Raw genomic sequence first — 144,179 nt, forward strand, 5'->3', positions numbered from 1 at the left:
CGCATGGCTTATCGGCTCCGTTCACTCATCACTTTTCGTCTTCACAATCGACATCGTTTTTCTTTCTATTTTCTGCATGACAGCAACTTAGTTTGTGGATTTGTCTGGGTGTTTGTCTGGGGGTAGTCTGGTTTTTATTTATAGTTTGTGTATTCATTTTGTAAATCTAGTTTCATGTACTAAGTACAAGATCAATGATATAAGATGTTAAATTGTTTTACTGTATGTTTGGGGGGAATGCACCCTACAAGGTTTGCTTCTTCAGCATTCCTCCCCATCTCCTGCATTTTCAGATCTTCAGAATGTTCTTTGTATATCATTTGTATATCCATAAATTCCATTTATCATATTTTGTAATATTGACATATTATATGTACTTATATTTCATGTGGAAAGAAAAACGTATTTACGAGTTCTGTTGGAGATGGAAAAAAATGAATGAATAAATGAATAATGTATAATGATAGCTATATACATTCCGAAATGTAGTATGTGAAGTTTGGCGAAAATGGGACAATCCGTTAATATGACAATAGTTACAATGTTTCAAAAATCTGGGTTAAACTATGTCCATCATCGCTGGATAAGGCTACAACAATTCGAGATGTAACTGTATTGGAACGAAATAAAGACGAAAAAAAATTGTAGTGCGTTTATTGATACCAAATACATCGAGAGGATAAATGCCACTTCAACACAAAAGAAAGTGCAGTGATGTATAACTTAATTTTTTGTTTTATATGCATAATATAGCCAAGTAGAGTTGTACAACTAGAAATCATATTGCTGCGTTTGGCGTATACCTATGTACTGTAAAGCTAATCGTATATATAGGATATCTATGTATGTATATATATATATATATATATATATATATATATATATAGTGGAAGAAATCAAATTAAAGGCTGACGTTGCTCTATTTTCCCTTTTAATCAAGCTTTCGGCCTGTCATGGCCCTCATCAGGATCTACCCACAGAGTATACACATTACAATAATTGGCTAGATGGCATAATGTGCCATGATATAGTGCAATATCATATGGCGCAATATCGTATGATACGATAATAATGATATCCATCTTCTGAAATATTACCTTTACACAAATCAATCATTGACTTCAACATAAAAATGCGATCTAAGATGTACATCATCTCACCAACAGAAACGTATTGTGTATCATACAAAAAAAAATGTATTCAATCCTGTATCAAACTTTCGAAATATAATAATCATACTTTATATAAAATATATATAGAATATGATTATTATAGATAATACAATCATTCATGTGATTATTACTATTATTAGGCCCTATACATGTGACCGTGCATCTCAAAACCAACATAAAGTCACACACACACTAATTTTGTGAAAATAGGATAAATTGGGTCAATCTAGCCAATATTGAGTTTTTCATATTTTCTGTACGAGCTAGTTTCCTTCTACATTATGCTAAGCTTTGAGATCATAAAATCCACAGGAAAATGTGTTATAGCAGTTTTTCTCCAACACTTTCTGTAGAGTAGTGTGATTTGGTGTGTCTTAAAGTCCCCTTCTCATTTCTTAAAAGGCCTGTATACAATCTTCACGTTCAACTTGTTACGGGAGGTTAATTTGGCCTAACGAACCATCATAACCACCGAAAATACCCAGACTCTCAAACAAGGTGTTTGGTCGATCTCGGTCATCTTGTCGAACTCTTTTATTTACATATTCCTCCGCGGAACAATCAAGTGCCCAGAAATGATAGTACAATGCACATGTATCCATAACACTTCCCCCCTAAAAGAGTGCATTTAACGTTTTAACACAAATGGACTCTATGTACGTTGGCACAATATTTTGGAACAGCATTGTACATTCCTCTTCCAATTCACTCTTATAACTCCATGAGTTTACCATGGTTGCATCATTATAAGAACACATAAGCAAAGTATGCTATGGCTATATCATCATAACAACCTGTGATAAAACATGTACGACTTTAGTACCATTCAACATGTTCCAATCTTACACTCTCGTGAGTTACTGCTGCTTGTGAGTTACAGCATACTGGCATTGCATGTAGTTGTGCAACACTGAATACTGCAATGTTAACTTTCTCAACACCTTAACCTTTATGCAATCATGTTATGCATACAGCACAAACAATACATTTGTACCAAAATCATGTGGTTTCCTCGTTAGAACACACATGCAACATAAATCAATTTTTTACACTGTCATTATCAAATGATTAACCTGTGTACAACGATTATAAAACACGTCATCTCTTCCACAAGCAACTGCATATAATCCAACTGTTGTAATCATACAACCTAAAACCAAAACATCATATTCCATGATATGTGACTTGCATATACCTGTAGACGTTGTATCAGCATCTATTGAAATGTCAAGATATCAACAAATGTCATATACCCTAATTATGTTTCTGAAAACTTGCCTGTCAACATACAAAACACCAAGAGTATGACCTACCTAACAAAGCATCAAATGAACCTGAATGAGATATCCCCGATGATAACCTGTGTGTATACCTGTATACATCCCTGTATAACACAGTTCGCTTAAATACAATTGTACATGCCTGTTGGTATATTGGATCAACTGTGAAATACTGGACACCTTCGCCAAGGCAATGATTGAACTATAACAATGAGCAAAAGCTATGTACATGTATAACTATATCATTTCTGTACCTAATACAGTATACATGCTAATTAAATCCAAAAGGCAACATCCAATAAACTTAGGGTGTATGCCACAACAAATTTGACCAATACCTGTACATGTACAAGTATAAAACTTCAAATACCTGAACGGTACCTACATTACTCGATACATAAAATTCTCTATACAAACAGCAACATTACCTGTTTGAAGTCATTTTACCAACAACTCACATTCTTGACAACTGTTGATGGCTAGTGTAACTTAAAACAGCCTTCATAATGTCTTCTTTTGGAGAGTGACTCAAAGCACAATTATAGCTTGCTGTGTTTCCTTATTAACACAAACATGTCTGAAGATACTTCCTTGTTGTTATTTACACATTCAAAGTGCCATTCATGCTGTTGGCATCACAATTATAGTGTATGCAAAATACATACATAAACATGATGTACACACACTTTCCTGTGTACTTGCAAAACAGAATTACACCTGTTTAAATGTCACAAACATAAAATACATTTGCACAATTGTTGCATCTGGCAACAATACAAAATATCGAGATGTCTCAATTAAGCACGGGAAAGTGTGTCCGCGACAATGTTTTCCTTTCCGCGAATGTGCCTAATGTCAAGGTTATACTCCTGTAGGATTAAACTCCATCGCATCAGTCTCTGGTTTTTGTTTCTCATTCTGTTGACGAATGTCAGTGGGTTGTGATCAGTCCACACAACAACGGGTTGAGTTGTGCTGCCCACGTAGACATCAAAATGGCCGAGCGAAAGAATTAACGCTAGGGTCTCCTTCTCAACGGTAGAATACCTCCGCTGGTGCGCATTGAATTTCTTTGAGAAGTAGCAGACTGGTCTGTCCACTCCATCGTCATCAGCTTGCATCAGCACGGCGCCTGCTCCGACATCGCTGGCATCGACAGTTAGGCTGAAGCCTTTTGTGAAGTCCGGCGCTGCCAACACAGGACCACTCGACAGGATTGCCTTCACTTGGTCAAACGTAGACTGGCATGCGGCTGACCACTGGAACTTCACGTTCTTCCGCAGGAGATCAGTCAAGGGTGCCACAACATCCGAGAAGTTATGGCAGAAGCGACGGTAGTATCCGGCCATGCCGATGAATCTCATCAGCTCCTTCCTCGTCTTGGGAACGGGGACATCTTGGACTGCTTGGACTTTAGCCGCTGCGGGACGAACTCGACCATGACCAACGACGTGACCAAGAAACTGCGCTTCACGATGTCCAAACTCACTTTTCACCAAGTTAACTGTGAGACTGGCTGCTGACAACCGCTTGAACAACTCCCTCACCGTTCTCACATGGTCATCCCAAGAATCGCTGTAAACCACCACATCATCGATGTATACCTCACAGCCATCCAATCCACAAATCAACTCATTCATCATGCGTTGGAATGTAGCCGGGGCGTTTTTCATGCCAAACGGCATCACGGTATACTGAAAAAGGCCCTGTGGAGTTACAAACGCAGAAATCTCCTTTGCTCTCTGTGTCAAAGGTACCTGCCAGTAACCTTTCAGTAGGTCAAACTTGCTAATATAGCTCGCTGTTCCAATACGATCGATGCAGTCATCGACTCTTGGAACAGGGAAGCAGTCCGATTTGGTACATGAATTCACCTTCCTATAATCAGTGCAAAAGCGATATGAGCCATCCGGCTTGGGAACTAATACACATGGTGAACTCCATGCACTAGTGCTTGGCTCTACAATGTTATGTTCTAACATGTACTCCACCTCACTCTGCAAATGTTGCATCTTCTCTGGGTTAGCACGATAAGGGTGCTGCTTGATGGGATCTGACTCCCCCACATCCACATCATGTTGCACCACACTTGTGCGACCAGGAACATCTGAAAACAACTCAGGAAAATCTGCAATGATCTGTTTCACATCATCTCTCTCACCATGGGACAAATGAACCATTTTCCTGTCAAGATCACAAAGTGCATCCGAGTTCTTAAGCTTCACACTTGAACACTTCCTTTCTAGTTCAGCACATTGGTCATCTCTTGTGTGATTCAACTCTTCTCCTACTACACACATGACTGGCTTCACACTCTCACCTGCACTTCTCTCAACATACTGTGGATCATTCTTCTGTGCATCAATCAAAGAGCTCTTGTTCAACCCAATCTCAGTTTCATCTACAGGCCGAGACTCATCCACTATCTGATGTGATTTTGATGCTGCGGTTCTACTTGCTTCTACATCATCTAACCGACAGAAGAAACTCCCTTCTAGACTCATATCCTCTGGACTAGCCTTCAATTCAGACTCCTCTGATTTTCTAGACATGGAACGTGTGACTACACAAGCTGGGAAAACTTCAGGGAATTCCTGAACCAATGCAGCTGTCTCATTTCCTTCTTTATCCAAAGGGACTGCACTGACCACTGGAATAGTCACTTTGTCTCCAGCAAGATCATTGCCTAATATCAATGCTACACCATCCATTGGAAGTGACTTCCTAACACCAAGGCTCACCCTTCCTGAAACTAGGCCTGACTGCAAATCGACTGTGTGAAGAGGGGCTTAAACGTAACCTCCTTCTACTCCTTGTAACAGTACACTTGTGCCAGTGGACGACGTTTGCCCAAAAGGAAGGACACTGTCGAGAATCAATGACTGGGATGCACCAGTATCTCGCAGGATGGTAACCTTTCTGGCTTCATCACACCCTACCAATGACACATAGCCTACAGAAGTGAATGGTTCATACTGAGACTTAATCTTGTCTTGATCAGCTGACTTAATCACACTCTGAACTTGTTCACACCAATCACCTGCCGATTCCACTGAACGACTCACCAATCCATTGGGATGAGACTTCATTTCTTTGTCTTTTTCCTGTTTTTTCTTGTTCAGAATGGGACAATTAGACTTCACATGCCCTGGTTGCCTACAATGGAAACACACAATAGGCTTCTCAGTGTTCCTACCTTTCTTGTCAGTCTCATTTCCCACCACTAGACCAGCTTTCACCTCTGTCTTACTGCTAGAATTTGTCTTGCCAACACGTAGACGATTAGGAGCTGCATATTTGCTTCCTACATACCTGTTTCCATGACTACGGGACAAAGTATACTCATCAGCCACTGTACTAGCTACCAACAAAGTTTTCACTTTCCGTTCCTCAATATGCGAACGCACCTCTTGAGGTAGCGAATTCTTAAACTCCTCTAGTAGCACAAGTTCCCGCAAATCTTCAACAGTATCCACGCCGACTGATTGCAGCCAACGAGTGAAGGCAATTTCCTTCACTTTTGCAAATTCTCTGAATGACTGTGACTCCAGTTTTCTACTATTCCTGAATTTTTGTCTGTACGCTTCAGGAACCAAGGCGTACGCGTTCAGAATTGCCTTTTTTACTGTTGCATAATCCTGAGCTTCTTCGCGCGACAGTGAAGCATAAGCATCACATGCCTTTCCCTTTAACTTAGTCTGCAAAAGATGAGGCCATTTTTCTTTCGGCCACTCCATGCTATCCGCCACCTGTTCGAAATGCAGGAAATACCTATCCACATCTCCTTCATCGAACTCAGGGACCATTCTGACATTTTTGGCGATATCAAAATGCCCACCACTGACGCTTACACCATACTCTCTCTCTCACCGACTTGACGAGCCCTTTCAAGAGAAACCCCCCCCCTCTCTCTCTAACTCAATTCTCGCTTTCTCAAGTTCAAGCTCTTTCAGACGTACTTCTACACTCCCTTGCACATCACCAGGGGGACTACCTGATATGCTATGCAATGCCTGGAGGGGAAATACTTCTTCATCTACAAGAAATTTAATTGTCTGCTGTGTAATCTCTGACTTTTTCATTGTGCTCTTCACAGCAGGAACCTTGTAGTTTTCTGCAACACGCAACAGATCAACCTTTTTCAAGGTTAGCAACTCCTCAACTGTGGGTGAATCCACAAACTTCTCAATGGAAAAATCTTGATCTTTCTCCATTCTGCACCAATAATGTACAGTTAATAGTGCAACAAGAAAACCTGACTTCTCACCAGCCAGCCAGCTGAAAAAACCCTTTTCAATTGAAGAAAACCAGTCGCACTATAAACAATAACCCGTATGCTATACCACACAAGACCCGACTGGGAATAACCCGTATGCTACACCACATACGAACCGACTTGGAATAACCCGTGTGCTAAACCACACACGAACAACAATGGCATAACCCGTGTGCTAAACCACACACAAACCACCGTGGAATAACCCGTGTGCTATACCACACACGAACAACCATGAAATCACCTGTATGCTAAACCACATACAAACCACCGTGGAATAACCCGTGTGCTAAACCACACACGAACCACCGTGAAATCACCTGTATGCTAAACCACATACAAACCGCCGTAGAATAACCCGTATGCTGAACCACACACGAACCACCACGTACGGGACCAACGACCAACGTTTGACCAACGTTTCCACGCAGACACTACACACACGCAGCGTATACCCAGATTAAACCATCCTAAACACTACGCACGTGCCAAATTAACCCTTTCGATCCCGAAAGAAATACGAACGTGAATTTCCATCACGCAGACACAGAAAGACGACCGATTTACATCAAAATGTAGAACATATCACTCCGCGTCCATATCCGTACACACACACACTACGCCGTAAACGCACCATGCTTTCTCAAATCGTAACACCTTCACATACAGTACACTGTAACAATCACGATGCAAACGACATACGTAGTTGCGCGACGTAAACTGTATCGCGATCGCCCATGTCCACGACATAGCATAGAGTGCTACACACGCTACTCACCGAAATTCATCGGCCCAGCGAGAAAGAAAAAAAAAACACTCCTGGGATCATATTAAACCCGACCAAATCACCTAAGTCCGCAGAAACCCTGCCGAACTCTCGTGACGTGCCCCCAATTTGTTACGGGAGGTTAATTTGGCCTAACGAACCATCATAACCACCGAAAATACCCAGACTCTCAAACAAGGTGTTTGGTCGATCTCGGTCATCTTGTCGAACTCTTTTATTTACATATTCCTCCGCGGAACAATCAAGTGCCCAGAAATGATAGTACAATGCACATGTATCCATAACAAACTTTAATAACCTTAGAAAGGATAATGCTATAGGATTGAAAATTTCAGCTATCATCCCTTCACTGTTGTTACTCCTGTTTTCTACGCATTCGTTACACAGATAGATTAGACGGTTGAATAGATCCTGTACTGCAGAGCCTCTTATTTCAGTTCAAACTTTTCCAGAGTGTATGCTTTCTTTCTACTATTATTTAAATAGGTTGGGAGAGTTCATATATATATATATATATATATATGTGACCGTGCACCTCAAAACGAACATAAAGTCGCACACACTGATTTTGCGTGAGGACTGAAAATAAGTGAAATGGGTCAACCTAGCCGAACTTGACTTTTTCATATTTTCTGAAAGAGCGGGTCTTCTTTTACATTATGCTAAAATTTGGTATCATAAAACGGGCAGGAAAGTGTGTTTTTTTAGCAGTTTATCTCGAACATTTTTGGTAGAATAGTGTGATTAGGTGTGTCTTTAGAATCCCTTTTTCATTTCTGAAAAACCTTGTCCACACTCTTCACTTTCAACTAAAATAACTTATGAAAGGATAGTGCTACTGCTTTGAAAGTTGGCATTAATTATGGACAGAATGTGTTAATGAGGCATGTTTGATTTCAGTTTAATCTAATAATCCCTTCATTGTTGTTACTCTGGTGGCTTACTTCCTGTTTTTGTCCCATTCATTGCACAGCCAGCACGGTTTGGTAAAGATTAAGCGCTTGAATAGACACTGTACTTCAGAGCCTCTTTTCTCAGTTCACACTTTTCCCGAGTTTGTGCTTTCTTTCCAACAGTTAGATAGGTTAGGAGAGTCCATTTGATTTGAGTTATACATCATTTTAAAGCTTAAAGTCTGCTCTTTCAGAATATGGTCTTAACTAAAAATTCATGTCTGGCGACTTTTTGTTTGTTTTGAGGTGCAGGGACACACACACACACACACACATATATATATATATATATATATATATATATATATATATATATATATATATATAGAGAGAGAGAGAGAGAGAGAGAGAGAGAGAGAAGGGGTCCCGACCGTGTACAGCACCAGTGTAGCCTCTTCATTATTTATTCAGTGCGAGAAGAAGAGCATTCGTGGACGTAGCTAGTGATCAATGGATTTATATAACTACGGATTTTTTGATGACAGAGTCAGTGTAGACTCATGTTCGTTAGATTTATATTGTCACGAGTGCAGCCATACGAGTGAGTCATGTTTGTATCATTTCACAGCCCTGATGAAGGTCTGAACAAGACCGAGAGCTTGGCAATAAACACATAATTTGATCACCAGCTACGTCCACGAATGCTCTTCTTCTCGCACTATATATATAGCGAAAACTTGTTTCCTTGTTTCAAAAAAAAAAACAACATATGTATACATATATATATGATATGTCAATATACATTGGACACATATGGATATGCATATTATATACATACATACAATAATACGGCACATTATGCCATCTACACAGTTATTGTAACGTGTGTTCTGTTTGTGGATCCTGATGAAGGCCACGACAGACCGAAAGCTCGACTAAAAGGGAAAAGAAGAGATCAACACATCCGCCTTTTTATTTGATTTCTTCCCCTTATTATGCTCCACAATGAGACACCCCGTACGTTTATGTCAGGAACAATCTCTCTCATTCTCTCTCTCTCTCCCTCTCTCTCTCTCTCTCTCTCTCTCTCTCTCATTACATATGTAAGACTTTAGTTTGGAGGCTTTTTTAGGCATATCTGATTTACCTCATAGCCTTTTACGCAGTTTGCGATACTCATTTTCGTAGTGATCACGTCGTCTTATAGTCACGTACTGCGGATATGATATTCTCTACTTTTTTCGTGAAAGAATTAGCAACAACTGTACCGCCTATGATAAGCAACAGAGTCATTTGATAAATTAAAATAATGAAACTAAGATATCACCTTCAATCCACACTCAAGGATTGCGCACATCCTTCGTCTGTGGTCTAGCGAAGCATAGACTTTAACCTTGACAGTTAAAATCTCATTGGTTGTAGCAGCACCGTCTGATATATGAGTGTGTCAAGGCACAAGTTGTCAATCGTAATCATGGTGATTTTACAATTATTCCAAACAAAACATTCCACGCTTCACCTGCAGCATCATCTTTGAAGAGAATCATGAGATTTATGGAATGAAAGAATTTCTGATATTCCAACAAATCATCCTTCATCAAATTCACCTCAAGCATGGCATGACTTACTTTAGATACATAAGTTGCATGTGTGTACATAATTGTGTGGGGAGACTGGGTCTAGTTGTTACAATCTATTTTATTCTTTTTTTCATGTTGAGGTCTTGACCTGGTACTTATACAATGACTTCAAACATGTATGTTTAATAGGCCAACACACATTCACACACTCATAGATCAGACGGTGCTGCTAAAACCAAATGACATCTAAAATATACTTCTCTAACCAACTTACTATCATTAACCGGAAATGTTAATCTTCTTTTAAGTGACCATGAAACAACTTGACCCAGTCTTCCTGATAGAAATCTCCTTTTATGGCATGAAATGGTCGCTGAGTTGGGCTCTCACATGTTTTCTAGTAATCTAATAAACGATAAACTGAGGTTTACTCCCCTTAAAAGTGACCATACCCATGCAAATGTTCCTTCTATGAGTGGAATTTGTCTGCATTCTCCTGCGAATTAAAAGTAACAAAGCCCAGGATTAGTAGTTTATGGAAACGTGAGGATTTTAATCCTGGTGATGGAAATCGGAAATTAGTTAATTGCCATGTGAAATCGCAAAGTTATGTGTACACTGGCAGTCCGACCCATTGCCTTTGATATGTTTGATGTCTCTTTGACAGAACTTCCACGACTACACCATAATTATCTCAATCAACAGTTTGCGTGGTCTAACAAAATGATTGATACACCTGTCTTAATGACTATGCACATTATGACAGTTTGAGGCAGGACTCGTGCGGTTAATATGGGCAAAATGTTTTCTTTCGTCAGATGAATAAATGATGAAGACATGACGAGATCTTGGATCTTGACAACACCACTGTCTACAGGATTTAGGCATGATTCCAGCAAAGACATAACGTTTTCAGAACGTTTCCTAAACGTTTTTTTTTTTTTTTTTTTTTTTTTAGGTTCCGTACGTCTTCGTATATTGACGTTTTTAAAACGTACATACAACGTCAAATTTGGGACTTAGTATTTTTTCCCAAAACTTTTTAGCCCTCCATGGACTATTATATTGTCTCCATATCAGCATAATACAAAACTCAAAGCATTCAACCATGGTCTCCTTTTTTTCTTAACATTTCTCTTATAAACATTTACACAAAAAAAAAAATGTTGGAGTGACTGCCATTTTAAACCGAACTTGTTGAGAGTACCCGATACAGAATAAATATATCTCTTATCGGCATAATAGTCAATAATTTTTTTCTTTATAGAGTAAAACCTAGGGACTTTGTTTTTTAACTTTTGTACGAACAGTTGTTGCTTAATCAAAATCACAACAGAATTTAGAGCATCGTTTCTCTTCTCTTTAAAACCAAAAATGATATTTTCCAGACTATATTTTATCTGTGCTCTAGAACCTTCATTTATCCATTTTTCAGTTTCGTTCCAGATTGACTTACTAGTTTCACATTCATAAAAGAAATGTACAATATCTTCCAAATCTTCTTTACAAAACGAACATTTGGCACTACCAACTTTTTTTTTTCATCATATACAGTTGCTTATTTAAAAACAAAATCCTATTTACTATTTTATACTGAAAATATCTCAACCCAATGTCCACAGCAAAACGAATTATCATAATTTTAATTTCTATTTGATGTCTACATCCGTTCAAATTCATCATAAGATGGCGAGATTTTGGAATCTGTCATGTCCACATCATGTGGGAGAGATGATCCCATGAAAAGATCGCATATCCTGCCTGTCTATACATTCTGCCGAAGAGATGTTGAGATGACTATATTTCGGATCTCAGGAAGGGGATTTCTCCTCTTCTTACTCGAGCTCCAGCGATGAAGAGAGGTCGCCGTTATCGCCTGAAACACCCACGCCAGTCAAAAACAAACATGGAAAGGCTGCTGCAAAAAGGAAAAACAAAGGAAACAACACAAGCAAAAAAAGATGAATGTAAAAGAAAGCGTGTATAAGTAATTATGGCTTATAAACTCGAACACAACACAATGGCGAAACATATAGATAACGACAAACGAAATGTAATTTATGGAAAAGGAAAAACAGAATAGTGAATGACAAGGAATATTTATTTCATTTTGTTTCCCTTAATGTAAGGGGAATGCGTGACCAGATGAAGTGAAAGAAAATATTTACATGGATTCATGCACAGAAAACTGATATTGCATGTCTCCAGGAGACATATTGGACTAAAAACATGGAAAAACAAGTGGTTAAAGAGTGGAGTGGACGAACATTTTTCTGTAATGGTTCAAATCATGCCAGAGGTGTTTCGATTGTATTACGTAAGAACTTACCTGTAGAGGTTATAAATACTTATTATAAAGGTGATGGAAGATTTATTGCTCTCCGGTTAGGTTATCATAAATGTTTCTGTTTACTCGTAAATATATATGCTCCTACAAAACCACGAGATAAACAAATATTTTATAGAAATGTATTGATATGGGTAAAAAAAGATTAAGAAAGTTAATGATTTGATCATTTGTGGAGGAGATTGGAATACACCGCAAAACCCTCAATTGGCTATTAGGGGCGTTTCTCAAAAGCGCAAGCTTCTACAACCCTTTCAAAACTTTATTAAAACAAACAAATTGACAGATGTGTGGAGAAAAATGTATCCCCACAAAAAACAATTTACCTGGCGTCAAGTTTCTTTTTAATAGGCATTTATTCTCGCCTTGATTATTGGCTGGTGACTTCTTCCATATATGATTTTGTACATAGTACTGATATTCGTCCAGCACTGAAATGTGATCACAACGCAGTATCGCTCAAGTTGAGAGTTTTAAGCACCTCTCGGGGTAAAGGTTATTGGAAAATGAATAATGCTTTGTTATTAGATGAAAAGTTTGAATATTATATTAAAAATTTGATTAAAAAAGTGAATATGGAGTATCATAATGAAAATGCACAGTTGAGATGGGAAATATTTAAAATCAAGGTTAGAGAAATGACAATTAAATATTCAAGAGGTAAACAAAAATTGCAGAATGAGAGAATAACACATTTGCAAAAGAAATTTTCAGATTTAAGTGAAATAGTAGATAAAAATGGTAAAAGTGAAGATATTCAAGAAATGAAAAATGTTCAGAAAGAACTGGATGAGATATATACGCACAAATGTAAAGGTGCATATGTAAGAACAAGAGAAAAGTGGATGGAGTTTGGAGAGAAGTCAACCAAATATTTTTTTAAAGCGAGAAAAAATGAATGGAGTTAAAAAAGAAATTGATTGTGTTATTGAAGATGGTAAAAAGTTATTTTGTCAAAGCGAAATTTAAAAAGCATGGTGAAGTATTATGACAAAATTATATTCTGACACAAATATTGTTGATGATAATGAATTAGATATTTATTTGAAAGGAACAAGGTTATGTGAGTTAGATGAATTGGATGCAAATAGTTGTGAAGGAATGATTACAGAAAAGGAATGTTATAAAGCTGTTATGTCTATGTCAAATAATAAGGCACCTGGATGTGATGGGTTAGGGATTGAATTTTATAAATGTGTTTGGATGGATATAAAAAGATTTATTGGTTGAAAGTTTAAATGAAGCTTATGTTAAAGGTGAGTTATCTGAAAGTCGAAAGCAAGGGGTTCTCAACGAATGTTAGATAATTGGAGACCGATATCATTGCTAAACACAGATTATAAGATAATTGCTCGAGTTATGTCTCAGCGATTGCAAAGAGTTATTCATAAAATAGTTTTCATGTGATCAGACTGGTTGTATAAAAGGGCGTTCAGCTGTAGATAATTTGAGATTGATTCAAGATATTATTGATTATTATCATGTACTTAAAAAGGAAGGTATACTTATTTTTTTGGATTTTCAAAAAGCGTCTGATTGTGTGAGTCATAAGTTTCTTTTGCAGGTTTTAAAAAGATTGAATTTTTAAAGAATCATTTATTAAATGGATAGATGTTTTATATACAGATGTAATGACAAAGGTTATCAATAATGGATGGGTTACAAATGTATTCAAGATTAAAAGGGGTATTAGACAGGGTTGCCCCCTATCAGCGTTATTATTTGTTTTAGTAGTTGAAGTAATGGCAACACGTATACGCTCTAACATTAATATACACGGTATTAATATACCGGTTTATAACGATCCGTCCCGTGGTGTTAATGATATACGTATTTCACAGTTAGCTGATGATGCTACATTAATTGTTGACTCGGTAGAGTCGGGTAACATTGCAATGCAAGAGGTATTAGTTTTTGGTGAATATGCTGGGTTACAGTTAAATTTTCAAAAACAAAAATATTACCATTGAATATTAATATTAATGAAGTAAATTGTTTAGAAAATTTAGAATGGACAGAAGAGCCGGTTACATATCTTGGTGTTGTTTTGTGTCAGACTGAAAATGAATTTAATCGTTTGACTTGGTTAGTGAAAATTGAGAAAATTAAGCGAATAATAAGAATGTGGAGGATGAGAAATTTAACGTACTATGGAAAAGTTGTTATCATTAAATATTTACTTGTATCTCAGTTGATTTATCTTTCAACTTGTTATAAAATTCCTCAGAAATATGTAAAAGATTTGAATAAGATGTTATTTTCTTTTTTGTGGAATTCAAAAAGAGATAAAGTTAAAAGATCGGTTGTAATGAATTGTGTTTTACAAGGTGGTTTAGGAATGATTGATTTAGATGTAAAAATGAAGTCACTTCGGCTTTCTTGGTTGCCGAAATTATTAGATGCTAGTAATAAATCTTGGAAATATATATGTAAATTTGGTTATATAAAATTGGAGGGGTTTATTTATGTCTGCATTATAATTGTTCAGCTGCAGATATGATGTTACTGTGTAAAAGATACAAATTACCGGTATTTTATTGTGATCTTCTTTCTACATGGGCAAAAATGCATTATACAAATATATTTCAGGTAAATGATATACCAAATGAAATTATTTGGAATAATACGAATATTAAGTATTTGAAATGAAGTTTTATTTAATAAAGATTGGGTTGAAAAGGATATTATTCATGTTAAACAATTGATTGAATATGAATCATGGAAAAATCATGAACAAATATATGAAAAAATAAATTTGAATTCTTTGTTAATATCGTTTCAATATGAAAGAATTAAAAGAGCATTGCCACAGGTGCGGCTTGATTATTTGTGTAAAAGACAATGTACCCAAGATGTTTCGTCTGATAAAGAATTGTTTCAGATAAATACTGGGGATATAATTGAATTGATAGCTTCAAAAACAAAAGTTTTATTTGTTGTTGCTGGATGAAAAGAAATCTGAGTTAAGTGTGATATATTTTTGGAAAAAAAAAAAACATTGCATATACCTCCAAAATTTGATTGGAAAGTGTTGTTTGATTTCAAGTTTGGAAAGTTATTCAATAATAAGGTACACTTGTAAAGCAATACAGTTTTAAGTTATTACATAGAATATTACAATTTAAAGAAAATTTAGTAAAATGGAAAATTACGTCTGATATGATTTGTAAGAAATGCAGCAAAGCTGAATCTATTTGGCATGTTATGTTATATTGCCCAGATACAAAATTGTATTGGGAAAAAAATATCAAATTTTATAGGCGCTTATTTTCATATTGATATCACTGTTAATGAGCGAATGATATTAACAGGATTTAATGTAAGAGATAAATCTTTGATGTTGTTGAATTTGATATTAGTTCTTGCCCAATATACGATTTTTCGCTTGTATATACTTAGCAATTATACAGCAAAAGCAACGAATGTTTACGCACTATTGACAGATTTTAGAAAGGAGCTCATTATGAATTTGAAATTTTTGGTTTAAAAAAAGCTACTTAATTTCACAGAGAGGCAACTTTGTGAATTACAGCAAAAGTTGGATCATAAGAATTATGTTTGATTACCTGTGGATGCACAAACTAATATGCTGAGTTGATGTTACATTCAGGGAATAATTTGGATAAAATCTATTTGAAGTATCAATTTATGTGATGATATGATTTTGACAATTAATTGTTCGCACCCTTATTTTCTATGTTCGTACATCTTGCTTTTTATATGTCTTTGTGAACTTTTTTAGATATTTGAAATGAAATAAAGTCCCTCGAAGGAGGATAAGGAGAGAAAAAATATTTCGGATCTCATATCCCAGCTAACATTTGGACGTTTTCTGAACGTTCTTGAAAAGTTCAAAGTTCGTTATTTGGACGTTTTGTCAAAACGTTTTCAGAATGTCTTTTTGTGGAAGGTTTTATGAATTAAAAGTCATCTGATCAGCTGTTTACAGGAAGTTGGCATGACTGGAAATATAATGTCCAATATTTCGTCATCTAATCATTCCGTTCTGCAGGAAGTTGACATCACCAAATCTAAGATCTTGTCATCCGATCATCTTTCCTATCGTATGTCGACATGCCGAGTTGATTATCTGGGTATCTGGGTGTGGCACTATCATGCTACCATAACATTAAATGATGTAATATGCGTATCCTTAAAACGCACGAACAGACGAAAGTTGCTCAATGACTGAATGAAAAGATTGTTTTCTGCAATCGCATTCAATCGCATTCAATCTTTCTTGGTTTCTCATCACATATAGACATGTCAGTTAGCATGTGTTTTAAAGTAGGGGGCAGATACACTTCTTTAAAGGGGCATTCGAGACGATTTTCATAATTTCACATCAAGTAGTGCATAAATCGGCAACTCCATGTATAAATTTGTGGGATTTATTGTGGTGCTTGAGCAGAGAAACCAAGACTCTAATAATAAATTACACTGAACAGTCACTGTGTTGATGACATAGGAGCGTCACATATCTCAGAAATGTAGCAGTGTAATTCCATTACAATACCGCTTGCTGAATAAGTTCACCTGTGTGTAATTATGCATGCCTTTTTCTTTTGTTCTGCTTCCTTGAGCTCCATTCATGCATTCTCAAGGTGAGGCTACCATGTCATCATCTTTGTTCATTGCAATTTGTTCTAAATTTTGAAAACATTCTTATTCCTCATCCCAATCACTATAAATTCTGAAACTCTGTACTCGGTATAACTAGTTTGAAGTTGTTCAAATGTAAAAGTCTGAATATTATCGTGAGGTCCCCTTTAAGTTATCCCTTTTCCCTTTGATCATATTGACATGCTTCTGTACATACTTCCATTGCTCTTCTTCAAAAGAGTATCTACTCGACGGCGTTTAATATTGAATTACTTGACTAATGAGACCAATTGCTGAGATATCAAAGAATGTCAAAGAACATTCTCATCTTTCTCATTGTTTTCACCCTTTCATCTTTCTTTTATTAACTATTGCTTTCTTATTCTTGGGTAAGCTTCTAGCACAGTCTGAGAAGATGAGGGGGCGCTGTTTGCGTCTTCGCGTTCCGATGTGGCGTCTAGGTTTTTTCATCACCACGGCATTCTCTGCAATCATCGTTATAACGCTTGCGGTGATGTCCACAGTCTCTGATTATGCGAGTGATTCAACAAGTCATTTCTTGACTTTGGGAGAAATCGTGCCAAATTTGTCCTTAACCAGGTGATAACTTGTTGAATGGGCAATTTATATTTCGTATCTAAACATTGAACATGTTGAATGCTTTTATTACAGCCTTTTTCGAAAATCTATTTCTTGACTTAACATTTGATTATCTCATTTCTTCTTTCCCCTTAAGATGAAAAGCGTTATGATTAGCGTGATAAGTACACTTATTATTTCAAGGTAATGCTTACTCCTATCGTGATGTCAAAGGTTTTGTGGAACATTATGAAAAGTACTATTTTTGTCAGATTTGATAACATCATCAGGGCCACGTTGCTCGAAGCTCCGCCTTTAATCACATTTTGAAAAATGTAACGTCCCTTAAAGTCCTTAAAATTGCATGCAACTTTGCATTTAAACTCAAGTGTATTGGCGAACAAGAGGATAAAAAAGTGGATTGGCATCTACTTACAGCACAAAATAAATGTAGCAACGGCTTTTCATTTTTGACACTGTTTTACGGCAAAGCCAAATGCATGCAATATAGATCTGATACTATCATTATGGCTTCTCAGTCACGGTTAAGAATGATTATCAAATTACATACACCATTCAACTGTTGTGCCTCATGCAGCAACTTGGTCTATGGGTAACTGAATTTTCAAAAGAAATCATCCATGAAACTCGTGTTGTTTTCCCCCTTACAAACAAAACTGTTGGTGTGTATAGCCCTGTATGTTTGAATTGAATTAAGACTTTAAAGGGACTGTACAGTACTGGTTGAGGTGGGGATTCATGTTTTGAACATTCTTAAGTGGGATAATGAGAAACTTCTTATGAAATATGAAAGAGCATAAAATTTTAAGAAGGATTCAACGTTTATTTGATGAAAATTGGTTTTCAAATGGCTGAGATATCCCAAAAGTGATAATAATAAAAGGCGACATGCCACAACTTTATTAGGACCTCTTTGTTTCACCTTGTTTTTGGATATTTCAGCCATTTTAAAACCGATTTTCATCAAATAAACTTTTGATTCCCTTAGAATTGCATGCTCTTTTGACATCTCATAGAGTGGTTTCTGAATATCTCGCAAAATGTTAAATAGTTAAAAGCTAAATCCTCACATCGACCAGAACTGTACACACCCTTTAATGGCAAATCGAGTTTCAGTAGTTTCAGTAAGTTTTATTCTATTTCATTCTTGTAAATATGAGATTTTCTTGACGATTAAAGCAAATAGTAACATAGGTATTTCTTAAATTCAGGACATTTTTGATAATCACTTCAAGAATATTCAATGTAATGTAACAAGTGAGGTAATACTGCAAAAGGTTTTATTTTATGACTTATGAAAAAGGACAATGCTTTGTTCTGATCAATAAATCCAGAAATAAAAAAAAAAAGCCAAAACAAACAAACACGAAATCTAATGATGGACTTACTTAAGACTGCTGCTGCCGTTTCAAACCAAAGCTTGGAATTGAGTTGATTCGATTTCATTGTTTTTTTCATCATCATCATCATCATGCATAAACCAAAGTACACGTTTTCATGTGATTATGTGTAGCCGAACATACAATAACAGCAAGGATGCAGCTTTACTGACCAAGGCTTGATTTAACCTTTTGATAAGTTTACATCTTCATGAATATCAACATTGCTTGTTCTCATAAACTCATGAGCAAGATTTCTAAGTGTAACGATCAGATACCGTATGCTTCGCATATTGCTCTTAATGGTGGATAACTGCTTTATCTTATCAACAGAGCATGCTTGATGGGATATGCAGATGATGAAATTCATGACTCTTTACCTCAAGTAGTTACTGGCAACAATGTCAAGATCAACACTTCGGCGAGAACTGGCCACCTATGGTGAGTTATTTCGTCGGGTCAATCAATATTCCGTAGGATAATTGTCAAGGGGTATATGCTTGTGTGTGTTACAAGATACATCGACATATGGAGGATAGATATCGAGTGTATTCTTTATGATAGTCATTTTTTCAGCACTCTCACCCTTGCTTGAAGAGGGAACCAAGCATCGATTGTATTGTAATGTATTGTATTGTATTGTATTGTATTGTATTACCCGTCGTAGGTCTATTTCTTCTGACAATGAATGGAAAATCTGAATTAAAAGCGCAGAAGGAGGAGAAAAAGAGCAAGGTGACAGGGAACTCAAAATGAGAGATTAACCAAAGGAGTTTCGATTTTAAGTCATTATGTTTCCACATTTTTGTTCCACATAGTTTGTAGCATCCATGACGGAACATTTTTCAAGGTTATGTGTGTGTGTGTGTGTGTGCGGGGGGGGGGGGGTCAAGTAATAGTAGGCCTACCCCCTACCCCTTATATACCCCCATTCCCACCCCGCCGTTCAGATGGGAAGAATCTAAGGAAGGAACCCTCGGATAGTCGTGATGTTGTGATTTCTCTTGTTTTTGTGTATATGTGCGTGTGTGTGTGTGTGTGTGTGTGTGTGTGTACATATGTGTGTGGCTCCAGCCCCGAGCCTGCCCCCCCCCCCCCCCCGCTGTTCCGCGAAACCTCATTTTTAAAAGCCATTACAGTACTAGCTTAGATGAGTATGTAATCGATTTCTTAAAACTAGTTATTATAATCCGGAGTTTAGAGGTTTTATGGCCTTTCTAAACAATACATATACGAGCTTTACACAGTAACGAGTACATTTGTAGCAACGCTATACAGATTGATGATTGTAATATAAGAGATAAGGAGACCGGATGTCTTTTTAGTTATAGAATATCACTTTTTTATTCTATAACTTTCTGTTTTGCCCTCGAGCTAGTCAGAATTTAAAAAAGGACTTTTGTCATTTTTTTTTTACAAACAGTATATTGAATGTTTTGCAAATTTTAAGGATTTATTGTGATGAATCATTGCAGAGCATCAATGAAGTTATAAAACCATGCAATTGTTTAGCATGATTGATGCATGAAGTTTGCCGAAGGAAAAAAAGATCTGTTCATTTAAGGACATGGATAGGCGAATCATTGCTTTGTGTGTGTGTGTGTGTGTGTGTATGTTGTTGTTTTTTTTTTGGGGGACATTTACCCTGAATAACCAATTCAATTAGTTAAAACCAAGGACAAGAATTTCAGGGAACAAACAAGAAATTTCTTGAGTGGCACAATCGAAGGATTCTGTAAGATAAACCGGCAATTATTCCTTTGCCCTGTATGATGTTATACAAATCAATTAAGCAGTGTTAAATTAAATCTTTGAAGGCTTCCGTGGGGGTAGAACGTTGCGTGGTAGAAGGCTTAGCGGTGCCCCACATTTCATGTTTGTTAAATTGTCTTCTCTTGTATTCTTTGTGATTACGACGATATGTCCAGTCTTATGTTCAATCGATTGTATCACGCTATACCCGCAATGAGGCCTTTATTGACTGTCCGCTCATCTTTCTCTGTGACACGACATTTGCTCCTGCAACAATGTTTGTTTCTAGATTTTATTGATCAGAACAAAACATTGTCCATTTTCATAAGTCATATTGCATATTAATTTTTGACATCACAAAAAGAACAATCATTTTTAACACCATTCAATAACAGTTCTCTAAAACTATTTTCGACTATACTCTCTAACATAATGTTAACATCAATACACTAAAGATCATATCCACAGAAAACGAGGGAAAGAAAGAAAGAAAGAAAAAACCCTTAAGTGCAAACACTCAATATTACCCCCGAAACAAGACAAAATAAACCAAAAGCACAACACACACTACAATCTAACAAACGGCACTTTATAATGAGAGGTTGTACAGAATCAAGTTGCTTTCTTTTTTAAGGATAAATGGTCGTGTAAATTTGATTTGAAGAGTATTTGCCCATACAACATTACAATAATTCAATGAGATAAAACTAAACTGTCATATAACAGAATCAAAACCCTCATGGGTAAATTACCTTTTAGCCTCTTAATTGCTCCAATATTTCTGGAAATTCTTTTATTTATCATGGCTATTTCTTTTTTTCAAGTTCAAATTGCAGTCAATATTAACCCCTAGAAATTATGTACATTCTACTCGAAATAATTTTACAACATTCATTTTTACATCACAAAGTTCAAAATCTGAAATCTTTTCGTACCTCTGAAAAAGTATATATAAATAATTTGATTTTTCAGCATTTACAATCCATCTGTTATCACGAAACCATTATGACAACTTAGATAACTCAGTATTCAAATTATTTATCAACACATTAAGATCAAAATAAGAAATTAATAAAGCCGCAAAATCATCGGAATATAAAATAAATTTAACCACACGTGGAATATTACACATAATATTCATAGATATCAAAAAGAACAATGGCCCTAATATCATGCATATTGAACCCTTTGGGGACTCCACTTTAAACACCACATGTATCCGATATCTTTGAATAATGTTACCATGGTTACTTGTGTCCGATTATTCAAATAACTTCTAAACCGCTTTGATATAGGACCTAGAATACCGTAACAGTCAAGCTTTTGAATCAATATTTCATGGTTTATTAAATCAAAAGCTTTAGACAAATCAAGAAGAACACCAATATCATGCAAATTATCATTTAATGCAGTAAGAATACTATCTACAAGAGCAATTTCATTTGGAAAAATTAGTGCGAAATCCAATTTTTCACGGATTTTTGGAAAACATGTTAATATTGATGATGGTCAACTTTCAATTGTATTGGAATTCTTCCTGTTATTAATGACATATTGAATATCTATCTATTATGTGTATATGTATATATGTTTCTCACTCAGGATGAATGGCTCGCTAACCAGTACGTTGTGGCGGTTCAATGATAGCTTGGAGGAAATAATCTATATGTACGAACAAGCTCTTCATAAGGCCTGGCACCAGAATAGGACTAATATCCTGAAATTTAAGTATGCATCACGATATTCTTCATCGATAAGGTCTTCTGCAGCCTTCATTTCCTATTTTTCTTAGTATAGATACTAAGGACATGTGCTTTGTAGTTTTCAAATCCTGGCTCATTCAGCTCCACCATTTCCTAGTAGGCCTGAATAAAAACACAAACAAAAACAATATGTACAAGGGAATTAACGCTAGAGAAATTCCCAAAAGAAAACATGCACAGCTTTTCATGTGGGCACACTATTTGTTTGAAACTTATTATTAGTTTGATTGTGATATCATTCAGTAGTTAGTGGGCATAATTTGCAACTTCATAATAAGTGGATGTTTATTTTCCCATGTTTTAAATGCACAAGCGTTTGTTACAAGTAAGGATTATATGATCAAGACTTTTTTCTTTTATCCATTTTAGGGGATGTTCTTTTAAATCAAGTTTAATTTCCCTTCTCAGGCCAGTCTTCAAGTTCACCATGCTTTTAAAGCAGGATTTTACATGCGTTTAGTGTTAGTTTCTACCTGGCAATTAAGCAGTATTTCATGATTTTGTTATTGAGGTTATGATGTATGATTTTGTTTGTACTCATCATAGTACTCTTTGAACACTGAATAATGCTGAAGACTTGTACCTTCAGAGAAGATACAATGTACTATTTGTTGATGTTGAGGAGAAGAATTTCCCGACCATTCCCATTTTTTCAACACTAACTCTCTTGTCCCTCATTTTGCAGTCACACTATGACAGTTGCTCCGATGCCAATTTGCTATTATAGGACCTAAAGGAAAATTAATTGTGTTAATCTAATCTTTTGAAAATGTGTCGAATAGATTGAACTCAAAGAAAAGACATGATTCTTATGCGCACTTAGCATTTTTATTCTCAATTTTATTAATAATTTGGATAGTATCATATTTTTTTGTTAACTGTGTGTTGCAGAACTGAGCTCAACAAGTACCACCCGGCACTCCACGAGAATTCCAGAGTAATCCTGCATCAAGCAAATGTTCATGCCAAGACTAAAATTCGGGATGCCAGAGGAAAGGGTTTTATTTCTATATCGCCAGGTGTTTATGGTCTGCTTCCAAAGGTGATTTGATCGGATTTTACAAAGTTGTTACTGTGTCTTCTACTTTCTCTTGCATACAAAACATTATAGTTAAAGTTCTCTATCTGTGTGAACTCAAATATGTCCATGTTTATAAAGTAATTATGGCAAGTAAAAACATGAAAAGATCCTAGCAGAGCAGGACAAGTGCCAAGTGTTGGCTGAAATGTTCTTCTATTTGAAATATATATATATATATATACATGTGTATATTATATTTATATATATGTACATATGTAATATATATTATACATATATATATATATATATATATATATATATATGAATATGTCTATCATTGTAAAGTTTAAAAGTCTATATCGCAAGGCAATGTGAATCCACGGACTAAGCACACGAAGGTTTAATGAAATACAAACGCCAACATTTCCTAAACTTTTCTTAATCCGCACTGAAATGGAATTCATGAGGGAAGAAGTGTTTATGATGTCACATTTTACAGTGTGAACTAATAAAGTGAAAGCGAACAGTCTCGACATCTTTACGATTACTATACACTATATATTGTGTTGTCTGAACGACCTATTATTAAAGTTGTCAGTGTAAAGGAGGATGCAATGTCATTTAAAACAGTCAATAATTCAAGTTTAACACATAATTGTCAGAATGTTCCACACATAGAGATTAAGAAAAAACAGTAAAGTATTTTCTTTTGTTCCAGAAGTGAAACTTTTGATATCTGTCCAAAAACCTTATCTCACATCCTGTCCGACTTTTAATGTTCATTAATGTTTTTAATTTCGGTATTTGCTTTTCTGTAATTTTTCAAATGTCCATTAATGATCATCCATTTTTCTTTACTCTGTGTCCACATCGGCTTAGAAAAATCCCCTGCCAGAAAGTAAAACTTTAAGATCATGTGCTGTGATAGGAAACAGTGGTTCACTCCTTAAAAGTGAATGTGGAAAGGAGATTGACTCAAACGACTTTGTAATCAGGTAAGTGTGCTAAAGTGAAGAGGTTTTTTTTTTTTTAAATTTAATTTGCCTTCATTTTATTTCTTAAAGTTTTCGTCCATCTGTAGCCAAAGTAAGAAAAAAAGAACAACTAAAGGCAACAAGCTGATTGTAGTCCTAGCCATAGGAGTAAAATGTTTTGACTGACATGGTATTCGGTAGATGACATTTAGTCCATAAATATGTACCATAGGGAAATACACGCAGGCGCACATGAGTGAAATAATTATGGTGTGATCACAAAGTATTTTCCAACCTCTTCAACTGTCTTCTCATATATTTATATATGGCAGATGCAATCTAGGCCAGACTGGATCTTTCAAGCAAGACGCAGGTACTCGGAGCAATCTGACGACGATGAATCCTAGTATACTTCACAGAGAGTGAGTGATCTTACCAATTACCTATATATATATATATATATATAATATATATTATATATACATATATATATATATATATATAATATATATGTGTGTGTGTGTGTGTGTGTACATACATATTAATATATGAAGTTCATTTTCTTAACGTGGTAAATACACTTTTAAAAGGAAGGGAAAAACCTGGATTTTTTTTTTTTACCAGCTGCTTAGTGTTTTTTTAATGCAATGATTTTATGTTCCATTGGAGTATCCCATAATAGGAAAAAGTGTGCTTCGGAAAAACAATTATCTACATGTCTACAACCGTTTCAAAGAATTAATATGTGTTTGGACTTGTGAGTTTCAATATGATATTTGGACCAAAACTTGAATCTCGGTCATGTAAACATTTTTTTTTTTTTTGCGACTTGGTTCTGTGACTTTGTGTATCTTTCCTGGATGAAATAAGTATACAGAAATAGGTGTATACAAATGTATCATTAAAATATCATATGCACTGGCCTTGAGGGGGATACGGCATTTATTGCCTGAACTAGAATTGTATTGAAAAGCAATACAATTCTTGTGAAGGCAATTATTGTCGTATCCCCCGAAAGTAGACAGTCCATAATTATCATTATCATTACCCATTTCAGGCATCTTGAGCAGCAAAATAAATCATTACAATGTAATATCTTTTTTACAACTTCCCAATTCACGGTAACAATTTTCTACTTGGCGTCAGCTCGAGCTCTACACCACAATGTGCGCTGCATCCCTTTACACAGCTCGGGTACGCGGCGCGCGGTTAACAGCCAACTCACACAGGCGCAGGGATCGTCCCCTATTTTTTACGTGTTAACCTATGGGAAACTCGGGTATGCGGCGCGCGTAGAAACAGCAAGGCTCACACAGTAACAGCGATCGTCCTTTAATTTTACGTGTTAACCTATGGAAATTTGCCCTCGTCGCGAAACCACTCCGCGAGAAACTGTCATCAACAGCAAAATTTTCCTCACTGGGAGGTCAAGTGCCCGGATGCTATATTCCCCTCGTTTTTAACACGCAAATCCCATAGGTGTTTGCCACAGAGGGGAATATGAGAAATTCACCCCTCTTCTCCCTGGTGGCGCGCAATCCCGCGCGTAAGACGAGGGGAATACAATTTCGTAAAACCACAGCTCGGATGCCCGATACGGGTAATAATACAATCTAAATCTGATTTACTTAAGGATTCGCACACATTTTGTGATTGCTACTACGATTGTATAATCAAATTTCAAAAAGTACTTTGTAAAGAACAAAAATAAAAAAGTGCACATATCAAAATTTACAGTCTACCAGAAGAGAGAAATTGCTTGGAACGGTACTGAGAAAAAAGTGTCACAATCTTTGGGTAAGCTTTGAGCCTAAACCATGAATATGATGTTAAAAGTGTTCGAAGAGGTGCCAATAACCCTTTCTTTGCCACGGACTTTGCACAGTATGTAAAACTTTGTGGGGTTTCCAGCGCCTGCACACTAACCCTATGAAGCCTAGGGAGGGGGGGGGGAACACATTGTGCCCCCTACCGCAGTTTTCATTTGCCACTCCTTCACCCTTAATCCAATTTCAACCAATTTTGGTGTTTTTTCCTTAAAATCTTACTGCAAACATTTTGATACATAATTTAGCTATATCTGATATTGCTGATGCCATGGCAACCGTAAACTGACAACCATGTCAGTCAGATTTTGCATTTTTTTCTGTTCCAATTTCAATTGACAATACACAAGTGAATGATTGGCGTTTCTTGGGTGAACTTTGCTGAAGAAGCAAAATGTAAAGTAATTATGGCCCTGAAATGTTTTTCTTATTATTTCCTTTGTTTTTTATGTGACAAAGGCATCAAACAATAGATATTATACAGATTTAAAAAAAGTATTTTCCAAAGATTGCCCCTTTATTTTGCGTCATTTTGATTCTTTCACAGAACTTCGGCCTGTAATATCATTTGTTTATCATATCATCAATCTGCAAACTCAAAACTCTAATATTATGGAGACATGAAATGTGATACATTAACTATACATGTACCTACTTATACGAATAATATATGAGTTGTGAGTGCATCAGGGCACGAATATCGCACGAGGCGCGAGATAAGCCACTTGTCTATTCAACAAGGCGCGTAGCGCCGCGTTGAATAGACCAGTGGCGAATCTCGCACCGAGTGCGATATTACGTGCCCCAATGCACGAACAAAATCATAAATTATTCGTTTTATACAACACCTTTTCCACAATCACAGTACTAAATTAGTGACCGCCAACTCAGGAAGGCCCAAAAATAAATGTAACAATTAGGCCGAGAATTGTAAACAACCCAGTGTACTGCTTTCAAACACTCGTCATGATTCGACCACACAGTCACAGGAATCACAAACTCCGCAGGGTCTATACCCATTCTACACTAACGTTAGATCGAGTTAGGCCTGACTGTTAGGCCGATCTGCGATGTCGGTAGATCTAGTAGTAGGTCTAGACTTTGTCTATTTCCGAAAATGATTTAGTATAAAAACACAGAAAAATAATCAAATTACGGCTTCTCAACTTGAAATGAAGTCTTGATTTTGGGATCACTGTGGTCCACGTAGCAGATCAGAGTCAAAAGTAAAAACACTGCAGTAGGTATAAAGGCCGCAATACATGCAACTAGCTAGGTAAAGTAGCTGCGCGTACACGTTAACGTTGCAGTACTCCGCCGCGCCTGGTCTGTGAGACTTACCGGCAGCGCAGCGCAGCCGGCCAGCACGTAGTTTGCTGGCGCTTTGATAGTGTGAGCCACATAACTCTACAGTGAGCGGCCGTGCAATAGTAGCCCCCCGCGAAGCCGTGCTATAGTACCTTCGAGCCGTGCAATAGGCCCATGCCAGGGGCCTATTGCATGGCTGTCACTCTCAATGAGTTTGATAGGTATTTTCTATTGAATGTAATGTGACATGTTCTTGGCCAATCACAATTCGACATCATTCTGAGGTGTTGTATAACAAACAATATATCACAGGTCTCATAATGTATTTCTTTATGTTGTTATGAATAGCGTCCCCATGTGGTGACCGTGAAAAGTTTCAACCATAACAAATAATGAGATTCGACTTGCTTACCATTTGTTGCAAAATAAAAGGATTGGTATAATATGATAATACATACTTGGCATATAGTAAATTTTATACAGAAAAAAAAAATCATGTTTTTAGCCTATATCTTCCTTAATATTTTGGTAAATAGCGCCCTGAGTGGGTGACCTTGAGAAAGTTCAAGTGTAAGGTCATGTAGAGTTTGAATTGCTTTACCCATGTGCCCAATATGACGATGATACATCAAATAATAGCAAAGTTATAAAGGGGGCACAAAGGTCTGGGAAAGCAAGGGTCAAAATAGCTAGCCGAGCTTTACAGGGTTAAAGCACACAAAGACATGTTACCTGGAGGAAAGGGTATCTTCTTCAAGCAGTTATCTTTTTATTTTTTTATTGGGGGATGAGGGTTACCAAGCTATATTCTGACGTAGAAGACACCATCACAACTACGCCAATATTCCAAAATGCAGTCAATTTTGGTTGAGCAATTGACTGGAAACGCTTTGCCGTGAAATGGCACAATGAATGCCCTATAGTTCAACAAAACGTGTTCCACGTGGTTGATGAAGTTCCTTGTGGGAGAAATCGATATGGAGTTCTGAGTGGAGGGGGTAATACAAAATCTTACCTTGTCAGCTACTAAAATTAAATGCATTTGCGGTATTCTGTAGGTTCTGTAATTGTATCATGACTAACATTACCTTCAACTTTCACTTGATTATAATTATGATAGTTCGCAAAACTAGACAACCTCATGATGGGCAAAAATACATATAGGATTATTTGTTAACTCAATCACAATCTACTAGTATTCATTCAGAGTCTTGTCTTTGTTTCGTTCTGCTTATCTTTTAGCTACAGTATCCATCCTGAAATCACTATTGTAATGTTTTGCATGCCATGTTTTACCGATTCACAGATATATGCACCTGAAGCGAAAAAGGGAGAGAAAAGAAAATTGAAGGAAGCTCTGTCACACTATCAAGGAGTCATATTTGTACCCAGCATGAGCAAAAGTAACTTCAACCGATTCTTGATTGTCCGAAAAGTCATGAATGGTACAAGCGCCCCCGAAATCGTATGTGGGCATCCTTATCATTTACGCCTTGTGACCCACTTCTGGAATGACCGGGCAGTGATACCACGGTTGTCAACGGGTATGACGATTTTTATACCTTTTCTTATTGATTATTCATCACTGGTGCCATTTCAGCCAGTGTTAATATAAATCCATAAACAGTGCAGAAGTTCTGTTTTTGCAAGAGAGCTAACACGTTTTTAATAATGCTTTTTCGGATGGACGAAACAAAACATATTCACCAGTACTCACTTTACATGTCACATATGCGTTAGTATTCTAACTTTTAATAAAGGATTTATACCGAAATAATTATCACATAAATTATAACTAATCAGAAAATATGCTTAAGCCATATTTTGATCACATAGATTGTCAGATATAAGGGACATTTCGTACAATAATGTTTGAATATGTAATTCCATTAAACCCAGACAAATAACCGTTTTTCCTATAATACTGCAAATAAACAGTCTAGCTATAACTTGGTCTATGTTCCCCCTGTGTGTACACAGGTGCTCGACATTGCACAGTATAGTGTAGCACTGCTTATCGCTGTTATTTTTTTATGCAGTATTTTAATTTTCTCTTTGTGTGAATGGCGTGTTGGAAGTCTACAAAGCACGCACCCATGACACACACACACACACACACACACACACAATTAATAGCTAATGATATCAAGCGCATGTCAATAATACAGTATGATGCATCATAATTATATTACATCTATTGTATCACACGTATTTCAACGGGACCCTTATGAGACGTGACTGCACCACTTGCTTTGCAAGAGAAAACCAATTCACACAACTCTTTATCATTCATCAAGCCGCGTGTAAAATCATTCATACTCATCATGAGTATCAATTTTGCAAGATTATAGGTAGGACAAGAGAAGTGAGAGCACACTACAGCTCGTATATGTATAGGGCCTGCATTTACGGAGCAGGGTTATTTATTTCTTATTGTCTTGCAGTTTCATTATATCATAAACATCATTAATTAACTGAGATTTCACATTTCTTTATTAGAAGGAAAAAATTGTCCACTCCTTCATTATGGAATTTGATATCTGAATTCGAGAACCTTGGGCGTCACCAGGGGGGGGGGGGGGTGCGTTGGGTGCGAACGCACCCCCCTTCAGATCTATTAAAAAAAAAAAAAAAAAAAAATCAGTCTGCGAGCGACCTCAACGCCGGACGCTAAATAATTACTCTTTTCTAATTTGTTTTTATATTTTGCACCAGGGACACACACACACACACACACACACACACACACAAATAATAATAATAATTCGCACCCCTGGTCACCTGGCAGCACTGATTTTTGTACATATCTATTAGTATTCTACAGTGTTTACTATTTATCGACCGTACTGTACATCCGTACGATACGGAGCACTTGTACACGTTTGCCCCATCCCACATAATCATAATTCCTCAATGAAAAGATTTTCTTGCTTTTTTGTTAGAATTCAAGAAATCTGTCCAATTAGTTCACCCAAAAGCAGTGGCGTAACTACGGAGGGGGGGGGGTGCGCCCCCCTCCCAATCCGCTGGCAAAAAAAAAAAGACTTACCGAAATAGTGATTCAAGTGTTAGTAAACTGCTTTTGAATGAAAGGGTGATCAAGAAATAAGATATTTTTCTATGATTCCTTTTAACCATAATTAGATAGGTTTATAGTGTGAAACATTGTTCAAAAAGTCCGGACCCGACAAAAGATTGTGATTCAGCGTGATTCCTGGTTGGCATTCTGCATAATTATAAGCAGGATGTGCGCAGTGTACTCAGTACATCCGAACGAAGAGTCGCTACAATGTTGCGCAATGTGATGTAGAGTGTATACTTTTGTACCTTACTCTTCGTTATATCAAAGCTAGATCATTGATTTTGCAGTGTTGCTTTATACATACTAGTCTATGTAAAAATGTCTTGCATTGCCAATAAAAAGACTTGCCCTGGGCTAATTCCTAACTTTTCCTTGTACATATAAGACACACACACAAACAAACACGCACAATTAGCAGTGATTAGTTTACGGGATGCTCTAAAAAAGTGCAGATTTTGGACATCCTTTCCCCGCTTGGTTACTTCGACGCCACCTCGCTGGTCATACCTCCCCCAGTCATGAACATAAACCCACACCCTTGACTACCAGTGGCGGATCCAGGGAGAGGGGCGCACCGGGCTCACCGGGCGTCCCCCCCCCCCCCTTTAATTTCCAAAGCGAAAAAAAAAAAATATATAGCTTCAAACGGCAGTTTTTGGACAGTAAAATGTCAAAATTTTCAAGCTCGCTCGTTCCTCTCGCTCGCATTAGTCGTAATACCATTCTCCTGAAGTTGCTGCCAGTAATTGCCGGCAGTTGCGCCTGGTGCGCCCCCCCCCTTAATTTCCAAAGCAAAAAAATATAGCTACAAACGGCAATTTGGGGACTGTAAAATGTCAAAATTTTCAAGATCGCTCGCTCCGTTCGCTCGCATTTAATCTTTATGCCATTCTTCTGATGTTGCTGCCAGTAATTGCCTGCAGGTGCGCCCGGTGCGCCCCCCCCCCCCCCCTTAACTTCCAAAATGAAAAAATATGGCTAAGAACGGCAGTTTGGGGACTGTAAAATGTAAAATTTTCAAGCTCGCTCTCTTCGCACGCTCGCATTTTATTGTTATGCAATTCACCTGATGTTGCTGCCAGTAATTGCCAGCAGTTTCGCCCGGTGCGACCCCCACCCCCCTTAATTTCCAAAGCAAAAAAAGTATGGCTACAAACGGCAGTTTTTGGACTGTAAAATGTCAAAATTTTCAAGCTCGCTCGCTCGCTCGCTCGCTCGCATTTAATTGTTGCAGAGATGTCAAGTTCAAAAAACTTTTATGAGTGAGATTTTTATGACTCGGCTTCTCGACGCTCGTGCGCATGCGCACGCGAACGAGGAGGGTGTCCCCCTCCCATGGTAGGGAGCTTTTTCAAATTGTTAGCTCTTAATGATGCGATCTGGTGCATACTTAAGTGAATATTTTTTACTAATTTTGAAAGGCAAAAGGGAAATATACCTTCAATTGCAACTATCACCAGATGCGTGAGAAAAATGGGTGCCATGCGTGAGATCGTGAGACAGACCCTAAATGCTTGAGTCTCACGCAGAATGCGTGAGACTTGGTAGCTCTGCACCTGGATGTTGCTGCCAGTAATTGCCAGCAGTAAGATGCGCCCGGTGCGCCCCCCCCCCCTTAATTTCCAAAGCAAAAAAAAAAAGATACGGCTACAAAATGCAGTTTTGGGACTGTAAAATGTCAAAATTTTCAAGCTCGCTCGCTCACTCGCTCGCATTTAATTGTTATGCAATTCTCCCGATGTTGCTGCCACTAATTACCGGCAGTTGCGCACGTTGCGCCCCCACCTCCTTTATCTCCAAAGCGAAAAAATATGGCTCCAAATGGCAGTTTTTGGACTGTAAAATGTCAAAATTTCCAAGCTCGCTCTCTTCGCTCGCTCGCATTTAATTGTTATGCCATTCCCCTGATGTTGCTGCCAGTAATTGCCAGCAGTTTCGCCCGGTGCGACCCCCACCCCCCTTAATTTCCAAAGCAAAAAAAGTATGGCTACAAACGGCAGTTTTTGGACTGTAAAATGTCAAAATTTTCAAGCTCGCTCGCTCGCTCGCTCGCTCGCATTTAATTGTTATGCAATTCTCCTGATGTTGCTGCCAGTAATTAACGGCAGTTGCGCCCGTTGCGCCCCCACCCCTCCTTTATTTCCAAAGCGAAAAAAGATGGCTCCAAATGGCAGTTTTGGGACTGTAAAATGTCAAAATTTCCAAGCTCGCTCTCTTTGCTCGCTCGCATCTAATCATTATGCCATTCACCTGATGTTGCTGCCAGTAATTGCCAGCAGTTGCGCCCGTTGCGCCCCCCACCCCTTAATTTACAATGCAAAAAAAAAAAATATGGCTACAAACGGCAGTTTTTGGACTGTAAAATGTCAAAATTTTCAAGCTCGCTCGCTCACTCGCTCGCTCGCATTTAATTGTTATGCAATTCTCCTGATGTTGCTGCCGATAATTAACGGCAGTTGCGCCCGTTGCGCCCCCACCCCTCCTTTATTTCCAAAGCGAAAAAAGATGGCTCCAAATGGCAGTTTTGGGACTGTAAAATGTCAAAATTTCCAAGCTCGCTCTCTTTGCTCGCTCGCATTTAATTATTATGCCATTCACCTGATGTTGCTGCCAGTAATTGCCAGCAGTTGCGCCCGGTGCGCCCCCCTTAATTTACAAAGCAAAAAATATGGCTACAAACGGCAGTTTTGGAACTGTAAAATGTCAAATTTTTCAAGCTCGCTCGCTCCGCTCGCTCGCATGTAGTCGTGATGCCATTCTCCTGATATCGCTGCCAGTAATTTGTCGTTTCACACCGTCATTCCATAATCCATTTATAAGGGGTACAACCCTCTCCGGCACTTCCACACCCTCCCCCCACCCTTGCTCGCTCCCTCGCATACTACCCCCCCCCCCTATAAGATGAAATCCTAGCTACCGGCGCGCCGGTGCCCTTTCCCCGCTTGGTTTCCCTCAAAAAACAGTAAAAGTCTAGGGATTGAGAGCTTCCTATTTTCCAAATGTCTGTCAAAAAAATCTCGTAAACATTTAGTGTCAAAACGCACCCCCCCTTGAAAAAAAGCTGGTGACGCCCCTGAGAACTTATGTAAACATTTGAATTATCATTGCATAACCAAACTCAAATTAAAGATCAGGGAAAGATCTTCCTGCTCTTTTTTTCACCCTCTTCCTTACTTCAGTCTAGGATAAAAAGCTAGGGTGAAAAATAAAGTCCTGTGCTGTTCTAAATGCTTTTTAATTCTCTGAAGATGTAATATTAGACAAAATAAACAAATCACAATAATTCTATTTTAAAAACGATTATGAAGTTCATGCAAACAAGTAGAAAATAAAATGTTTCTTCTTTAATATCCCTGGATGTGTACACATTATACATAATATAAAATGTAATTTATGTGTACTTAGTATATGAACGTGTTCATTGACTACCAATCTTTTGGTTCTATTGATACAAGGAGCACTTCTTTTAATCTCACTTCTGCGATTTTCACTTGATGTAAGTCCTACCTACAAATAACTACTGCAACCATTGGTAAAATCTAGACAACGATTGATCTTTTTCTGACGGTGTTCGCGGGGACGCATTTATTGTCATTCACATCGGGTATAACAAAGTGTAGAATCGGACTCGATAGTTAGTTCCATTGTAAATTTTTCATGAGACAAGAGCGATTCTTATCTTGATTCATCAGTCGTTTCACAAGTGCTTAAAATGTGTTGTTGAGTTCTTCTTCTCATTGTTCTTTCTTTCCAAGGATTTTATATGGCGACGCTGGCGGTCCAAATGTGTCAGGAGGTTACCCTGTTCGGGTTCTGGCCATTTCCGTATCGTTTTCTAGATAACCAGAAGGTGCCGGTGCGGTACCATTACTTTGACAATATGAGCAATGCAGTTGCCATGAAACATCATGCGATGGACGACGAATTTAGCATCCTTTTGCAACTGCACAATCTGGGCATCCTTCGAATACGTCATGATCGCTGTGAATAGAGAGAAAAGTAGATATCATGATCCTCTTCTTTGCGATTGTTCCTTGTCCCTAACATTGCTGGAGATATCTAAAAAGAGTTAAAAACACCATAGCTGAAAAACTACCGGAGACAATGAAATCATTCATATGCGGGAACTGAATGTCGACAGTGTAGTTTGTGGTATTTCGTGACCGGCACTGTACACGTATTACAGATATTACAGCCCATGTAGATTTGGGGGAATCGTGTATTTTTGTGTTTGTAGAAAATTTGGAGAAAAAAAGCACATCCGTTGAAGGGATTGATGCCTGTTTCATTTCAACGAATGCATCTATTATTGAAATAAGATAAGGCTGAAAACTGTGATAAAATGTGTGAAAAGTGGTTAATTCCGATGGGCTAAAATGATTGACAAATAAATTGTATTTAGTTCTATGCATGACATATACATACGTCTATATTATACGACAATTACGAAATAATATGTCAAAGTAACTGCCCCAGGAATGTTGTGCCTCAGAGGATAACGTTACACATCAATTCTTGCACGTCTGACATTATTGTACGCCAGACGCTTGTTCTTGTGACATCTGTACCTCTGAAATGTATACCTTTGACACGTGACGTGTATTTCTGACGTTGATACTACTGATAAGTCTTATATCTATCACCGGCGCCATTTCAACCAGTGTTTATATAAAACCATAAACCGTACAGGATTTCTGCTTTTATAAGAGAGCTAACACGTTTCCATTAAATACTATTTCGGATCAACGAAACGAAACAGATACACCAATCCTCGCTTTACATGTCACATGCGTTCGTATTCTTAATTTTGATATACAGGAACCTTAAGATTTATACCGAAATACATATCACGTATTAAAAATCATAACTATTCCCCCCCCCCCCAAAAAAAAAAAAAACAAAAAACAAAAAACCAACCAAAAAAACAAACGAACAGCTTAAGCCATTATTTTTATCAGATCGGTTCTTGCACGGGAAATGTGTGATACAGTTTGTACAGGAATGGTTGCAATATGTGATGCAATGAGAAACCAGACAAATAACCGCTTTTCCTATTATATTACTGCGAATTAATAGGCTGTTTCTTTTTTGGCCTTTGCGCTGTAACTTGGTCTATGCCCCCCCCCCCCCCGTGTTCACACAGGCGTTTGGCATTGCAAGGTATAGTATAGCACTGCTTATTGCTGCCAAAAGTCTTCTTTTCAATGCTGTACTTTCTTTTTTTCCCTTTGTGTGAATGCCGTGTTGGAAACTCACAATAACATTTTAAAAATGATATCAAAGTTTATGCAAACAAGTAGAAAATGAAATGTTTAGCGTTTAAAATTCATTGATGTGTAAATAGTGTATGTGCGTATTATATGCAACTTCTGTGAGTTAAGTTAATATGAACGTACTCTTGGACTACCAATCTATTGGTTCTGTTGATATAACGAGCAGATTTTTTTCCTCTCTATCCTACGATTTTCACATAGTTCTACCTGCAAATAACTACTGCAGCCATCGGTAAAATCTAGACAACGATTGATCCTTTTCTGACGGTGGTTGCTAGGACACATTTAATGTCATTTACATCGTGGAGAAATCTGATTCGACTTCTTCAAATGTAAAATTCTTATGAGTTAAGAGTGATTGCTATATCCTTTATCATCAGTCGCTTTCACAAGTGTCAGTGTGAGTGTTTTGAGTTTTCATCGATCTTTCTTTCCCAATCAGATTTTATGTGGCGACGCTTGCTGTACAAACGTGCCAGAAGGTTAACCTGTTTATCGTTTTCATGATAAGTTCCCGGTGGGGTATACTTTGACAACATGAGCAGTGCAGTTGCCATGATGCACCGTGCGATTAATGACGAATTAAGCATCCTTTTGCAACTGTACAATCTGGGCGTACTTCGAATATATACATCATGATCGCTGTGAAAAGAGAGAAAAGTAGATAATATATGATCCTCTTCTTTGATATGCACTCCTTATCCCTAATATTGCCTGAGATATCTAGAAAGAGTTAAAAACACCATAGCTGAAAAATTACCGGAGATAATGAAATCGTTCATATGCGGGAATTGAATGTCGACAGTGTGGTTCGTATCAATAACAATGTAGTTCGTAACCGGCACTGTACACGTATACAAGTCCCACAGCCCATTTTGATTTGGAGGAATCTTGTGCTTGTGTGTTTGGTAAAATTTGCAGGAAAAAAAGTACATCCCTTGAAGGGATTGATGCCTGTTTCATTTCAAACGAATGTATTTACAATGTATAATTAAAATGAGATAAGGCTGAGAACTGTGATAAAATGTGTTAAAAATGATTAATTCTGATGGGCTAGAATGATTGACGAATAAATTGTATTCAGTTTAATTCATGATATGTATACGTATATATTAAAATGGCAATGTCGATATAAATATGTCGAAGAAACTGCCCCAAGAATGTTGTGGCTCAGAGGATTACGTTACACATCAATTCTTGCACGTCTGACTTTCGTACACGTGATATTTGAACCTTTGACATCTATACCTCTGAAACGTTGTACCCTGGACACATGTATTTCTGACGTAGGTGCGCCTGATAGTCATGTGCTTTGGACGTTTTACCGCTGACATTTTGTAATGCGTGCACGTATTTTATCTTTGAAATTTGTATCTCTGAAATATTTACCAATTACGTTTTTAAATCTGACGTTTTACCTCCGCCCGTAACATATTGGTGTACAGTAATTATGATACATGTAAGGTGCTTAGAAACTTTGTTTTAAGCGCGGCAAAAATGTTAATATTTATCTGTGCGTTTGGCACCACTTTTAATTTGTACCTCAGTCATAAAGCCCTCAGATATTCTTTCTTCACCCACTGCATTATTTTGTGTGACTGTTGTCTTACATCTGACTTTCCTTTTATTTTTCGCTCCCTGAATGTTTCACACCTCACAAACCTGACTTTGACACATTTACCTATGATTTATTATGACAAAAGGAATGACGTTCATCTGTTTAAACATCGGATAAACTAATCCTTGGTTAGTTATCCTACAACGTAACTTCATACGTGTACTTGTATGTTCGAACTTTATTAATATCATACTTTCATTTATCTTATATCTTCAAAGCAATGGAAATATCTGTCAGCCAGAGTTTTAGCTTAAGTCTTACCTTAAGTATTAGATTGGTGCAATAACGGTCTAAAACAGCAGCAACAACAACCACAGCAACAACGTAAAAACTTTTTGAGATTCCTTTTAAAAATTGACACTGAGAATGATGAGAGGAACTCTATTAGTCCACAGGCCTTTGATTTTTTTTATGACATCTCAAGTACCGTCCTTGGTGTACATAATCTTTGAACGGTAAAGAGAACCTGAAATTGGTAATAAGTATTCAGTACCAGAGTTATGTAAGCACTAGAAAACAGATAAACAAATTTTAAAAGTAATCTTTATCATTAAAGGGATGGTACAGTATTAGTGGAGATGAGAATTGGGCTTTTAAATTTTTGCGAGATACCACGAAAACACTCATGATATAGTACAAAGCATACCATTTTAAGAGGAATTCAAAGTTTATTTGATGAAAATCGGGTTTGGATTGACTGAAAAATAAAAAAAAAACAAAGTAAAACAAAGCGATCGTAAGAACGTGCGAATCACTCTTTTTTTGGATATCTCAGCCATTTCAAAACCAATTTTCATCAAATAAACGCTGAATTGCTCATAGAATCATGCTCTTTCATATTTCATGAAGATTACTCATTATCTCACCAAAAAAAGCTAGAAAACTGAAATTATTTCTCAACCAAAACTGCACGATTCCTTTAATTCTTCAGGCAAACCACAGTAAAAGCAGTAGAAATGCACAACCCGGGCCCGTCTGCATGCTCAGTTTGAAACACGAGGATTTGTAGCGATGTCGCCCTCGTTCACGCAAATCAAAGCAGAGTTGCTGTAATGTCTATACTTAAAAAGCATTTAACACGTATCTTCTTTGCATACGTCCAAGGTCACACATTTTGTATCTCTTGATATGCTTGTTTATGTGAATTTGTGTGAATGTGTGTGTGTGTGTGTGTGTGTGTGTGACCGTGCACCTCAAAACGAACAAAAAGTCGCACACACTGATTTTGCGTGAGGACTGAAATTAAGTGAAATGGGTCAACCTAGCCGAACTTGACTTTTTCATATTTTCTGAAAGAGCGGGTCTTCTTTTACACTATACTAAAATTTGGTATCATAAAACAGGCAGGAAAATGTGTTTTTTAGCAGTTTATCTTGAACATTTTTGGTAGAATAGTGTGATTAGGTGCGTCTTTAGAATCCCCTTTTCATTTCTGAAAAACCTTGTCCACACTCTTCACTTTCAACTCTAATAATTTTTGAAAGGATAGTGCTACTGCTTTGAAAGTTGGCATTTATTATGGACAGAATGTGTTAATGAGGCATGCTTAATTTCAGTTTAATCTGATAATCCCTTCATCGTTGTTACTCTGGTGGTTTACTTCCTGTTTTTTGTCCCATTCATCGCACAGCCAGCACGGTTTGATAAAGATTAAGCGCTTGAATAGACACTGTACTCCACAGCCTCTTTTCTCAGTTCACACTTTTCCTGAGTTTGTGCATTCTTTACAATATTTAGATAGGTTAGGAGAGTCTATTTGATTTGAGTTATACATCATTTTAAAGCTTAAAATCTGCTCTTTCAGAATGTGGTCTTAACTAAAAATTCATGTCTGGCGACTTTTTGTTTGTTTTGAGGTGCAGGGTCACAATATATATATCATAGAGTATTATAGAGCAAAAAAAATCAAAGTGACTGTACGGTACTGGTTGAGGTGAGGATTAAACATTAATAAGTGAGATAGTGAGAAACCTCTTATGAAATATTAAAAAAACATGCAATTTTAAGAAGGATGCAACGTTTATTTGAATTTTATTTAAATTGCTGAGATATCCAAAAAAGTGATCATAATGAAAGGCGACAGGCCACGCCTTTTATTAGGATCTCTTTGTTTCACCTTGTTTTTGGATATCTCAGCCATTTTCAAAAACCGATTGTCATCAAATAAACTTTTGATTCCCCTTAGAATTGCATGCTCTTTGACATCTCATGGAGTGGTTTCTGAATATCTCACAAAAAGTTAAAAGCTAAATCCTCACCTCGACCCAAACTGTACAGTCCCTTTCATGATATTTGTCTTGTTGTTTTTCCTTCACATTTTTGCTGAAGAGTTGTCTGTGTGTGTGTGTGTGTGTGTGTGTGTGTGTGTGTGTGTGTGCGTGCGTTTGCGTGTGCGTGTGTGCGTGTACATGTATAGTTATGTGTGTAGGCTTTTAATAAGAGAAGCTGTTAAGGTGCTTAGGCGGTACAAAATTCAAGATTTTCCTTCGGATCATGTGTGGTATAAAGTGCTGCTTATTATTGATATCGATGACCTACTTCAGCGTCATTATTAAGCAAATGAATCATAATCATAACGAGAATTTTTCACCCAGAATAATGTAGTTTTCATGAAATTTTGCAAAGTATTTTTAAATGCGTGGAGTCTGCTTGTTCAGAATCCACCTTTAAGAAAAAAATTCATATCTGGCGACTTTTTGAGGGTTTTATGATGAAGGGTCTTATGCGTATGTAATTATATATGTATGTATAATCTGCATATGTATGCACTCAGCAAAGAGAGAAAGTAAACACTTTATCGAGTTCATGTTTATCCTAGAAGATTTTGATGAAAATCATCGTATTTTATACCATTAAAGTTGATTTGATTGGTTATCAACCCAGGAGGTCAATATAAAGGGAAATTTTATGCTTGAGTGAACACATTCGTCTCTAAATGAAAGAAAGATATTATTCAGAGGGGTGAAGGTTCAGTTTTTTTTTTTGTTTCTTCAGTTTGTCTCCCTCTACAAATGAAAAATTTGTTGAGATCGCAATTGCTGATCTGTAAATTAACAAACATGTCGGGAAAAGGAACCAGTGGGACCCGAACCTGTCATCTACTGCAGTAGATGACAGGTTCAGATATGGGTTTTTAAAGCTCAGATTAGATTATAAAAAGACTGAATTCAAATGGACTCTCCTAGCCTATCCTAATATTGAAAGAAACCACACAGTCAGGAAAAGTTTGAACAGAGAAAAGAGGCTCCAAAGTACACGATATATTCAAGAACTGAATCTTTACCAAACCGTGCTATAGCTGAACACCCCCCCCCCCAAAAAAAAAAAAGAACCAAGAGAGTATGTATAGGGTTTCTAAGAAATGAAAAATGGACTCTCACCTTATCGCACTATTCTACAAAGAATGTGTTCGAGAAAACTGCCAAAAACACAATTTTTGTTCGTGTTATGTTTCGTTTTTACTTGCTCTTTCAGAAAATATTAAAAACTAAGATTGGCTTGGTTCACCCATTTCACCTATTTTCAGTCCTCACACGAAATCATTCCCTACGACTTTTTGGTTGATTTTGTGATGCACGGACACAAATATTATTTACAATTTCAAATTCAATTCAAATTCCTATTATTCTTGTTTATATTGCTTCTATCATTTCATTTGAATTTGGATTTCACAGAAAATTCTTCATTTTCCTCCATTATTACAGCCTTTATTAATCTTTTGAGCTTCAAATATACTACGGAAATCACAGCTTTATTGTTGCAACTCAAATTAGGTTTTTCATTGTGTTAAATTTGTCTTTTGTTCTTATTGTTACATGGAAGGGCCCTTTTAATACGCATGAATGACATCTTGTTCAATTTTTGCAATTTTTACTTTTGTGCATTTGAAGAGAAAAACAATTGTGTTCACTCATGCGTAAAGTTTCTCTTTTTTATTGACCTACCAGATTGATAGCCAATTACCTTTCATATGGTATGTAATACATTAACCTCTAGCCAAACAGTATATGATAAATATAAACTTGAAAGACTGTTTACTCTCTTTTTTGTTGTTGAGTGTATATGTATGATTTTATATACATGATATATATATATATATATATATATATATATATATATATATATGGGCCTATCATGATATGTACATAATGTTTTCATATAATCGTGTTCATCGATTTCCTCATGATACCAGCTCATATTTAGCCGAGCTGCCCTCAGAATACCATGACCATCATCTAAATTGCCTATTACGCATTCATTTTTCACGACTTTAATGTAAAGTCTTCTTGATATGCAAGCATGCATCGATATCAAGTGTACAGTCGAAGAGACTGAGCGTGTTTGTACAGCGTTCATTTACACGTGTACGTTGCAAGTAAGGCAAACCATCGGCGTTTTTTTTTTCTTCTTGCCGCCTGTAACTGAATCTCTCGATAACACAGCCATATCCATCTCCTTTTTTGTTTTCTTCCGACTACATAATGTAAATACATCTTTTTTGCGGACTTTGCCACTGCAATATAACACATTGTCTGTATCAAGGTTCGATCGCAATCAGCAAGCCTGATAAAGGCTCTCGGAAGAAGCAGATTTCGCCATTTTTAACTGACATTAAGTGTTTATTATTCACTATACAATTTTTATAGTCATAGTCAACAGTGTGCGCTGTTATCGCTGAGGTCAGTTTGACTTTGCGCATGCACGTTATATATGTATAAGTATGTTACAATCATCATGTACGTATACCCCCTGAATCTATATGATGCGCGAGAAGTGTATATCGATGCATGCGAATGAATCAATCGTGTGATTATCTTACATGCACTTCAGCTGTCTAATTAGCCAGTATCCCACTTGTACTTTCATCCATGACACTAACCCTAACAAAAGACACATCCATGGAGTCTTAATAATTTATGAGTGTCCTGTGAGTATAAAACCGTGCGTCGTTATGAAGCGTCGGTCCAACTGGGTATATCGTCTTCTGTTAAGAACAGAACATGCCTATTGCGTCTCTGGTATATTAACGTTCGTTTTTCACCTATCTTCTTCGACTTGGATATTCGACTGGGAGTGAAATGATTGACATCTATATGAATATCATTCCTATGGACAGAAAGCTGCAATCTACTATTTCATGTGAGTAGCTATATACTCTACAACAGCTATTTTGAAGTAGCCCACGCGTTTAAATAAGTCCGTCGGAACGATTATAATATTACACAGCGTAGTCCCTAACACATAGGGCTGATATGACCCGAACTGTTCGTTCAGACAAATACACGGAAACACCGAGTTCACCTATATTTCGCTTCCAGCTTCCCAAAAGAAAAACTCATGGCAGTGGTGTAGTTTGTGTCTTATTTTGAAAGCCACAGTGATTCGTGGTAGCTTATCTGAATCAGGCTTCTATGACTAGTGGAGAAACTGCACAAATCTACAAAACAAAAATCTAACAAGGCGTTCAATATTTTAGATGTTTGTTTTTAAAGGTCTAAATAACGTATCTTCAGGGTTTTTTTATAGTGATGTTTTCAGGTATATCTCTGAGAGGCATGATATTCAAACAAAGATCTTGCAGTGATGAAGTGTAGTACGGAATAATGCTCTGTGTATAGTTTCACGTAAGCTCTGGAATCAATTACCATTGTTTTGATATTAAGGAAATATACTGTTAAGACCTTAAGTTTAAATCAAGGAAGTATTTTATGTACCTGCACTTCATGTTGTCTAAGTAGGAAATGATAATATTTTGTTATTTTTAGGTACCATTTTCATAATTATAATATTGTTAGCCGAGTTTGTTCATGGCATTTTTAAACAGTTCGTGATATAGAAAGTGTATAAAGTGAATTCTGTAAGTCATGTGTTTTTAGTCTCTGTATTGTCACTTACATTGCGATTCTTGATGTTTCTTATGCCGATGTGAATATTGTAATTTATTGTTACCATGTAATTGTTATTTTGACCCAGGACCCCACTGGAAAACAACCTCTCTTTAGTTGGATTATTCTGGCAAACCATTAAATAAAATTAATGAAACACCAAGAACCAAGCTTTCGTGGTCAGAATAAGGACTACTGTTACGTGAGTAATAATATCCCTACCGTCAATCAATTTTGCTATTTGCAAGTCCACACAATATCTTTGATATCTTATTTTAGATTCAAAGTTTTTATTTCAGTTGAAATGTATGTTTTCATTGCTTGCATATATATATCCGGAGGAATATACAAGCTCATAGGAAAGATATCGAGCCAATTAGAGCAGAGTTATCAACAACGTAATAATTGCAGGGCTTTGTCTCCTACTCCACATGCATTTACCAAATATGTTAAATCTAAAGATGAAATAAAATGTGACCGCAATAGGAGAAAACAAAGGGAAGGAAGAGAGAGAGAGAGAGAGAGAGAGAGAAATAGAGAGAGTGGAAGATACAGTTGTCAGGTAACGATTAGGACATTGTGGGCATTGTGGTCTGTGAGCATATTGTGCAAATGGATTGAACGTAGGTAGAAAGGGATTCTCGTTTGGTCAGTTGGTTTGCTGTTCTCTAATTACGAGATTGTGTTTGTACAATTGTGTTTGTGCAATTATGTTGGAGTCATCGTATACTGAAGGGATGCAGCCTCTATGACTTCGCTGTGGGTGCTGTCTCTTGTCTTGGCATAGATCTTAATGAAGGTCACTGGGCTCAAACGATGATATGATTGTTTCTCTCTCTCTTTCTCTCCCTCTCTCTCTCTCTCTCTCTGTCTCTCATGAAATTGTCCAGTCATTTCCCATTAGCTAAATTTAAGCATGGAGCTACAGTAGCTCCATGATTTAAGTTACCGTAGTAACATAATATATACGATATGTATAACGTTGCATACGACGACAATTTCAATTACTTGTACTGTCTGACTACGTAATGAGTACATCAAAGAATGTATAACGCGACGATATTCAAAGAAATGATTGGACAGCACACTTAGATTCCCTCTCGAAAATGACACGCAATAAATTAACAATGAGACTGCATGTGGAAAAGCCTTATCGTTGATAAGCTACACGGTTCAACTATGGGTCAAAATCACGTGATATTATTATATTTTACAAAAAAATAATGATGAGGAAGTTAAAATAGTAATAGATTAAAATGATATTGTTTCCGTGCGTTCAGTTAGTCATCATGAACTCTATTACAGTGTATGCAAATGCAGTTTGAAAAACAAACTTTGATTCGCTATCGAAAGCGACAAGCAATAAATGTGCTCCTTTCGATTTTTTTTTTCTCACAAAAGGGGATTTGCTGTTGACATAGTTGATGCGAAACTAAGATGTTTGTGGAGATTTTAGGCAACAACGTTTACATCCGAAAGGTTGTGTATTTGTGGTTGGAAATTGTCAAATGAAATAATTCATACTAATTTTGAAATATCTGAGTATTTTTAGTGGCTGCTATGCTGCCTTAAAGGGATGGTACAGTATAAAGTGGTGGGGATGAGGATTAGGCTTTTAGCTTTTAACTTTTTGCGAGATACAACAAGAAACTACCTATGAAATAGTACGAAGTATAACATTCTAAGAGGAATGTGAAGTGTATTTGCTGAAAATCGGTTTTGGAATTGCTGAGACATCCAACAACAAGTAAAACAAAGCGATCATAACAAAAGCCTTGGTGCCCCCTTTTTTTTAGGATCACTCTGATGTGGATATCTTGCAAAATCAAATTTCATCAAATAAACGCTGAATTCCACTTTCACCGGTTTCTCATTATCTCACCAAAAATATAAGAAACCTAAAGTTTCGTCTCAACCAAAACTATACGATCCCTTTAATTCCGCGATACTCTTTCAGGAATTTATATTAACTTGCCCGTGTTATATCTCCAACTTCCTCCAGTCTCTGACAGACACCATTAAGATGAATGAGATCGGTTTCAAGCTAGTTATGTTCCTTGGAACGGTTGCGACAACCACCACCACTATTTACATTTCACTTACCGGCGACAGCAGGTACCACCAGCTGACTGATATATCGTACAGTGAAGTGAGCTTGAGAGAACTCTTGCCGAATACGTCACTGTTCAGAAGGTAAGAAAATAAAAGCCAAAAAATTAAAATCGCTCATTTTCTCCTCCCCTCTCTTTCTTTGTCTCACTGTACACACACATACATATACTCACTCACACAGATTATCATGAAATTACTTGTAACAGCCATACGCCAGTTGATGTGCTATCGGTATTTTATGCTCCTGGAACTATGTATGTGTGCCATATTAGAATCGAAACATCTAGCAATTAAGTGCTCTCTTGTGAATTCAAGAGGAATATATTTCTGTCCCATACAAAGAATATGAGATAAATAAAGCAAGTTTGGAAATGAGGAAACGGGTGTGATCGTCCTTTACGTACATGACGTGAATACGAACATAATTATAGACATACATAAGATATATATATATATATATATATATATATATATAACACATAGTAACTTCACTCTTCTATGAAGTGTTTGAAAATTGTTCTTTTGATTCAAATTGTCATTGTCATCAATAATTTTAAGGAAAGAAGAATACCCTGGAGTTGTAAGACCATATTCTGCCCTAATCTCAAATGTATCCGGCTAAAATTGAGTCAGCCATATTTAAGTGGTCGATGTGGAGAAGTGAAAGAAATGCTTTCATTCATGCAGCCACCCGTGTCTCTATTCTACTTTATTTTTATTCATTATCTATGATTCTACTCAAAGATCATAATATACGAAATAAATGCCACCGGCACCAAAGGGCGCCACAGTTTTTTTTTTTTTCATGTTTTGTGTATAAAGTGCATTATTCTTGTGTTGTAAATTCGGGACCCCGTGGAAGAACAGTCATATATTGCAGATAAGACTGAACGGGCAATCCCCCGTTTCTTCATACTGTACGTATAGTATGCAACTCGTGTGTACTCTTTTTTTTTTATCTGAAGACGGAAATAAAAACAAACAAGCTAACAGACAAGCGTAGGTAGCAGATGATGACGTGCCATGTTGAAGTTAACATAACATCTTACACATTGGGAACAATGAGCACATCATTAAATTTATCATGAATGGTTTGCCATCTGTTCATGTTCGAGATAATGTTATCAGCGCTCCTACATATACATCAAGTTTCAAGATTCAAGTTCGGAAATAACCGGAGGGCCAAACCCCAAAAAGTCGCTTACTTAACGAGTGAGTCGCACTCTCTCTACAAACTAAGTAGACCATGCTTATTTTCAAGTTTTTATTGTAACAAACAACATTCCACTGGTCTACCTCAAAAAATTTGTTGCGAAAGCCTCCAAATCCAAGATGGCGTCCAAGATGGCCGCCATATTTACTGAATTTGTTATTTGAAAGATAGAATTTGATTGAAAGATCAGATTTCAACAAATGTGATGTCATATGAAAGAGAATAAAATTTTCTACAAGTTGATACCATTTTTGTGGGTTATTGTGATAAGTGGATTGAGATTTTAAGGAAAAAACACTCATTTTTTGATATTTTTCTGAAAAAAGGAAAATCATGAAAATGCTTGATTCAGCATAAATCAGAGAAAGACTGAAGGATTATCTTGAAACGTTTCAAGAATGTTGTTTGACATATAATTAATATTTGGAGAAAATTAGGGGTCAGTACCGTTTTTGGTTCAGGAGTTATAATGTCTCAAACTTGAAAACTCACTATGTAAAAATGGCCACTTTAGTTGTAACAATACCTTGTTGGTCGTAAAAAGAGCCTGCGCGCGCCAAGACTACTACACGCACCACTGACACTGGCGCTTGTAGCAGTGCCAGTGGTGCGTGTAGTAGTCTTGGCAAACGCAGACATTTTCTTTGACAAACAAGGGTTTGTGCCTGCAAACTAACTTTTCAGGTGACGCTAATTGCTATTATTTCAAAGTAGATTGTTCTGAAGCAGATGAGATGAAGCAAAAATATCTTTCAAATAGAGGTAGAAGCTTGAAACAACCTTGCTATAGAAAGTTTAAAACAAAATCTGGATCAATCACTCAAAAAATTCAAGATTGCAGGCCATCAAAGCTGGCATAGTGTATTGCGCCAAAGTAAATGTATCATTTCGATTTTGATACAATTTTGTCTGTTTTGCTGTCTATTTATATGGTTTATATATACTCGAGTATTCTGAACATTTTACTGCTATTTCAAACCATCTTAGGTTTTTACGGAGACATTTTTTTCAGAATGCACCATGAATATTTCTCTAAAAAGTTAAAAAAAATAAATTAAAAATGTTTATGAAAACCCTGCAGAAATTAACATCTTTCCCATATAATCAATATTTGGAGAAAATTAGAGGTCAGTATTGTATTTGGTTCAGGAGTAATAATGTCTCAAACTTGAAATCCCATTTTACATAATATGCATTTACACGCATCTGTTCCCAAAGACGTCACAGAGGCTCAAATCTAAGATCGTGCTTACTTTTCGAGTTCCACTCTCTCTATAAACAAGACCATACATAATATTAAGCATACTAAGCAATGTTCCATAAGTACACCTCAATAGATTTGTTGCAAAAACCTCCAAAGTACAGATGCGGTCCAATAGGGCCGCCATTTTTGTTGAAATTAACATTTCAAACATAAAATTTGATAGAGACATTGGATTGCAACACATTTGATGTCATATGAAGGAGAGTAAAACTTCCTAAAAGTTGATGCCACTTTAGCTGTGTATTGTGATAAATTTGGGGGGATCCATATTTTTATATTGTTTTGAAAAAAGGAAGAAATGTGAAAATGCATGATTTAGTATTTATCAAAGAAGAACTGAAGAATTATTTTGAAACCTGCGATTGAGATTGAGATTTACTGAGATTGAGACATAATTCATATTTCTGGAATTACAGGCAATATCATACACTATTGACAAGTTAACGTCTAAAACTTGAAAAAATTACATTTATATGCATTATAAATTTTGCATACAATGTGTTTACATGGTCACATGTAATACTGTAACGGTCTAGTGACTTGCAAGTACATGCAAACTAACTTTTCATGCCAAGTGGTAGGTGACGATTATCGCTATTACTGTAGCATTTCATTATAGTAGATTGTTCTGAGGCAGATAAAATTGAACAGAAAGTATTTTCCAAAAAGAGATAGGAGCTTGGAATTTGGCACAAATTTTGCCAATGTGTAATATTTAGCGATAAAAATAGTATCCACACAAAATTAAAGATGGCGGCAATTAATCGAGGTTGTCGTTCACGGCATTATTTACCATTAGTGCACGTAAAACAAAAACCCAGCTTTACTTAATTCCTCAAACTAGTTCTAAACTGTGAGTTAGGGATAGAACAACTAATGTACGAACTGAAATCAGTATAATTAATGCTAAATATTGTTAGATATACTAAATAGATCTGATAAGAATGTTTTTTTTATATACTAAATTGTCAACAGTTATGGCTATGGTTTATTGAAAAGCAATGGTAATATCTCCGTATGTTTTAGGCTTTAATGGTAGAATGTTTTGTAATACAACTAACCTGCACATATAAATCGAATGTGATATCTCTCCCAATGGTAGAATACCTTTAGTGTGTTGCGTCAACGTTAAATCTCAACTTATAACTTATAATTTGATATATTTTTTTAATCTTCTTATATTGCTGTCTATTACATGTTCCTATACATCCGAACGATATTGTGCTAGTGTAAACCATATTGAGGGTCTTTTTTTTGGGGGGGGGGGTGGAGCTCATTCCAGTGTTAGGGTAAGGCCCGATCTTTGATAAAAAAGAAATGCTTCTGTATCAAAGATATGCTTTTTTACTTGTATGTTACTCTACTGTTGTAGAAACGCCTGAATGATGATGGTATATGTGTAATAATGTCTGATCCGTAGATGTCCTTGAAAGCCCTTCTGATCCGAACCCCCCCCCCAAAAAAAAAAAAAAAAAAATGATAAAATAAAAATCCGACATGGCGGCAATTTCTCAACTTTGTTGTGCGAAATGTGTTGTGCGAAATTACTTTTCAGTATATTGTTCGAATAATATTGTCCAAATTGATTATTCGTGCTGTATATTCACATTTACAAATAAGCATGCTGAAACTGTATTTTCTGTTACCAGATTTTTCTTACATTGTTTTTAGGCTGATTTCATGTGGGTTATAGTGTCACAATTGATCTGAGCTTATGCCATTGGTAGATGCTTTCCCATATTAGATATCAGGATCACTCGAGAGTGAAAATGTTCATTTTCATTCATTTTAGAGTGACCTCGGGGATCACTCGAAGAGTGACAAGTGATCCCTAAGGCAGGGCTCGACACTAACGGTGGTCCGGTGGCCCGGGGCCACCAAAAACGCACGTCGGGCCACCAAAATGTCAGAAATGAAGAACATAGGTGGCCTGATCGGGCCACCAAAAAAGATCGGATATTTGCCTTTGGGCCACCAAAAGTAAAAGTTAGTGTGGAGCCCTGCCTATTAAGGTCACTCTTAAATGAGTGAAAATGAACATTTTCACTCAAAAGTCACTCCAATTTCACTCTAAATTCACCGTTTTCTTGTTATTCACTCCTCACATCAAAAGCAAAAACTTCCACTCGATTTGGTTTGGTTTTTTTTTTCTTTTTCGGGGAGTAGAATATCACTGGTTCTAAAAATGTGTCCATAAAAACCTAAGACGGTTTAAGATAGCACAACAGACAAAATTGTATCAAAAACAAAATAATACATTTACTTTGGCGCAATTTTATACACCATGTCAGCTTTGATGGCCTGCAATCTTGAATTTTTTGAGTGATTGATCCAGATTTTGTTTTAAACTTTCTATAGCAAGGTTGTTTCAAGCTTCTACCTCTATTTGAAAGATATTTTTGCTTCATCTCATCTGCTTCAGAACAATCTACTTTGAAATAATAGCAATCAGCGTCACCTGAAAAGTTAGTTTGCAGGCACAAACCCTTGTTTGTCAAAGAAAATGTCTGCGTTTGCCAAGACTACTACACGCACCACTGGCACTGCTACAAGCGCCAGTGTCAGTGGTGCGTGTAGTAGTCTTGGCGCGCGCAGGCTCTTTTTACGACCAACAAGGTATTGTTACAACTAAAGTGGCCATTTTTACATAGTGAGTTTTCAAGTTTGAGACATTATAACTCCTGAACCAAAAACGGTACTGACCCCTAATTTTCTCCAAATATTAATTATATGTCAAACAACATTCTTGAAACGTTTCAAGATAATCCTTCAGTCTTTCTCTGATTTATGCTGAATCAAGCATTTTCATGATTTTCCTTTTTTCAGAAAAATATCAAAAAATTAGTGTTTTTTCCTTAAAATCTCAATCCACTTATCACAATAACCCACAAAAATGGTATCAACTTGTAGAAAATTTTATGCTCTTTCATATGACATCACATTTGTTGAAATCTGATCTTTCAATCAAATTCTATCTTTCAAATAACAAATTCAGTAAATATGGCGGCCATCTTGGACGCCATCTTGGATTTGGAGGCTTTCGCAACAAATTTTTTGAGGTAGACCAGTGGAATGTTGTTTGTTACAATAAAAACTTGAAAATAAGCATGGTCTACTTAGTTTGTAGAGAGAGTGCAACTCGACCTCTGTTTTTAGCTTTTGGCCCCCCGGTTAAAATGATTCATTGCCATTCCAAACTACACCAAGAAGGTGTGTGTTTGTTAGGGGAGATATTTTAACCAGGTCAAGCTGCATGAATGTTAGTAATTATACAATAATAGATAAAAGCAATATGTAAACTAAACAATTGACATTCAATATGTAACACAAAAAAGTAATAACAATTTTAGATATTGCACCAGAAAATGCAGATGCAAAGTAGCCAAAAAGTTGATAGGGCAAAGGGAGTGATGAAATAATGCACCATTCAGCTTGTTATACAGCTTTTTATATAATGCTCAGTCCTATCCAGCCATCCACGCGCCAGAGCACCTTCCAATTACCGAAATCCCATGCACATGCACAACACACATACCACACCTACATCCAATAATCCGTAGAGGCAGTCTTGAAAAGTGCTCTAGCATTTACATGCCTGTATGGAATATTGACACAATAAAATGAAATGACATTGACACTTAGTAGAAATTATGTCTTTGCATGTTGCGAATTCCTATTTTATCGAAAGCTATAAGAACCTTAGGGCACTGTGGTATGATGGATTTGACCCGTGACTTCTAACCACTGCTAACGGCTGGTGTGTCTTATGTGCTCGTCGCTTTTAAAGGGATCGTATAGTTTTGGTTGAGGCCTAATTTTAGGTTTCTAACATATTTTTATTTTTTATTTTTTGGTGAGATAATGAGAAACCTCTTATGAAATATGAACGAGCATGTAATTCCATGAGGAATTCAACGTCTATTTGACGAAAATTGGTTTTGAAATGGCTGAGGATATCCAAAATAGAGCGATTCTAAGAAAGTGTGGGACCCACCTTTTATTACAATCGCTTTGTTTTACTTTGTTTTTGGATGTTTCAGTCATTCCAACCCGATTCTCATCAAATAAACTTTGAATTCCTCATAAAATGGTATGCTCTGTACTATTTCATAAGTATTTTCTTGGTATCTTGCAAAAATTTAAAAGCCCAGTTCTCATCTCCACCAATACTGTATCATCCCTTTAACCTATGAATGTGTGAAAATAGGTGTCTGGTAATGCTGGGATAACAAAAATAATGGCAGGGCTATCTAGATGAGCAGTACACACACTGAAGAGGCTATACAACGTGATTATTGAATAAGACCATGTTGTTAGCATCATTAACATCGTCATTGTTATCATTTTTATCATTACTCTTATAATGATATCATTATTGTTATTAGTGCTATCATCATTACATATTATTATCACCATTATATTTTGGCAGTTTTACTTGGTAACACTTTTTAGCTGCTATCGTAATCCATGTCTTTTCCTTAAAATAACAATAACATTCACATTGATAGTATGAAAATTATTTTTACAGTTAAGTGCACTAGTAGATGAAATAGTAAACAGTTTTTTTAACTCTAGATGGTGAAAAACCTTCGAAAAAGTACAATTATTACGTCGCAAAACGATATTCATCCACTGCATGTGTCATCCAATATTCCATCACTACATCCTCTTTGCATAACATTTTGTAGGAACTCATTTGAAATTCATGTATGCATGGCGCACTGCTCCTCTTTTTCTGCTATCAAGTGGTATAAATATGAATGGTACTACTCGAATACATCCCGTGATGTTTCCTGAAGCCGTGTGGCTTTGCGCTTTTTAAGCCATTCAGTTCATTTTCGGAACAAAAATTATTGTGCATTCATTTTCTATCCTAAGGGTGTAATGGGATTCTGGAAGGAGTAAACAGAATAATTCAAATAAATGTGAAGGTTTGTAATCAGTCCCGTCTCCAGTCAGCAAGATGAGTGTTTTTAGTGACCATAAGCCTAATTTGAGTCCATGCCTTTGGAACACGTTGGGCTAGCAGATCAATGAATCCTTTTTCTTTTCTCTCCATACTCCGTTACATTGCATTAAGTTTGGTAGAGTAAATATGTGCCGTTTTGTGTTGTGGATATACGACGTTCTTCTCTTTGAGAGATACGCACATTTAGAAGCCTTGAATTATGTCATGTGCCATATGGAGCATATTGTATGAGGCGTATAGTTTGTATGATTAGCATAATTGCACACTTTAGTTAATTGATCGTCCAATTCTGGATCACAGTGGATATAGGGCATAAACAGATCCAGTAAACTGCAAATAATTTGGTTTAATGGCGTATTCGCTTCGCACCACGGAAAAGCACGCGGGATGTGCTTGCAAAGTGTACCGTATGGACAATCCATTGACTTTGAGTGATCTATAAATCATTTCTATTTTATCAATTTCCTTTTGTGGCCGTCAGAAGGGAGACCGAGGACTGTTGACTAATTAATCATTTGCATTTACCGTCATCTAATAATAACGGTAATGATATTGGTCATAATAACTATACTGATTCTATGCCTTTGCCACATCGAAATGCTTGTGCTTATGGTGCTTCTCACTTGAATGTTTTGAAAGACAGACGAAACTATTTAGCATAAGATGATCCTACCTGAATTTCCAGCAAATGATATAGCTTAAAGCCTAGGCCGAGGCAGTAAATTATTAATCGCAAGCTAGCGAAAGCAAAACAACTTCAGTCGTTTGTTTTTTTTTTTGCCACATTATTGGGATGATACTGGAAATTTATTACTGAAATCTATATGCAATTTTCTTAAACGTTTAAGTCGATTTGTAAGTTGGAATTTTGAGATGAAAAAAAAAAGTCTCACTGTATCCAAAAGACTGAAAATCTGAAAGAGACAAGAAGATGAGCAAAGTCCTACGTTATATCGCCTGATGCAGATCACGCCAAAAATCCGTCAACAAAAATGTGGAATTGTTTTGGTTCATTTCAGGAATTTTTCGACAAATATTTTGTACTTATGAACCTTACATCAGCCAATGGGACGCCTAAAGACTTATCTATGCTATCAAATAAACCTCATGTATGTACATAGTCAAGTCTACATAACGGTAATGATCAGATCAGATAGTAAAGAAATATAACTTCCTGAGAATTATCGTACACTTACATTGTAAAACCATCCTTTCGTCATTCATTCACTCACTCACTCTCTCATTCTCCAACAGAAACGTACAGATATGATTTTTACAGAAAACATGTGTGTATAATGTTATCTACATTTGAATGTACAATAAACAAAATCTATAAGGACGCAGTTATCAAGGAAGGTAAAACAAAACCAAACATTTTGAGTACGTGAAAATGATGGAAATGGGGAGGAATGCTAAAGAAGCGACGTTGCATTCTCCAAAACATGATAACACAAGTTACATTATTGATATGCCATTACATGATAACACGAATTGCACAACTCAATTAGGAAATAAGAATTATAGAGATCTAACAAGCAATAAACAGACACCCGGACAATCCCAACACTAGCATGGCAATTCAAAGTTGCTGCATTGCACAGAATAGAAGTAAGAGAGAGAAAAGGAGGCAGAAAACAATGGACGGTATGAGACTGTACAGTCCCAACGAGTTTTACATGCCCTTGATTACATCTTTAAAATGGAATAAAGCGATATGCACGCTTGGAGACGAGTCGTGAATATATTGATGACCCTAAACTCTCCTTTTCCATTTGCCATCACGGCTTGATGAGGAAACTGTGCACCCATATTCTGAAAGTTATCAAGTAATAAATTTATATGTCAGCCAATGAATTGATTAAAAAAAAGCATAATGTCCTCGGGGACGTGTTTCCATCATTGATATTAAATACGTCGTATACGTAGACGTTCCCATAGATACATACAACACACACACACACACACACACACACACACACACACACACACACACACGTGAGCGTACACAGGAGGTACGGACAACGCAACCGGCGTTGCGTTGCTAGGAGTAGCTATGGGACCAGAGAGCGAACATCCGGCGTAGCAGTTCAATCCTATGCGATTTGAAAACTGCATGTATGGTGCGACGGTCTATGCGTCATGCACAAAGGATTTCTTTGCACACAGATAGATAAGAGAAATAATATGTGACCGTGCACCTCAAAACAAACATAAAGTCGCACACACTGATTTTGCGTGAGGTCTGAAAATAAGTGAAATGGGTCAACCTAGCCGATCTTGACTTTTTCATATTTTCTGAAAGAGGTCTTCTTTTAAATTATTTTAAAATTTAGTATCATAAAACGGGCAGGAAATTGTGTTTTTTAGCAGTTTATCTCGAACATTTTTGGTAGGAATAGTCTGATTAGGTGTGTCTTTAGAATCCCTTTTTCATTTATGAAAAACCTGGTCCACACTCTTCATTTTCAACTCTAATAAATTTTGAAAGGATAGTGCTACTGCTTTGGAAGTTGGCATTAATCATGGACAGAATATGTTAATGGGGCATGCTTAATTTCAATTTAATCTGATAATCCCTTCATTGTTGTTACTCTGGTGGTTTAGTTCCTGTTTTTTATCCCATTCATCGCTCAGCCAGCACGGTTTGGTAAAGATTAAGCGCTTGAATAGACACTGTACTTCAGAGCCTCTTTTCTCAGTTTACACTTTTCCTGAGTTTGTGCTTTCTTTCCAATATTTAGATAGGTTAGGAGAGTCCATTTGATTTTAGTCATACATCATTTTAAAGCTTAAAGTCTGCCCTTTCAGAATATGGTCTTAACTAAAAATGTATGTCTGGCGACTTTGTGTTTGTTTTGAGGTGCAGGGTCACATATTGTAGCAGTGCAAGATTACATCATTATGTAATTATATTGCCATATAATTGTAACACCGATGACAATAGAATTCATGACAGTAAAATGGAAACTTGATGCTTCGGCTAATAACAAAGGTAACAGTAGGCGTAGGTATATTAAAAATGTGTTGCTTGCTCTCTGTGGACGAAATCAATTCATCGTGAGAATAATGTCATAAACTATGTCTGCTATACCAACCCTTTATCAAGGTGTGTTGTTATCATGTCTGTAATACACGAATGAACTGTAAGTATTCGGCTTGAATTAGTTTCTATGTAATCTTGACGCATGATTACGTAAATGAAAATAATAGTAAAATTAATTTATACCAAGTTTTGAGACAATTAAGCGGTAAGTTTGGTATTGGTGAGCTGAAACGATGGCGGTCGTGCATTGTATAATACTGGAAAGGCATATTTCACTGTGCTCTTTTTGGTTCAGCATCACAAAAGCAGATTCGTTCGATACTATATTTTCTGCATAACATGTAAAGAGAAAAGATTCATTTGATTGTTAATTCAGAATCAGTTATTAGTTAGTCGGAAAAAAGTGTAAATTCTACTAAAGCATGCACAGTAGTTCAAAATATCATCAAAATCAGATTAAAATCAGGGAAGTTATGAAATTTTCGGCTTATATTAAGCAGCATATATTGAATACTAGATCGTATATTCTAAACTCGAGTGTTTATATACGTGATGAATTTTCAACTGCACATTATCTATTAGACAGTCATATCATTGTTTGCTCTTTCCAAATCATAAAGTTCATACAATTATCGATATACTGTCATACCCTGAATTTCCACAATAAGATTAAATCAAGATTTTCAAGTTCACTCCTAGCTGATTTTGTCATTGTCATAGCAAAAGTTTATAGTAGCATGACAACATTATTTGTTTGATGTTATCTATCAATACCAATAGGTATTCATTGTTTTTTATTTGTTACATCCATTGCTACGAGATTTTATATAAAAGAAGTGTACTGTTTTGGATTAGTACAATTGAACAGCTATGTTTTGATACAGGGGACATGTAAGAATCAGAATCACTATATAGCTGTATTAGAATGCAGTGATTCTATTTTGCCTGTTTGCTTTGTACGTTGTACAAAATAACGTTGTAAGCGTCTCAGCCGTTTGACTGCTATCTATTATGCTGGACAGACTGTAACTTTACAAAATAACCATTTCATTTCATTTTACAAGTCTCGAATGAAAAGCTAATGTTGACTGTCTTTACTGTGGATCATTGCCTGGCAGAATTTCTTAAAAGAGCATTTTATGCCACCCTGTTTGAGTAATACACAGTGATAGAACTAATGTTAATGTATTATAGTGTAAGAGTACTGCCCAGATTCCTTGATGATAAGTCCGATCTTATGGATTAACAGCATACATGCTTTCTCATTTTTTTTTAAATTTATACAGAGCGTGCACTTTCGGAATCAAGGATGATAGGCAGATGGATGACTATCTACCTCAACTAGTCATCTACGGAACAGATATTCCTGCAGAAGCTCCTTCGAGGTCCGACCACAATTTGTGAGTACTTGGCTTTAATTTTCCTCCCTTTACCATCAATTTATATTTTATCTTTATTCTTCGACAAAACAGAATGTTCACTTTACTATTTTTGTATCAAATGAATAATGAAAACAATGCATTGCATGATGAACAGAGCATACAATAGCGAAATAAATATAATTGATCACCAAAGCGAATGAAATGCAATCTACGCAGAACGTAAGGACCCACTTAAAAGACAATGTTGGCCCCTTGGAGAGAAATGAATACGAAATACAGGTTCGCAGCTTACTAAAGAGACAAAACTGACATGAAATCACGACAACATGGGACGAGACTGACATATCAACAAGACAACTGAAGAGACAAGTAGCCTATAGGCAACTGTGGCAGTGACTTTAGGGGAATTGCGGAAATGACATGAAGAGAGACAAAGCTATAGACAAAGGAGGTGAAAATTGCACTTGCCTAATCACGGACTCTAAAGGTAGAAATGTTTGAGGTAATGTCAAAAGTTTTGTTTGGAACTCTTCCCTCTTCTCTCTGTGTTTTTCTCTGTATATGTTTGATATATATATATATGGGTGAAAACGTTGAACGATGTACAATTGGGCAAATCAGGGGTCAAAATTAAAACATGTGACTCATTGATATAGATATATCTCAGTGAAATGTCATTATTGTCAGCTTTCTTGCAAACCCAATTATACTGGGATATCTCCAAGGGTGTTGTTCTTATTCAAGGTTAAATAGAACTGTGACATAATGGCGAACGTCTCTGACTAAAATAAACATCGTTTTAGTGAAAATTCAAATGAAGGGTGTAAAAACATTCAAATGAAGATAGTTTAATCTTTTTCATACTTTCGAAGACTGTGTTAATTTGTTCCTAAAATATTGTTTACCTCCTGTGAGGTTTACAAAAGCTAATACACATGGAAGTTAAAGAAAAAGTGGAGTTTTTGTCATTTAAGCAGAGATTTTCATATTTTTATCTTCACTTTCATCTCATTTGAACAAAACATGTAGCAGGGGTCTCATTTGTTTAAATGTTAATGTTCAGTAGATACTAATAATGAATTTAGTGCATTTCGTTTGATCAAATCACCATAAAAGCCCTATACAGACGCTGGAAGTAAGCCATGTTTTGATCAGAGACGTTCTGGTTTCACTCATAGACGTTCCTCAGACATAGGCAATACAAATGATGTCCTTTGATCCATATTTAAGAGTTTTGTGAGCAAACAACATTTTCCTTTATTAAACACATGTTAATCTTTTGTCAACAATTCAGAATGGTAATTTCAACTTGAATTATTTTTCATACTAACTGATTGTAACTACGAATCTCCAAATTGTAAGAGGAATTTCGATTTCTGCACCAAAAATCCACAAGCCTGTTCTTGATATATTATTCAGATCTTACAACACCTTTTAATGACAGACAACAAAATTACATGAAAAATTTGCAATTTCAACTACTTTACCTAATTACTCATTTATATCAGAGACATTTGCTTTTCCATCAGGGACGTTTCGGCTGTAAGTTATCACTAAAATTAAGCATCAAACTCCCTATTTTAAAAGATGCTCGCAACTAGACATTCCACATTCATTGAGAAATCATTTACCTAGGCCTAAATGTCAAGAATTGTTGTTTTTCTAATGATGACCACTTTTTTGCATTTTACCTTCAGGTGTATATGCAGGTGTGCCCACACGCTATCAATTTTGTATATGTTTGCTTCCAATTGTAGTTCAAATCTATAACAAAGGTAAACACAAATTTATTGATACTAATTTAATTTGACCCCTTAGTCTAAAATATGATTGTATGAGTATAAGCCAGTTTGGATTTTCATTAGGGACCGTACCTGGGCCACTGTTATGATGTCGTCTCAGAAAGCTGCAAATTAACCTTTGCTTATCCTTGAAGCATCAAATTTCGCTGCGCTTTTTTTCATACTATGGCAGATATAAATTGTAAACAATGTAATGCACTTGCCACAACACCAAACTCAAAAGAATATCGACAGTATGGTACAGCAACTGTTTGTTGACCAAAAGTGAACTGAAAACCTCTTTTAAGAGGTTGACAATGATAACATAACAATATCACAATTTTTATCTGTCACATCGTTAGGGGATTATTAATCCTTCTTCCTTCAACTCAAAGGCGATGCATTATAGTGTTCATAGTGGAAACTAGGTAAGGGACATTCTTAATAGACGTTTTCTTGTTTCATCACAGACGTTAGTAATTTTCCTTTTCTCATGTATTTGGCTTACAAACCTTAAAAATATCACTAGAATATTTCACCTTACTTCCAAAGGAAAAAGCTTCATTAAAGGGGAAATTCAGCCCAAATGTATAAAGTTATTCGCTGATAAGAAAGAAAATCATACGGGCTCCACAAAAATGAGAAGGTTGTGACATTTTGAAGTTTCGCTAGTTCTTCAGTAAACAGTTTTTGAATGGTCATTATGAATCTGCAAATGGCAAAATGAGCATGTCATCCCCTCACAACTTGCCATAACATTTGAACATAATATTTTGAAATTTCCAGTTTTTCATTCAAACATAATTATGCCCCAGGCTTAAATCCGGGTATATATGTAACTGATCACTATTCCGAAGGTAATCAACCAGGAATAACATTATGTTTTAGATTTCAATGCCAGAAACATTAAATTTTCGCTATTTTTTGTACACGATCAATGGAAAATGGAGAGGTTATGACATGGTTAGCTCACTCATTTGCATATTCTCATCCACTGTACAAAAACCTTATTTGCAGAAATTGGCAAAAATTCAAAAAGGCAGTTAAGTAAGGGTGCAATTAAACATAATTAAGGGTTCAAGTGTGTCCTGCCATTGTTTCAAATTGGGTGCAAATTATTTGAACCTTTACTTCTTAGCGTATAAGCCTCAAATTTCACAGGCTCAAAAGCAAACGTAGTGACGTGCATTAAAAACGGAGTCGGCATTATTACATTGAACTAAATTTCTCCTTCATTTGGTATTCAATGTCCTCAATCAGTGCATAGTATCGACTGTGTCGCTTGCGACACCTGAAACCGGGGTTGGGAAAGTCATTATTGTGTAAACAGATGGCACCTCCAAGATATCCGTCCGGTCTTGCCAGTACACCGTACCACGGCTGTGGTCTGGAACTTGTAGGCTCCATAAACATGACTGAGACTAAAGATCCTAAACAGGATATTCGGAGTGTTTACAATCCATCCGGTCTTCCCATCTTGCTGTAAGAAAAAAAAAATAGAGTAAAAATGATATTAAAGTTAACTTGCCATGCACTGGAGCAATTTACGCACAAAATGAACGTCTCTGATCAAAATTATAAAATCAACATTGTTTTTAGATTGCGCAAATTACCTAGAACAATGTATGTATACGAGGGCCATCTACTGTGGAATAATGAAAGATCTACTCCCAATTGTAGTAGTTGAAAATATGTAAAACGTCCCGTATAACGTCTCTGACGTAAACATCTTTGCTTATCAGTACTTAATGGGTTTGATTTTTACAAGATATTAGCACTATATTTGGATTGAGGAACCTATGTGCTACAAACGTAGGCAGCAATTCGCCATGATGGGTCATTAATATTGGTTTGAGAACAGATCTTATTTGTTCAGAGAACGTCCCTGACCTAAACCTGTTTTTCTTACATTTCTGCTTCTCTCACAAAAAATACGTAATTCAAAGTGACTACTACATTATAATTATAGACTACAGACCTATTACTAGTCATAAAACACAGTTTCTGTCCAGGCAATGTGTTTACACTTGCTCAATCAACAGAAAACCTTAAATTTGAAACTCTTCTACATATTTCCAACATCTTTCAGGAAGCTTCATTTTTTCTTAATATTATAACACGCCCGTGTAAACTTTGTTCTTCTTGTTCCTATAATACTAACCGCACCCATCCAGACCTAATTTTACTTTAATGTTCTCATAATTTGTAGAATGGATGTCTTTATTTCATGAAACAGTAATTATCAGAGACGCTTTTCATTTTGCTCAGAGACGTGCGGTCTTTAATCTTCATGTAGAATCTTACATATTTACTGTCTATCCTTCTTTAATTTATTTCTAATCCAAAGGTTAAAATACATAATTTCACAGATGATACTAATTGGCAAATCTACGGAATGATAACTGTTATAAATCGGCACAAACACCAGGAAAGTTTTTGTTATTACTCACATTTTCAGGATTTGTGGGCATTTCCGTTGTTGAATTATGCCGACTCGATTCCAGGATGGCGCGTCAGTGCGTAATATAAGCGCGCATATAAAGTATCATGCAGTGTGTAAGTGTCAGGTGAGGGAATATCCCTTTAGAGATTTTCAATCAGAGACATTCGCTTTGATCAGAGACGTTTGCCAATTTGGATTTTCAACCAGAACTCATTTTTATGGACAGTATGTTGCTCTTGTTGCCAATCATCATAATCGCCTGGCTCACACTGACGTACTGATCACCAGTTTTTATCTCAAGCATAATCAACTTTCATTAATGACACCAGTAAACAATCGAACATCTCTGATGGTTATTCAGTATAATTTTCTTTAATGAGCCACCACGCGATTATTTTATACAGCTCACTCACAAATTTTGATGGAATGGTAGTATGGATAAGACGCTAAATAAATATGGCCTTGTATGTTTTCATATTCATCCTGGAGTTTTTGCGTCAAGGAAAAGATAATTCATTCAGAGACGTTCTTTTTCAGACATGAGTGAATTCAAAAGTTCCTGATAAGATAAATAATAAACACGTTCATGGCAGAAGTACTTGATTAAATAGTTGGAGCATGTGGGCTTACTAACAAGGAAAAACAAAGCTGTAGAATTGGATAAGAACAAAAATTGCGACCTCTGATTCTGGGATTTTTTCATAAAATATGTATTTTTGTCAATTTTTTCAGCTTTAAGGCATTATTTTTTAAGGAAATGCGGTAACAACAATACAAAGTGTATATTTTCTGAAAGGCACAACCCTCCCCTACCAAATGATACATAAAACTATGAAAAACACCCACAGGTGACAATTTTACAAGGGTTTGAATATCGCAAAGCCCGAAAATGGCCAATTGTACATCGTTCAATGTTTTCACCCATATAAGAATCAAGAAATAAACTGGTAATGTATTCTTCTTGCCAATAAAGAATGAGTTCAGTCGGTCGAATAAACTCATTCTTTATTGGCAAAAAAAAAAATGCATTACCAGTTTATTTCTTGATTCTTCGAATAGAGTCATCATGTTACTATCAAACCAATGTCCAAAACCTGAAAGAAGACGCGTTGAAAATTTGGTGCAGTGATTAAAAGTTGTTTGACGCTAATAATGTATTACAATCTTTTGTGTTCATTTACAGTATATTTATATACTTAAGATTATATCAATACTTCAGTAATGATTAAGTTTAAGGATTAAATATTTGTAAGTAAATCATTGAAAAATCACACATGAATATAGATACATGTACATGATTCAGATACTGTGGCAGTTTAAGGGGGCGTCTCGTTTTCGCGGGTATTAATTTTACATGTGTGTGCGTGTAACTATACATACACATAATGATAAAGATTATTCGCGTATTCATAACACAACCGTATAAAGTTCTACATGCACCTATAGTGTACTACAGTACACACAAAAAAAAAACAACCCACCCGAATATCGCCGTTTGTTTGGATCACTTGCATACTATTGACGTCTATCCATTCTTACGAGTAAGAATAAATGTTGATATAATTTCAACTCATACTTATTCATACATTACCGTGTATGAAGGTCTATAAGTGTGTCTTTATGTGTTTTCAGTTTGAATAACTGCCTAAGGTGTGATCCAGTTGGGTGTGAAATGAATACTCACTATGCTGTTTTAGAAAGTGTCAGTATATTGTTGAATTTCCAGAAACATCGATAATGGTCTTTTCATTCATGACACGATTTATCATTATTTGATTAAGCTGAAGCCTATTATTTATCCATCATGATCAACATCTTTCAGTGTAACAAAGGCAATTGCATTATATTCTACACTTACAAACGTAGCGGATATTTTCGTAAGCACACAATGAGAAATTATGAAAAAATAGGGAAATATGCAATCGTTCTGACCATTATGTTGTAGTCACTTTGTGTGTCTGTACATCTTAATTGGCATGCTTGTATGAACGGACAGTTTAGAGATCAGTCATGCCGGTAGTGTCAAAGGTTAGAGATAGGAGTTGGATACACGTATGTACCTATTGCAATCCCGAGTGCTTTCTATAATGTCCAATCACGTCTAGTTAAGCTTATGTAATTTAAGAAACAACAAACAGTTGCTTCCACAGTTTTCTATATACGTTTTTTTAACCTTCAAAACCAGTGATTGCTTCCTACGAATAGCAATGAACAGTACTTCACTTCTCTCTTGCATTACATTTTTGTCGTTTCAGAGAACTGTCGCCTTAAAAAAAAATCTCCTTTTAAGGGAGTGAACAGTGCATTTTCTTTTATCAAAAAACTAACAAGGCAAGAATGGAAAGGTTAAACTAAAAACTATAGTTTTCAAAAAACACTCTACCAATATCACATCGAAATTACAAGTGAACACATGACATGCTATGGACAATGATTTTTGCATTTGATATTGGTATACTAATTTCTTAATAATGCAAATCTATGTCGAATCACGTAGATCACAAGATGGGTCCATTGTATGTCGTGAGAGTGAAATTCATACACACTGTTTTGAGCATGTGCCTTTGTACGCTATCATTTTGCCATTTTGTTATAAAGACAAGAGACCCGCGGGTCTAGCGCTCACCTGAGTATCGCAAGTTCACCTTTCACGCAGTCACTAATCTAAATTAAAATTTGACCAGGCATTCTACCGAAGTAGAAGATGAAAATGTACAATAAGGGCCCAATTTTTTTAAGATTCCTTAATTTGGGGGGATTGGGGCCCCCTGGGGCCCTCTGGGTGGGGCATGGTGCCCATTTTGATAAATTGAGATCCTGACCCCCTAGGGATGCTACCTGCCAAGTTTGACAAAAATCCATCATGAGGTTTTCAGGAAGAAGATGAAAATGTACAATTCAGGCCCCCATTTGGACCCTTCCAACCACCCCCCCCCCCTACCCAAGAGGGGCACCCCTGGATCTCCTATGAACAAACTTGAAACTACAGTCATTAATGTACTCACTCATGATATTATCTCAGCTCTATAACTTCTGATTCTAGAGATTTATAAAGATTCCTTCATTTGGGGGGTTTGGGACCCCTGTGGGCCCCCTGGGTTGGGCATGGTGCCCATTTTAACAAATTGAGATCCTAACCCCCTAGGGATGCTACCTGCCAAGTTTGGTGAAAATGGGTCATGGGGTTTTCAAGAAGAAGATAAAAATGTACAATTTAGGCCCCATTAGGACCCCTCCTCACCCCCTCCCCTGGGTCCCAAGGGGGGCACCCCTGATTCTGCCATGAACAAACTTGAAACTACAGTCATCAATGTACTAACTCATAGTATTAACTTAGCTCTATCACTTCTGGTTCTAGAGAAGAAGATTTTTGCGGATTCCTTAATTTTGGGGGGTTTGGGCCCCCTGGGGGCCCCCTAGGTGGGGCATGGTGCCCATTTTAACAAATTGAGTTCCTAACCCCCTAGGGATGCTACCTGCCAAGTTTGGTGAAAATGGGTCATGGGGTTCTCAAGAAGAAGATGAAAATGTACAATTTAGGCCCCATTAGAACCCTTCCCCACCCCCCTCCCCTGGGTCCCAAGGGGGGCACCCCTGATTCTGCCATGAACAAACTTGAAACTACAGTCATCAATGTACTAACTCATAGTATTAACTTAGCTCTATCACTTCTGGTTCTAGAGAAGAAGATTTTTACAGATTCCTTAATTTTGGGGGGTTTGGGCCCCCCTGGGGGCCCCCTGGGTGGGGCATGGTGCCCATTTTAACAAATTGAGTTCCTAACCCCCTAGGGATGCTACCTGCCAAGTTTGATGAAAATCGGTCTTGGGGTTTTCAAGAAGAAGATGAAAATGTAAAAAGTTTACGCACGACGCACGACGGACGACGGACGACGGACGACGGACGACGGACGACGCACGACGCACGACGCACGACGCACGACGCACGACGCACGACGGACGCCGGACGAAGGGCGATCGCAATAGCTCACTTGAGCCTTTGGCTCAGGTGAGCTAAAAAGATACCCTTTGTCCATCAAGGTTTGATGTATATGTAACTTTGTGCAATATCAGTAAAGCATAAAAACGTTTTTATGTTTATCCTAAAAGCAATGTCAAAAATCGCCCATGTACAAAAAACAACAACATGCACATAATAAGTGTACCTATAAGCCTGTATGGGTGTCTATTTAGTGGTCGGGCTAGTCTGGTCACATGAAACCGTCCTTGTGGCCCAGTATCACGTGTACACTAACACAAATTGACACTGTTATGCAAGAAATCCACCTAATATACAAACAACAGACGAATTCATACTCTACACGTCAATTACCTTTATCAAGTACAAGACACACAAAAAAACTCTTATTGACAATTAACTATGCATAATCCAGCAATAGCATTCACGTCTATCCTTCACTTCTATATCCTCTAAAACGAATACCAGTGTCTCCCAACACTGACAACAACACAACACATTATGAGTATTATAAACTGTGATGAATAACCTTGTCAACCAAACACAATCTATGTATACCGAACTTGACTGAATAGTGGAGCTACATTAACAAAGCTCCAAGACTGATCGTGGACGAAATACCAGGCTAGGTGTTTTCGAGTATTCAACTTTTACACTTGATTTTTTAAAATTGTTATTGCAGCCATATTGTTTTATTAATTTCTTCGTCAAAGCTTGTTAAATGTCTTTTGTTTTGTGTGGTAATGTAAGAGAAACGAAGCTTTATCTAATGGCACGTTGACAGTAATATTTTCAGTTTCCTTTTACCGCTTATCATTATCTCCACATACAGGATAAATGGACCCTTTACCAAGAACCTGTGGTCCTTCAATGAGCCTATGTCTGAACAAATCTACATGTATGAACAGACATTGCAGAAGAAGTGGCTGCGAAATAGCACTAATGTCGAGAAATTCAGGTATGAAAAATAGAAGACAAACGTACTCATTTCCATATAAATTATGCGTGATATCATTTAGCAAGTCGGTCATTCAATACTATTCATTCACCTCAACTCAAGTGACCATACGTGATATGATATACAACAATCTATATGTCAACACGTCCTTTCATATTTAAGTCGTTATTACCATTTTCTGCACCCACCGAAGCTCCGATCCTTAACCCCCCCCCCCCCCCAACCATTTGCATTTAATGGTGTCATCAACAGTTAAGTTACCTGAAACAAGGTGATCCTAGCCAAGAGCTGGGGGTGTTTCATCAATTTAGTCAGCGCTGACAAGTTGTCAGTCTCGACAATTTCAGCAAAACCTTGGTTTTGACTGGCTGAGATGCTCTTGTCACTGACTGTTACCATGGTGATTGTCAGAAGCTGACAACTTGTCAGCGCTGACAACTTTCATGAAACAGTACCCTGGAGTTTCAGCTGGCTCTAAAAGATGTACAAAGAAATGTCACAGGTGCATTTTATGCCTTTGATGATGGGAAGATTTACTTTGAGCTCTAACGTGGTGTCGAGAATATTTTGCCTTTTCATTGATTAAATAGAATGAAATTTCGCCGAATGGATAACCAAAACAAATTCAATCCCGTCTAAAAACGTGTGTACTACTATAATACATATTATATTATTTCATATCATATTATATTATACAACATTATATATACATTTATCCGATGGGTACAGTTTGTTGAGGATTGATGATCCCAAGTGCTCGATGCTACGCCTATATATGAAAACAAAGGCAGTACACTTGTATAGATCTATGCTATATGCACAAAAACTCCTGATCAGGATATTTTGCCAGTAATTTACAAATCGATGAATACTTCTTTGATGATAATGTATTAACGTCTTTTATGCCACCCTAGCTTTCATTATTGGATAAATTCAGTGTTGATTTTCCATGTCTGTCGAGAATGACACGGATGCCCTTAAGAATTTGAAACGTGATGATTTTGCTGTTATTTTTTTTTTCATGTAAATTTGAAGGTCTTGCAGTAATATTTTGCGTGGTCTATTAGATTCAGCATAAATTGTAAGACAATTATGCAAAAAAGTCTGGTCCCAAACTTTTACCTAAACACCATGCCTCTACCATTTACTAGACCTTTTTTATCTTTTTTATACTTACAATCCGTTGAATTGTGATCAGAAACAATATAGATAATATAAAAATAAAAAGCACTAGGACACAACACTGTGATTGATATCCGTTAATGATATTGCACCGTATCAAAATAAGTGCTCATCTTACATCTTCAGAAAAAAGTCTTCAATAACATACACCCATTTTTTCTGTTGTAACTAAATATGGTACCAGGAAACACTTCTCCTGGGCGAATATTATTAACAATAAAACAGTTCAGGCATTCCTAATGAATTCACGAGTACCAGAGTTTCCATTTGCGTATGGAAATTTTCTGCTAGTGATCAGGGTTCTCATATTTTGGTTGTTAATCAATAATTCTCCTTCCTCAAAATTTGTGTTACAGATTAGAGCTAGCCAATTACCACGAAGCGCTTCGGGGGAAGCATAAAATAATTGCTAGCAAGGAGAACGTTCAAGTCAATACTTCAATGCACTCTTTCAGAGGTTCGGCCAAACTGGTTGTGACGCCTGAGGTATATAAAGTGCTTCCAGAGGTATGCCTTGATACACATTCGTTACCTTACGTTAAAAGGAGCGCTCCAACCCCTAATCTTTGTCTATAATGTACAAAAACGTATGCACATTTTCACATTGTACAAACTCACGTATAAAACAACGTCACGGAAGCGGATGAAGTTAAATAGAATTCATATATCATGTTTAAGGGGATAAGTGGTTAAGTTATGGTAAAAATGAAAAGTGAACATGTATTGTGGTGTATAGTGCCTGGGCCGCGTTGCTAGTAGCCTTTAAACAAGGCGACTCGCTCTGCGTGCCCCCGTATAGCGCGTCTACCCCACAAACCTGTTGGCCGGCGAGTGGAGCGAGCCGCCTTTATCCACTCGTTCAGGGATGTGTACTTTTGTCGTTGTTGTTGCTTTATATTCTTTGACAAATTTGCGTACAAATTTGACGCAGAAAATACACACGGCACCAAGGTAAGCCTCGTTAATATTAAGTAGAATAAGAATAGTTACTTAATATTAACGAGGCTTGCCTTGGTGCCGTGTGTATTTTCTGCGTCAAATTTGTACGCAAATTTGTCAAAGAATATAAAGCAACAACAACGACAAAAGTACACATCCCTGAACGAGTGGATAAAGGCGGCTCGCTCCACTCGCCGGCCAACAGGTTTGTGGGGTAAACGCGCTATACGGGGGCACGCAGAGCGAGTCGCCTTGTTTAAAGGCTACGTTGCTAGAAACTCGAATTGCGTTTAAACGCAACTTCACACCCAACGCAAGTATCGTCCGCAAATTGCGTTTGATTCCTGCGTTCCGTTGCTAGAAGAGACTTGCGTTTGATTGCAATTTGCGTTTGATTGCAATTTGCGTTTGATTCCCGTTAATCATTCAGATGTAAATCATTGTGGACGAGGATAGTCTGAAATTAGCCGAAATAAATCCCTGCAAACAGCAAGTGCATCGTGCATGCATCGCAAAAAGGGATGGGGGTAAGTGTACTAAAATACGCAAATGTGTCTCAAATACCTGGAATAATGAAGTTTTACAAAATGCTACTTTAGGATTGGAATTTCTAGGATAGGCCTACCTCAATATAAACAAAATGTGTTTGTACAAGGAATGAACTAACGTTCATACCTACTTCAATCCCAGAAAAGCACATTATGCGATATGACGTTGAAATCAATAAGTGGGACTATGCATGGGATCATCAGATGTGGGGAGTTCGTTAGTAACGAGTTTTGCGATCGCGTTTATCGCAGCGTGTAGTTTACATTTTGAATAATTCCTGACATGTGTGAAGTACGTACGTACGGAAGCTTTAAAGTGCCATTCGACTTGGAGACTTGGCGAGATAATATATCTTGTCAAGTCAACATAATAGCTCTATCATGTCGACTTATCAACTTCATAAGTTCACATGGAGACAAAGATTATCATGTCAAGTCGTTTTCTAAAAATTTAAATGTCGTCATAGCAACATAACATATCTTGCCAAGTCACATCTAAAAAGTTACATGTCGTCATGGTGAGATAAGGTATCTTGCCAAGTCGACATCTAAAAAGTTACATGTCGTCATGGTGTGATAATGTATCTTGCCAAGTCGACATCTAAAAAGTTACATGTCATCATGGTGACATAATGTATCTTGCCAAGTCGACATCTAAAAAGTTACATGTCGTCATGGTGAGATAAGGTATCTTGCCAAGTCAACATCGAAAAAAGTTACATGTCGTCATGGTGACATAATGTACCTTGCCAAGTCGACATCAAAAAAGTTACATGTCATCATGGTGCATAAGGTATCTTGCCAAGTCGACATCTGAAAAAGTTACGTCGTCATGCCTACATAACATACACTTTAAAGCTTCCGTACGTACGGAAGCTTTAAAGTGCCATTCGACTTGGAGACTTGGCGAGATAATTTATCTTGTCAAGTGAGCATAATAGCTCTATCATGTCGACTTATCAACTTTATAAGTTGATATGGAGACAAAAATTATGTCAAGTCGACATCTAAAAAGTTACATGTCGTCATGGTGAGATAAGGTATCTTGCCAAGTCAACATCGAAAAAAGTTATATGTCGTCATAGTGACATAATGTATCTTGCCAAGTCGACGTCTAAAAAGTTACATGTCATCATGGTGCATAAGGTATCTTGCCAAGTCGACATCTGAACAAGTTACATGTCGTCATGATGACATAAGGTATCTTGCCAAGTTGACTTACACAAAATTACATGTCGTCATGGTGCATGGGTCATCAAGTCTCCATTGCATTCTCTGTGAATTTCCCATTTTCTAAATTTTCTTGAAAGCTACATTTTTTTCTACCCTATACTCTAAGGAGTTGTTTGACAAAGAGTGACAACTGTTCTAAATATACTCAGAGTTTAAGATGTGAAAATACATACTCTGGAAAATGAGAAATTTTGTGTAAAACGTGAATGGAGAACTACTCCTAAATTACTGTGATTTCATCAGCATTGCCATTTTGCATAACTGACAATGAAGTACTAGATAATGTTAATGATTATAGTTTCCTTATTCACTCATGATTGGATCAATTATTTTTTTTTTAATTCATCGTCTTCCATACAGTGTGTTCCTAAAAAGGAAAGGCAAGTTCAAAAGTCAACTGAACAATACATAGTTTTTTGTTTTTCTTGTAATTTGTATAATGGAATAAAAAGTAGCTCTCAAGCTTTGATTTAACACCTTGCTTGCGTCAACGTTGACATGAGTTAGAGAGTTAGGGTTCTTTGAAACTTGGAAAAAGTAGATGTTGTATCATTTTCCTTCAAAGAAACCTTACTCGATCTGTAACAAAACCCATGGCAATGTTGACGCAAGCAAGGTGTCAAATTTAACTTAATGGCCCGAATTCACGAAGGTAGTACAAATGAAACCATGGTTTAAACCATGGACAAAAACCATGGAGCGCCAAGTGTCGCACGGAATATTTCGTTACGAAATTGGTCATTTCGTCGACAAAATGACCGTTCGTTAATGAAATGTTCATTTAGTTACAAAACGTTGTCATTTCTTTACAAAATGATCATTTCATCGACGAAATGACTGATTTCGTAACAAAATATTCCATGCGACACTTGGCGCTCCATGGTTTTTGTCCATGGTTTAAACCATGGTTTCATATGTACCACCTTCGTAAATTCGGGCCAATGAGCTACTTTTTAATCCAGCACACAAATTTAAAAGACAAATCAAAACTATGCATCTGTGATATAATTTACCTTTGAGGTTTGGTTTCCCTTTTAGGAACACACTGTAGAAACACTGGACTGACTTGGGTGGAATTCCCCTTTTATCGAGGACTGCCACATAGGCATGAACTGGGAGATCATTATGCATAAATGCACCCCTTTCAGACACAAACTAAGGGTCTAAGGTAGCTAATGATACAAACTACGAACAGACTGTATTTTCTGCTTGCAAAATGGGCAATCTTTTCCTTCATTCTCTTCAAGGAATGTGCTGCATGGAAGGCAGGGTGTGTGCCCATATTTGAAGAGTATGGGAATCATGCTGTCCTCGGCCTCCTTTTCGGAATCCATGATTTAGCTGTTACTAAGACTAAGTTGGTAAAGAGACTAACTTGTTAGACTGACAAGCCGGCTGACAAGCTAATAGACTTTGTTAGTATTGTAATAGGTCACTATCTTCATGAGATCTCGACCACGTGCGCGCATGGTGTTGACAAAATAAAGACAATCATTTAAGTCGACTTGGCGAGATAAGTTATGTCGCCATGACGACATGTAATTTTCTATAAGTCAACTTGGCAAGATACCTTATGTCACCATGACGACATGTAACTTTTTAGATGTCGACTTGGCAAGATACCTTACGTCACCATGACGACATGTAACTTTTTAGATATCAGCTTGGATAGATAACTTATGTCACCATGATGACATGTAACTTTTCAGATGTCGACTTGGCAAGATACGTTATGAAGACATGACGACATGTAACTCTTTCAGATGTCGACTTGGCAAGATACCTTATGCACCATGATGACATGTAACTTTTTAGATGTCGACTTGGCAAGATACATTATGTCACCATGACGACATGTAACTTTTTTCGATGTTGACTTGGCAAGATACCTTATCTCACCATGACGACATGTAACTTTTTAGATGTCGACTTGGCAAGATACATTATGTCACCATGATGACATGTAACTTTTTAGATGTCGACTTGGCAAGATATGTTATGTTGCCATGACGCCATTTAAATTTTCCCTTACGAAAAAGTCCTGTGGTACCCCTGTGGTAATTACCACAGGACGGTACCACAGGACAGTACCACAGGAAAGTACCACAGGACAGTACCACAGGCAGTACCACAGGAATTGTCCTGTGGTATTTAGGGACATACCACAGGACAGTACCACAGGAATTCCTGTGGTATTTTGGGACGTACCTCAGGGCAGTACCACAGGAAAGTACCACAGGACCGGTACCACAGAACAGTACCACAGGACAGTACCACAGGAATTCCTGTGGTATTTTGGGACGTACCACAGGGCAGTACCACAGGAAATCCTGTGGTATTTTGGGACGTACCACAGGGCAGTACCACAGGACTAGTACCACAGAACAGTACCACAGGAACTGTCCTGTGGTATTTTGGGACAGTACCACAGGACAGTACCACAGGACAGTACCACAGGTCGATCATTACCACACAGCATTACCACAGGGCAGTACCACACAGCATTTCCATGGTACCACAGGAGAGTACCACCCAGGATAGATCGAAAAAAAAAAAAAACTGGGAGAATTTTAGTCTCATATCATGGAATATTCCTGATGGGTGAGTGATGGATTTCAGGACAAACATGGCCCTACTTAATAACCTGTCCTACTCCTAACATATAACCTCAAACGAGAGTCTAATGGCCAAGTGCCAATCTAGTCCTATAATAGATCTATATAGTCATATTCTATTCCTAGGTAGCCATCGACCGTATCAGTACATATATATATGGCCGTCTATCCGTAAAGCATTAAGGCATGGTTACTAACGCGATTATACTTTATTATCAAGATATGAAATTACACTTTCATAACAATATCTGTGATATTGGAAATAACATAACATAATTAGACAATCTTTCATAAAGTTCAAAGTAAGTTCCATCATTAATACTTTGACTTTTTAAGTCATATATGTATTTTCTAAAATCTAGAGTGCTTTTTATGAATATTCATGAGCTATGTAAAAATTTGTACCACAGGAGTACCACAGGAGTACCACAGGAGTACCACAGGAGTACCGTACCACAGAAGTCCTTATGAAATTTCTCGTGCTTTACATCAGCACTTTCACTAAATAGGTAATACTGTAGGAGTATAGGACAGGATAAGTAATGGCAAATCAATTGCTATAATTCACAGCATAACTCATCTATCAATTAATTGAGGAATATTAATATGTGCTTTTCTGTTTGTATTTTTATAATAAATTTCAGTAGATTCTGCCTTACAATTTTCCTGTGTGGTACTCCTGTGTGGTACTGCTGTTTGATATTCTGATGTGATAGTCCTCTGTTATAAAATGTTAAGAAAAAAAAAAGAATATCCTGTAGCATTTTTCTGTGGTACTTACGAATTTAATTTGCTGTGTGGTCACTTCTGTGTGGAATAGCACCATATTATGATTTTCCTGTGGGATTTTGGACAGTTCCTGTGGTACTTTCCTGTGGTATACATCGAAAATTACCACAGGAATTCCTGTCGTACTGTCCTGTGGCACGTCCCAAAATTCCACAGGACAATTCGTGTGGTACTGTCCTGTGGTACGTCCCAAAATACCACAGGACAAGTCATGTGGTACTGTCCTGTGGTACTATCCTGTGGTACTTTCCTGTGGTACTGTCCTGTGGTACTGCCCTGTGGTACTGTCCTGTGGTACTTCCCAAAATACCACAGGACAAGTCGTGTGGTACTGTCCTGTGGTACTATCCTGTGGTACTTTCCTGTGGTACTGCCCTGCGGTACTGTCCTGTGGTACGTCCCAAAATACCACAGGACAATTCCTGTGGTACTGTCCTGTGGTATGTCCCAAAATACCACAGGACAAGTCGTGTGGTACTGTCCTGTGGTACTATCCTGTGGTACTATCCTGCGGTACTGCCCTGTGGTACGTCCCAAAATACCACAGGACAAGTCGTGTGGTACTGTCGTGTGGTACTGTCCTGTGGTACGTCCCAAAATACCACAGGACAAGTCGTGAGGTACTGTCCTGTGGTATGTCCCAAAATACCACAGGACAAGTCGTGTCGTACTGTCCTGTGGTACTATCCTGTGATACTTTCCTGTGGTACTGCCCTGTGGTACTGTCCTGTGGTATGTCCCAAAATACCACAGGACAAGTCGTGTGGTACTGTCCTGTGGTACTATCCTGTGGTACTGTCCTGTGGTACTGTCCTGTGGTACTATCCTGTGGTACTGTCCTGTGGTACTGTCCAGTGGTACGTCCCAAAATACCACAGGACAAGTCGTGTGGTACTATCCTGTGGTACTTTCCTGTGGTACTGCCCTGTGGTATGTCCCAAAATACCACAGGACAATTCCTGTGGTACTGTCCTGTGGTATGTCCCAAAATACCACAGGACAAGTCTTGTGGTACTGTCCTGTGGTACTATCCTGTGGTACTTTCCTGTGGTACTGCCCTGTGGTACTGTCCTGTGGTACTGTCCCAAAATACCACAGGACAAGTCGTGTGGTACTGTCCTGTGGAACTATCCTGTGGTACTTTCCTGTGGTACTGCCCTGTGGTACGTCCCAAAATACCACAGGACAAGTCGTGTGGTACTGTCCTGTGGTACTTTCATGTGGTACTGTCCTGTGGTACTGCTCTGTGGTACTGTCCTGTGGTACTGCCCTGTGGTACTGTCCTGTGGTACGTCCCAAAATACCACAGGACAAGTCATGAGGTACTGTCCTGTGGTACTATCCTGTGGTACTTTCCTGTGGTACTGTCCTGTGGAACTGCCCTGTGGTACTGTCCTGTGGTTCATCCTAAAATACCACAGAACAAGTTGTGTGGTACTGTCCTGTGGTACTAACCTGTGGTACTTTCCTGTTGTCCTCTCCTGTGGTACTTTCCTGTGGTAGTCCCAAAATACCAAAGGACAATTCATGCGGTACTGTCCTGTGGTACTGTCGTGTGGTATACGTCCCAAAATACCACAGGACAATTTGTGTGTATACTGTCTTGTGGTACTGTCCTGTGGTACTTTCCTGTGGTAATGTCCTGTGGTACTGCCCTGTGGTACATCCCAGAGTACCACACAGTTCCTGTGTTAACATATATTTGTGTGGTACATTGTGTGGTACCAACCAGTACCACAGGGAGTACCACATGAGCCTGTAAAACAGTACCACACAATTCCTGTGGTGACATTTATTTATGTGGTACATTGTGTGGTACTGACAAGTACTACAGGGAGTACCCTACAAGCCTGTGGTACAGTACCACACAGTTCCTGTGGTAACATTACAAGTGTGTGGTACATTGTGTGGTACCGACAAGTACCACAGGGAGTACCACAGGACTTTTTTGTTAGGGTTTAGAAATCGACTTGACATGATAATTTTTGTCTCTATGTCAACTTATAAAGTTGATAAGTCGACATGATAGAATTATGTTGACTTGACAAGATGATTTATCTCGCCAAGTCTCCAAGTCGAATGGCACTTTAAAGCTTCCGTAGAGATCTTTAATACACGTCCCGTTGCTAGAAACTTTGCGTTTAAACGCAACTCCAAAAATCAAACGCAAGTCCTTCAAATCTCACGCAACTTTGCGTCTAAACGCAAGTCTGTTGCTGAAAGGACTTACGTTTAAACGCAAGTTCTTTCAAATCAAACGCAACTTTGCGTTTGGCTCAGATCAAATGCAAAGTTGTGTTGGATTCATAATGGTCAGTAAAACTGGCTACATTATTGCAAAAGATGCATTGTCACCACTAGTATGCTGATATAGTTTGTTCAACAAACCGTTAAACCTAATTATGCAAAGTCAAATAAGTTCACCAATTGCCAAAATGCAGCCAGTTGATATTAAAGCTAGCCCTAACCCTACACTATAGACAGTTCGGAAGCGAACGCACCCAACCCCTTGATCGTCGTTTAACGAAGATAGCATACACATACGTATTCATGCCTATGTACGTACGTTGTACCTATACCATATAACTACTAGCTATAGCAAGGTAATAATGCCGCATGAAAGCGATATTGCGATGACAACCCTGCAATTTGAAAGCATACACTTTCTATCATAATTAGGTTAAATTAGCCTTTTTTCCCCACTGTAGCACAGTATTTTACGATTGAACTCGTGTATTAAAGATCTCGTACTTCACACATGTCAGGAATTATTCAAAATGTAAACTACACGCTGCGATAAACGCGATCGCACAACTCCTTGCTAACGAACTCCCCACAGCTTTAGATGATCCCATAGTCCCACTTACTGATTTCAACGTCACATCTCATAATGCGCTTTTCTGGGATTGAAGTAGGTATGAACGTTAGTTCATTCCTTGTACAAACAAATTTTGTTGATATTGAGGTAGGCCTATCCTAGAAATTCCAATCCTAAAGTAGCATTTTGTAAAACTTCATTATTTAAGGTATTTGACACACATTTGCGTATTTTAGCACACTTACCCCCATCCTTTTTGCGATGCATACATGATGCACTTGCTGTTTGCAGGGATTTATTTCGGCTAATTTCAGACTATCATCCACGTCCACAATGATTTACATCTGAATAATTAACGGGAATCAAACGCAAATTGCAATCAAACGCAAGTCTCTTCTAGCAACGGAACGCAGGAATCAAACGCAATTTGCAGACGATACTTGCGTTGGATGTGAAGTTGCGTCTAGACGCAATTAGAGTTTCTAGCAACGGGGCCCTGGTGTGATATCAAGAAAAATAGTGGACAGTAAGCTTTTACGTATAATCGTATATGCTTGCAATAACCTGAAAGAGAAAACATTTTGTACTTTCTTATTTTTTTTTTTTTTAGATCAGTGTGTAGCGTTTTTGATTTTCAATTACCTGCAGTTCAGTGTATAAGTACTTCACAAACTGCCTAAAAAGTGTATGAGTTTTTCTAACACTTCTGAAATTCTCAACTTGCACGTTACTGGTTACAGAGTAGCATTTTGCACATTCACACATTATACGTTAAGTTTAGGAACTCAATCGAAGCCAACGTTTCTATTGTTTAATAGCTTATTGTTGAATAAATAGTGAAGAGGAAATGGCGGGTAGCGCGATGCTCCAAGTGTGAGTATAAAGATAATTCACGGCATGTGGAAACTGCACAATCAAATCTCGTGTTTAACCAAAAAACTCCTACGAGAACTGATCGTTCGAAGTTCAACTGTTGGGTAATCACCAAGTACTACATGAGATCCCGATTACGTGGGCACAATACATACTTCGAAACTGATAGGACCAGTGTAAACATGGTCATATCTATGAATGCTTCGGATGACGGATACAGGCAGATGAAATTTATCTCTATTCCAAAGATCTGTTGAAAGCTTTTGACACTCCCAATTACTCTACTTTGATTCGTAAATGGAATTTATTATAATTATGGAATACGTGGGAATTCCATTGGAATGGACTAAGAGTTAATTTGATTATCATTATTATTATTATTATTATTCACATGTATTTGTTTATTTATTTATTAATTAATATATATATTTTTTTTTTTTGGGGGGGGGGGGGGGGGGGTTATTGATAAGAGAAGCTCTCTGCAGTTCTTAGAATTGCCACAGGTGTCCCCCCCCCCCAGAGGCTCTACACTATTTCATCTTATAAAATTAATGACGTGCAAATTGTTAGTACAGAACGCTCATTTCGGATATTCTTGCAGATGATATAAATGCATTCATATCTGGTAGTAACAAAATTGAAATATTATATTGTTACAACATTCAGATAACAAAACTTGAGCAAAGGTTTTTGACTGAATAAGTCACTGTTTAATTCTAAGAATACAAAGTTATATCTAAACATTAAAAAAATGTATGAATATAGGTTTGATATTGTTACAGAACGAAACAATACTGCAAGTCTTTTTTAGTATATATATATATTTTTTTTTTTTTTTGGTGTTGCGTTAGAGGAACATCTTAACGCGGCTCCAGATGTAGATGTTTTGCAGAAACAGATGTCACTTATAGGATAAGACATTTATCAATACCGCTAAGATTTTTATTTCATATCTAGAGTGCCCCGATTTTTCGCCTCAGTGATCTGGGGAAATGTGGAAAATCTCTTTTGAATCGTGTATACGCACTCAAAAGAAAATAATGGTCATAACATGCAATAGCACTCCAAAACACCTTTCAACCTCTTGAAAAAAAAAAACTTCAGCTAGTTACCATATCTGACGTAATATGTATGTCAATTACGACTTGCTAATGTACACTCACAATTCATTACCCCCTATTTGATGTGTTTAAATATGCGATAGATGTATTCTACACTCATATAACACTTAAGACGGAATGAAATGAAGTTATTTCCATCCCTTGCTCCTGTTGGGTGAAATTTAGAAGATATTTGATGAAAAATAACAATTAAGCACTGAAATTAAACAAAGTGTTATTTTTGCATGCAGTAAAATCAATTTTCCCGTCATGGTTTCCCCGTTTTTCTTTCTCTTCAAATTGTAATTCAATATATATATGTATAAAATCACAAAATAGTGCAAGCCCAACCGCAGAAAGGCCACTGTTCTCCACTTTTCTCCATATTCTCTTTCAGAAATATTTTTTTCTCTCTTTGTCTATAATGCGTAGTATTTCTTATATTTTTATGTGTTGTCATTTTTTTTTTTTGCTTTTGCTGTACTTTGTATTTTATGAAGAATCATAAAAGAATACAAAATGTCTGAGACTCTAGCTATGAAGCTTTCCTAGAGATTGGTCAGACATTGAGAGAAAAAAAAATATTGAAAAAAAAAACACACACACAATGGAATCAAAACGAAGATTTGAGATAAAGCTGAGTACACAATCGCTGGTCCATCTTGCGTACGTTGTGTCTTCCATGTCTTAGAAAAATCCACTTCCAGAAAGCGGAAATTACCATTCGTGCGCGGTGGTAGGAAACAGTGGTTCACTCTTGGGAAGTGGATGTGGACAAGAAATTGATTCCCACGACTTTGTAATCAGGTAAGTGCTTTCAAAGCAAACAGAATACAAGAGAGGAAGAAAATATTTTATTAACTCAGCTTCCGTATAAGGCTAGTTTGACATGGTATCTTATCACATTTGTAAACGTCCTATCCTGTGATATAGCTCTCTGTCAGTAAAGTGACACCGATCCAACTGCATCTTGTTAGACTGATAGTCATGTAAAGATAAACATGCCATAATGAAATGTATTCTCGTCACGTAGCCGACTTCTATAGGAAAGCGGCACCGGACACATTGGCGAAACACCATTTCGAGGTACACATACTGATACCGGTACGTGGAACTTAATAATCAGTTGATTCATTCATTCATTTCATTTTCCGTATAAATGACAACGGCTGGATAGCCCACATTCCATGGTGTCCAAAACATTGAAACTACAAATATAACAATATGAAATGTATAAATTAAGAAAACACAATCGCACAATTCTAGTAACAATCCCTCTCCCTGAATTTTGAATGATTTGGAGTTACAGATTCCGCTTTGTGATATAGAAGACCTTTGGAATAACCATCTAAGTACCGGACAAGTATAATGGTGTAATTTCTGCACTTACTGATACACATGTATACAAATGTATTAGTAAATTGGTGCTACTTCCATTACTGCGACTACTTGTTTTCTATCACTATACTACAATGACAATACTGTTTATGATGCAAGTTTTAATAATTATGGTAGCCTCCACAGTGCAAGCACTGCAGTTCCAGAGGACCTTGCTATTTAATTATACCCCAGCATTGCCACGCAGGTACCTACTCTTACACCTTGTTCGAGAGGAATCACTACATTGTGCGAAATCATATCTCGTCCACGTCGACCTTTCAAAGCCGGGCGTCTTCTCCACTGTCATCTATTATAATTATTGGACTTGAACTTGAACCTTATTCTGTTTCATTAGAAAACAACTTTTGCACAAGAACAAACTGAAGACTGTGAACGAGTACGTAAACATGCAATACATTATTATGACAACAGTGAGCGGTGGCTCGCATTACTGGCAGATCACTTTTAAGGCTCTCCATATTCATACTTTCGATTATACTTTAGGTACTGTCTCCAAAAATATCAGAATCACTCTGGACAAGTTATGGACTTCATTGTAACTTATGTGAGACTTCAGAGGTGCCAAACTGGACTTGCCTCACACATAATGAACACAATGTATTGACTATGTCTCATATTGCGAAATAACCAGTTACTCGATCTCTCATAAGGAAGATTTGTCTATACGATGGTCTTTACTTTTCGCCATCCCTACTTGTAAAAGGTAAGCGGTACATAATTTTAAAGACACGGGGTTTGCGCAAAAAAGAAATTGCGCAAAGATCACCTGACGTTTGGTGAAAGAAAGATAAAAATTTCTTGACTGAACCTACCCGGACAATAATTTGACATAGCGATTTCTAAAGAAATCAACTTGAAGATATTACACAGCAAAGGGGGAAAAATAGGCTTGAAGTCGTGTTCTGGATGCGGTTTTTTTTCTTTCTTTTCTTCTTGCTCTGTTGTGTTCTTCTTCTTTTTTTTGATCCTACAAACGGGGTTCGAGAGCTGGGCCCTGCTGCACAAAGATTTCACATCGTAGGCCGTACATATCTGACTTACACTTTTGCACACATTTCTGAACAGGATTGACATTTGTGCACACATTTCAGAACAGGATATACTTTTGTTTTATAACTGGGTGAAATTTCGTTTCATTTAATGAATAAACAAGTAAAATTTCATCGAAACACAGAATTGAGTTTCGTTTTATCATTGGGGGATTTTTTTTTTACAATTAATGAATAAACAAGTAAAACATAATCGAAAATATGTTTATGAGTATATATGAGTTCGAACTATATGTGTATAGCGCATGTTTGAGTTATGAGTATATCCGAGTTCGAAATGGATCTTCAGATTGCTCAGAAAGATTGAGGCATGAAACGCCGAGATCAAAGGCACAAAATAATGCACTTGCGGAATTCTTTTCTGTATCCGTAGAAAGTGGCAGCAAGTTTAATGAATATAGCAAGTTAGAAGTCCAACTCTCGAATCTCCTTTGTAGGATCCCACAAAACACCCACACACACACAAAAAGCAACAACAAAAATTTAACATTTACAAAAAGGTGTGTGTGTATGTCTGTTAATGTGTGTCATATTTTCTACTTCTTTGTGTCACACCAGGTGCAATCTAGCCTCGATTCCCCCTTTCAAACATGATGCAGGTACTCAAACTAACTTGACAACAATGAATCCGAGTATTCTACGTACAAGGTGAGGTAATCCTCAACAGTAGTAATCTGAGCATATTATTACTTCACTTGAGCCGATCATAAAACATGACGTCCGGCGTCCGTAAACTTTGTTACATTTCCAGCGTCTTCTTGGAAACAGGTAGCATACCATGGGTGTTGATAGGGTCTTGATTTTTTTTTTTTTTCAAACGCGGGCCATACTCCCTCAAAAGCACAGTGGCCTGTACCATACACTGAGAACACGAATAACTTATTCATAACAATTTTCCTATACTGTATTCAACCAAAATTCTGACAAAAAAATAATCAAAATCATAAATAAATAAACAAATAAATAAATAAGTAAATACATAAATGAATGAATAAATAAATTACAGTGTTTACCTAATTGTTTCTGGGCAGTTGATGTAACAATCTCTGATGATCACTCTTCAAAATAAGCGCAACTTCTGACAGAAAACGACCACAAAATTATATATAAAAACATTCATCTGTTCTTCTCCTCAATGCTGAAAGTCAATATTGCATGGTCGATCACACATGCTTTGAATTACAAACGATGAGCGTTAAGAACATTACATTTGAACAGTCGAATTCATCATATTCATCGCCATCGTCTATTTGTCTTTTCGTACAACTTGTTTACCTTGCAAAATGATGACTTTGTTAACAGATATGGTAAGCTGAAGACCAGATATGCCAAGCAGAAGCTGAGGAAAGACCTGTCTATGTTTGATGGCACTATATGGGTACCCGGATCCCTCCAAAACGCGCTGGTAGTACATAACACTATGGGTGGCATCAAGAACCCTCAAATTATCACCCCTTATCCAGAACATTTCCGCTACGTGAGCCAATTTTGGAAGGATCGGTCATTCAAAAGATGGCTATCCTCAGGTATGTGCATTCCGATCGAGTCATTATTGAGACGTACAAAGAAAACAAAATATAGCTATCATAAAAAATAATTACAGGGAAGGGCAATACTTTCTGCTGAAAGGAAATCAAGTAAAAAGGCAATCGTGTGTTTCAATGAGATTAGATTACTCAATTTTGAATATGCAAAACGGGGCAACAAAACATAGCAAAGTGTGAATTAAGACTGTAGAAAGGAAGCTTGGAATCAAGGAGCACATTTAATTCAAATGATGAGATTTGCCATGAAGTAGCCATGGATATAAGCACAGAGAAAAGGCAATTTTCCAAGACATCAACTTTGCGCTTGAGTTATGTGAGGTCCTTGTTTATTTGGTGGATCTCATTATACAAAATCAAGAGACAGAAGCCGATCGTATGAGGAGCAAGGCAATTACTTCATTTCCAGTGGTGTAGCCCCTATAAGAATCTTCGTTTATCCAAAAAAAAAAAAAATAATAGATTTACATGGTTCTCATAAATCAATAATTCTGTCAGTGATTCAATATCTTCTGTCCTTAACCACAAACTGCTTGTATTTTCCATATCGTTTGGTGTTGTATGGATAAGGCAGATCATTCATTTCGAATTTAGAATGTATTATAAATTGAAAATAAGCAACGGGCCTGAAATTAAGTCTTGTGGTACATTCGACATCTAATATTTTGTAGTCTGCGAAACAAGATAATGCCCATCCTTTTATATATACCATACAACATGTATTAATATGTCATGGTCCATTGTGTCAAGATGCTTTTGGGAAATCCATGAATAACCCCATTGCATGCTCTCTTTTCGAAAAGAACTCTAATGAAATTGTCATAAAAAGTTAAATTTCGTATATAGTCAGTGTTTTTTTTTCCTGCAACTGAACTGATTAGAAGTCAGTATAGTTATTGTTTATTAGAAAATAGTGCGATGTTTAAAAAGAAGTATTTTGGGTTCAATTCCGATATTGGTCTCTAATGACTAAGTGGAACGGGAGAGAATTGTTACATTTACTCTTTGAAATATATAAAAAAAACTATGAGTTTATGGAGTAGAAATATATTAGATATTTTAATGTAAAATAAATTGATATAATTATGTCCCATATATTTAATTGACACAAGTTGTTTATATCATTAGTGCATAGTCATTTGTTGAGTTGAGAAATAACGAATTTTCATAAAGTGTTTATAGAAATTCATTAAAAAGTGCGGTATTACAGTGGTATAGCGGCAAAGTTTGGGCCTACATTTATAAATATATTATTGGAAGCATTAACGATTTGTTTGGATCATTAATTGTTTCAGTTGAGCAGAATGTGTCGGTGCTGTCTGTTCTGTTCTTTCCTGGGAGATCATTTAAGGTTTTCCATATCGAACATTATAGCCCCATTTTTTTTTTTTGGTGAAATCTCTATTATTTACGGATGGTGTAAAACAATTCTACGCTTCCAAACAACATTGTAATTGAATACAGCAAAGAAATAAGAAACTATTCATTTGAATATTACAGTGAGGAAGGATTTTATGCTGGTACAAAGTATAGTACAAAAGCTATCGGAGATTCTGTACTGTTTTCTTCTACAATTTATCCTCCATCTCCTCATTCAACTCGCTCCATTTTCAGGATTTTATTTGGCGACGCTGGCTGTTCAGTTATGTGATGACATATCCCTCTACGGGTTCTGGCCGTTTTCTTATCGTTTTGAAGATAATCAGAAGGTGCGGCTGAAGTACCATTACTTTGATAAAACGACTGATAGAGGTGCCCGGGCACACCATGCCATGGACAGGGAATTCAGTATTCTTTTGCAACTGCATCACGCTGGAGTTCTACGGTTACATGTAGGCCGCTGTGAGAGCAGAGACAGACAGTGAAGAACACTTGAACTTATATGAAATTGAGAGCGTACTCTTGTCATTTGTGTGTGCGTACGTGTGTCTGTGTTTGTGTGTGTGTGATTTAGTTTCTCCTTTTTTTTCCATAACTCGATTGGCGTCTTCAGTCTGAAGTTATCATAACTGTTTTATCGATGTACACAATAATATTGTCTATATATGGGATATTCACAGACGCGCTTCCTATAACGTTGGTTGGAAAAGCCCAAGGGCCATAGTTATTCCTGACAGGTTTCTTTTTTTTCCGCTCGGCAATTCAGGGAAGCAAATCAGGGGAAGGGTAATACATGTACTCTTGAATGAGGCTTGTATTTTTGTGATTACTGTATTGTCCTCCGAAAATTAAACCGAATAAATGATGATGATGATGATAAAGATACAATAATGATGATAATAACAATGATAGTAATATTGTGTTGTAGTTAGGGGGTATTATTACAATTATTATGATTATTATAATTATGATTATGATTATTATCATTATTATCGTTAAAGAATGATAATCATATTATGGTAGAAATAACGCGCACCTGCAAATAGTGGTTTGGTCTTTTAGAATTTGTTTCTGTGTGTGTGTTTGTATTTTTGTTTGGACTTACTTCACCTGGCCACTAATCGGATATAAGGACCCCTGACATCCAATTCTTATGTCAACGATGTTTTCTGATAGTTTTATATGTAAATAGTGCTTCGCATCGCAAAAGCAGGAATTGGTTGATTGAAATATCCATTCATTGGCTTAATTCATTTGATTTTTCATTTTCTGCGCGTATTCAGCGCTCCATCCCTCAAGAAACTTTCTTTCTTCGCATTATGTCCTCAGCTGAAACAATCAACTGAAATAAGCATCACAAGAAATAAGGGTACGCAGCCTGCAACGACCACGGTGCACCAACTGACAATAAAGCAAGACAGTTTTAATACGATATCATTACACAACTTTTCTAAATTAGTTCTCACAGCAGTGGACCAGAACAACGGAAAGCCTCTGAGGTTTGACTTCGACACCTGTCTTGTATCATAAATTTGTGCATTTGTCAAGGTACATGGTGAATATTATACGGCATTAGGTGCATTCATATTTATGGTTAAAAATGTCGCCGTGTTGCGTAATATGAAGGCACATAATCACGGAATAGGCCTACACCACGAAATTATGTTCCGAAATACCACAGTATTAACAGTGGTACTGAGAATTGCATGTCTAATGTAAGCGTGCAAACGAAATTTGAGTGTGAACATGTCACGAGATACCAGAGACTGATGAGATCGCAAGCGCTGTATTTTTCACATGTCCTGACACAACTTCCTGTCTTGTCTCCTCATGTTTGTAAAAGGTGTGTGCCCAGTGCTTATCAAAACACAGTGGTGTTTCACCAATGAGAATGGTGTCAACAATTTGCCGTTGTAATCTACGGTATTTCAAGACACATGCCCTATAATTATGATGTTTCAATATTTGAACTGGTTTCACCGCGTTGATGATATTATCAAAGAAAGACTCAACGAGAGGCAGGTTCAGCTCTGGTGACTACGAGAATAGTATTTCCTTTCTTTGAAAACAAATAGAACGAAATAGGTATGTGCGTGTCTTTTGTTCACAGCAGTTTATGTGTACAAACAGAGGAAAGGATACCATAGTACATTAATAAATGGTTATCTCGCAAATGTACACACAACTTCTTCGATATGACTCCGAAATTACCTCATCAGCATGACCAGTGCCTTCTCAGTCTTCCTCGTATCTACAAACACTACGTACTACACTACTCACAACAAGAAACCAAATGATGTTCGACTTATAAGTTTACATCATACATGTATTTGTTTAATGAATAGCATCATCTTCAACGTTTTCACTTGTCCATAGTGGAGAAGTTGTATACATTGTAAGTGACGTTAAAGTCTTAAATCTTAAGAATATGCTTGCTGACCACAATGAGGCCGAATTGAGAGACCATGCATATACTGGAAAGTAAGATGCAAGCGGTTAAATCTGCAATTTGATTATAGAAACCAGCAATAACAAATCTGACATAAATTGAGATGAAATAGTGCGTCATGAATAGTGTACTGGCTTGTCACAAACATTGGAAAAACAACTTGTACCCTGTATGTCCATCAAATTAAAAGCCTGACCAAGTTTTAATTACCTAGTCCTAATCTTTCTTCTATATCATTACTCACTTCACTCAATAAGGTTAAGAATTAGTGGTTTTTTTGTGTGTGTGTGCACATTAGTCTTGTCCACAAATATAGTAGGCCTATATGCTCCAATGTCCTTTCATAATTGGGTAATAAAGCAAATCCATATCAAACCTGACTTGTCTCGTATACTCTTTCTTCGACTGGCAATTACCTATATAATTTACATGCAGCTATACAATCAGCATAAATGTTTGCACATTGAATAATGTGTAGATCTTATTCCTCATTTTATCTCTCAATCTCATTGTTTCCTAGTAGCTCTCAGACAATGTCCTGCACACGGACAGGCCCATAAAGTAAATCAACCCGATGCGTTACATTCATCTTTATGTGCAGCCTAGCATGACATGTTGAATCAATTGTGTTCGTAAATGTGTACATACGCACAGTGCAGTACTGCGCATGGCCACCTTACTGAACGGTATAAGTGTGAATTGCAAATCATTACAAACATGTTTTTTCTTCTACTCAAATATGAATGATTAACTTACACCTATACACCTTTGCCATCATTAAGCATCAGCCAACATACAAGACTGAACTTCAAACTTTCAATCTATCATTTTACCTTATACAATGTACTTGTACAACTACTGACATCTTGATATTATATCAACAAGCGCTTGCCTTCATGCTGCAAATTGCAGGGCTCCAATTTCGACCAGTTAAAATACAAATACTCGGCTTCTCTAATCGGTTCTGTCATTGCCCGACATCTATTCAACATATTACATACTGCGCAAGATATTTTCGGCCTTGGACTAGAATAATTAATATTCTTCATAATCTGCAGAAGAACGCTTTTTATACCGAGTACATAAATGCAACGATTCCTGTTATTGATGACTTTTGCTAAAATAAATATAGGTCCCCACGTCACCAATGCAGGTATTGTCTGCATCAATTGTTTTTATGCATTTCATTTGGTATTTTCTGCAGCACTAAGCCACATCCCTCAAAAATATATCGTTATTATATATATATATAATATATATATATATATATATACATATATATACGTATATTATTATAAGAAGAATGAGTCTCAAATACGCCATTTCTATATAGATCCAACAAGGTTTTTATTTGTGAATAAAAACCTTCTTTTTGGATCTACCGATGGCGTATTTGAGACTCATTCTTCTTATAACATTCGAAGTCCAACGCGTGGATATCCTCTCGTGATGTCTCCTCCAATCAAGTAAGCTGAAATAAATAGCACAATACCTAATGTTATTGTATGTAGCTTGCCATAACCAGGTGCGTCAGCTCACATACTGGGCGTGCGAAATGTTCTGAAGTGTCAGTAAGTCACACCTGTATCGCTAATGTCACCGAAAAGTGAACATTAGACATTGGATACTAGACATTGACGTCTGTTGAGAATGAGAAGGGCTTTAAGCTGTCTCGAACACTATTGGGTTTTGTGGCAACTTAACGCGCTTATCATTCTCAACCGACGTTGTGATGCTCATTTCACCTGACTTTACCAATGTTGACATCAAGAGAGTTGATATATGTTTTCGGACGGAGATAATTTTGTACAGTAAAATTAGAAATAAAACAGTAAAAAATCCCTGAAGTGCATTTGATTGAAACTAGAAATGTCGCTAAGGCGACTGGTATGCCTCCGCCATAATGCACGATTCTCCTAATAGGTCTATAGTACATGTAGACAATGTGTGATTACATTTTCACAAAATTGGCAAAATATTAAAATGACAAGTTTGTCACTAATGTGTTGAATGTTCACCTTCCTTGACATAGGTTTAATTGGATGAATAGGAGAGCATGTACTTGGGGATTTAAGGACTTTAACTTGACTTTGACACATTTATAAGTTTATGCATTGAGTAATTTTCAAGGTATGGAGAAAAAGTGCAATTTCTATAATGAAAAGTTCATTGTTACCATTTTCATCTGGCCTTTGACCCTAAATTCATAGGATCATCACTGTCAGGCACAACATGCATAAATATGTAGTAAGTTTCAAGATAACTTGAGCCACTTCTAAGATATGGAGGAAAAAGTTAGTTCACACTTTCCCTCGATCTTTGACCTTTTGACCTTTGAGGCAAACAAAAAAAAAAGAAGAAAAAAGATAGCTTCCAGAGTAGGTTATACATGCATACACCAAGTGTAAAAAAAAATAATAATCCTGCTGGCATTGCATAAATATGAGGGAAATAGTAAAATTGTGAAGTGTTGCCCTTGACCTTTGACCCATGAACCCTAAATTCTCTAGATATTCACTGCCAGTCAGTACATGTGTATATATACTATGTTCCATGAAGATACCTTGAACAATTTCCAAGATACAGAGAAAAAAGTAAAGTTTTGATATTTTTACTTGACCTTTTGACTTTTGACCTTTGACCTCATGACCCCAAACTTTCACCAAAGAATCTTAATTGGGCAATACATGTATACACTAAGTTTCAAGAAAATATCTTCAGGCATTGCATAGATATGGTGGAAATAGTGAAATTTTACGCATTTGACCTTGACCTTTTGACCTTTGACCTTGAGCATGTGCACCCAAAAGTTTATAGGCACAACTTCACCCCCTAATACACATACATGCCAAGTTTCATTTGGATACCTCGAAAGGTTTTTTAGTTACGCTGTCCACAAAATTCGGAAGGACGGACGGAAGGACGGACGGACGGACGGACGGACAACCCGAAAACATAATGTCTCCGGCACCACTTCGTGGCGGAGGCATAAAAATAACAGATTTCTGATTTGTTTAAGGTTATTCGTATCAGTGGAAGTCAACGTAGATGTCAGGGGAACCTTTACAACTGTCTGGCCCTGGCACTCGGCCTTTTACATAATGAAAATTGAAACTGGTGTCAGATCATTTTGGCATTTCCTGTTCTTGTAGATTTTGTCTGTGGTACAGTGTATTCAAATGTGTCATGCATGTCAATAACTTATCCATTTATCTTTACTGTCAAGGGCCCTATTCGAATACCGTGGTTGATATCCCATGCAGGAAGCTTTCATCATCATGTTTCATCAATATACAATCATTAGCCATAATATACCGTGCCCGCATTGTGAACTCAAATCTACAGCATCATTCCGAAAGAGGAACTTCACAAGCAATAATTTTGAAGGTGTAATATTGCGCTTGCTGTTATCCCCCATCACCTTTTGAATTCACGACAGAAAAATAGAAAATGAAACAAAAACAGGAAACAGTAAAAAAAATATTTAAAAAAAAACTCCACAACAGACTTAGAAAGGTGTTCATAGCCAAGAAACAAAATTAAATATCTGATCTATAAATATGATGGACATAATTTTTGTATACTTCCACTTCCAATGACAATTCTCAATCGATCACTTCAATCGATCAATTCAAGGACCATGGCTGAAAACAAATCGTGGTAGACTTCATGTACGCCTGTGAATACACTTTGACTTGGAACTTTATGAACGAGCTCAGAAACTCGAAACCTGGCTTTCACACTGGATGGCGTGATGGAACCTGAACATAGGGGCATCAAACACATATCTGGCCAGAGTTCAAAATAAAAAGAGGTTTGAAGAGCTTCCCCTTAAACCAGATACCGTCTTGTGCTTACAGGCATAATTTGATGAGAGTTGCTTTCAAACGTCAGATCCCTAAACACGATATTGCCCATTAACTTCAAATTGTTGCCAATTAGTTTGGTTTGGTTAGGTTTTATTTCTGCCTTTTTCCAAATCACACATAACAAAAGAATACACATATTTAGAAATTAACATTACACAACGCATAAGCCAGCATACTGTCTTACAAATTAATTCAAAGTACATATATACACACACACACTATGAACATGACAGTATTCGATGTATAAGACGTGTAGCATAATATAATTCACAAAAAAAAAATCAGAAGCGAATCGTTGAATTAACAGTTGTAAATCATATAAATAAAAATTGATTATTCATTCAGAGTATGTCATGTCGTTCCAATAAAACGAATTTCAGAAAAGAAAAAAATTAAAACAGGGGGATCATTAATTGATTTTAGAATTAGGCATTTTTAGCTGTTATAATAACAGAAAAGCAGGAGACTGCGATCATAAGCAGCAGCTTGACATGGATCGAGGCCTGGGGTAAAATTCATTTTCGACAATGTTTCAACTAACTGTGCAGTTCACTCGTATCCCACGAGACAAGCATCAGATATACATTTAGTGAACCCTGGTACTGCACTAGCCTATAAATCAATCAGACATAGCGGTCCTGATGTCTGGAATGCGCTACCTCAGCATGTTCGTAACTTACAAAAAATAGTTACTTTCAAAAGGTCGATCATAAATATTCTATCACCAGCTTCACGCTGAACTCCTGGGTACTATTAACTATTAATCTTGCTGTGATCATATATATTTCCCCTGAAATCGACATTTGAATGGGATTTATGAGAAATTTAATCAGTATACATGTAATTTGCTTATAATGACTTGACACCACACATGCATTTCTTCTTTCCCCCCTCATGTTCCTCTCTTTGTAAATACCCCCCCCCCCCAACTCACCATTTAAACTACTTGCAAGCATATAGATTGTGTGCACGGGGGTTGCAACGATTTTCAAGCTTTAAGCTTATGTTGCAATTCCTTTGCGTGTTCGTTACCTTGAATAATGTAATACCCCTTTCCCGCTGAAGAAAATCTTCCCCGGGGGCACCTGGGGGCACCCGGGGAACCCCGCAGTGTGAAAGGTCTCTCGGTTGAAACCTAGGGGAAGCCTAGGTGAAACACCGATGAAATTTTGGGCAATTTTTACCCGAGAAGCGTCCTGGGTAAACACCGATAGTTCAACGGGAAATCACCCGGTGGTTCACCGAGAGCGCCCAGCGTGAAAGGTTGTCTCGGTGAAACACCGGGGAAAATATGCAGATTATGTCAAAGGTCATGTTTTGTTTCTGGTCATGCACACATTTTCAGCTAGCTAGCGCGCACTCGACCTCCCAAGTACAGGGTACTAGTAATTCGTGTTTGTAAACATACACACGACACTACATAGTAGCCGGGTTCACACGTACACCAATTAGCGGGATACAAATCTCGAGATTTGCATCGCGATCGTCATCCCGAGTTTTTCGCACGTGTGGACAGAAAAAACCCGAAAATTAGCGGGATAAGCATCGCGATGCTAATCCCAAGAAATCTTGCGCTGGTTCGCCAATTAGCGGGATAATTGGCCCCGCGCTGGTACGTGTGAACGGTCGGGATTACAATCTCGAGTTTTTACATCCCATCATGCAATGCGCACATCACAACAGCGAGGCCTCTGCGAAGAGGTCCTTCACCTCTTTGGAGCACAACAACAACAGCGCGCGAACCACACCACTGACGCGTAAAAGACAATAGACAAAGGTAAGTGCGCGCAAGCAGTGATAGAGAAGGGCGCTGTGTGACCCAGTTTGCAGGCTTTAGCCATGTCTACACCTATCCAAAAACTTGTAGTTATACTAACTACGAGCGCAAAAATGCGTTCCCCTAACCACGACAAAACTTCGATGCCGTTCACACCTACATGCAGTTAGCAAAACCTCGAGGTAAACATAACTACGATAGAAAATAAGGGGTGCCTAGTTTGCCCATAGGGTTGCGCACTATTGTGGAAAAAACTGAGCGTCGTGGTTAACAAAACTCCGTTCACATCTGTCATAGTATAAGCGCGCTGCCACAGCGCGCTTAAACTACGCGCTTAAACCACGACAGCACCCTAAGAAATCTTGTGGTGTTGTCGTGGTGTCTTCGCCTTAAGGTTTTGTCGTGGTTTTCTAAACTACATGCGTCTACATCTACGCTAACTTGTAGTTTAGTGCCTCGTGGTTTACAAAACCTCGAGGTTTAGAAAACCTTAAGGTAAAGGGACTTAGGTGTGAACCTCACTATAGTTGTTGTCTCTATCGGCAATTAGCGGGATAATTTGGTACGTGTGGACGCTCGCCAAATTAGCGGGATACCGATCGCGATCGCCATCCCGCTAATTTGGTACGTGTGGACGCTCGCCAAAAAACTCGGGATGGCGATCGCGATCGTCATCCCGCTAATTTGCACGTGTAAACCCGGCTAGTATGTCGTTTCGTGTGCAATGTGGCGTTCACAGTGCGACGGCATTGTTTTGCATCGTGCTGTGCATTGTATTGTTTAATTAGCACGCCGTGTATACAAAGCTGATATAGGTTTACAGTGTACTTGATCGATTTGATACTTCCTCCTTCTTCGTCTTCCTCTAGTGTCTAGCTCTTAACTCTTCCATTTAAGTCTGATACAGTCCGCCTCTTGCTTGATTTTTTCGTATTTTGTGCTTTTCTCGTCAAGTGCTGGGTTTACAGTGTGCAGGAGAAATCCGTTGACGTTTTGTGCTGTTGAAATTTGAGGGAATTTTGCAAATGGCTGGAGCGTGGACCAAAGACGAAGAGAGACTGTTACTTCAATTACGTAGCGAGGCAGCAGTGAACGAAGAACTGAGCGGGACGTCGGCTGACGCTGCCGCGTACAAGTCCCTCCTCCGAAAACTTGCCGAACATGGGATCGAAAAAACCAAATCGCAGATGCACAACAAACTCTCTTAATTTCTAGGATTTATTTTTAAGTCCTAAGGATTTATTTTTTTAAGTCCTAGCGGACTGTAAATACAGACAAAACCTTAGGACTTAAAAGTAAGTCTTAGCTAGGATTTAAAAATTTAAGTCTATGTTCGACTTAAATTTCAAGTCTATAGGATTTATTTTTTAAGTCTTATTAGATTACATTTAAATCTTTCTTAGACTTGTTTTTAAAATAAATCCAGCTTGGATTTAAACGACGAAAGACTTATTTTAAGCCTTCCTTGGATTTATTTCAAATAAATCCATCATGGATTTAAACTCAGACTACTGAAAATGACAGCCAATTGATGCACTTTCTTCACATGTAAAGGTCTATTTATTTTAACAAAATCAAACTGATGCATTTTTCACAAACATCGATAAGTTACAAAATATACAGATGATTGTCATACACATGTAGGCTCCAGAAAAAAATGAAATACGACATGATGAAAACAGAGCATATATTGCAATAGTCTCAGATGGTCACATCTTCACATTCATGTTACTGATGCTTCTTTCACTGTGTTCTGTAAACAAGTTACTAGACGACTGGAACCTTCATTGCCAAATAGATTACTTTTTTTCACTTTTTTTTTAAATCTTGCAAGATGACTCCATACGACTCGATTCACTTTCATTTTATGTATTTCTTTCCCTGGTGAGCATCGTTAAGTCGTAAGATGGAAACTATGAACAAATATAAGATTATATAAAAATTCTAATAACTTAAATTTTAGAAATGATGCTGTGTAATAAACAATACAGCCTCCATTAAGTTGACGTTTAGATTTACACGCTTTGTACGTCCCATGCATGCAATTTAAAGAATTATTTGATTTTTTGGAATGATGCATAGTATAAATTTAATCAAGAGGGAAGTAAAGGCCAAAATTAGTGTAATCAAATTAGAAAAGAGAAGAAATTTCCCTACACAGAATGGTGTAAAGACTATGAAAATCAGCTACGAAATAAGGAAGATATGCCTCTTTTCAATTTCACACATTTCCAGAAAACAGATCTTGTCCAGTCTTTATGAACGTCCAAATGAGGGAATTGATGATGTCTTTCCTTCAAAATATTTGTACACTTTTCACCTGCATGTATTTGCATATTCATACGGACTAGTCAAGAAATGTTTTCTGAAAACGTGTTACATTTCCTTATTTCTTACCAGACTTCCCTAATTTTTCCACTATTCCGTAGGGAAAATTTACAATTGAATCCAAACTGTATTACATACAACAATAGGGAGCAAGATCTATGTAAACTCTGAAGTAAATTCACCTTAAAACATTAAGAAGCTCAAATAACAATTAACATTCTAAACTTACTTCTAAAATTCCTTGAATATCGATTGTCTGAAATGGATTTACATAAGTACATTTCCATACTGCATTTTGGTAGACAAAATGTTTGACAAAAGAATATACAAATTCCTGCTTAATCTATTGATATTTAAGAATCCATCTCAACTGATGACAGGGAACCATCTCAAGAGACTGTTCAAGTGAGATGGACCACTAGTTTCTTAATTACTTTGATGTCATATCTCGTAACAAAGCACTATGTTGAAGTGATGCAATCTGAATTTTTAACTAGAATTATCACTCATTGTGATTAATATACCCCCACCCACAATTGAGGGAATTAGCTCAACCAGGATTATTTTTTCTTACTTTTTAATAAAGAAAAAAATTACCATGGCAATGCACTGTTCCACCTCTCAAATCAAGTGCTCAAAAACTGAATGAGCAAGATAAATAAACTGACGATTTCTATGGTTTTTACTAAAAATTGTGTAACCATGGCAACACAATGTTGGACATTAAGAAAAAAATGAAGTTTGCACAACTATAGGCCCTATATCATAGCCGTCATATGTGCCAAATTTCAAGCTAAATGCTAAAAGGGTGAGGGGTTTAGTTGAATTCACATTAGTGTATCATTTTCATGCAAAATATACTGTTACCATGGCAACACATTTTCCACACTGACAAAAGATTTTTTGCACATCTAGGTAATGTAGAGGTAACATGTGCCAAATTTTAAGCCAAAATGCTCTAAACAGAGACAGGAGAATCGAAATGTTTGTATGATTTTCATTGAAAATGCACCGTTACCATGGCAACACATTGTTTAACAATGATGAAATATGAAGTTTGCATATTTCTGAACTACAATGGTTGCATGTGCCAAATTTCAAGCCAAATGCTCAAAGACTGAGGGAGTTACCTGAATCCAAAATATTTTTGTATGATTTTCATTCAAACTATGTTGTTACCATGGCAACACAATGATCAACAATGACGAAAGGTTAAGTTTGCACATGTACGTACCATAGTGGTCAGGTGTGCCAAATTTCAAGCTAAATGCTCAAAGACTGAGGTTGTTACATGAATCCACAATATCTTTGTATGCATTTTAGTGAAAAGATGCTGTTACCATGGCAACGCATTGTTCACCATTGATGAAAGATTAAAGTTTGCACATCTATATGCTAAAGTTGTTGCATGTGTCAAATGTCAAGCCAATTACTCAAAGAGTGAGGGAGTTAACTGAATCCACAATATTTTTGTATGATTTTCATTCAAAATATGCCGTTACCATGGCAACACATTGATCGACACTTACGAAAGAATACGTTTACACATCTACATACCACAGTGGTCTTTTGTGCCAAATTTCTAGCTAAATGCTCGAAGACTAAAGGAAGTTAGCTGAATCCACAATATTTTTGTATGTTTTTTGGTTTAAAAAAAGCTGTTACCATGGCAACGCATTGCTCACCACATTGTTTCCATATCTATATACCATAGTGGTCATGTGTGCCAAATTTCAAGTCAAATGCTCTAAATTTGTTTAAGGTGCCCATCTGCGCTGAATCTATCTTTCCTCGTGGGTTCAAGCACATACTTTGGCTGGAAAACCAAAGTTTATTTCTTTATAAATAGAGAGTTACATATTAAAGTGTTTAGCCACAACGTCATAATGAAAATAGCAACAAATCAGCGCTCAATAAATGTGATGGACAATGGCTTAACAACACTGTGGGAGTGATGAAAATTAGGTAATCGTTGAATAATTACAAAAGTGTTCAGGGGAACTTAAACTTTCTTCTTTCAATTTAAATCAATGCGGATCTGGCATTACTTTTTTTTTCATCATCAACCAGACATAATATACAGAAAACAAGCCAAAGATGAACAATAAATAAATTGAAACTGGACATGTATAAAAACTTGAAATATTGTTTAAATGTTCACGTAGCAATGCAAATGCAAAAGTGAGGTACACACATACATGATAGCACCTCTAAAGGAAACATTCTTGCTTCCGGTCATCTCCAGCCTGGACTTAGTATGGTCTTGTCCAGGATGAGAAAATACTGGATGTACGTCTAGTCACTCCCTTATCTGACTAAGCAGGGCTGGCTGAAGGTGGCATCTTTAGCATCACTGAACTTCGCGCTTCTCGCTCGTGATGTATACGTTTCGCGCGGATCAACTTGGCGTTTCCCGTTTGCTAGGGCTTTCAGGTGGGAGAATCTCCAGATCAGAAGAGGCTTGGGGCTGGGGTTGGAGTCTCTGCATCAGCAATGCCATGAACATTGGTTCCTACCTGAAAAGAGATTAAACATGTATAGCACTACTGATATTTCGAACTAAATTTCACTTGAATCGTTTGAGCAAATGACAAAGGCTACAATTATTATCAAATAAACTTTGCATCACACAGAGGGAAGTTAAGTTCTCAGTGAGAGGGCACTCTGGAGGGAAAAAATATTAAAATATAATTTTACATATTGATCTTAAATACAATGTACTAATAACATATTCATCACATAACTTTTAGTTTGTGATGTACAAGTAAATATTTCTGATATATTTCGAACATATTATTTTAAAACATTTTGTCTCATCTGGTAAACCTCAAAGCCTTGAAAAAAATTCCCAGAAATCAGATTACTTTTTGCCATCATCGGGGTGGGGCCTACTTGATATTTACATGTTCCAGACTCATAAGATATTTGATGTACATATTATTACAAATCAATAGAAGTCAGCATGCATTTTTAATCCGTAATTTAATGAATTTAAAAGAAAACTGTCAAAACACGGTAGATACCCCTACACAATACTCATTGCTGAATGTTCTAAAGTTTGTTTGAGAAGAATCGCTTCAAAAACACTGATATATCAGAGAAGAAAACTTTGCATTTCTCACGACAGCATGAGAAATTCAGATTTTTAAATTCTACCTGTTACTGAGTACATGCAGATTCTACACGAGTCTTGCTTTGTAAGATACGAAGCTCAAATATTCTTCTCTAAACATGAGCTGGTACTTAAAAGCCCAATGAAACATGCATATTGATAATTCTCAAAATTGGAAGCTCAATGATTTGATCATAAACTGATTTCAAGTCTATAAACATTAAGCATATACTGTACTTACAGGCACATAGTCATTCTGCACCATGTACTGCTGGGCATCCCTCGGGAGCACGAGAGGTCCTCTCCCTTTCTTCTACATGGGGATGTTGGGTCTGTGAAGCATCGCTGCAAGTAGTGACATTCCACAAAATTCCTATAGAATGGAACACAATACAATTTTTTTTTTCAACTGTAAGTATTTCACCCATTCTCTTTAACATATTAGATATGACGTATTGTATCAGCTCTGACAATCCCTAACATTCAGTACGTTTTCGACTTATTATCAATATCAGTCTATGAAGAGCAAACTCGTACACATTCACTTTCCTGAAAGGTGTAATAGCAATGAAGCATAAACAAATGAGTAAGTTTTACTCTTACACTTTGGACAGAAATTGTTCCAGTAATTATAATCAATGCCACAAGATCTATGAGGATTGGCGGAAGGACTTACTGTCTCCATCCATGTCTTCACATCTTCTTACGATGTCTTGCAACTAAGGGTGGTTTCGCTTGGCAAGTGCAAGATTCTATTGACGTAAAATGGCCCCCATCTGTTCACCATCTCCTGCACTTTTCTCGGTACAACTGGGCAAAGTCTGCATTGATCTGAAAATAAACACAAAAACTGTGAAATATCAGTGATAAGGAAGTGGAAAATGAAAAACAGAAACGCTTGACAAAAAAAAAGAAGGAAGAAAACAAATATGCTTCGGGGGTATACGGTCGCCATAGCCACATTTCTAGATTTTTATGTAATATTAATTATTTCTTATTGGTCTCGAGGGTTGTATTTCATGCTGGAGGAAAAAATGAGACAGATATCTCTGATTTTTGTTTCAGATGTTATCGTTAAAATCAATTTTTAGAAATACCAGGGATGTCTTGCATATCTAAACACCAAGAAGGGATAGTCCTGACAGAGTACTCCTTGGAGTACAAATTATACAAATAACACATAATTTGCATTCCCTTTATCTTAAAAAATATTAAAAGTAAAAAATAAAAAAAAGGCCTCATATATTGTAAAACTTCACTACATTCTCTCACTGGTGTATGTGATGCTTAATGCATACATCTCAGCCAGAAGTGTAGATCTGTAGAATTTTTAAGTCTAGATCCTTCTACTCAAACACAGATCACCACATTGATTATGCTACAAAGAGAAAGACTGGAGTAGAATACCTTTATCCAGGTGCAAAATCTTGTTCCATTGCACGAGTTAATCCCATACATTATTTGTTTCATACAACGCCTTCAACAATAACACTAACAGACTTACTAGTTCAAGAAAGAGTCTTGAATTCAGTGCAGAAATGGCAACCATAAGGCCTAGGTGTCCAGGCCTACTACTGAGTGGTAGTAATAATAGTAGAAGTATTTTCATGGAATGCAAATCAGTAGCACATTCACAATACATACACATGTACGCAGCCGAGTGCAAGTAGCATTGAAGTTGATTATTCCAGTAAAATGAGTGACATGATGCACGCTTGATAGTAAGAGTGTTGAGTGCACACGCCAAAGGTAATTGTTTATTGTGACATCAGACTCAGTAGACCTAGTCATGCAATGGAACAGAAACTGTTTATTAATTGTAGACCCCCTATTTCAATATGGGAGTCAATGGAAATTGGTGATGTCAGCCAATATGGCCCATGCGATAGAAGTTTTTACAGTTCAGAGCTTGACGCCACTGCACTGGCATTGCAACATTGGCGCCCTAAACCCTGGGGCGCTCATCACACAGGGGGCTTCGTGTTTGGGCTGGTCGCAGTTCTATTGTAGCGCCCATAGGGTCTACGTACTATTGGTGGCCTAAACCAGGGAGCACCTCCCTGCCTAAACACAACGTTAAAAATAAAACCCATCTAACACTACGTAACAGCATATGCCCTACATTTTATCACAGCATAGTGGGGCATGATAAGGCCTAGAACTGTGCCTTTCTACGTAGAAATTGATAAATTAAACCTTACAAGAGTGTAGGAAGGGGTGAACTGACACTAGCTTGTTACTGTTACTCAGTGTTAGACGACAGTTAGGCCTACGCTACAGTAGCCTGTGTTATGCCCATACCCATAGCTTTACCTTTCAGTCAAGACACCAACATCGTAAATCATTAGGTAGAATGGGCGCTTTATAAGAGTCCCTGTATTATTACACTTGTACCTGCAGTTTCACCGAAATAGAGCCCCCACAATACTAGTATAACGTTAGCCTACATGTAACTTGTTACAATGTTTGGATAGACACATTAGCCATGAACAGCTAACGTTAGCACTGGCGCTTCAGGGATGGACAGCGCTGTATACAGCGGCAAGGCTCAAACTCGCCAAAAATGTAGGGCGGTTAGAGCACATCTTAACATCTTTTATCTTTGGTAACTGAGTCCCAGAGTTATCAAACACATTCTTAAGCATTCATACAGTAATATGCTCACCTTTAAGCAACTTGGTCAAGCTTCCGTCAGATCATGCCCTCAAAAAACTCCGGCCTGCATGACTTCTGCCTTCAAGACCAACTCAACTGTTCGAGTCAATAGCGTTTGTTTGCAAATGGTCGATAGGTACAAGTACTATAGTACATGTGCAATGTACATATTGTGCACTGAATGTGTGTGTATTATGACTACGCTATCTAGCATCGCATGAAGCAAAGTGACGGCCAGCGCCAATTCCGGTTTTAGGCGGTTCAAGATAGCGCATGACGTCATTTACAAGTCATCTGATTGGCTGAAAGTTTAAGTCCTTGTTAGATTTAGATTGCGAACAGCTTCGACACTCAACTTTTAATCGAAGCCACCTAAAATAAGTCTTAAAGACTTAAAATATTTTAAGTCGTAAGAAAGATTTAAAATTTAAGTCCTAGAAATTAAGAGAGAACTCAAGTACATAAGATCACCCACGTTGCGAGCAGAAAACCCGTCTAGGGGAAAGTTTCACCGAGAGCAGTGTGAAACGACAGCACTGAAACTTTCACCCAGAGGTTCCCCGGTGAATTCACCGGGGAACCTCTCGGTGGTTCACCGAGACGGGCAGCGGGAAAGGGGTATTAGAGTTGTATACTATTTCTGTAACTGCTTCTTATCAATGTATACTTATCGTATATATTATCGTTTATATTCTGTCTTGGCTATATGAGATGTACTTGCATACATTTTGTATGCACTCCTATTTTGTGAACATGCATGAAATCTTCAATGAATAAATAAATAAATGAATAAATAAATAAATAAATAAATAAAATCAATTTACATAACTGTATGACGGACGTGTCTACAAAATAGAATCAGTAATCAAATCTAAAATATCGTAGTCATTTGTGAGGTCAAAAATAATGGGAACATTAAAAAAAAAGTTATCGTTTGTTTTCAGTAGGAATTCTTTTCGAATGGCGTGGATATTATCTCTGTAACATCAGACCTGTTTTTTTTTTAATTGTTTCGCACACTTCACTTGAACATCGTTTCCTGTCTGACCACTCCCACTTCCAAAAAAAAAATAAATAAATAAACAAATAAAAATACAGCACTGATCGTTCTGGAGTGAGAGCACTAACTTATGATATACATGTCTGAATCTGCATTTTTTTTAAACTGTCTGTTCAAGTAAAAAAAAAAAAAAGTAGCAGAAATCAAAGTGATAAGGGCACAACATAAACCCCCAACAGGTGTCTATAGTTTTAAGTAAATGTATTATTAGCCCCATCCGCATTCCCTTCCCGAGCTCCACTTCCTGGACGACACACATACAAGGCCATCTCTTATCTACAGCTCACGCATCAAGGTTGCTCCAGCACCCAGAAGCAGGGATACAGCAATCATCAGTGATTTATCCCTATGCTGAACTTTTGGATGTGTCCAAGAGAAACCAAGTAAAACTGAAGCAGTGGTTCTACTTTGCCGAGAGATATCCACAGGTGCTTGGAGATGAGGAAAGTGAGACCATAGAAGAATAATTCTGCAGGTTTCAGGTTGATTCTTTTGAGGAGATGTTAAAGCAAGAGATGCGAGTAGATCAAGTATGGAATGAAATTTCCCTACTGAGGTTACCTGCAAGTGGTGGTGTAAGGCATCCTGCTCTATAGTCAAGCTAGCAAAGACTGTACATGTATTTGTCAGGTTCTGTATCACAGCAATGCTGACTGCAGAGGATTTTTAGTTTGGTAAGCAAGAACAAAACTGAGTTCCGTTCATGCCTATCTACAAAAGTCCACCAAGGGAACTTGATGACACGAAGAATTAAATGAGTATGGTGGCTACTGCAACACCCTGCTATACAAAGACCCATTCGACAGCTCCTCTGAAGCAGGCCAAATAAGCTCCGTCAACTGGCCTCAAATCATGGACTATGAACTCGTGTAATCCTTGTTCTTGGTAAGATTGTTCTTACATCATTAATGTAGTTCATGTACATGAATGCACAATAGCAAAATAATGCTGACATGGAATAACAGATGTAACACCCTGTAGTGTTCGAGCCTGGATTTTGCTTGCACACCGTGTATTGAGATAAGCTCGAACCACAGGGACTCCCTTCAACCGCAGGGTGCTCCTTAACTTTACCTCTCCTTTATTGCCCAAGTTGCTGTACGTTATATACATGAATACTTTCCCCTCTCTCTGTAGGTATTTAGTGTTTTGACTATGCAAACACCCCCTAAAACAAAGGGGTACATGTACACTCAGCAAAAAAAAGAAAAGAAAGTAAACACTTTTTCCAGTTAATATTTTTCATAGAAGCTTTAGATAAAAATCAATGTGTCATCTTCCATATCAAAGATTATATAATTGGCTATCAACCTGGTAGGTTTATACAAAGGGAGATTTTACGCATGAGTGTACACATTCGTTTTTGTCCTTCAAGGCAGAAAAGTAAAAACTGCAGGATTGAACATATTGAAATTCATTTGCAAATGCCTTCCAAGATAGCAATGATAACAAAAGATCAATTTAACGCAATGAGAGACATGAATGAAACAGCAGAAATAAATTTCCGTTCTCTTGTTTCCCTTTGTATTCAAAACAAATAAATAGTGGGGAAACTGAAGGTGGAACATAAGCATTTTCCATCATTTCAAACTTTAAATGACATAGGGAATAAGCCGTAAAGGTGATAAAATCAACAGAATTTCTTCATTTTATCTTTTACTTAAGGAATTTAATAATGCATAAGACACATTCAAGATCTAAATATTATTTAAAATTTTCTTAATTTGGAATAACGTTTCAAGTTTAACTTTCTTTGTTACCATAATTTTTCTCTTATGTCTTTTGACTGCAGATTTGACAGAAGATTCTTCATTTTCCTCCATTATTTTTTGCCTTTCTTTATCTTTGGAGGGTTACAGAGACATTATTGAGATCATAGGTTCATTTTTGCAAATTAATTTGAATTTCTATTGTGTTAAATTTGTCTTTTGTTCCCATTATTATATTGAAGAGGAAATACGCTTGAATAACAACATGTCCATTTTCCAACTTTTACTTTTGTGTCTTGGAAGAGAAAAACGAATGTGTTCACTCATACGTAAAGTTAACGTTTTCATTGACCTACTAGGTTGATAGCTAATTATTACCTTTAACATGGTATATAAAACACAATTTTTAGCCAGATAGTCTATGAGAAAGATAAACTTGAAAAAGTGTTTACTTTCTTTTTTTGCTGAGTGTATTTAATTTGGAATAAGGTTTCAAATTTAACTTTTTTTGTTACCATATTTTTTCTCTTATGTCTTTTGACTGCAGATTTGACAGGAAGATTCTTCATTTTCCTCCATTATTTTTTGCCTTTCTTTATCTTTGGAGTGTTACAGAGACATTATTGAGATCATAGGTTCATTTTTGCAAATTAATTTGCATTTCTATTGTGTTAAATTTGTCTTTTGTTCCCATTATTATATTGAAGAGGAAATACGCTTGAACAACAACATGTCCATTTTGCAATTTTTACTTTTGTGTCTTGGAAGAGGAAAACGAATGTGTTCACTCATGCGTAAAGTTAACATTTTTAATTGACCTACTAGGTTGATAGCTAATTATATTACCTTTAACATAGTATATAAAACACAATTTTTAGCCAGATAGTCTATGAGAAAGATAAACTTGAAAAAGTGTTTACTTTCTTTTTTTGCTGAGTGTATTTTATGCAGTGAACTACAGAGCCACACTCTCTTTCCCTCTGCAAGAGAAAGGACGTGTGGTGGCTCCTTCATAGGTGAGAGCACAATATTCTTTATGCCAATGCCTACTGTACTATAGTGTATTTAACCTATGCATGGAGGAGTAATTGAGATTGACTAGTTATGTTCTGCAATGTTTACCTATTCTATACAGTGGAAGGGTTATCTTTCAGTATAGTATTTCCTTGCATTTGAAAGGAGGTTATGCTACTTAGAAAGTGTCATGAAAACTATTTGTTTATTGTTTGTCTTGCATTTGATCAACTATTATCTTACGACGGTCTGATTTTAGACATCATTGGTATAATTAAACAAAGTTATATCGGGTTAACAGAGACTCAGTTGCAAGTAGAGCGATATAAATGCTAGCTAGGAAACTTTGCATTTACTCTCCGATGAAGTTTTACTAATGTTTGCATGAACTCCGTGCTGCCGGTATATGTAGTTCCATAGGAAAGTTATATCGGGTTAACAGAGACTCAGTTGCAAGTAGAGCGATATAAATGCTAGCTAGGAAACTTTGCATTTACTCTCCGATGAAGTTTTACTAATGTTTGCATGAACTCCGTGCTGCCGGTATATGTAGTTCCATAGGGATCGAATATATATCAACTTCGTCATACTTTGATAACATGAATAAAAACAGTACAAGCTCCTCATTGTATATATCACTTTTGTGCATGCTCTGAGTGAAACCATTAACTTGCCACTTCATGTAAAGCACTGGTTTGGACGAGGTATACAGATGTATTTTGAATATGATGAAATGATCAACCAATTGATTCCGGCCATTCAAATTAGAGTATTGCTCAGGTCAAGTGGGGACCCATAGCTCCCCAGTACAAGGCCAAGATAACGCACGAGTTGGAGAAGAGGAGAGAGGTGTTCTCATTGCATGAGTGGGATGTTGGGTTGACCGACCAAGCTCACCACGAGATTAACTTGACCAATGACACCCTATTCAGGCAGAGAGCGAGGAGAGTCTCCCCAGCAGACCTGAAAGATCTTCGAGATCATATCCAACAACTTCTGGATAACAAAATCATCACACACTCCAAGAGCCAGTTTGCTTCACCCATAGTTATGGTGCAGAAGAAGTCAGGGGCCTTGCGATTGTGTGTTGATTATCGAGAACTCAACAAACGGACCAAGACAGACCAATATGCCGTGCCACTGATCCAATACGCCCTTGACTACCTGAGCTCTTGGTTTTCAGAGCTGGATTTGAAGTCGGGTTTCTACCAAATCCCGATGAAAGACACCGACAAAGAGAAATCCGCCTTCATTTGTCCCACTGGCTTCTACGAGTTCAAGAGAATGCCTCAAGGTGTAAAGGGGGCACCTGTTACTTTCCAGAGGCTTATGGAACAGTGTATGACCGGAATCAACCCGACTGAGACCATCACTTACATGGACGATGTCGTCGTATTCGGCAAGACACTGGAAGAGATGACCACTCGCCTCATGAGGGTGTTAGACAGATTCATCTCTTACGGCCTCAAAGTCTCGCCCGAGAAATGTCAACTTTTCTGCACCTTTGTGAAGTATCTGGCCACATCGTGTCAGAGAAGGGTGTCCAGACAGATCCCAGCAAGACAGCAGCTTTGAAAGACTGGCCAATCCCAACCCCAGTGAAAGAACTGCGCTCCTTTCTTGGATTCTCCGGCTACTACCGCAGGTTCGTGAAGGGATATTCCAAGATCGCCCACCCGCTACACGAGCTGACTGCAGGCGCAATGCAAAAGGGGCATAAGGAAGCCGGAAGATCCAAACCATCAGCGCCCATACGAGATGGAGGACCCAAGAGTGCACTAGTGCCTTCGAACACCTGAAGGAAGCCCTAACTACTGCACCGGTACTGGTATTTGCGGACTTGAAGAAGCCATTTGTCCTTCAGCTGGATGCAAGTCGAGAAGGGCTAGGTGCAGTTCTGTGCCAGGATCATGATGGACATCTGCGCCCAATAGCATATGCCAGCCGAGATCTCTCGAAGTCGGAACACAACTACCCAGCTCACAAGTTGGAGTTCCTTGCACTGAAATGGGCAGTTGCAGAACGCTTCAAAGACTACCTGTACCTCGCCAAGAACACGATGGTATTCACGGATAATAACCCCCTGACATACGTTCTCAGTAAAGCCAGACTGGACGCGACAAGCCACAGATGGGTGTCAGACCTTGGCAACTACAACATCTCTATCCACTACCGACCGGGCAGATCAAATGCAAATGCGGACGCATTATCCTGCCTACCCGAGAGTACTGGCGAAGACTCAACAGATCTCACCTTTCTTGAGGCTAGATTGAAGAATGATGAGGATGAGCCAACAAAAATCATTGGGCATGACACCAAAAAGCCGGTCTTCATGTCAGTGTCTGCCATCCAAGACCCAAACCATGACAAAATAATTCCTGAGCCCCTCATTACATGTCTTTCTATGAGCTCAGAGGCTGTCCCGGAGGACTTTGAGTTTCCAAAGACCACTGCAATGCTGGACCAGGTAAACTGGAAAGATGCCCAAGATGTGGACCCAGCAATCAGGTCAGCAATATCTTGGGTAAGAATGGGACAAAGACCAAATCGATGTGTCCCCAAGACGGCAGAGGAACGGATCTTGGCTCGGGAGTTCTCAAAGTTGAAACTCATGCAGGGTGTATATTTAATCAGGCAGAAGGGTCTATCTGCACATGCATCCTTTGCCAGATTAAATGATAGGGAAGATGTCTTCATTAGATCAGGCAGACGGGTCTACCTTTTCAATATCCTTCAGGATGCATTGCACAAACATGGCTTCACAGGCCGACAAATCCTGAACTTGGACGAGACTGGGGTCACAGCGTAGGTCCCAAAGAAGTTGCAGTTAAAGGTGCAAAAAGCAAGTAGGACAGGCGACTTCACAGGATAGAGGAAACCTTGTTACCGTCTGTGCAGTGATATCCGCGGCTGGCCAAGCAGTACTTCCTGTCTTCATCTTTCCCAGAAAACGAATAAGGGATCAATGATAGTAGGAGCACCAGAAGGATCACTAGGCATGGCAAATGCATCCGGACTGATTAATCGCAGAGCTGCGATTAATCGCAACAATTTATGAAACGGGACGCATATAGCCCTCCAAGCCTAACGTTACAGTCTAGTCTATAGTCTAAAGTGACAGTCCACCTAATATAGTTAGGATCTATTTCTAACAGTCCTAGTAGTGGTTCTACATTGTCGAGAGATATCCCCAGTTGTATGGAGATGAGGAAAGAGAGGCCATAAAAGAGGAATTATGCAGGTTCTAGGACAGCTGCTTCCTAAACCATCTCTACCAAGAACCTCGGAGTACCTCTTGGATTAACACTTGCAATTATCAGCCATAACTCATCATTCATATCAAAATGACACACAATTCAAAGTCGGTGTAAACACCATACAATTATTTAAAATTTGAATGATTATTGATTTTTTTTCAGCTGTATTTTCAAGGTTACTGTCATGGTAGACAAATAAATGAATACCAGATTCTCTATATACTCATTACACACTACTATTACTGCAAATATAAACAAAGGACGAAGGGCGTTACACCAAAACTGCACAGGAAATGGCAAGGACCCTTCCTCACCAGACACAAGCTCTCTGTGGTGACCTTCCGAATTTAGAAGGAACGGAACGGTAAAAAGATGGTAGTCCATGCAGACAAATTGAAGCCATATCAGGGGGAGACCATCCCCTCCTCATTGGAACCATCAGCCAGATATACGGAAAATACGGAGGATCTTGGAATTGGGAGCAGCCCTGCACTTCGATCTGTCAGACCAGAAAGGGAGGTAACTGCGGATAATGTACATGTAGAGTCCAAGGAAAGCCAGGAGCCAGTACAGGACACCCAATACGGAGCAAATACCCCCCCAAAATGGCCACAGTGTCCTCAATTGCATTATGATTATAGTAAGGAAAGACATTTTTACAGCCAAATGCAAAAATTGTTTGCCAGTTTTTGAACAAATCATGTCAGCGATAAAAAGTTATTATGATATGGAAAAGTAGATATGTAAAACAAATCTGAAAGAAAAGAAATTTATGAAAAAGTGGTCACATTTTACTAAATGTATCTGATTGTGTTTTCTTATGAAATGATTTGTCAGGTAATTTTCTGACACTTTGAAAAGAATTTGCAATTTATAATTGATTTTTGTAACTGTTTGCTGTTCTTATTGTATTTAGAATGGCCAAGAATATCATGTGTTAAATCTGCATGTACATACATATCTCTTTTTGTATATATTTGTGTGTATGATATTATTTAATAAAGGAACCCTCTGGAAGGGGAAAAAATGAAAAAAAAAAATGGCCACACTTTGAACCAACCCATATCCACTGCCCCATCTTTGCAACCATCTCTTTGGAGAAACCCCCCAAGAGACGCCCTCAAATGATATACTTGTGGAGAGTATTTTCAGCATAAACGAAATCTGGACCGCCACTTTAAGGTAGAGCACTGCAACCGCTGGAACTACGAATGCGAGACCTACCATCGGCGCTTTAACTGAGGAGATAACTTACAGGCCCATATCAAAGAACGTCATCACCATGAAAGACATAGACGGGATGATCATAGGGTTGGTCAATGCAATGTTCATTGCCATCATCATGACAAATCGGAAACCCAAATCCCCTCAATCACACATATGTCCCATAGAGAGAACAAACGCCAAAGTTTCCCCTCCCCAACACGGGCAACAAATATCGGTGACGCCGTCGAGATACACCCATCCCCTGATGTCCAGGAGACCATCGAGGATGTAGCCACTCCAATAACAGCTAGCATGCCGGGTACCCCAACGGGTAAGCTGCCGAGCATGATCACACAGCTTGAGGAGGAAGGGAATGTGACAGAAAGTGATAGTGACCACTCCGTCCTTGCAACCCCGGAAGTGGTCAGTGAAAGTGAGGGGAAGGGAGACGACAGCGAGGAAGACGACAGCTAAGGCTACGAAGAGGGTGACCGGGAGCGGCCCACCAGTGACCTGAGGCGGGTCCAGCTGGGGAGGCGCGCCGGATTTTTAAGCTTGGAGGCAGCCCTCACTGGCAATCCAGCTAAGGTCTTGGAAAGCAGCTCCACGACATACTGGACAAGTGGTGAAAACTGGTCATTGACCGGAGGCACCGTTCCTACTATCTCGTCAGTATTCACGGGCCTTCACTGGATGCACCAGCAGTAGCCACTAAACTGACGTCAATAGAGGGATCAACGTCGATGACGATAAATGAATTATAAAAAGCTGTGGCAGAAAGCGTAAGAAAAATAACGGAGACAGTATATACGCCGAGAAATTTACAATAAGGACAAACTTCCTTCATCCGAGACAACTACGCGAGTGTACCATGTAAACTTTTTGGCCAGAGTTTCATCTGTTCAGAAGATTTAATCAGAAAAAAAAATCTTGCCATGTTGTGCCTAAAACATCTGTGTTATATGATTAATACAGTGGGTTGGGGCTACTGTTATTGAGTATGACGACATGATTATAAAACTAAGATGATTCATGTTCATTCCAAAGCAGGTCATTACCAAAGTGTGTGCCAAATAATAAGTGTGTGAGTATGACGTACTAGTATCAGAGTGGGTGGCATGCTGTTTGATCAAAGAATTCTTGCCTTGACTTTTGCTATTGCCAAACTACCTTTTGTACGAAGCCACATATCTATATTTTTGTATGTGAAAGTGCGATAGATTTCCTTGTATAACAGGGACAGACGGTTCGAGTCGAGTTGGTGATGTAAGATACACATGTATTCTAGGATAGAGTGGCAAGGAGTATGCCCTCGAAAACTAAATATATTGCTCCGTGGTCTGTTTGTAGAAATTATTAGAACCAAAAAACAAACAAACGTGGGGTTTTATTTTACTAGAGTAGATGGTATTGCCTTAAAGGGTTCATGCAATGGTGTCAATAAAATGCGTTCGGTGCATTGAAAAGTTGTGATCTTGTTAATTGATGTCATTTGAGGATAACGACTGTAACGGAATGACGTTGTTTGCTTTACAGAAGGCAGGTAGTTTAACTGTTTTCCACTAGTATTCTCTTTTGTTTTTGTGTGTGTACAGTAAACCTCAGATGATTAGTTGAACGAAAGATGTCCCGGAGTTACGGCCCATAGAGATGATCTGGTCAGGATGAGAGTGTAGGACACTTAAAAACCAGTATCACGATAATCATGGGGTATAAGAACAAATTGGGATGTGCCAACAAGACCTCCACAAAACAGAAGATGTTTTAAACAAATTGTGACTCTGTTGAAAGACTTGTAATGGTAGGAACATGTCCTAAAATATCTACCAATTACTCACTACCCAATAGAAATGGGACTAAACATGCTTGACACACTCATCAGCTTGGTATGAAGGCAATTTAGGCAGCTTCAGTAAAATATTTCATGGTATAAAAAGAGTTGCAAAGCAAATTGCTAGGAAGTTTGATATACAAAGTCAGGTAAATGATATGTACGCAAAATAGCAATGGAAAGAAATCGGTCAAAGTCTGCAGAAGAGTTACTCAGCAATGTTCTCACTGCCTTTGGTTATATTCAGAGAGGAATATAAATGTCAAGATGTTGACGTACAGCAGTGTATACACTATTTTGTGTACAAGTACCCTTTACATGACATTTCACAACTGACTTTTTTTTTAAAGGTGGGTTGGGGCCACTTATATTCTCCTTCAACTCTACAGCCAATAGTTGGATTCTCCAGAATCACCCAAAAATTATCAAAAGCATCAAATGGCATGAGGGAGGAGTGGCAGCAAGGAGTAACTCCCATGGATCACTATGTTGTTGTTGTTGGTGTTTTCTTTGTGATGAATGATTCCTCCCATCCACAGTGCCTCTTCTGCACTTCCAGGTCAAGGAGCCTCTGGACTGATAGGTGTATGGAAACCAGGAGTGTGGCATTATCAACAACCTCCACCATTAGTCTGTCAACTGAACTGCTGAACAATGGAAGTGCTTTAATCTCCACATCCAGACCAACTCATAATTATTTTTGGAGAACCTCTTTAGTTGTATCTAAGTGACAAATCCTCTTCCAGCAGCTTACAACTACAAGCAGTAGTCAAAGTTGGAACTGTCTCACAGTATCCTAATTGACAATTTTCAAGCAGTTGCTGAAAGTTGGAACTGTTGCACAAGATCTCTACTCAACATCAAAGAGGAACTCTCAACAAAATAATGGCAGGTTCCTTGCAGAATGTTTTCGTTAGCTTGCCTCATCAAATGAGACAGTTGAGCATACTTGTTTGCAGACAAAAAGTTCCATGTGTAGACCGTCTAAACTGAACTGAGCAGTTTGCATCATATCTCTGAAGCATTTGAAAAGTTACAAAGTTGTGAGTAAAAAGAAGATATCCACAGAGGTCAAGACCAATGCCTCGTGAATAGGGAAGGAGTCTTAAAAAGAAGCTGAAATGTTACTTTACAGATGTGTATAACATCCCACCATACCAAGGGCAATATCACTTGTATCACCACCAATATTGTATATCTCTTGCAAAGCTTGTAGGACCCAGTGTGTAGGGGGAAACATAGACCACACCCAAGACCACTCCTGCTAGACCTGAAGAAATCAAGTACAAGACCACCACTTGAAGGTTTACACGCCAGCTGTCTCTTAAGTGAAACATTGTACACTATGGGAAAACTCTGGAGAGAAGGATCATCATTCTGAATCATGCCATCTTTGTCACAATTATTCAACCAGGCGAATTTTGTTGCTCTTGTTTGCAAAAATTACACAACTTGTTGATAATTGACTCATCCACCTCTTGAGGATAATTGCAATATTTGGTCATGAAATCAGAGAAGGACCAGAGTATCATTATGAACACTTTTTTATACAGTACTGCAATCATCAGTATAATAGCCACATCAGGGAGATGAGGCTTGGAGTCTGTTCGCGCAATTCCACAATTATGCAGATGATTTCGAAGATAATTATGGTAAAGAGGTCACCTTTTTCCTGAAAATGTGTGAGCTCTTTGGAAACGTACCAGCACTTTCTCCTCCATTGAATAAAAGTCTCTGGAATGTGGGCTAAATGTACACATTATGCTTGACTGAAAAGGTCCAACTTGAGACCGCCAAATTACAAGAAGCATGACCCAGTGTGTAATACACAGGGTGTATAATGAATGGTCATTGCATACAAAAGGAGTGTACCCAAGACTCAAGAGGGAATTGCTCATAATGTGTGCAGTGATGGTCAGTTGCCTCTATTAAAGTAGTAAGACAGTTGCTACAGTGACAGTCCTCTCAAAGGGAGGGCTTATTCGCACAATAATAAAAACCTTGCCATGTTCCCAATACAGGCCTAAAGATGTACGGGGATAGAGCCTTCTCTTCTGTTGCACCACGTCTGTGGAACTCTCTACCAGTCCAGCTTCAGAATTGCAGCAGCCTCAATACATTCAAGTCTGCACTGAAGACTTATCTTTTCCAGCAACTTTGTGAATGATGTGTGACACTTTTTGGGAGCTGGGCGCCTTTGAATGTTTCTACAGATAAATGGGGCCATATGCTGTTTCATCATCATCATCACATAGGCCTACAGGATTAAAGTTAACACTGATTTGAGTAAGGCTTATGCTTGCATGGAATCAATGTGTATTGTGTGACTCGTAACATATAATTATGTTGTATTTCCCACAGCTATACTCATACAGTATTCAACTCGTGTAAATAATTGCTTCTCTGTGAAACAATACGGGACATTCTACAGAGCATAACAAAACGTATTGTATGGTTTTATGTAATGCCATTTATGTTTCAGTGAACTACTGTACACGTACTTAACATAGTTTTCACTCAACATTGCTTTATTCACTCAGTTAACTTCCTTGATCAAACCTGCTAAAAACTGGAATACTTGATGACACAGATATGTGTGTGCACACATGCAAATTAATTGACTAATCGCAAATGAAAGACATTATGCACACACACATTATTCTGTTTCCAGTCAAGAAAGCATACTGAACGGGAATATATCTAGTCACAATGGTGTGACAGAGTGAATACTTCCAAGTATAGTCACATGTTTAACCCTCTGAAGTTAAAGCATGCGAGAAACGAGCATTGGGCTGGAGCACCAATGGAGGAAAAACCGAAGATTATTGCTTGTACAGGCCACTCCCATTATATTGAAGTCCTCGGTATCAACAATGTCATTTCAATATATTGAAATTTTGTTATGAACGAACAAATTAACTATAGATATCATCTACACTGTATATATCTTTATAGTATAAATCATACAACATCTCAGAATGATGTCGAATTGTGATTGGCCAAGAACATGTCACATGACATTCAATAGAAAATACCTACCAAACTCATTGAGAGTGACAGCCATACAAAAGGCCCCTGGCATGGGCCTATTGCACGGCTCCAAGGTACTATAGCACTGCTTCGTGGGGGGCTACTAATGCATGGCCGCTTACAGTGTCCTGTGGTTCACACAGCAGTAAAGCACCAGCAAACTACATTGTACGTGCTGGCCGGCTGCGCTGCGCTGGCGGTAAGTCTCACAGACCAGGCGCGGCGGAGTACTGCTACGTTATACATATGTGTACGCGCAGCTACTTTACCTAGCTAGTTGCAATGCTGCCTACCTACTGCTGTGTTTTTAGTTTTGACTCTGATCTGCTACGTGGACCACAGTGATCCTAAAATCAAGACTTCATTTCCAGTTGAGAAACCGTAATTTGATTATTTTTCTGTGTTTTTATACAAAATCATTTTTGGAAATAGACAAAGTCTAGACCTACTACTAGATCTACCGACATCTCAGATCGGCCTAACAGTCAGGCCTAACTCGATCTAACGTTAGCGTAGAATGGGTATAGACCCTGCGGACTTTGTGATTCCTGTGACTGTGTGGTCGAATCATGACGAGTGTTACATTTATTTTGGGCCTTCCTGAGTTAGCGGTCACTAATCTAGTACTGTGATTGTGGACAGGGTGTTGTATAAAACAAATAATTTATGATTTTGTTCGTGCATTGAGGCACGTAATACCGCACTCGGCGCGAGATTCGCCACTGGTCTATTCAACGCGGCGCTACGCGGCTTGTTGAATAGACCAGTGGCTTATCTCGCGCCTCGTGCGATATTCGTGCCCTATGCACTCACAACTCATAAATTATTCGTATAATATACAACAGTAGATAGATAACAATTTTCGGACCTGAATGTTTACTTCACTGTACAAGGAATTTTGTGAGAGCAATGTTTGTTATAACAGGAGTGCACTATACTTCTGCCAAGGAGTACCCAAGGAATACAATGTAAGTGGGTGATGGTGGCAGACAAGCACCATACATAAGGCATGACTGTTACTGTAGACTCATCATCTTTATGAAAGACAAGATTTTGTAACACATTGAACACTTCAGCTGCATTGTGCCAATATCAAGTTCTGAACACTCTACAATTGCATTACCATGTCTCTGCCACTGACAATTGAGAATCTCCCTGCATGTGTACAATCCTATGATGCAGGCATGTCCATAACAACCCATCACTTTCTCATCAGTGTCATCCTGAGCCTAGCAGTTTCCTTATCTCATCTTGGATGTTTTGTCTTGCCTGGGATTCATAGGTCTTGTAGAAGAGCTCAGTGGCAAAGATTCTGTTGCGCTCCAGGAACTTTTTCAGCACCTGTATGTTCATGCAGAAAATGGGGAAGATGAGTGTAACAGAACCTTAGATTTTGTAGATTGATTTGCAATCTATCCAGCACAGCCATAATTAACTAACCAACAATTTTAATGCAAATCCTGAAACAGTGTCCCATGAAAATTCACTGAAATCTATTCATACAGTCTTGTTTGTGTTTCAGACACATGGCAATGGCTACAGATGCTGTTGCCAAACATTATAAACTGCATAATGTAACCTTGCATATCAAACCCACAAAATTCACCAGGTAAGAGTGTGTGTGTGTCTGTGTGTGTTTTCTTATTAGGCCATAAATTTTCAATTTCAAAATGTTGTATAACTCATCAAGACTGGATACTAGTATTCCACACCAACTTCTTGGCGGAGGTTGGTATTTTGCTGCTATGCAAACTTCTCTCTTATCTCTAGGTAGACCATCATAGTGGATGATGTCATTCTGGGTTGTGCTACCGTCTCTCATGGGCCCGGATGTGGCTGACAAGTCCAATTCTTGAGGCACACATTCAGGGGCAGTGTGGGCACTGGAATGATGCTGGTGGGGGTGCTGCGGAGATAGAGGCCTTCCTGCGTTCTCTGGCACTGTCGATTCGCTCCGGACGTTTGTTTTCGCAGGTAGACAGGGCCTCTCTTGTCAGGTCATGCCAGTGCTGCCTATCTCCAGCAAACACCTCAAGTTTTTGTGGAGGGATGTCACTACGTTTAAAAGTGTCCTTGATACAGTCCTTATATCTCTTCTTTGGCCGTCCGATTCGTCTTTGTCCACGGGGGAGTACCCCATACAGAATTTGGCGAGGAAGGCGACTGGTATCCATTCGTATCACATATCCAGTCCAGTGGAGTTGGGCCTTCACCATCATGGACTCAATGCTGCAGAGTCCTGTTCTGTCGAGGACTTCTAGGTTTGTCACTCTGTCCTGCCACTTGATCCCGAGGATTGACCGCAGTGCTCTAGTGTGAAAACATTCTAGCAGTCTGAGGTGCTTTCTGTAGGGGGTCCATGTTTCACATCTATACAGTAGGGTTGATAGGACGACTGCCCTGTACACTCTGATCTTCATTTTCAACTTGATGTTCCTGTGGCTCAACACTCAAGAGTGAAGGCGGCCGAGTGACTGACCTGCTTTGTTGATGCACTTGGATATTTCTTTGTCCAAACTACTATCACAGGAAATGGTGCTACCAAGATACCTTAACTGATCAACAGTCTTCAACTCAGTATCTTCAATGGAGATGGTTGGTGGGGTAGATGTGGTTCCTGGTGATGGCTGGTGGAGGACTTCTGTCTTGCCCAGGCTAATCTCCAGACCAAATAATCGGGCAGCCTCTGCGAATCTGTTGGCAATGGCTTGGAGGTCAGTCTCTGAATGTGCCATAAGGGCACAGTCATCAGCATAAAGTGCTTCTTGCAGGAGTCGCTCAATGGTCCTTGTACTTGCATTCAGTGTCCGCAAGTCAAAGAGTGATCCATCCAATCTGTATTTCAGGTACACCCCTTTCTCCAGGTCTTGCAAAGCGTGGTTTAGTACACAGGTGAAGAATACGTTGAAGAGGACAGGCGCCAGCACACATCCCTGTTTTACTCCATTGGCAATTTCACTATTGGAGAGGATGAGACCTTCCATTCCATCATGAAAAAGACGAATGAGATTCACAATTAGGTGGGCAGTCAAGCTTTGCGAGGATCGTCCAGAGGGCCTCTCTGTTCACTATATCAAAAGCTTTGGTAAGGTCGATGAAGGCAATATACAGATCCAAATTCTGTTCTATGCACTTCTCTTGGACCTGCCTCACTGTGAAGACCATATCTACAGTGCTATGGCCAGGTCTGAAACCACACTGAGCTTCTGGCAAGAAAGTTTCAGAGATAGTGAGGATCAGGCGATTCAGGATGACACGTGCCAGTATATTACCGGCAATAGACAGAAGCGATATGCCCCGGTAATTGCAACAATCTGATTTGTTTCCTTTGCTTTTGAATAAAGAAACTGTAGCATCCCTGAATTCGTGAGGCATGGTCAGCCCATATATACTGACAAGGATGCTGTGAAATATGTTGAGAGATGCAGGGGAAGCAGCTTTAAACAGTTCTGCAGGGATGCCATCCAACCTAGGGGCTTTTCCAGGTCTTGTCTGGTTGATAGCTTTTAGGACCTCATCAAGGGATGGATGAAGATTGAGGTCTTCCACTGGGGGTCTTTGATCATTGTGTCCTAGGACTGCGGTGTCAACACTGGAGGGCCTATTCAGGAGAGTGGAGAAATATTTCCTCCAATGATCATTGATGCTGTCTTTGTCTTTGAGCAATGTGGTTCCGTCAGCTGCAAGGAGTGGAGTACATGTAGTACTAGCCTTTGTCGGCCAAACACAGTCTTCAGAGATCTGAAGAACTCCTTTGGGTCGTTTGACTCTGCGTGGTGCTGGACCTCGTCAGCTTTTCTGTCCCACCAGCTCTTGTGTAACACCTCTTGAGGTGGTTTCGTCTGCTTTGGTTCCCACGTGACGCTCAGCTCTCATCTGTGGCTCCAAGTAGCTGTTTACATGCGACAGCGGCCACACCATGGAAAACCATCTCGACTGGCGGGCCAAACCAGGTGAGAGTAGCTGGGGGGCTCATCGCCATCTATTAAAACATGTAACTTGCTCACCGTAGCATGTGAAGACTGTTCTGGTGGACTCGGCGAATGAAATCAACAAGTATGGGGCCCCAGGGAGGGTTAGTACCTCTGTAACGGCAAACTTCTAAGGAGAGTTTGATTACCCTGGTCCCCTGAATTAACTCTTTACCTAAAGCGCACGTGTACTCCCTTGGAACTATTCCAGTTCCAGCTAGGCTGTCATACTTCAGCACATACATAATACCATGAGCCCCCTCCCCCCCCCCCCCCAAAAAAAAAAAAATGATAATGATAACAATACAAAAATAAAAATGTACATAAATACAGGTTCAGTTCCCTACTGTACTGGGTAAGCTCCTATACTCTTAGGTAGACAGGAGCACTGCATGTACAATATTGCTCAAGGACGTAAGTACTGAAGTGAGACACAAATCCTGGACCTTCTCATCATAAGCAGTGTGCCAATAACAGGGACCATGACACCCCTCGGATAACCCTTTGAGGAGAAGTCCCGAGTATACTCGGGCAGGTGTCCATGGGAAAATGCGTGTTTTAGCAAAATCAGCCCGTCCTCAATGGGTTAAAACTTGAACTCATATGAAAAAAAAGAACTTTACTGAAAAGTCAAAACTCAATCACAATCTCGAACAATATTTCAAACTTCCTACATCCACCTACAACATACACCTAACATCAACAATGAAGAAAATATAACATGAAACAAAAATTAATGCTCTTGATTTATGTTTTCACTCAATGAATGATTACAGTGTCCTCAAATGGTCTTTCATTACCAAATAAATAGTGGTTTCTAAGCACCTTTGCACGGCCCACCCTGAAATCCACATCTGGAATGTGACTATACTCCTTGCGAATCTGGTTTGCGTATATCTCATACTCAGCTGGAGGTCGTCCTAGTACTTCCAGGTCAAGGTCAAGGAAGAAGTGCTTTGCCCCTGTGCCAAAACTGCTCCAAGTTGAAAAACAGGAAAAGGTGGGGTGGAGGGGAATATAAACAGAGTTAACAAATGGACTTTGGGAAAAATCAGTGAGAGAAGTACAGAGAGGAGTGAGAGATAGAGAGAGTAAGAAATAAAAGTTTATGGCAGACAAACACACTAATGTAAAGAGGTACAGTAAACCTCGCATGAGTCGAAGCTCTCGGGACTGACAAAAATGCGTTGACTTAAGTGAACTTCGACTCTCGCGAGAGTCGATTTTTTTTCGACTCACAGTTATGTACATGTATTATAGTACATTTGCATGCATTTGTGTGTGTGTGTGTGTGCGTGCATGTGTGTGTTTGCATTCAAATTTGTCTGTTCTTGAAGATAATGTTCTTATTTTGTTCTAAATTGAACATGGAATTTGTATCAATACCAGTAGTTAACGTAGTTCTTCGACTCATGCGAGGTTTTCTGTATTTCTTAGAGAAAATACATAGGGAAAAATCGGGACTCTTTATTTTGCTTCGAGTTAAGTGATTTTTTACTCACTCGACGTCGACTTATCCGAGGTTTACTGTATAATGCAATTTACCATAAAAGTTTAGTTGAACATGAAACATACACTGTATTAATGAAAAAGGGGTAGCATAGAAAAGTCTTCACACTTAAGTTCTCTAGCAAAACAAGCGCACTGCTTGTCAAACTAAAGGTAAATTAGACAAAAATACACTCAGTTTAGTTGAAAAGAAAAGGGAATGGATATTGATATAAGAAACTCTAATCTTTCGATCAAAGTCATTTTTCCGGTAAGCATATTATAACATAACTGATTAAGATTTTAGGCCACCAATGCTGTCACTTTAGTCAAAATTTGGGGAACCACGTGTATACCAGGTTCCTGTATATGAATTGATGCCAAGGGAACCTGATATACCAGGTTCCTTTATGGAACAGTTAAAAAAAAAAACAGGATTGAACATGATTTTTGTAACAGTACAGTTTCCATGGGCAAGGCATTATGGGAATGGGGAGAAGAGGGAACTCACTTTTCATTGTGCTCTGGGGTACAGTGGTGCTTGGTGGCCAGAATCCAGTCATATATTGTATCGATACAATCCTGTGAAAAGTCTTCATCATCAGTCAAGTGATCCTTAGCAAACTGCATGAAAGCTTCAGCACTTTGCTCCTCATTGTCACCTGCCTTTGGGTTGTAAATCAAACTGCAGAACAGGAAAGCCAAAAATGAAACGAATTAAAATAAGAACAGGACTCTAAATACACTGTATCTCATATATTTGATCTTATTGCCAGAAATTAATTACCACTAACAGCATAGAAGACAACAAAGGGTTCTTTTCCCATCACAGATCTCTCGAGAGGCATTCAGTAAGAAAAAGGGAAACATAATGTAAGACTTTCTAATGCCTTGGATGCCATATGCTTGAATTTAAAGTTTATATCAATTCATGGGCATTTATGTTCCTTTCTTTCCACATGAATGTCCCTGTATTTTGTATTGTTTTCATTTTATTTTAAAAATTGAGAGCAACAATACAGATTACATATATCCATGTGAAAGGTGAAAATAACTCTCAGCATGGACATGCCACATCGTAACAAATGATACAGGCAATTCTGATTATAACAAAGTCCTCAAGACTGGCAGTTTTCTTTCGTCACATCAAAAGTTTGTCATAGCCAAACAGTATGGTAATGTTGGGAATTTTGTTATATAGCTGTGTTTGTTATAGCAGGAGTGCACTGTACTATGCTTTAAATGCGCAAATTACATTTATAGATGATTAAGTTGGGCATTTCGTTATAGCCGTGATTGTTACAACAGGTGTGCACTGTACCATGCTTTGAAATGCGCAAATTACTCACAGTAATGGACAAGTATTGATGTTCAAATGGATGGAGGTGTTGTTTAAGCAATTCCTCAGAAGCACAGATGAGTTCAAGCTACATGTATATGAGGTGTTTTTTACAGAGCAACATCATGTAGCTTGACATCTAGTACCACTTCACAGTGCCAAGGTGGTTTACAAGGATTTTAGTGTGTTGCAATGACATCAAACAATTTTTCGCCTCATCCTAATCAAGCACATATGTGCTGTACCAAAAACTGACAATATGCGAAATAAATGAAGCTGCAAAAACTTGCCACTTGAAAGATGATAATTATATCCTTTTAATCAAATGTTCAAAAACAGGGTTTTATGTAAGACAATTTTGAATACCAGAGAGCAACCTCACAGCTTCTGGTGTTCTTGAGCAGGCAATGAACCAAAAGGGACAAGCATGATGTGGACCTTTATCAACACATGATTTTTATTCTCTTTTTTTTTTCTCTATGCAATGTCACTTTTTAGCCATGCACAGTGCTAAAACTTCAAACTGTGGATCACCCTGTAATACATACAGTTGTACTACATCCAAAGCCTGTGCTGTTGTATGGACACACATACACACGTATACTTGCTTAGGTCAACTGTTTGCAAATTGTTTTTTACTGTGTTTCATGCTGGTCAAATTTGCTGTCCAAAGACAGTAACCTCAAAAGTACAAATTTCAGGGTACATTAAACAAAAGTTAAATCCACTATTTGATACGCTATCTACTTAATAATTTACCACTCCAAGGAAAATCAAGCATAAGTGTCAAGTACACATTACCCTGGCAAATATCATTGCATTCCATGTGCCATCTGGTGACATAGGGTGACATCTGGTGGCTGTAATCAACCTTGGCTTGAGCATGCAGGCCTTCAACATACGAATGTACTTAATCTCCTGTTCTACCTGATTGCAATCAGAATTTCATTGGTCAAGAAGGTAAGGGAAATACTTACTCATGGAAAAAAATAGCTACTTCAACAGCTCTACATGCAAAGGGAGGAGAGCATGGAAATTTGGTGTAGTGTTTGTGCAACAGCCGAATCATGGCATCAACGTGCTGTAGTGTGTGGTAATATCGCTGGCTCTCACAGTAGTTCTTTTCAATATATTCCCACCACTGTGCAACAGATCTCTTAGCATCTGGGTTCGGTTCCCGTCCATGGCTGAAGGAGGCATTCCAGAGTGATTTCTGCTTGGTAATGGTTTCTGCCACTAGTTTGTCTGTCTTTCCATCCTCCATCACTGAGCCGATTCTTTTTAAAAATAATAACAGATTGTTGTCTGAGATAGCAGTTAAGGAAAATCCAGGAAAAAAATATCTATGGGCAGATAAAAGAGAAGATAGCCATTACTCTGCCATGTCTGCCTTACAGCTTGTGGCAGAAACACAATTGCATCCAAATTCTTGCAGACCAATCATGACTATGATTGTACATTCCCGGTTAGAGACTGAATCCAGCTCTAATTTGATACAAAATCATATCTTGACGACAAGATCCAGACCGATCTTTTGGCCAAGGCCTAAATGTAGACATTTTTTGGCTTCTAAAGTGTGTGCTTTTTTCCGATATCTACAATTGTAGGACAAGGTAACGTTAGAAGAATCCATTTTAATTACCTGTACATGTAGATCTAATATGGGCAATCCTGGATGGCTTCTAACTTCAGCACAGCCATACGCGAGGACTATGAAACTGTGGTTTAGTGTGTATGTATGGCTGTGCCGAAGTTAGAAGCCTAAAATAATTTAGCTTCCCATAAATATTATTTAGAGCTACACGTACCGTAGTTTAACATGATGTAGTTTAAGTCTGCTCTTTCAGGAACTGCTCTTGACTTCAAATTCATGTCTGGCAGATTTCTGGTTTGCTCTGTGATGCAACTTTGCAAGGTCACATAATACAGATATAATTTACAGTGCATGGCTATGCTACGTCTACATTGTATTTATGGAACTGAAATGATCATATAAAATGATGCACCCTTTTTTTATGTCCGGGGGTAGCAGGCAGGGTGGGGCTTTCATTTACAAGTGCATAGACTCTAGATCTCGACCTTTTGTTGTACTAACATGACTAGATATTACACTGTAATTCCGAATGATGTTTGTGTTTTCAAGATCAAGTTTAACCGCTTGCGTTTATAGTTTATGATAATGTCACTGTCAGTCGTATGTCCACATGCTGTAATCCACGCAGCCACTAACTGCGACCATTACCGGTACGCTATGCGCATGGCGCGCATGGGGCTGGTCGCAGTAACGCAGCCACATGAATGTAACAAGTAAACATACATGACAACAGCAGTACGTTAATGTAATTAATTTAGGACATGACATTATCGTTACGTCTCGGTGTTGCCGATGGCGTGCGCGTTTATTAGATAAATTTAGTTGTATAATGTATAATTGTATGCTAACTATACACAGCCCAGTCGCTGTACATTGTACGTCGCTTTCGCATGGCGTTATGTAACAGCGTCTGGTCGGGCTAAATTTTATGCTTGCTTCAATGCTTGTGGTTGTAAAAGTTACGTAGATTACAACATGTGGGACTGACATCGTAATTCCGAACGTAAGCTGTCTAACTTGACCCTTCAATATACAAACATCAAACATACCGCCGGAACCAACTCAACATACCGTAATACATCCATGCATAGACAGGCTAAAGCTTTTGCCCATGTAAAATTTATCGAAGTAACTGTCACTCACACCTCATGAAAGGAAGACTGCTGAGTTACCGGTAGGTGCCGGTGGCGGTGGCGGTGGAACTGCGGGGTCCGCCGCGGCCGGCCCGGGGTGCCTACCGATATGTGCCATACAAGAGCGCGCTTGTCCGTACGTGATCTTTCAGTTCCTCCCCCTCCACCCCATTCCCCCCCCCCTCCCCCCCCTCCCCCCCCTCCCCCCCCCCCCCCCACTCCCCCCCCCCTCCCCCCCTCCCCCCCCCCCCCTCTCCCCCCCTCCCCCCCCTCCCCCCCCCCCCCTCCCCCCCTCCCCCCCCCCCAACATGCGCTGCTATAAAATGCTTGCTCTTTCTCTTGTTCAAGTTGAGTCAGTGGAATATGGGGGGGGGGGGGGGGGGGGGGGGGGGACGCACCGGGCTAATTTTGTTACTTTTGTATTAATATTTTTCGGGGGGGGGGGGGGTAAGTGAAGGGGGCGAACTCCGTTTATAATGTTGTATTTTGCATTCTGTTTTTTTTTTTGTTTTTTTTGTTTTTTTGTTTTTTTTTTAGAAAAGTATAAAATGCATGAAATCGCACGATGATCCTTATCAGTGGATTGTATTAACCCCGGTAATGGTACGAGAACGTACATGTTAATTTTTCTTCTGCTTTTTGCTTTTCATGCCTTTTGATTTTCGCTCTTTTTTTTTTGGGGGGGGGGGGGATTCAGCTGATTTAACCCGGAAGTGGCACCAGAAATAACTGTTTTGCGTCCCACCCCCGAAGTTACGGAATTCCTGGATCCGCCCCTGTGAGCTGATCCCCAATACATGCGACATAAATTATTTTGCCCTAAAGAAAATATATTGTGTAACTGACAAAAGAAGAAGAATACGCGCAGAACAAAAAGAAAGTTTCTTCATGTTTTCATCCACAAATTAAGGAGTACTTGGTGAAGGTTTGTGTGCAGAATTCTGTGTGTGATTCTGTTTAGACAGTGAATAAACAAAGTTCATTATCTCATCTAATATTGCATATTGTGGTTGCTAGGCCGCCTACTTAGGCCCTAAAACTATACGTTGTTCACAAAGAAATCATCAAAAGTCGATATTAAATATCAAAGGTCCTGTTACCTTTGGGAGAAGTGCGTAAGGTCAGATGTATCACAAAACATCCTATCATCTAACATTGTTTTTTTGCGATAAAGCCTAAAATAATAAGGAGATATCATTATTTTTTTTCATTAAACCATAGCTGTATAGTAGACGGTTCTAAAAAATGGTCTGGAAACATTTTTATTATAACTTGTTCACATTTTGTGTATCTAACAATACTTAACATCGATTATGCTGGTTCAAATATTTACATTGGTTGTTTCTATCCGTTAACTCACATTTTAGAACTATTTTGAAGCACTAATGCTGAGTTGATGTTTCATGTGCAAAAAAGGGGGTAAATTATGCCTTTAAAGGGGATTTTTCATTTCATTTCATTCATTTATTTATGCACGGCACATACTTCAGCCCGTAGGCTGTTCTTCCGCAGGTCCGTGCGGATAAAAAATACAACATAGATATACATTTTATACAGAAATGATCAAAGAAACCAAACAAACAAAAACAAAACTCATACTTAAAAACCGAAAAAAAACATATAGAAAAAAAAAACACAATAACATGTTGATGAAACTGCGACACACATTTCGACAGAAACAAACATGATCAATCAAAGATAACCATGTACAATTATACAAATGATCGCCGTAGTTTAAAATGAAATGAGTTCAGGAGAGAGAGAGAATGAGGGAGACAGACAGAAAGAGAAACACAGAGAGAGAGAGAGAGAGAGAGAGAAAGAGAGAGGAGAGATAGGGAGAGAGAAGCACATACAAAGGGGGAAACTGAAAAAGTTGTCAATTAACAGTTTCGGTCAAGTGCGTTTTTAAAGCTTACAAACGTTGGTTTTTGTTTCAATTCCAATGGTAACTTATTCCAATGCATTGATCCAGAATATGTCAAACTTTTATGTTTGAAACAAGTCTTAATCAAAGGTAACACAAAATTTAACGATGAATTCCTTACGTTATAGCTGAAAACTTTAAGTTGAAACATATCAAGCAAATATTTCGGACAAAACTTGTGTGCAATTTTATACATAATTTGTAGAGTATGTTTATGTCGCCTCTTATCCAGTTTATCGATGGGGAGTGCTGTGTATAATAAATCAGTGGGGAACCTAGCTTGTACGTTCAGTACTGCACGCAGTGATCTATTTTGAAGAATTTGGAGTCTTTGAATATGAGATTTCTTTATATTCCTCCACACAACATCACAGTAATCTAATTTACTTTGAATAATTGATTTATAAAACAAAAGGGCTATATCATCAGAAATAAAAGACCGAATTCGTTTCAACAAGTACAAATTTTTCACTGTACTTTTACACAAATAATCAATATGTTCATTCCAGTCAAGTGATTGGTCAACATAAACGCCAAGATATTTACAACAAGAAACTTGTTTAATGGTTGTATTGTTAATTACTATATTGATATGTTGCTTTTTAACTCGCTTATGTGAACCAATTATCATAGCTTCACATTTATTGGAATTTAGAACTAAATGATTACACTTCAGCCATTTAGATACATATTCCAAATCGGTATTAAGTTTGGCTTCAATCTGACTGATTCTCTCTCCAGAAAAATAAATACATGTGTCATACGCGTACAACGCAACAGATGAATGCTGCAAACAATTGGGTAGGTCGTTAATGTAGATCATAAACAAAAGAGGACCGAGATTGGACCCCTGTGGGACGCCACACCTTACATTCAAAGGCTGGGATCTAACTGCATTGACTTCAGTGTACTGAAAGCGACCACTCAAATAATCCCCAAACCATTCACAGGCGAGAGGACCCATACCAATCAAGCGCAGTTTGTCAAGAAGTACAGAGTGATCGACTGTATCAAACGCTTTTCGCAGGTCAATAGTAACCATGCCAACGAGTTTCCCTGTGTCCATAGAACTTAACCAGTCTTCCGTTACTTTTAGGAGGGTGGTCTGAGTGGAGTGTAGAGAACGAAAACCAGACTGGTTTACATTGATAATATCAGCAGCTTTCAAATAAACATGAACTTGATTGTACACAATTTTCTCTAGTATCTTAGCGCAAAGAGGTAATATAGATATCGGTCTATAGTTATTCATATCAGTCTTTTTACCACTCTTCAAAACGGGTGTAATTCTGGAACATTTCAGTTTCATTGGCACCTTCCCTGTTCGAATGGACAGATTGAACATTTGGGTCAAAGGATTCGCAATATATTTAGAAATAGGTTTCAACAAAAACAATGGTAAATTATCACTTCCACAAGACTTTTTATCTGGTAATACGTCTATTACGTCGATTACATCTCTTTCCAAGATCGAGTGAAATTCAAACGTATTGTCACGTGCTCTTATGAACTGTCTGTATTGTGTGCTATCATCACACTCCACACTTTTTTGTATGGACTCACCAATTTCAGTAAAGAATGAATTAAAACAGTCTGCTATTTCTCGTTTGTCACTTATAATTCCATTCTCTTTTTCTATAGACATAATATTTTCTTTCCGACTTTTTGATGGCATGAGATGTTTCAACGATTTCCAAATTGCACTGGAATTACTAATATTCGATTTTACGGTATTACTAACAAATTCAGTTTTGGCCTTTCTCACTTCCTTTGTGACGAGATTCCTTAGTTTCCGATATTCAAACCAATCACATTCTTGCTTAGATTTTATTGCTTTTTTCTTTTGTACATTTCTTGTGCGAATTAATTCCAGTATATTGACAGTCATCCATGGCGAGATTTTCTTTTTAACTCTTTGTTTCTTTAATGGTGCATGTTTATCAATGACTTTCATTAAACTTTCCTCAAACGAGCGATATGCATCATCAACATTTGTCATAGTTGTGATATCACTCCAAATTATTTTACTCACATCATCGACAAATTCTGTCATATTTACTTTATTAACATTACGCATTTCTCTGTACCTGTGACAATTTCCTTGTAATCCAGGCGATTTATTTCCCCATGTACAGTATATCAAAAAATGATCGCTGAGAGAAATGGGCAAAACACCAGACTGAACGATTTTTTCAGACTTATTGGTGATAACCAAATCTACAATCGAAGAAGTTGTTTGTGTGACTCTGGTCGGACTATCAATAACTTGTGTTAAGTTATAACTTTCAAACAATTGTAAGAGTCGCTTAGTCTGCCATAAATTCACACCAGACGGCTTCGTCATATTACAATTGATGTCACCGAGAATAACAAAATCAGTGTTTAAGTCATCGATATTTTGCAAAAACGATTGAAAATGTTCAAATACTTCATGATTGGCGCTAGGTGGCCTATACCACACAACTACTATCAAGTTCTTTCTATTTGTGAACTTCAATTCAATAGGCAATAACTCCAGACTGTCTTCGACTAAATCTGTACGTATTTCATACATCATATTTGATTTGACATAGGCGGCGACACCACCTCCATAGCGGTCCCTATCCCTGCGTATGATATCATATCCATCAATACTTAATTCAGAATCAGAAATTAAATCATGTATATGTGTTTCAGTCAAAAGAAAAACATCAGCTGAAAGTTTATGTTGAATTGATCTCAGTTCATCTATGTTCTTCAATAAAGACGTGCAATTTAAATGTGCCAATTTCAATCCTTTACACTTAGAAATTCTCTGAACATTTACTTCAAAATCTTCAACGTTGGGTTCACATCTGTCTGTACTTATACACTCATCGGATGGCCCACTTAACTCGGGGTTGAGTGAATATGGATAGAATGGCAATTCTTTGGATAAACAAACATCACATATCCAATCATTTTCTGATTCGAATGTTTTTCTGTCAACTGACGTGCATTTGAGATGGCACCATAACGAACATTTAACACACATCATAGCATTTTGATTATTTTTGACTGCTTTACAGCATATGATACATGGGTATAGTGTTGGCATATTGCTAAATCATCGTTACATTACTATATCACCATCATACTCATTGCAACTAGCTGAGACGTTCGATGTCGGCCTTTGTCCGGATGACGATGGCTAGTAACCGATCAGTGGGAATCAGTGGCATGGGCGTAAATCCCGGGGGGATGGGGGGGATATATCCCCCCCCCCCCCCTGAAATGGAGGAGGGGGGGGATGGCCTGTACAATCATCCCCCCCCCTGAAATTTGAGGGAAAAAATGGAGGAAGCAGAAATGTGCTTTTATCAATTTTGACATATTCTTATTGCATGACGTTCGTACGCCCGCCTTCAGAGAGGTAACAGAGCTGAACAGTATTCTATCTTGTTGGATAATGTATACATAATTTTCTGAAGCGCTCGCTCGCTTCGCTCGCTCGCGAAGAAAGTAATATCGACATAAGGTATGGTCCAGACGTTGACAACGTCAAATAGCATAGGCTTACATGTAAACATGCTATGACGCGAGCAACTCGGGACTATCTGCAAATTATGTACGAAAACAAACAAACAATAACAAAAACCATACCGCCATAATTGAGCCCCCCCCCCCCCCCCCTCCATTTTCCTGAATCATTCCTGAAACGATAATGACTCTGATACCGGTACATCTATGGGCATACCCAGGGATGATCAGGGCGTCGAATCTATCTCGGGTGGGGGGGGGGGGGCAAAGAGGCATTTGCCCCACTTCTGCGGAAGTGTTGGGGCAGACAAATCACTTGTCCCCCAAGCAATTCCCGAGATGGACAAATCTCGAATTTTCTTTGTGGAAAATTGTCCAAATACCGCCAGAACTATGCACCAGATCGTTGAATTGCAATCATAAGCATGCAAAAGCTCCGCTACTGGATCCCTTTCGATAGACTTTGAACACTTTTGAGATTGACGTATTTCCTAGTATTTTATCAAAGAGCGTGCAGCAGATCTTTCACTTACAAAAGCTCCCTCATATGCAGAGGCGTCGATGGGGGGGGGGGATGGTACCCCATAAAAGTATTGGGGACAAACATATAATTTTGCTCCTCGTAACTCCCGAGATGTGGAAATGTTCTTACTTTTTTGATAGAAAACTGTCTAAACATTTCATCCAAAGATGGCTGAATTTCAATTCTGCAAAATAATACAAAATCTCCCTCGTGTAAGAGGGGGTTGGGCCTACCCCATGCCTCCTATACCCTCCCCGTTCAGTCCTTTCTACTAAATACACTTTAGATTAACATATTTTAAAATGTTTCATCTAAAGTGTGCACCAGGTCTGTTACTTCAGCTTAAACAAATGCAAAAGATCCGTGGGTGGAGATATCTAGATACCTTCAATTTGCGCCTCCCCCCTTAATTTCCAAAGCGAAAAGAATAGCGACAAACGGCACTTTTTGGACTGTAAAATGTCAAAATTTCCAAGCTCGCTCGCTTCGCTCGCTCGCATTTAATCGTTATGCCATTCTCCTGATGTTGCTGCCAGTAACTGACAGCAGTTGCGCCCCCCTTAATTTCCAGAGCGAAAAAAATAGCTACAAACGGCACTTTTTGGACTGTTAAATGTCAAAATTTCCAAGCTCGCTCGCTTCGCTCGCTCGCATTTAATCGTTATGCCATTCTCCTGATGTTGCTGCCAGTAACTGACAGCAGTTGCGCCCGTTGCGCCCCCTTAATTTCAAAGGTGAAAAAAATATAGCTACAAACGGCAGTTTTGTACTGTAAAATGTCAAAATTTTCAAGCTCGCTCGCTCGCATTTAATCGCAATGCTATTCTCCCGATGTTGCTGCCAGAAATTGCCCACAGTTGCACCCGGTGCGCCCCCTTAATTTCCAAAGCGAAAATATATAGCTACAAACGGTAGTTTTTGGACTTTAAAATGTCAAAATTTTCAAGCCCCCTCGCTTTAATTGCTCGCTCGCATTAATGGTTATGCCATTCTCCTGATGTTGCTGCGCAGTAACTGCTAGCTGTTGCGCCCGGTGCGCTCCCCTTAATTTCCAAAGCGAAAAAATAAAGCTACAAACGGTAGTTTTGCGACGGTAAAATGTCAAAATTTTCAACTCGCTCGCTTCGCTCGTTCGCATTTAATCGTTATGCTATTCTCCCGATGTTGCTGCCAGTAAATGACCACAGTTGCACCCGGTGCGCCCCCTTAATATCCAAAGCGAAAATGTATAGCTTCAAACGGTAGTTTTTGGACTGTTAAATGTCAAAATTTCCAAGCTCGCTCGCTTCGCTCGCTCGCATTTAATCGTTATGCCATTCTCCTGATGTTGCTGCCCGTAACTGACAGCAGTTGCGCCCGTTGCGCCCCCCTTAATTTCAAAGGCGAAAAAAAAATATAGCTACAAACGGCAGTTTTGTACTGTAAAATGTCAAAATTTTCAAGCTCGCTCGCTCGCATTTAATCGCAATGCTATTCTCCCGATGTTGCTGCCAGTAATTGCCCGCAGTTGCACCCGGTGCGCCCCCTTAATTTCCAAAGCGAAAATATTTAGCTACAAACGGTAGTTTTTGGACTTTAAAATGTCAAAATTTTCAAGCTCCCTCGCTTTAATTGCTCGCTTGCATTTAATCGTTATGCCATTCTCCTGATGTTCCTGCCAGTAACTGCCAGCAGTTGCGCCCGGTGCGCCCCCCTTAATTTCCAAAGCGAAAAAATAAAGCTACAAACGGTAGTTTTGCGACTGTAAAATGTCAAAATTTTCAAGCTCGCTCGCTTCGTGCGCTCGCATTTAATCGCTATGCTATTCCCCCGATGTTGCTGCCAGTAATCGCCAGCAGTTGGGCCCGGTGTGCCCCGCCCCCTTAATTTCCAAAGCGAATAAGTATAGCTACAAACGGCAGTTTTGTGGTTTTAGAATGTCAAAATTTTCAAGCTCGTTCGCTTCGCTCGCTCGCATTTAATCGTTGTGCTATTCTCGTGATGTTGTCAGTAACTGGCAGCAGTTACGCTCATTGCGCCCCCCTTAATTTCCAAAGCAAAAAAATATAGCTACAAACGGCAATTTGGGGACTGTAAAATGTCGAAATTTCAAGCTCGCTCGCTCCGCTCGCTCGCATTTAATCGTTATGCCATTCTCCTGATGTTGCTGCCAGCAATTGCCAGCAGTCGCGCCCCGTGCGCCCCCTCCCCTCCTTCTTAATATCCAAAATATAGTTACAAACGGCAGTTTTGTGGTTTTAGAATGTCAAAATTTTCAAGCTCGTTCGCTTCGCTTGCTCTCATTTAATCGTTGTGCTATTCTCGTGATGTTGCCAGTAACTGGCAGCAGTTACGCTCATTGCGCCCCCCTTAATTTCCAAAGCAAAACAATATAGCTAGGCCTACAAACGGCAATTTTGGGACTGTAAAATGTCGAAATTTCAAGCTCGCTCGCTCCGCTCGCTCGCATTTAATCGTTATGCCATTCATCTGATGTTGCTGCCAGCAATTGCCAGCAGTTGCGCCCCGCGCGCCCCCTCCCCTCCATCTTAATATCCAAAATATAGTTACAAACGGCAGTTTTGGGACTGTAAAATGTCAAAATTTTCAAGCTCGCTCGATTCGCTCGCTCGCATTTAATCGTTATGCCAATCTCCTGATGTTGCTACCGGTACTCTCTAAAAAAAATCGAGTAAAAATTTTCACTCTTAAAAGAGTGAATACAAAAAAGAGTGAATTTCGAGTGAAATAGGAGTGAATTTTGAGTGAAAATGCTCATTTTCACTCATTTTGGAGTGACGTCAGGGATCACTCGAAGATTTTGGAGTGATCCCTGACGTCACTCCAAAATGAGTGAAAATTAACATTTTCACTCAAAATTCACTTCAATTTCACTCGAAATTCACTCTTTTTTTGTATTCACTCTTTTAAGAGTGAATATTTTCACTCGATTTTTTTTAGAGAGTAATTGCCAGCAGTTGAGCCCGGTGCGCAACCCCCTTAATTTCGAAAGCGAAAAAATATAGCTACAAACGGCAGTTTTTGTACTGTAAAATGTCAAAATTTTCAACGCTCGCTCGCATTTAATATTTATCAGTCCAAGCAAGTACCCTGTGAGGGATAAACCTGAAATACCCTCTCACAGGCTATTCAGCGGCTCAACGAAGCGTTGCGATCGTTATCTCTATTCTCATTGCCGGTCGTTCCGATTTATGACTGGAAATTCTGCGGATTTTGCTGGCTCGTGCAAGCGCTGCACGCTTGCCGTGAGCTGGGTGGCCTTGTACACCCACATGCAGGCCGGACAAGTCGCAGCGTCACATACCAGCCGGGGAGATACCACACACAGTCTTCACATCCACCAAGTATTGTAGTAACCCGCGCTAAGATGGTTTTAACAATTTGCACAAATCGAAAACTACACTAAGTGCACATAGTCGTTGCAGGATGATACCACGAAAAATAAGCAAAATACACAGTCCCCCCCCCCACACACTCACGTACGCATACAAGCACAAGCACCCACGGCAAAAACAACAAGGGTGTCAACAACATCAAAAGCAAAAACAAAACGAAAACTGGCATCATTCAGAACGTGTTGATTTCGAGTTTCAAGATACAGTTGTGACTTGTATCTTGAGAATAACGTATAACCATTTTTTTTTCTTTTCAAATCATGTTCATGATGTATCAATTATTAAATCTGTATTTGATAGTCACATCCAGTATCAAAACGTACCGCTCTGTGACTGAGAAAACAGCCATCTGCAGTGTGGACATATTAATATATACGCATCTATAATATAAGAGTAAGAACATCTTCTGTAGACGATCAAACGCAATTTCAAAACCCAGTTATGGCAACTGAATGGATTTCGTTCTCCTACCTGCATGCCCGTGGACGGTATACTCGCCGAACTGTAAAGACGATGGTATCACACATCTCCTCAACTGGAACTCCAGCTGTATTTTCAGTTATGACACTATCACAGTCCGAAGTAGATATAACACAAAACGCCATCTTAGTCTTCAAAAATGTTATCGATGCAGTCATGACAGCGTATATTCCATACCATTAGGGAGGTGGAAAGAGAATTGAATAATTCTGCCTAGTTAGTGCACAGGGATAAACTGAACAGTGTATGGTCTCAGTGGCAGCTGACTGGTATCGAGGAAACCCGACTAACGAATTAAGATAAAAACACAAAAACAACATTACTCCCCCACCCCCACCGAAGGGCCTGGATGGTATGTGTATGTCACTGCGTTCACATTGTCCCCCGCGCCGCGGGGAAAGTCCCGAGCTGTGGGACTTTCTCCTCCAAAACCATAATGTGAACGCTCGCTGGGACTTGTCCCCTCGTCCCCGCGAATCAAGTCGGGTACGGGGACAAGATTTGGAGGGGAGAGTGACCTTGGGGCGAAATTGATAGCGTCCAGCTGTGGTCATCAACACCCCGCGTTCACATTGTCCCCCGCGCCGCGGGGACAGCCTCAAGAGATCTTATCTTTTTTACGACTGACCGTTCACATTGGTATCTCATCTGTCCCCGAGCTGTGGGGGCAATTGGGGCTTGGGGCGAGCTCTGCCAGGCATAGCGCGTGCGCACATAGTGATTTTCCACAGCAGACACTCTGCCGAGCGAGAGTGCAATGTCACAGCACTTTCCCAAGATCGACGCGGGGACGTGATCAATGCACATTTGATTTTTCTGATAAACTGCGTTGATACCATCTTTTAATGTCCCCTGAAGATCATACTATAAAGATGTAAGCATTGATTTCATCCTACATAATGTATTTCCAAAATTTACAGTTGTGATTACATGTACATTTAGTCTGAGAGCTGGCTGCTGGTCAATTTACCCCATCAAGCCCATAAGGTTTGACCCCTGAGAGTTGCTGGGGCCACCCTCCTCATTAAAAAAATGCCCGTCAGCCTGGTCCCTGAGGGCGGGTTCGGCCCCCAGGGACCCCCCGAAAAGGCCCTCCGGCGGGTGTAATTTACCCCATGGAGCCCATGGACCAAACTTGGCCTATATGAATGTCTTATGGGTGTACATAATCAAAATATAAAAACTGACAAAATATCTGGTCGGGAAAGGGGTTGCCAGACCGCTTGTTTGCAGGCATAAAACCTTGTTTTTGGTCAAGGAGTCTGCGCCAAGACTACACTGTCCCATAGGCCCTGTACTGTAGCGTCTCCCAACAGGCTGACGGACAGTGCCAGTTAGTGCATGTAGTAGTCTTGGCGCAGACTCCTTTACGCCCAACAAGGGTTTGTGCCTGCAAACTACCCGTTATACCCTGGGACCCAGGGTAGTTTGCATGCACAAATTGACCAAACACACACCCACACCCACACACACACCCACACACACACGCACACACACACACACATACACACACACACACACACATTCACACATGACTCTATGTATACTAAGAATACCGTAACACAAAACATGACCAGTGGTTTCTCCATACAGCCATGATACCTTGCACATACCTATAATTATTATGTTCATAACTTTTGAATGTTTTACATCGATACTATCAGTGAACCTTCAAGCAGGAACACTGAAGAGATTTTGAAATTTGTGTGAAATTGTATTCTGTTTTACTGGCCACACAACCTGCTTACCCTTTATTATGTATCCACCATATAAGACTCCTATATTTATATTTGGAAAATGCTGAAATAAACCCTTTGTTGTGAGTAGACTTCAGTTTCTCAAATCATGCATTATACTGTATGATAGACTAAAATGTGAAATTATGTTTTATATTATATGAAATAAATTCATGCCAAATACTGGTCAGTTCAGGAATCATAAGACTGCAACTGAAACATGTGCAATGCTTATCATAGGCCTACATTATACGTAATTTATGTAAGCTTTAGTCTTCCATAGAGTGTGATGCATGGTTTGATGTGTAATTGCCATGGTTTTGAATGGCAACTAAATCATAAATATGAACTAGGACCTGCATTGTAACTGTATATGGTATGTGACACCCTGGAAGTATTATCTCTTCTTTTTTTTTTTTTTTTGGGGGGGGGGGGGGAGGGGGGTAGACAAAGTATCTCAATGAGGAGTTGACAAAAATTCTAATATAAAAGAGAACACAACATGTAAATGCTCTCAACGTGCATGCTATTGTTAAAGAAAAGAAATTAAGCTAACATTTCATTTAGCTGGTAATTTTATGTTTCACGTTGTGTGTATATGTCCCGGGTTAACGGCAATCATATACTATGATGCGCTCTTTGCAGTGTGTGAAACCGTAGGTTGAGTTTTGTTTGTGTGGGGCTGGGGAACTGAAGATGTATCTCCAGAAATAAGGAGTTGACAAAACTGCTGATATAAAGAGACCACAAGACCAAGTTAATACTTTCAGCCTATATGCTATATAAAAAGAGAGCTATTATGTTTCAACTTGGTGTGTACTGTTCACGGTCATTGGCAGTGTTTGCAGTATGTGACACCATTTGTGTGGGGCTGGGAACTATTATAAATAAAATATATCTCCAGAAATAAGAAGATGACCAAAAAAAAAAAGAAAGCGCTGAAGAGATGAAGAGAACACAAGATCAAAGTAAATGCTTTTGGCCTGTTTATTTCCATTACAGAAAGTTAGCATTCTATTGTGAAGCTTGTTATTTGAGGTTCCAAGGAAGAAATACATGTATATAGAACACCGTAATTACATGTTCATTAGTATTATAGATATGCAGATATTTGTCCAAAACTATGAGGTGACATGCACTACTGAGTATGAAAATTGATCAATATCATTTCCAAAACCTTCCTTATGTTATGCAGTTTATTCTGATTTGGAATTTATTAGAGTCAAATAAAGGAAATGTTGGCATGGATGCTGTAATCCTTGCCTACATCAAAGGGTGGTTTTTATCAGCCAAAAACACAAAAAGTTATTAGTTTGAGGTTTTCAAAGGAATCTTATATTAGGATTGAGACTTGTTATTTGTATCTAAAAGAGGATATCAAGCAGGAGAAAAAGAAGTAATCCAAGCTACATCCCACTTGTTGACATAAACTTTATTAGAGTTATGTTTAATGCACGGTTGATGAAAATGTTTACTTAAATGTGTTATACAACTGGCCTTTAGCGCTGTTGTGGTTGGTCTTAAACTGAAGTTTACTCACAACAAAGGTTTTTCAGCATTTTCTGAAAAGCTCTATTTGAGTCTCATAAGGTGAATACATCATACAGAAAGAGTAGGCTGTGTGGCCAATAAAACCTAATACAACTTCACACAAATTTCAAATTTCTTCAGTGTTCCTTAAAGGTGTATTGATAGTATCCATGTAAAACATTCAAAAGGAATGAACATCTTATAGGTTTGACATTTATTATGTGCAAGGTATTATGGCTGCATTAATGAGAAACCTATTAACTGTAACATGTTTAGTGTTATGGTATATACAGTTGTACATAGAGTCATGTGTAAACATAATTGTGTGTGTATGTGTGTGTGTGCGTGTGTGTGTGTGTGTGTGTGTGTGTGTGTGTATGTGTGTGTGTGGGGGGGGGGGTGGGTGTGTGTGTGGTCAATTTATGCATGCAAACTACCCTGGGTCCCAGGGTATAACGGGTAGTTTGCAGGCAATAACCCTTGTTGCGCGTAAAGGAGTCTGCGCCAAGACTACTACATGCACTAACTGGCACTGTCTGTCAGCCTGTTGGGAGACGCTACAGTACAGGGCCTATGGGACAGTGTAGTCTTGGCGCAGACTCCTTGACCAAAAACAAGGTTTTATGCCTGCAAACAAGCGGTCTGGCAACCCCTTTCCCGACCAGATATTTTGTCAGTTTTTATATTTTGATTATGTACACCCATAGGACATTCATATAGGCCAAGTTTGGTCCATGGGCTCCATGGGGTAAATTACACCCGCCGGAGGGCCTTTTCGGGGGGTCCCTGGGGGCCGAACCCGCCCTCAGGGACCAGGCTGACGGGCATTTTTTTAATGAGGAGGGTGGCCCCAGCAACTCTCAGGGGTCAAACCTTTTGGGCTTGATGGGGTAAATTGACCAGCAGCCAGCTCTCAGACTAATTATATCGAATGTGAGATGAGCGAGGTTCCTTCGTACAGCAGCGAACGTTAGCCCATGAAAGCGGCAACCAAGCAAGCAAGGCGAGCCAGAGAGCAATATGTCACGTGAGTGACTTTTTTTTCTCTCTCTCTCTGCTACTCTGACACCAAAATAATGGAAATTCAAACTGTTCGTATACAGTTATGTTCGAGTTTAATCTTTCAAATCTTTGCAGCTTTCTCGTTCATAACAATACATTGAGCATAAAATATAATATGAAACAAATCACAAATACATAACTTAGGTTGTCTTGGATGACCTGAACTGGTGATCCCCTCAGCTTGGCTCAGTCGTCATCGATGTCCGATACCCTCGTCGTCGACCTCGGCACAGTCGCTTGGCTTGTCTCTTGGAAGCACCCCTTGACTTGGCCACTCAGCTAGACGCTACCCTATCGGCGGTCCTTTCAGCTCCTCGGCCTTCACTAGTCCCTGCTACCACGCAGACTCATGCCTTGATCTGCGATGCCCGAGCTCAAACGACGGCGAGCAGGCAAATGGAGATTGAGCTCCGTTCCAAAGTTCGGATCATAACTGTCCGAGTTCAGTTTTATCGGCAGCTGGAGCTCGCCTCTCACCGACGTAGAAAACCCCCAGAAGAACGACTGCTGCCTAAGCGGAGATCTATGCTGGATGTCTGATCAAAGTATTTCTCCTCGATCCTCTACATTACTCAGCTTTTTATCAGCTTCCCTAACCATAGATGTTCACACTAAAGTCCCTTACACTCCCATACACTTGCTTTTTCATACCTTTCCTACACTAAAGAAGTCATCCAATCATCATGCTTAAATGTAGCCCTATTGAAACTCTACACAATATGTCTAGCCATCGTCTAGACTGCTATTACATAACATCTTTACTCATGAACTTGTGAACAATAAACTTACAACCAACATCCTAGTGTGACAATGACATAGCTGAGTCTCGACTGAGCTAGAGAACATTCCTAGCCACCACCTGGATGGGAGCTATTACATAACACCTCTATTCACTCAATTTCTGTAGTCTGAGTTAATACATAATATTGCAAACCGGGGATGCTGTTGCCATGCTATTTCTTTAACTTTTGCTTTGTCTCATTTAATATAAATTTCCAGACAGTCAGTCTCTTGCAGTTTGACCTAGTGGCTTTCTAGGACAACTTTAAAACTCTAAATCTCTTATAAACTCAAACAGATTCGATTTCACTTCACTGGCAAAATCAGAGATAAATTTCTCTCCTGACACAATACGATCACCATTCCACGTGGGCTAACTGCACGGAGGAACGCGGTGTGTGTGCGTTTTTCTGTTTCAGTAGCGATAGCCTGACAAATTCAGGCCGGATTGAATGAGGCTAAGTGGACAAAATTTTCGAACATGTTGTGCTATGACAGAGAGCGTGTGAATTTTGCTCCCCGCGGATTATCCTGCAAAAGGGTCTATGAAACAAAAGACTAATAATCTTCTCTCTGAGGGAAAACGAGCGCAATCCGCGGGGAGCAAAATACACGGTGTGTGTTTAAACACACGCATGTCGAAGCGGTTTTGTCGGTTCCCATAGACTTTACACGTGAAGGCGATTCTCTTGGCACTGAGCCAAGTTCGGCGAGCTCGCTCGGTTCTCCCGTTTTATCCTCTATAGGGTATTTCGGCGTTATCCTTGACAGGGTAGTTGCTTGGACTGTTTATGCAATTCTCCTGATGTGGCTCCAAGTAATTTGTTGTTTCACACCGTCATTCTAAAAAACTTACAATGTTGCTCAATGACTGCGCTGTGGAATGTATGACATATCGTTATGTATTGTAGTCCCCATTAAGTCTGCAGACTGACAGCGCACGCACACACGCGCACACACACATACACACGCAAGCATACGCATACACACCCTCAAAATTACTTTTCCACGAGGTGCCCCCCCCCCCAATGTTTTGACCCACGGTACTCCACTGTGTGTGTGTGTGTGTGTGTGTGTGTGTGTGTGTGTGTTGAGGGGGGGGGGGGGGGGCACCAAGCTTCTCCACCCCATCCCTCCCAAGGCTGCGCCGGTCCAGTTATGGGCCTGTAATCGTGGTAATGGTGACTATCGCCGATCATCCCCCCCACTCCTCAGTACGGATTTACGCCGTTGATCAGTGGGAATGCTGAGGGATGGTTGTTCCAATCCTTGTGGGATTTATTTAAGAGTACATTATATATCTACTGTTGTTTGAAAATTGTTTGCTTCAGAACGGTCTCATATTCAAGTAATGTGCAGATTAATGCCCCGTCACTGACCAGGGACGCTTACCTGGAAACATTAAACTGCACATTACTTGAATACGAGACCATTCTGAAGCAAATAATTTTCACACAAGAATAGATATATAGTGTACTCTTAAATGAATCCCACAAGGATTGGAACAATCATCCTCCAGCATTCCCACTGATTCCCACTGATCAGTTACTAGCCATCCCCTTTAAGTTCGACTAAAATTCTTCGTGAAACACCCGGGGGGGGGGTTGTTGTGAAAATGCATGCATTCCAGGCTACTTATTAGGCCTATCAACCGCTTGATAAGTGGTTCTATAGCGGTCCACAAAAGGGTAGTACACTGTAAAAACATCGGTGTTAGATTTAACACCACGGGTGTTAAATCTAACACCGATCAAACTTCAATAAAGGACCACACCCACAGGTGTTGAAAATGCACTATGATGGTGTTGAAAAGTGTTCACCTGACACTTCGTGGTGTTAATTTGACACTGTACCTGGTGTTATTTTGACACTGTACTGGTGTTAATTCAAAAATGACACCACATGGTGTTGATTTGATATTTGTTGGTGTTAATATCAATGGTTTAACACCCGTCCAGCTTCAATAAGTGACCACACCAGCTGGTGTTACTGTGGTGTAAATTTATTTTCACATTTTTTCAAAAATCTAGTATCTTAATGTAAAATTCTTGATCGTCTTGTTTAAATTAAAAATCAACAAGAAGTGCAGTTACTAAGAAACTCTTCAAAAAACAGTTTAGAATTTGGAAATGACATCCGGAGGTGTTAATTCAACACCAGAAATGAGCACCGAAAATTTAACACCAGCTCGGTGTTCACAATTTAACACCGGACTTTTTGCAGTGTATATGAATGCTGGCAGAAAAGCACTCGGAGAACGCAGACCATTGGCGAGCTGTTCATTTCCAACCACACAACTGTGCTATGTTCTCCCACTCTACATTCTGTCCTATATTATAGTTCATAATTCTTTGCACCGATCAGATTCCTTTTCAAACATAGGGCCTACCTCGCTGCCAACCGGCAGTCTGGCCAAGAGCGCAATAACTCCAAAGGGGTGTTGCAAGAAAGTCGAGTTGCAATCAATTGAAAAAAAAAAAAAAAACTACTGCAAACTTTGGAATAGATAGCTCAATTGCAACTTGCAATCTACTAGTATCGCAAGTTTGTGCGCTGCAAGAAGGGAGCTTGCAAATATCGCAAGTTGCAATTTATTGATTAGCAATCAATCCTAATGTTGCTATTGACTTGCAATCAATTGCAACTTTCTCGCAACAGAATTAATAACTTGCAATTGATTGCAAATTTGCCATCAATATTGAAGGGTTTGCGATTAATTTTGGGGAGTACTATTATTAGTACTAACAGAGTGTGTAACGACTCTAACGACTCTAACGACAGCTCTGATAATTTGACTTGTATTTTCACTCTATACCACCAAATGTGATATCTTTCTGGAGCATATATATCTGTTGCACCTGGAGAATGAATTGTGGTAGTTTTTGAACCTTATCTCGAATCCTCTGCCTCATCTTGCCATATCCTTCAAACTTCCCGAACTGGGTGTCACTGGAGTTACTCCACTTCTAGTCCCACAAACTGGATATCTTGCTGGACAATTTGTAAGTTGAACAGTACCAGTACCATTTCAATGCATGTTCCACTTGCATACTCACCTTATTCGCTCAACCATGCCTTAAAGATCTTTGTATCTAACAGACTTCGAATACTGTGCATACCAGAGTACTTACTTGAATAGCAGTGTCGATCTTTCAATGCATCTTTGATGAGGTGAGTGTCACTGAAAACATCTAGGCCAAATGGCAGTCACAAGAACAACAAAGAACCTTGTGAAAGAACTCTTGACAGATGACGAAGTCTGGTCCACAATCAAGGAGGCAGTGACCGAGATAATCACAAAGAAACTATGTGAACTTAGTGATCGTCTGGAAAAGCAGGAGGGACTCATCATGGACCTGCAAACAAAAGTGGTGGAATCTGAGCAAGAAATTGCAGCATTGAAGACAAAGGAAGTGCAAAACAAAGATGCCATCTCAAATCTACACTCACAGTTGAATAACTTGGAGCAGTATTCTCGCCGGAATTGTCTCCGTATTTATGGTGTCCCAGAAAATGCACAGGAGAGGACGGACGACGTTGTTCTTCGCATCGCCAATAACAACCTGGGAATTGGCCTTCAACAAGGAGACATTGATCGATGTCATCGCATCAGTCGTCGCCACCCACCACCTGATGGTACTACACCCAAACCGCGTGCGATCATCGTCAAACTGGCATCGTATCGTCATCGACAGGCCCTGCTGAGAAACAGAAAAAAACTAAAGGAACAAAAAAGCGGAATCAGCATATATGAGGATCTTATGACACGAATCGTGCACTTCTCTGGGATGCCTTCGCTGAAATGAAAAGACCAAATACAAAGGTCCTGTCAGCTTGGACCATTGACGGCAGGATCACCATTTCCATGGGGGCATCAAATGGGAAAACAATCACAAAAAGAATCTACAGCAAGATTGACTTGCAAAAGCTCTGAAGATCCACCCAACATAATATGAAGTAATTAATAGATTGCCGATTCTATGTAAACCTGGTTCTGATGATTGATTTCTTATATATATGTTTGACAATATAAACGATCCGAACTTAAATACTACCACTTATATCTCACAAGTCTAGTGTCTAATGAAAAAATTGTATGGTGATTTCTCCAGGTGTTTCTTTGCTCTTGACTACAATCATAATACGATCTAGGTCTCTACCATTTTAATTTTTGCGTTGTTTTTCTTTGTTTTTCCTCAATTTGCCAATAGTGTGATAGTTATTTCAACCATTCTGTAGTTATGTTTGTATTTTTGTTGTTTCATTGTAATGTCCAGTATGAATAATTACCGTCATTTTCAGCGTCTTGACAATGTTGATTTAAGTATTCTTAAGGATTATCTAACTCCTTCTGACTCTGAGGAGAATGTCTTCTCGCAGGGATATTTGACAATTGATGAATTTAATAAGTTTTTAGATAGTAATTTTGAATTCAAACAACGTCATGATAAGATATTTTGTGTACATGTAAATACCCGCAGTTTGTGTCATAACTATGATGAGGTTACATTGTTTTTAGACTCTTTATCTGCACAACCCTCTATTGTAGGCATAACTGAAACATGGTTTCATGAGAATATTCCATTGTCTTTGTATAATATTGATAATTATAAATTTGAGGAAAATCATAGAAAAACTAAGCGTGGAGGAGGAGTTGGTGTGTATGTATTAAATGATATAGAATGTAAAAGACGCGTTGATTTAGATGTAAACAACGATTTCATTGAAAGTATTTTTGTGGAGATTGAACATTATAAAAGTTCGTTAATAGTTGGTGTTGTTTACCGACCTCCAAATCAAAGTACTGATGAGTTTCGTTTTTACTTATCTCATATTTTAGACGTTGTACATAACGAAAAGAAAATATTATATTTGATGGGTGATTTTAACATGAATTTATTGAATGCCGGGAAAGTGCAAGATGTTAATGAATTTTTAGATATGTTGATGTTGTACTCCCTGTTCCCTTCAGTACAATGCCCCTCGCGAATCATAAAAACAAACTACCACTCTTTTGGATAATGTACTTACAAATGACACTTGTGTTATTCATTCAGGAGCCCTTTTTACAGATATATCTGATCATTTACCCGTATTTTGTATTTCTGATAATAGCATCAAGTCCCAAAGCAAGACAATTTATAAAAAGCGGGATATCAATGAGACCACTATCACTCTGTGTGTACGTATGATGGAGAATGTGGAATGGTCACCTGACGCAAATGATGTTAATAGTATGTATAATGATTTTTTGATTAAGTTTTCAAATGTTTACAATGTTACGACCAAAATCACTCTGAGAATGATCGCACAAAAGAAACAATCAACTGATGTTCAGGCGGTTTATTAACAGTGATATTGTGGGTACAGACTGGTAATCGGCGTCACATCAATACAACAATGATCAATAGAAACAGTTATAAATCGATAGTGGAATCACTTACACGTATTAAATAATCCTTTGAAAGTGTCCAAATACGATGTTCGATGCACAGACGAATGATCCGTGACGCACCGATGAATGATTCCTCCGACGTAACTCCAGAGGCGCAGGTTACGATAGTCCACGGTATAGATCCGGGGTAAAATCCACGAAATATGTCCACGGCGAAACGTGCAGAGTCCAAACGTTGTGACGACCACGTCCAGTTGATGCGTTGAATGATGATTCACTTAATAATGTTCAGCTAAGAATCCAGCCCATCACAGCTTTGCCATAGCAGTGTCCATTGACATAAAAACATGGAGTCTATCTCCAATGAAGGCAAATTCATTCTCTGCAGGCAAAATGTCTCCCAGGCCTTATCTCCACAAACATAACAGGTCAGCAGGTAACACAGGACTGACTATAACAAGTCGCTTCAGAGCCAGAAGTGACGTAACTCTCAGAGCAGAGGTGTTGGGTACTCTGCCTACTGCAGAATTTCTCTGGCTTATATACTATCCATTCACCCCTTCTAGCACATTCTATAACTCTCTCCAACCTACTAGCCAGTCCAAGTTCCAGGAAACCTGGATGACTCACTGCCTAACTATGTACAAAACATCATTACCAAGAATAACTACCAATCACATTGGGCTACAGGGACAGTGCCTCACTCAGCCAAATATGTAAGCACTTCCGAGAAAATTCTGGAAAGGGTGAAATCATTCTAGATTGAGTGAGTTATAATGTATTTCCTCTTCCATGCATGTACTGTATAGCTACATTGTATACCACCTAGAAAATTCTCCACTGATCTGGTCAGCCTGTATGTACTATATGTATACCACATAGAATGTTCTCCATTAATCTGGTCCACCTGTGTACATACACGTTAAAACAATCATGCATACAGTACATCATACATGTACATAACTACTAGTGTGTACATTTGTGACAACAATTTTTGTT

At 38.3% G+C, this 144,179-nt stretch overlaps 2 protein-coding genes and 1 long non-coding RNA gene across 4 annotated transcripts; 1 reads left to right on the forward strand and 2 right to left on the reverse strand.

Moving 5' to 3' along the window:
- Positions 1–42,294: 42,294 nt before the first annotated feature.
- LOC139717423 (CMP-N-acetylneuraminate-poly-alpha-2,8-sialyltransferase-like) lies at positions 42,295–86,791 on the forward strand. 2 transcript variants are annotated; one of them, XM_071628922.1, is made up of 10 exons: positions 42,295–42,672; positions 43,507–43,620; positions 45,421–45,611; positions 57,306–57,419; positions 66,436–66,561; positions 68,100–68,250; positions 79,350–79,465; positions 81,667–81,756; positions 82,411–82,634; positions 84,267–86,791. In XM_071628922.1, exons 2-10 carry the CDS (start codon positions 43,570–43,572, stop codon positions 84,515–84,517), a joined length of 1,314 nt encoding a protein of 437 aa, XP_071485023.1. In that variant the 5' UTR covers positions 42,295–42,672; positions 43,507–43,569; the 3' UTR covers positions 84,518–86,791. The 2 variants fall into 2 exon arrangements, with proteins under 2 accessions (XP_071485023.1, XP_071485024.1); XM_071628923.1 differs by lacking the exon at positions 81,667–81,756.
- Positions 86,792–96,689: 9,898 nt separating this feature from the next.
- Positions 96,690–98,371, reverse strand: LOC139717424 (uncharacterized). The gene is made up of 3 exons (XR_011709968.1): positions 98,244–98,371; positions 97,809–97,940; positions 96,690–96,971 (listed from the first exon to the last, which is right to left on the reverse strand). It is a non-coding gene; the product is annotated as an uncharacterized lncRNA (long non-coding RNA).
- Positions 98,372–114,202: 15,831 nt separating this feature from the next.
- On the reverse strand, positions 114,203–122,919 carry LOC139717425 (uncharacterized). Its single transcript, XM_071628924.1, has 5 exons — positions 122,865–122,919; positions 121,105–121,404; positions 119,300–119,473; positions 118,126–118,273; positions 114,203–114,670 (listed from the first exon to the last, which is right to left on the reverse strand). Exons 2-5 carry the CDS (start codon positions 121,389–121,391, stop codon positions 114,548–114,550), a joined length of 732 nt encoding a protein of 243 aa, XP_071485025.1. The 5' UTR covers positions 121,392–121,404; positions 122,865–122,919; the 3' UTR covers positions 114,203–114,547.
- Between the last annotated feature and the right edge of the window lie 21,260 nt (positions 122,920–144,179).

This window comes from Diadema antillarum, unplaced genomic scaffold, assembly GCF_040938485.1.
Source record: "Diadema antillarum isolate AM-2024a unplaced genomic scaffold, OU_Dant_1.0 scf00000075, whole genome shotgun sequence".
NCBI classification, from domain to species: domain Eukaryota; kingdom Metazoa; phylum Echinodermata; class Echinoidea; order Diadematoida; family Diadematidae; genus Diadema; species Diadema antillarum.

What these genes read in the sequence shown, in the direction of transcription:
- LOC139717423 (XM_071628922.1), top strand. Translation starts at nt 43,570, where the DNA reads ATGAAACACCAAGAACCAAGCTTTCGTGGTCAGAATAAGGACTACTGT. An exon ending in TCGAGGTCCGACCACAATTT is followed by an intron (nt 57,420 to 66,435) that starts GTGAGTACTTGG and finishes CTCCACATACAG; the next exon opens with GATAAATGGACCCTTTACCA. An exon ending in TATATAAAGTGCTTCCAGAG is followed by an intron (nt 68,251 to 79,349) that starts GTATGCCTTGAT and finishes TCCATGTCTTAG; the next exon opens with AAAAATCCACTTCCAGAAAG.
- LOC139717425 (XM_071628924.1), bottom strand. Translation starts at nt 121,391, where the DNA reads ATGGAGGATGGAAAGACAGACAAACTAGTGGCAGAAACCATTACCAAG. An exon ending in GTAGCTATTTTTTTCCATGA is followed by an intron (nt 119,474 to 121,104) that starts GTAAGTATTTCC and finishes CCTGTTCTGCAG; the next exon opens with TTTGATTTACAACCCAAAGG. An exon ending in ACCCCAGAGCACAATGAAAA is followed by an intron (nt 118,274 to 119,299) that starts GTGAGTTCCCTC and finishes AACTTGGAGCAG; the next exon opens with TTTTGGCACAGGGGCAAAGC.